Here is a 120,783-nt window from a genome sequence, read left to right as displayed (position 1 = left end):
GGTTTTCAGACTACGGCGGAAGATTGGGAGTGATGCTGCAGTTCTGACTGCAATGGGAAGTGCATTCCACAGATCATCCCAATTCCCAAGATTATATAGGCCTACTTTAGTTTTGTGTATTATGCAATGTTGATACAATTGTACACTACACAGTGTACACATTACACAATACAATAGTGTCAAATTATTTGGTTAGCTTCCTGGTCTTCTCATTCTAAAGCCTGATTATTTCGTGTGGTATAATCTGAAACAGTCTGTGGCTATAGTTTAGAGTATATAATGGCTATAGGATCTTTGCTAAGCCTACACTGGCTTCGCTGACACAGCTCCTGGATGGAGTGAAGCTCACCTCCACTGATGCACTGGGCTGTCTGCATGACCCACCGCGGTGCCTTGTGGTTGAGGGCAGTACAGTTGCCATACCAAGCAGGCATTGATGCAACCAGTCAGGAATTGCTCTCTGTGGTGCCCCATGCCAATGCCAAACTTGTCCCAGGCAGCTCCATATGCCAAACATCTTTAATTCAATTCAATTCAATTCAATTTTATTATAGTGTCAAATCACAACGAGTTGTCTCAAGACACTTTACAACCAACAAAGATCCACCCAGAGCAAGCAATATTGCGAATTTGCGACAGTGGCAACGAAAAACTCCCCTTTTAGGAGAGGAGAAAAGAACGTCAGGCAGAACCAGACTCTGGGGTGGGCGGCCATCTGCCTCGACCGTGTCGGGGGGGGGGGGGGGGGGGGTAGAGGGAGAGAGAGAGAGATAGACAGAGAGAAATAGACAGAAATAGACAGGTGGGCTCCGTGGAGGGGTCTGGTCCACATCTGGTCGAGCTCTGTGAGGCCGGGTCCAGGTCACACTTCTGGTGGGCTCCATGAAGAGGCCTGATCCACGGTCACGCTCATTCAGTCAGTTGGGGGTTAGTATTAGAGGTCCACAGAACTGCGACGGGGAGGACGAAAAGAGACTCCGGGGAGAGATTCCCCGGATGTTGGATTAGTGGCAGGCCTTACTGGAGCCTATATAGTGTATATTACAAGTACTGCTGGGAGACAGACCCACACAACAATGTACGACCATGGTATCCAGCCAGACTTGGAGACAACTCTAGCTATAGGCTTTGTCGTAGAGAAAGGTTTTCAACCTAGTCTTGAATGTGCAGAGCGTGTCAGCCCCACGGACCGAAGCCGGGAGAAGGTTCCACAGCTGAGGTGCCTGGGACCTAAACGCCCTGCCTCCTATTGTAACTTTTGATATTTTTGGAACAGTAAGCATTTTTGCATACTGTAGACGCACTGGTGTTCTATTTGGTTTGTAAGGATCAATGAGATCTTTGAGATATTGTGGTGCCTGACCATTGAGAGCTTTGTAGGTAAGAAGAAGAATTTTGAACTCTATTCTGTGTTTGACAGGGAGCCAGTGTAGAGAGGCCAGTGAAGGAGTGATATGGTCTCTTCTTCTGGTACCTGTCAGCACACGCGCCGCAGCATTTTGAACTAGCTGTAGGCTTTTCAGAGACTTACCTGGGCAGCCTGATAATAGCGAGTTGCAGTAGTCCAGCCTTGAGGTAACAAATGCGTGGACAAGTTTTTCTGCGTCTATTTTGGATAGGATGTGCCTAACCTTTGCAATATTTCGCAGGTGAAAAAAGGCAGTCTTTGAGATTTGTTTGATGTGCGATTTGAAAGACATATCTTGATCAAAGGTAACTCCCAGATTCTTTACAGTGGCCTTGGAGGCCAAGGTAATGCCATCTAGAGAAAAGTTCTCATCGGCTAGCTTGTCTCTTAGGGGCTTAGGGCCGATCACGATAATTTCCGTTTTGTCAGAGTTGAGGAGTAGGTAATTACGGCTCATCCAACTCTTTATGTCTTTAAGACAAGCTTGAAGTTTGACTAATTGATCCGTTTCGTTCGGTTTCATCGATAGATATAATTGAGTGTCGTCCGCGTAACAATGGAAATGTATAGAGTGTTCCCTGATGATGTTGCCCAGAGGGAGCATATATAAGGAGAAAAGTATTGGTCCAAGCACAGAGCCTTGTGGGACTCCGTATTTGACCTTTTCACGTGTTGAGGAGCCATCATTGACATCTACAAACTGAAATCGATCAGACAGATAGGACTCGAACCATTTCAGTGCGGCACCCCTGATGCCAACCAGATGCTCCAGTCTCTGTAGCAGAATGTGGTGGTCAATAGTGTCAAATGCAGCACTAAGGTCCAGCAACACCAGTACGGAGAGGAGGTTATTATCTGCTGCAGTCAGGAGGTCATTTGTAACTCTCAGCAGTGCCGTCTCAGTGCTATGGTTAGCTCTGAAGCCTGACTGAAAGCCTTCTAATAAATTGTTGTTATGTAGAAAGTCACATAACTGTTTGGCGACTGCTTTCTCGAGAATTTTGGAGAGAAACGGTAGGTTCGATATAGGTCTATAGTTAGCTAGAATGCCTGCATCAAGAGTAGGCTTTTTGAGTAGAGGTTTGATTACCGCTACCTTAAAAGATTGTGGCACGTAGCCTGTCACCAAGGACATATTGATCATATTGAGTAGGCATGTACCAACCGGAGGCAGGACCTCTTTGAGTAATCTAGTCGGAACTGGATCCAGGGTACATGTCGTTGATTTTGAGCAAGATATCATTGAAGTGAAATCAGAGAGCTCGATTGGAGAGAAACTATCCATATATATATTTGGGTGTGCGGCCATCTCTGAGACCACCATATTTGGAGGCAGTCCAGTGGGAGCCGAGAGTAGTTGTAGATTAATTTGATCTCTGATAGTTTCTATTTTGCCACTGAAGAACCTCATGAAATCGCTACTATTGAGAGTTGTAGGAATACGTGGATCAGTGGAATCGCGGCTTTTTGTCAGTTTTGCCAAAGTATCAAAAAGAAACTTTGGGTTACTTTTGTTTTCCTCTATTAGGGATGAATAATAGGTGGCTCTGGCCGTGTCGAGAGCCTTTTTGTATATTTTGAGGCTATTCTGCCAGACTATACATGATTCTTTCTGTTTGGTTGAGCGCCATTTTTTTTCAAGTTTGCGAGACGTTCGCTTGAGGTTTCTAGTTTCCGAGTTGTACCATGGGGCTAGCCTTTGTTGCTTTATTACCTTCCTTTTCAGGGGAGCAACAGAGTCTAGCGTATTTTGAAATGAGCATGTGACACTATCAACAAGTTGATCGAGTTGAGGAGGACTATATGTAGCCGCCTGTTGTCTCATAAAGAAAACGTGGGACAATAAACCGTCCAAATAAATAAATAAATAAATTAGAGCATGTTATGATTCAATTTACCATAAGTAATGAATAAAGTTCAACTGCTAGGAATGTGTCCTGGACTGCTAGGACAGACAAGACTGTGTCTAGACTGTGTCTAGACTGTGTCTCATGAAGAAAACGTGAGACAACAAACCGTCCAAATAAATAAATTAGAGCATGTTATGATTCAATTTACCATAAGTAATGAATAAAGTTCTACTGCTAGGACTGTGTACACAACTGCAGTTCTGCTATTTTTTTTAAAGACATCCACTGATGTGCTTGACGGTTTGCACATTCCTTTGCATTGCCTTGCAGTTAAAGGACAACTTAAAAAAAATTCAACCAAGGTTCATGTTTTAGGTTGTTATTAGAGAAACTAAAAGATGAGTGTTTTTTTATTTTTATTTGCTGCTTTCTTTCGTTTTAGGGATTTTAGCTCTTTTTGACAGGGGGGCGGGGGTATTCGAGCATGGGGCTAAATATGTATTTTTTTACAACATTTTATGGTGATTTATTTTTTTATTATTTACTATAGTCCTAATAAAATCTAGACTGTGTCTCATGAAGAAAACGTGAGACAACAAACTGTCCAAATAAATAAATTAGAGCATGTTATGATTCAATTTACCATAAAGCCTTGTTTATACTTCACTGTGCAACGGCCCTATATGCTGGAAAATAGCAGATATGCAAACTCACAGCACATCTCATTCAAGACACTGAACTTGCAGATCTGCCATTTTTGCCATCCAAATGCGCATTATATGGTTAAATGGGCCCTAAGAGATGCAGATGTGTGTGTGTGTGTGTGTGTGTGTGTGTGTGTGTGTGTGTGTGTGTGTGTGTGTGTGTGTGTGTGTGTGAGACGCAACTTGGCCTGTTGTAGCGCCACCATGAGGCTGATTTGAAAACTGTCAAGTGGCATTTCTTCCTCAGCCTATAGTGGGAATAGGCATATCCGTGCCATGTCTTCCTTCTCAGAATGCATTTCTTTCATGTGGATTCCAAGGGATTCGATTTTCCAAAAGTTGCGTAACTGATCTGACAGTGCCTGTTCCTCTCCGACGCTGATGTGCATCACTTCAATGTGATGCTACACTACTAACTCGTGGAGTCGTGGTCAGCATGTCTATCATGCGCTGTATATTGACTGGCTGTTTTGATTGTTTTGTGCAGTGTCTGCGCCCGCACTCTTCACAGTGAATGCCCTGCGTTCTACAATTACGCGCGACATGCCTACCTTCCAGTGTTTCTTCTCTTCGAGTTCAACAGTCAGTTCAGTACAGTTCTTGGATTTGTGATTATATGCATTTTGAATCATCTCTGAAACTCGCAGCATGGAATGCAGCTGTCGAGGCAGCGCCGCCGCTGACTGTAGGTTTTCCTTTTTTCCGTTCTTTTCTCCCAGTTGCGCTCTGAGCCCTCTCTTGATTCTCTCTCTGGGGCCAGTGGGGGGGGTCATGCGTTCCTTGCGTAAGATTGGCTCTCCACTTCACGGCTAACCCACTCCCGGGGTTCGGCACCAAAATTTGTAGCGGTGCAAATACCATCAGACGGGACAACTTCTTGCTTGCAAGTTGCAATTAAGATTTCATTTTATTTCCTATACGGTTTAACAATACTAAAAACAGAATCTGAAGGCAGAGTGTCACTTCCTGCCTATAAGCACTCACAGCATGGGCTCAATCCCACTGATTAGGGATGACACTATAGGTGTGAATGGTCATTGTCCTATTGTCTTCTTTAAAGTGCTGTAAACAGTGCAATTCAATTAAGCTATATCACAGACAATATTCAACACCAGCACCATTTTTATATAGCAGAAACATGTCAAGGACTTATATGAAACTTATATGTTGGACATATATGTGGCATATGAAATTGGACCCCCTGAACATATATGTGCATATGCACTTATATGAACATATAAGCACATGTACATATATGTACATAAATAATACAATATAATAATAATACAATAATAAATAATATTCAGGAATACCCCAAAGATGTATACGTTTGTAGTATAAGGATATAATGTAACCTTAAGAGGCAGCAGGCATTTCTCTGGCAGAGGATGGGGGTTGACACACATTTACGAAGTGAACAACAAGAAAAAGTATTTTTCTAACAAATTCAGAGAATCATCAGACATCAAGACCACTTGGAGAACTATTAACGAACTTCTCAACAAAAAAAAGTCTACTGTACCCCTCCCATCTCAGTTCAAGGATGGTGAAAATATGCTAAATGATCCTGTTGTAATAGCTAATGAATTCAATATGTTTTTTGCAAAGGTAGGTTCTTCTCTGTCCAAGGATATGGGAAAACCCAATAGTAATCATTTAGATTACATTAAGGGTAACTTCCCTACTCTCTTGAAATTTGAAGACACGAACGAAACAGAAGTTTTGGAATTAATTGCCAACTTGAAGATATCAGCAGCTGGTCATGATGATATAAGCGCATCATTGATTAAACCAGTATCTTCTTTTATTAGTAAACCAATTACCCACATTCTCAACCTATCACTGCAATCGGGGGAGGTTCCAAATGATTTAAAAATAGCCAAAGTTATTCCTTTACATAAATCTGGAGACCCAAGACTTTTTAATAATTATCGACCAATATCAGTGTTACCATGTTTTTCGAAAATTTTGGAGAAACTGGTCTACAATAGAATGTTTAACCATTTAAACGAACACAATATCTTATATGAGCATCAGTATGGTTTTAGGAAACCATTCCACCGATATGGCTCTTTTACAGCTGGTTGACAAAATCTACTCAGCCATTAATAACAATGAATTTGCTCTCGGCATATTCCTAGATCTTTCTAAGGCCTTTGATACTGTTGATTATACTATATTACTTGATAAACTACATAAATATGGATTTCATGATATAACACTACAATGGCTTAATAGTTATGTTTCCAACCGTGAACAATATGTATATGCCAATGGTTGTTCTTCATCCAAAGTCAAGTTGTCTTGTGGGGTCCCTCAGGGGTCTATTCTTGGACCTTTATTATTTATTGTTTACATCAATGACCTGGCTGCTGTATCCTCATCTTTTACCCCAATTCTGTTGGCTGATGATACTAATTTGATTTTAACTCACAACATTTTTTAATCTCTCATAAAGGAGGCCAATTCTGGCATAGCTATGCTATCCGAATGGTTTCTTGCAAATAAGTTATCACTAAATGTAAATAAATCTAATTTTATAGTTTTTGTGAGCAAAAACAAAAAATACTGTCATCATAGAGCTAAGATCTCTATTGGTGGGATTGAAATTAGTCAGGTTTCATCCACCAAGTTCCTATAGGAATCCTGGTGGATGAAAAATTGTCTTGGAAAGAACACATACATACAGTAACCAACAAAGTTTCAAGATCATTTGGTATCATCAGAAGAATTAGGGGCCTGGTTCATCAGGCTTGCCTCATAACCCTCTATTACAGTTTGATTTATCCATATCTCATTTATTGCAATACCGTTTGGGCAAGTACATATCCATCCAATTTACACAAATTAAGACCAACTCTCAAGTTCATGATTATAATACTAGACAATCCGACAATATTCATCCTCCCTTTAGCCGTACCACTCTTAGCCAGTTCTCCATAAAAGTCAGAGGTTCTTTACTCTGGAATTCACACATACTTATTGCCAACTCCGCATCTTCACTCTGTAACTTTAAACATAGATTGAGGGCCATCCTCTTGAAGTTACCCTCTCCAATTGATTCTAACGTAATGCCTTATTGTGCATATACTCAGACATACTCGGACTCAGTCACGCGCACACGCACGCACATACACACACGCACACACACACACACACACACACACACACACACACACACACACACACACACACACACACACACACACACACACACACACACACACACACACACACACTTCACAAGTGTAAATAATGTATTTCTTGTTGTTTTTGTTATTTTCCATACCTATGTTTGATTACTTTGTCTTACTATTTGTATATTACTATTTGTTAAATTGTATATTAACTTTGGTGAGAACCACATAATTTTTTTATTGTTTTTATTGTGCAAATAAACTAAACTAAACTAAAACAACTGAACACTTATGGTTATATGTGACGTGTAAATGGCTCAATTGAATAACAACATTGCTGTAATTTGCATCAGTTGAGTCCCAGTTTCAATGTATTGATTTATAAACAGTATGCAGGCAAATGGTTTGGGAAAATGTGTATAACTATTTTGGCCACAGCATTAAACGGTGGGCCATGCTGACTGGCATAATTTCCACAGACGATTCATCTCACCCAGGTATCACGTTGAAGCAATTATGACCTACCTCAAGCTTCACACTCCAATACAAATGAAACTATTTGAATAAAGGTTGTACACATCAGTGAAATTAACCTCTGGGAAAATCTCTACTTGAAAGTGTAGGCCTAGCAAGCACCACAGATCATACAGGCTGCATGGCTAACAGGGCTTGGGCACTACCCTATATGAATAAAGTTCAACTGCTAGGACTGTGTACACAACTGCAGTTCTGCTCTTTTTAAAAGATTATTGAAGATGAAGGTCACATCCACTGATGTGCTTGACGGTTTGCACATTCCTTTGCATTGCCTTGCAGTTAAAGGACAACTTTAGTTTTTTTCAACCAAGGTTCATGTTTTAGGTTGTTATTAGAGAAACTAAAAGATGAGTGTTATTTTTTTTCATTTGCTGCAGGATTCTTCTGCATTTGATAAATATGCATGGGAGTAAATGGCAATTCTTATGTTAGCTGCCAAAATGAGCTATTATGTGAAATATATCCTGTAGCATGTTTTCCATACTGTATGTATAATATAATATACAGTATCACAACATACTGTAGACAAGGTTGAAGCCTGCAAAAAAAAACGGTTCATGGTGAGAGGGCTAATTAAGACAATTAAATGCAAATGTCAAAGGCACAATATCAACATACACTTGACAACATGGTTTAATCTGTTCTTCACAACATCCATATTGGACATAAACGTCATGCTGTTTTGAAAAAGTGGAAATATTTGTATGCATTATTGACTGTGCAGCCAGGTGAGATTAGCTTATCCACAATTAAACCTATCCATCCACGGTGACGCTAATCATAGCTCTACGGGTGGCAGAGGGTCACAGTCATAATCATATGTATGACCCCCTGCGGAGCGGATGGTGCAGAACCGTGGGGGCGAGCTGGTGCTCTGTATTCTGGTCACGGCTCGTTTGCATTGAGAGGTGTCCGACTCCGAGCCAGTCCCATGATGTGATTATCTGTACTACTCAGTATACTGTGGAGGTGCACCCATGTGGAAAGTTAAGTAACTAAGTACATTTACTCAAGTACAGGTACAATTTTGAGGTATACTTTTACTTTACTTGAGTAGCCTATGTCCAGTTTTCAATGCTTTATACTTCTACTCCACTATACATCTCAGAGGCAAAATTGTACTTTGTACTCCACTACAATTATTTGACATCTTACCTAGTTACTTTGCAGATGTATTATTGTTGTTAATACAAAACAGTCAATAACCGCTTAAGCCCTGTTTTATACTTCTACACGCTCACAAAGTTCAGCATTCTTACTTTGGTAAATTTTAGTACCATTACTTTTGTACTTGTACTGATTTGTACTTAAGTAAAATGTGGAATACATGCCTTTTACTTGTAACAGAGTATCTACATATTGCTACCTGAGTACTTTCTCCATCACTGGTTGCACCAGGCCTATTATCATTAAACGGTACCAGTCATGAAGTCATACTCCTCTCTGTCCATCTAATTACACTCCCACTGTTGGGCTCCACACATTTACTGCCTGCTGCCGGAATGCTTCATCGTTCATTAGGCACAGATAACAGACAACGCAACAACAAATGCAAAAGAAACGACAACAAAAAAGTTTGCAGGTTTACAAACATGTAATTAAAAGTTGTTTAATTGAAAATCGAAAATAGGACATGTTCTGTATATAGAGGACAGTAGCAACAATTATTGGAGCAGGGGAGCCCATAGGAATGAAAGCAGTTTGGGGGTATACAAGCAAAAAATAATTTATGTGCACTTGTTCATTTCAAAACCTGTAGAGGGCGATCTGTGACTCTGACTGTGTAACACTTTCAAACTTTGTGCTCAATTGCAAGAGTATTTAGGATTGATAAGTGAACTGGAAGAAGTGGCCTACTGTACACAGATTTATTTTTACTTTTGTAAAAATGTAACGGTCCTCTCCCAGTCCTGCCCGCATATCACTCCCCATCTCCCTCCCCATTTCCTGTCAACCTACTATCCTATCAATAAGGCATGAATCAGACCCAAAATAAATAAAGAAAACAGTTTAACATACTTACTGTACCAAATATAACTCATCGTCATGCAGCATGGCCCCTTTCACTCTCTTATTATTGAATTGTATTGAGTAAAACTTTAATATGTTCATCAATTTAATGTTGCAGCTGGTAAAGGTGGTGCAGATTTTAATTACTTGATGTGCTGCGCTGTGAGATTTTGTAGTTTGATGTTTGCCAAATGTTCTCCCCAGAATAGGGACATATAGGGTTCATGTGGCTAACAATTGTGTAAGGAGAAACAGTAGCTTTGGGTCAGATAAATGAAAACAAGAAATGATCACATAGTGATATTTGTCAGGTGAAAGAAGAGCTGTCTCTGTTGTGTGGCTGTGCCCCCCCCCATATTAGTATAATTATTATTTTAGTAACGTGTATGTTTGTGTGTCACAGACACCTAAAAGAGCTGGGACGTACGTTCCTGGGGTGCCCCAACGGTCTGCTGTGAATCTTGATTGATTCGCAAAATATCAGGCTCATATATTGTTATTCTCTATACTACAGGCAGAGACAGGGAGATAACAGTGGAGAGAGTGAAAACTATCTGAAAAATCATTCTTATGTACATAATTGTTGGCAACTTATATAGCCTGTGCAATAATAATGAAATTAAACTGCTCCTCATTTTGCTGGCCCCACTTTGACAACTACTGTGTTATATAACCAAAGGCGAAAAAACTCAAAAAGTTAAGGTCAGTTGAGCTGCATTTATTTTCTTCTTCCCGGTGCTCGTTGAAATGTATACATACTGTAGTCAATGTAATGGAAAAGGACTGCATGTACTCATAGTGATGTTTTAAGGCTCAAGGCTCAGACAGAGTTGGGCAAGACAGCTTTTTCTGTCAATGGCCCAACCTCATGGAACGAACTTCAAAATTCCTTAAAACTGAGCTACCTGCCATCCTTCGGTCAGTTCAAAGGAATGCTCCAGAACATTTTCCACCGTGATTGCTCCTGTTCAATTGATTTATTTTACTGGTTGATCTGCATTTAAGTGCCTTTGTCATTGTATCCTGATTTATAATGTTGTGTTGATAATGTTGTTTTGACTGTATTTGTGAATTGTAACCTTGAAAATGAGGGCTTCCCCTCAACTGTATTTCCGAGAATAAATAAAGGTGATGATGATGATTATGTTGATGGAGAAGAGTTGCCATTGTCACACTGGGAATAAGAGTTCATAGAACCATTTGCTACAGAATGGAAAAGGAAAGGAAAAGGAAAACATACCAAATCCAATAGCCAATACACACTCCTGTGTGTGCATGTGTTAAATTAAGCTCTTATTTGTGTCTAACTGGCTGCATAGTATAGTGGACTAATAAACCAAATAAACCCTAGCCTCCCTCTCTTGGGCAGTTCATAAAAGCTCTAAAAGCTCATAACGCTTGGTGTTCAGACACATTCACACCGTGAACATGCAGATCATCTATTTCTGCTTTTTGACCACAAAGTCTATAGTAGTTTAAAAAAAAGGAGCAGGAAAATGTGTCTTTTTGTCTTTAGAAATAAAACTGCAAAGGAAGTGGTGATTTCATAAGTCCGACAAAGCAAAGGCATGAAATGAGATAATAAAAGAGGGAAGGATCAGCCAAGGCATCAGATGGAGGGGGGAGGGTGTCGGAGTGTGTGTCAGGGTGGGTATGTGGTGGTTTTGCTGATAAAGCGACGGCAGTGGTCGATTGTCCCTGCTGCTCTGGCGATAGCAGTGGATGCCATTAAGATAAGGAGGATTAGACCCAGGTACATCCAAAACGCTGTCCTGACTGCCAGCACCCGAGGGACAGGTGGAGAGGTCAAATGGTGGGTGTGAAATACCTCAGCACAGAGGTTAACTGTCTCTATGCAGTTTAAATAGCCAGGCTTTTCAAGAAGAACACAAAGACTGATTCAATCAGGCCTAACCACTTGGAACCTGGCATGGATATTTTTAGCATATCATTGTAGGTGAAATGTTCGTCGACTACCTTTTTCCACTGACGAAAACTAAATGGAAACTAAGCTATGATGACTAAAACTAAGACTAAATATACTTTAACGTGTCGCTCGCTGTGAGCTTGTTTTGTTTTTAGCAAATGTAAAATCAGTCATTACGACGGCATAAAGGCCTGCCAAAATACCAGTCCTTTCCACCCCTAACTCATAAAGTTGTCAACGGTCTCATTTAATCCTGTTTGGACTATTGTAACACCCTCTATTCAACACTCAGCAAAGGATCCATACACTGCCTACAGTACAGAACGCAGCTGCAAGACACATCACTGGAACAAGAAAATCTGAACACATCACCCCGGTACTGGCCTCACTGCACTGGCTTGAATTGATTTTAAGATTTTAATACTGACTTTTAAAGCTCGAAATGGCCTGGCACTGCAATACGTAGCGGATCTACTTGAACCCCACGTGCCTGTTCGCCAAGGTCCTCTAATTTAGCCCTACCAGAGGTTCCAAAAACAAACCTGGTGACAAAGGGGGATAGGGCCTTTGCTAGGGCTCCCAGGCTTTGGAACAGCCTGCCATCGGACCTGAGATTTGTTAGCTCCTTAACTATTTTTTAAACTAAATTAAAACCCACTTTTATAGGAAAACCTTTTTAAACCCATAAACAATGTATGCTTTTAATTTCCTTGATAGCCTACTGTAATTCCATTCTGCCTTGTTGTTGTAAATTGATTGTTATGTAACACTGTTGTTTTTATATTGTTAAGCACTTTGTGACATTGTCTAAAAAGGTGCTATATAAATAAAGTTTATTATTATTATTATTGTTATTTAGGGTTTAAATTGATAACATTATAATGTGACTTAAGACAAATCTTACAACTCTCGTTCTAAAAGAAAAACAAAAAAAATCTATGGTGGCCTGTGCTGAACTATTGCTACTGCCATTTAGCGGTGGATGAGTTTTAAACCCAAATGGCTTGTAGCGCGGCACCACTTTACACTGAACTAACCTATGTCTGAACTAATGACTATAGCGGAAGAAGTATAAGTCAAACGCTATATTTTTGAGTGGTGCAACCACTCCAAAGAACAGCAATGTCCGTGTTCACCTACTGTATGTGACGTTAACCTACCTATGTGACTATGAGCACCAGTATGACTATGAGTACCAGTAGGGGCGCTGTTGTGCCAGAAACAGAGAGAGAGAGATAGTGCTGCACTGTTGCCTGCTAATGAGAGAGAAGGGGGGGGGGGGGGGGGGGGGGGGAGTTGCACCACTCAGATCACACGGGTGTGATTTCTTTCACTCTGAGTGGCCCGAGATATTGAGCGATCGTGGTGTTGGAACGATAAAAAACGTGATTATAAAAGTGAGTTAAGAATTGTGTTCCTAAAGAAAAATTGGGCAACTTCATAAATTATTTTAACATTGAAAATATAGCTAATTCTGACGGTACTCCTGTCACTTTAAGGGCTGTAGTTCACATTCTGTATGTGTCGGTAGTCACATTGTGTGAAAGGTGTCAAAATCACCAAAAAACTGTGTGTAAAGTGAATATTTTGGCCGTGAGGACGATCTGTTCAGAGGAAGCACACTTGTCCCGGCTGAGCCGTACGTTTTGATGTATATATTGCAGGGCTTGTGTAAACCGTGCGGCCAGAATTAAGTGCAGAACTTTTGTGCAATAAATATTATACGATTTGTATTGTATGGAGGAATCCAAGCTGTGTTTTGCCATTGTATGGCAGGCACACAGAAATAATGATGTTAAATGTACTGTATAGAGCTGTACTGTATATATTAAACAATGTGTCATGAATACAGTAGTAATCTTCTGTCAAAATTAACTGAATGGATTGATTGGAAAACCTGGATTGCTAAGGGCTCTACGAGGCCTGAAGACAGCAGACTTGCTGCCAAAACATTGGTGTTTTGACAATATAATAATGACCAGTAAGACGAACTCGCCCTTTACGCATCCGGCCTCGTTGGCGGCAGACTGCTGGGCGAGTACTGGTGCTTTGGCATGGGGGGTGAATTCTGTACATGGAATGAATTCTGTCCTGGCCATATAAGGAGCATGTCTTGAGTGTACAGGGTTTGATGAGGTCAGAGCAACATATGGAATATCAATACAGGTGAGCCTCATACAGTATATGGAGATCTAAGGGTGGTAGCGGGGACATTCTCTTGAGTGTACAGGGTTTGATGAGGGCCCAGGTAGGGCCGGGCCTTAATTTTCGGGCCTGTTGAAAACTTTCGCCGGCTTCCGGGGGCGTGGCTGCACTAATAACTTTGGGGCAGGCCCGTCTAGAGTTTGAATGGACAGGTGGGCCTGTTGAGAACTCTAGTTTTCGCCGGCCAATATTGATGACATCAGGGATTTCCATATCTGGGCTTAACTGTGACAGCAGGTCGCATTTACTATGACATCAGGGTCTCCACATCTCCACACACTGACGGGAAATGCACCATTCCATAGTTAACTGCGACCTTATAATAATAATAATTGCGACCGTAGGTCGCAGATTACTATGAAAACCTGAAAAACCCGTCAGTCAGTCCGTCAGTCAGATCCGTCAGTCAGATCCGTCCGTCAGTCAATTCCGACCGTCACACCTCCTGTGACGGACTGACCACCATATATGGAGGTGTGACGAACAGACCTGACTGACAGGTTTTTCAGGTTTTCATAGTAATCTGCAACCTACAGTCGCAATTATTATTGCAACCGGTCGAAGGTCGCAGATTACTAACACCGATGTTAGATCCAGAATAGGGACGCTAAGGTTCAAGCGGTTAAGGAGTTTTTAGGAGTTTTTTTTCTCTTTCTTTGTTGTTTGTCAATGAATGCGCTGTACTATGCTGTACAACGATGAATGAGAGACAAAGAGAAATATCATAATGTTAGCTTTAAGATATTATTCATCGTGAGTTAGCCAGTATATGGGACCCCATCATGAGATTTTTATTTTGACGCTTGTGCCTGACGGCTCATGGCCCAGTTTCCACTTAAACCCTATATTATATAGTTTGTTGACCGGGGTCCCCCAGGGGTCTGACTTACCGTACTTGCCCCATGAAGCCTTGAATACACAGAGACAATCTTTTTTGTCCCGTTCCTGAGTCAATAATCCAATATTTGACTAATTGAAGCTAATAGACCAATCAGAGCAACACTATATTTTAAGCATTCTCTTTGAACCTGGATCAGTAGGCCTCTTAGAGATTACACTGTGAGAGTTGTTTGGGAATTTATCTATATTGTCTATATTGGATTATTGGTTCAGGAATGCGACAAAAACATCTCCAAGAATTCAAGGCTTCGTGCAGTGAGTAATTGATAGAAAACGCATTTTAAAGATGTGGGGTAAATCAATAAAGCAGGAGTAGCCGTTAATCACATTATTCAGCAATAATCACAGCATCAGTGTCAGGCTAAAGGCAGCCAGTGAATGTACAGAGTGCCACCACCAACCTGACAGACAGTCTGTATAGACTATAGACATACCAGACAGAAGGGCCGGCCTTATACCGGCCACCACTGACCAGAAAGGATCCTGTCTCTTATTTCATCCGGGGCTCAGCAATTCCTTGTTACCTAATCAAGAACACACAAGCATGATGTTCTGGTTTAAAAATGGGGACAATTTACTTTTATTACGTTTAAATAGGATCCACATGGGGTATCTGGTGTTGATGTTTCTCTATTCTCCCTCTGGAAAAGAAACATCAAAATGATGAAATCCCATTTGCTGGACAGAAGAACTCTTTCAAAATAGAAATATGTATATGTATATGTAATTAATGTATTTAATTACCACCAAGGTTCGAGCTTCTCCGCCGTCTGAGGAAGAGCGGAGATCCACTGTGTGGACTATATTCTCTCTGCCCTTGGTTTTTTGTCTCTCTTCAGTGATCTGATCAAAACAAAACAAAAAAGCATAGCAATGTAGCAATGCCATATACTATTTAAATCTTAAAAGAGAGAAAAGAAAATCCACTAATTATATGATACAAATTGAAGTTATGCAGTTGAGGGCCCAAGTATGCTGGGTTGGCTGTACATGTTGTGTAAGGCTTAATCCAAACAATATTTCTCAGGGGATAAAACTGACAGGAACTAGGAAATTGTATTTACTCCTATTGAAAGTTGCTATAACAACCATGCGGTCCCACAGAGGTAGGCCTATTATACTGTATGTGGCATCCTCCTTTTTTCTCTCTATACACTACCTCTTTGCTGAAAATAGGTTGTCACTGATTGTTCACCTTGATTGATGTTTTTGTACATAAAACACGATAAACACAAAACACAATTTTGGTCCTTTAAATTATGACATGCCCCAAAAAGGGATACTACGGTTCATGTATGTTGTCCAAATTGTGCATCCTATAATTTAGTTTATTCTTCTTCTTTGTTCATAATTGTTGTCTAAGCTGCGCCTACTGCAGCTCACTCAAACCTTTCCGTTATCTGTTCTGATAGATTTCTGTTTCCAAGGCTTTTAGCAAAGTTGTGCAACCTTCTCCATCAAATAGGTTACAATTAGCCTCATCAAAAAGCTTTCAGGCTTGTTGTTCAGCCCCTGCGACCACCAAGAGGCAATTCATTTATGGCCTTTATGTGAGCGCGAGCCTTTCACTTAGTGCAGCTAATTTTCCAATTACGGTATTACATTTGAGATTCCATACCATGAACATTAATGTAGACTTGAAATAACTGAACTCTTTATACAGCCTCCTCTTGGACCAAACCAAAAGTAGTAACGTGACAAATGATGTCAATAAACAGCCTGTTTATCTGTTTCGGTTTCAGTGACCATGATACATTACATTACATTACATTAAATGGAGCAACAAATGTGCAGAAGCAGAGAACACAGAAGCTGAGATAAAAAAAGAGCTTTGCTGAGTTGGCTCTATTACAAGAAAATGTAAGAAAACATACACAGTACAATTCTGAAAAAGAGAAGAATTACTCAGACTACTAAAAGCACGAGGTCCATGGGTACAGTATATGATTTCAATGAGATTAAATTTGATAGAATTGGTCGTAAAAAGAGTGTTGGGAGAATAGTTTTCCCCACAAAGGAAATTGTATAAGTTTCCCCTTTCATAAAAGTTGACTTTAAGAACCCTTTTCAGTTCTGTACTAAACCATAATATAACTGTGTCACTCCTTTCCTTTGTATCTTACTACTATCCCAGTGGGATGGTGGTAAGTTCAGTGGGAACTGGAGACATGGACCTGACAATTGATCACTCACATGCTCTCTCTCTCTCTATTCTGACCCCTATGAGTACAGTGTTTCCCCTGACGATAAAGGACACAACTCACCCTTTCATTCAAGCCAGCGGCTGTGCATGTAATAACACAGATCAGACGTTTCTTACTTCATACCTTACTTTAGAAGATGACCAAAGCTCAGAAGGACCTATGTTTCAGGGGGCCCATGTTAGACAAATGCACTTCAGACTATTAACATTCTGGCTCAGCTTACCCTGACTGAGAAAACACTATGGTTAAGGAAGTGGTTATTTAACCACATCACCCAAAGCGTAGCGTCCCTATTCTGGGGTGAACATTCGGTGAAAATAACATATTTACAAGCTTGTAGATTGTACTGTACATCTTGTAGATCTGTTATTGTCACCAAAGAGAGAGTGAGTGAAAATGATTGAGTGAAAATATTTGAGGGTCTCATACAGACAGACTGTGGTCAAATAAATTACATTTAGATCATTACTTTTTTGCTGCACAATTTATTTGATGTAAATGCTTTTTATCAGGGCCAGGTTTTCAACTGATTGTGAACGAGGGACCAACACCCTGACTTGGAATCAACCTGGGGACCACTGTTGTGTTGGGTTGGGCTAAGCTTAGTGATTTCATCAAAAGAAACATCAAAATAGACATCCCAATTAAAACCTGGCTTAAAATACTGGACTCTGTGATAGAACCAATTTCCCTCTATGGTTGCGATATCTGGGGACCATTAGCAAACCATGATCTTGAAAAATGGGATAAACACCAAACCGAGACCCTACACACAGAACTCTGCAAATCCATTCTCCGTACCCAGCGAAAAACACCAAATAATGCATGCAGGGCAGAATTAGAACGATACCCACTCATAATCAAAATAAAAAAGAGAGCACTTAAGTTCTACAACCACCTAAAAGAAAGTGACCTAGATGTACTCCATAACAAGGCACTCACACACAGTGAAACTCTAGATGCCCCCTCAGCCATCTGGCCCTGGAACTCCGGGCACAAACACAAACAGAGCCACGAGATAGAAAACCCATTGGACTAAACCAAATTATAAAACAGCAAAAGGAAAACTATCTGACACATTGGAAAGAAGCAACACAAAAGCAGAGTAAACTAGAATGCTATCTGGCCCTAAACAGAGAATACACAGTGGCAGAATACCTGAGCACCGTGACCGACCCAAAACAAAGAAAAATCTTAACTCAGTGAGCACAGTCTCGCAATCGAGAAAGGCCGTCATAGGCAGACCTGTATCCCGAGAGAAGACAGACTATGCACCCACTGCACACAAAATGAAGTGGAAACCGAGCTACACTTCCTAACCATCTGTCCATTGTACCAAGACATCAGAGACACATACTTCCCACAGATTACAACCACACACAGAGATTTTGAAAACATGACCAATGACAAAAAACTCCCATATCTGCTGGGCGAAGTACAACAATGTGCAAACACAGCAGCAAGATTTGTGAGTTGCTGTGATAGGAGAAGGATATCAAATGGAACACAACCACCCTAAAGATTAATCATTGTGTATATTCCTGCACTATACCTGCATTGAGTGACCTTGGTACATAGAATTTGATCTATTGAAGATTCTGACTTTCAAATGTACATCATTTTTGTTTTGATTGTATTGCTGTACTGTTGTATTGTTCTTTCTGCTTTGGCAATGTAAACGTATGTTTTCTCATGCCAATAAAGCCCTTTGAATTGAATTGAATTGATTTCGTAACACTTGCTATGGATCCCATCCCACTGTTTCTCAAACAATGGTTCATTGACTACTAACAATTTCCTAATAATAATGACTCAATACAGTGCCCTCTTGAGATTCTAACTACCTTTTTCTGTTGAATTTCTTGACCTCCAACTTGTGGAAAGAACATTTTAAAAATCAACAAATCCTACATGAATGGTCAGGGATCACGTGCAATACTTCCACGGACCATCAGTGGTCCACGGAAGCTTGGTTCGTGGATACAACTGCAACCATTGATTTCCCTGTCAGTACTGTAGATTTTAGTGTTGTTTTTGTTGTGTGACTGTCAGGTTCAGGTAATGTCACCACGGGCATGAACTCATTAATTCATTTTGACTGATAATATAGCCTATATATGTGAACAGTGCCTGTGTATAAAGATGGTCATTTTACATAACAGTGCTGCATGAAAATGTCTCCCTTTCAAAATTGTTTACTTTGAAGATGAGCTCCCATCATAAATTACTCAACACCACCACCTGAGCATCACGGTCAATTGCGTGACTAGGAGCATTTTAACCAGCATTCGATGGGTCCGGATTTCTCCATAAGATTAGATAATTAGTGTGGTTAATCAACCTGATAATGTGCTTGGGAGCGGTGCCATCTCATTTTGACATCAGGCCAGGGTTCATATCTCCACCAGCAGTGCCACAAGAGCCCAGCTCCTCCGTATATGAGCATCCTTCTATAACTATAAAAGAAATACAAAAAAACATATTAAAAGTAAGGTTCTCAAACATCAAAACATGTTGTGCATGAACCCCCATACAAGATTTGTCACATTTGTCACAATTGTTTTGTTTTTCACGATTTAAAAAAATAATACTAGAAATAAGCATCAACTATTTTCTAAATACTTTAAAGTGGTTAAACTAATTGTGATGCTGTTAGCTAGAACCAATGTTAGATGTATAAAAAGAACAGTGAGAACCAGGGTAAAGTGTCTTTACCCTGGTTACTGTGTAGCTCAAGAATGCTATTCGTTAGTTGTTTGGTTCATTTGTTACATTGTCTTTAGGCAGGTTTGTGCTATAGGCCTACAGACAGGAGGGTATAGAGATATGAGAAAGCGAGGTCAAAGTTGAAAGACATAACAACACAGATCTCCAGCCACAATGGATATTGTGATTATGTGATCGATGATTTCGATGTACTGCCCGATAAGCTATCACCGGGCCACTAGATGTTGTTCTACAATGTTTCCCAAACTTGTGGTGAGTATCAGTTTCCTTCCCTGGCTAAATGCTCCCTGGGAATTGTTTTGTTGCTATGTCAATTTCAATAATCTTGTTTGCTTTAATTTAATCAGTCCCCGAGGGCATGCAATGCCATATGCAGCGCAGAATCAAGAGTGTTAATTTAACTCTGAAAATGTAAGAATGGACCTGTGAGGATCCATTTGTTTCAACTCTCTGGATTTTGCTGCTGCATACTGCATAGTATCTTTCTTTCTGGGTCGTGGGTCCCCATTCCCAGGACAAATACACAGAAATGATTGAGAAATGCTGTGTTTTATTTCCCTCCTGAAATGCTCCCCACTTTGTTTGTTTTATCTTTTTCGTTTCTGAGAACTTCTACAGATCTTCCAGGAACTGTACATTTAAGCATCCCAGGATCAGCCAATAGTGAAAATAAAACAAAGCAATGTTTACTGCCAAGTGCCAACCAACCTGTAGGCTATAGTATCTTGAACTCTGACATTTTAGCCCTCCCAATATAACTCACTACCATTATCAATCACCCACACCACACAGAATTCTTTTTTATAATTACTATCTTATATTCACAATCATTCCGGTTGTCAGCCTGATACTATCGTTTCCCATTTTCCTCCCTGCCAACCCCTCCTCTTCTCCCCCTCTCTCCTCTTCTCCCTCTCTCGCTCACCTCTTTTCCCTCCATTTCTCTCCCTCCCCCCTCTCTTTCTCCCTCCCTCCCCCAACTCCCTCTCAGTCTCTACCTCCTTTCCCTCTCTTGCCTCAGTAGTTCCACCAGCCGCCCAGCTGAGAGGTTATTCTCTCCTTCATCCGGCAGCACAGTCTTATTTCTCCACACACCAGCTCTGAGTGGAAGCTCAGTAGGGGTGTCTGGGATATTAGCGCGCTGTGGGGGACAGCTCAGGGACTTCCAGCATCAACGGAAAAAGGTAAGCTTCGCCTTGTAGGGCATTATATTTTCAAGCACTGGGAACTGGATAATAAGAAGATGAGAAAGTTGTAGTCTCTATATAGGTACCATTTATTTCAGTTGATCTGTTGTGCCCCACACAACATTTTCAAAGTCGAAGCAAACTCAGTGACCAAACTTAGCACATATTGACAGTACTGCACATACTATATTAGAGATTAAAATAGTGTGCATTTTGCATCCCAAAATGCAGTTTAAAGTAAATAAAACAACGACCTCTGCATCCATGGGATGAACTACTGTACTGTTTTTTATTCTAGTTTATTTTGCTAGCTTTAGTTATAATAATCATTTATTCTACATGCATATAATCACATTATAACCATATAAAATGAAATGGGAGTTAAATGCTACAATTTGTAAAAATGGCAAAATATTACTCCTAACGTCGTTGAAGTGGGACTCATAAAATGTCCCTGGGACTCATCTAAAAGACCATCCCTGCATCCCGGGACTCATTACATTGAAAACCTATTTACATCACTGCTATACAAGTTATGGGCATCATAATACAGATGTTAGTAATATGTCGAGCGGCTTCAGTAAATGAATGAGATATGATTTGAACTATACCGTTACTCAAGTACAACACCAAATGCACCAATCACAAGTACCTAATCCTACCTGGAAAATTGAAACGTGCAGCCACATAAAAAGTATTTTTGTTTCAACACACAAATCATGAATCCATTAGTTGACTATTTATCATGGCTTTATTTCATGACTTCTGGGATCATAAATTTTGCACCGTAATGTCATGAATTTAGAACCACACATGCAGAGAGAGAGAGAGAGAGAGAGAGAGAGAGAGAGAGAGAGAGCAAAGGGAACAACATATGGGAACATTAAAACATGTGATTACAATCATGATTTACAATTTAGGCATTTAGCATACACTCTTATCCAGTGACTGTGCAGGATTGTGGCCCTAGTCAACAAATGACAGCGTAAATGGTCACGCAAACAAGAGTTCAAAGACAAAATAGCACATGTGATATCATATGATAACACTTTATATATGGTAAGCAATAATGGCCATCTAAGCTAAGTGTCACAGAGAACACCACAGCCAATCGAATATCCCGAATCATCTCTCAACATTAGTCATTGTCACTGTCTTTTGTAGTCATTGTCAGGCAGTGACAATGACAAATTGATTTTTGCAGTGTCGGTGTAAATGTGTCACAATTTCACCCAAAAGAATGTTCAGCACAAACTATCGACGAGAGACGATGCTGCAAAGAAAGTTTTTGTTCTGCCAACATGAAGCTATGGGCATGGCGGTGAATCTATGTGCACCCTGTCCATCATGGCAGTGCTAGATCATGATGTGCCCATGAGTATTCATCAGGAACGGCTAATGGGGCACAGAAGCACGAACCTCTGATTTACTGCCTGTCCTCTGTCAGGCCTAATGACAGGGCAATAGATGCTGCTCATGGAGAAACAGGTGCTGGGAGTGAATGGATGCAAATAAGTGTTGCCATGGGTGATTGTGTGTTTCTTTTTAAATTCCCACACAAATGCTCATTTGCAATATTGTTCACACCTAAGTAGTAATTATGGGAAGATAATGGCACTCTTGATGTAGGGTTTAGTGTCCGGGCCTGGAGTGGGTGGGGGGGAAATTGTGTTCAATTCCTCCGCACAAATATTAAAAAAAAAATGATAATGGTTTCGCGAGACAATATAACGGTCAATTTACTCTATCAGGATATGCCTGTTTTTTCCTGAATAAATGTCACACTCGTTAAAGTCCTTCACAATGAGGTTGTGTCCCCTCATCCACAGCAGATGTGGCTCAGTGAGCAAGAACAAATCATCTCATCAGATCAGTCATATGCATTGATTGATTGACTTTCTGTCCTGAAAACACGTGCCGTCCCAGTGACTCAATTGCCAAATTTACGCTCTGCCGTATGAAGGTGCACCAAAATAGCAGATCTACAAGCTGCTAATGTCTGGCCTCCAGCAAGTAGATCAGCTATTTTCAGTGTGCGACACAGTCATGCTGCGCCATATGAATTAAGGCTTAAATTATGACCTACAGTACAGTATAGCCCTGTTGTTGGAGAAGTAAAGGATTATCCACACAAAATAAGCTATTCTAACAACTCTTCTAACAACTCTTTACCGTCTAGGCTGTGTAACTAGTTTGTACTCTAGGTGTTTATTTACCGTGCACTTAATGTGCTCACTCAATTCCAGGTAATTTGGCACAACAACATTGCATTGCGCTGCACAGCACAACACACACACACCAGTGTTCCAGCTCCCTGCCTGGCTGGACCTGTGTGGAACGTCTCTTTCCACGACTTGTCCCAGAGGAGAATGGGCAAATCCGAAAGTCAAACGGACATCATGGAAAAATCAACTAAACCTGGGAAGTGCCGTTGGAGCGTTGCTGAGATCAGTCTGTCTGTGCTGTTGTTGGTGGTCAGCTGTGCCCTAGCCGGACTCATAGTCCTGTATACGTCTGTTGTAAAAGGTAGGCCCAGGTTCATTTACCCTTTACTGTTCAGGAGGTTATGTGTCATGTGTTTTTGACCCCTAAAAGACGTCCCCGATGTATTGTTGTGAATATTCAGGATACAATTATATTACTGTTTTAAACAAGCCTATACAGAATAGCAACATAACTACATTTCGTTTAATAAATATAATGAAATCCAAAGACTGAGCTTGCACATTTGAATTCATCAAAATAGTTAGCTTCCACTCTGAATATTGCACTTCTTGCCATCATTAAAGAACTTTGTTTCTCCTTAAGAAGACAAGGGGGAAAAAAGACTGAATAGACTTTTATTCAGCTCTCTTACATCCCAATACAGAGCAATCTAACAGGCCAGGTGTATCAAGGGGCTCCTCAGGTGGAGGTAAGTACTGCCTCTGTCTGTCCTCATGCTGATAAACTACTTCAATTTACAACTTTATTTATCCCAGAAGGGCCATTGGTTATGCAGTAAAAACAAACCCACTTCCATTAGAGTATCAGAGACTTGGCAGCACTGCATCAATGAACAAGCATATCAACAGAACAGCAATAAGAACAAATATAAAGTATAGCCTGGCATGGCCAGACTACAAATATCACTGCATAGATATTAGTCTGGAATATCTGTGTGGAACCTGCATTTCCAAAGGGTAAATTAGGGTGAAGTGAGATTGAAATGTATTTTTAACTGGCAGGTTCCCACCTCTTGAACATCAACGTGGTGCTCTAAGTGGGTCATGGGAATGGTGTCTGAAAGTCAAACGTGTCTTTTTGATAGATTGAGTAGAAGGAATGAGTTTTTGCACCAATTTAAAAAATAATCAATCACAGGGCCATGATTTGATTCATCATAATGGAGGAGGCTGACTATAACTGAGTCATCTGCACACTTCAGGACGTATCACTTCTCAAACTGTCATTGACAGTCTTCTGTCCACACACCTGGGGTGAACCTGTAGAAAAACAGAGGTCACCTGACGTGCACTCAGGTTTTGTTGGAGAGGAAGTCAAGCATCCAACCAGCCCGAATCTATACCAACGTATTTGGAGAGTTTGTCCACAAACGGATAGCTTGGAATGAGTTTGACCCAAAACACATTTAGGGGGCCAGGTGCCTGTCACGTTAGAACTAGTTAGAGACATCTCTTCTAACTCCTACACTGGTGCCTATTTAGCAGTGTCAGACAACACAGGGGGATCACTGCTGATAGGACATCACATTTCCTGTTTAGTATACCAAATACATGCAAAACACAGCGAACATAACCCAACCTCTGAGACTAGGACTGGTGGGAGTTGTACTGTAAATCCTGGGACATGTGCTACGTTAACTGTTGACTTTGGCTTTTCCAGGGCAGCACCATCATTCCAACATCAACAACGTGTGCACAACAGCGGAGTGTGTTACAGCAGGTAACATGGGACTTCTTTGCTTTCTCCCTCTTTTAATTGAATTCACTTCTGCTCAGTGGCCTTGTGGTTAGAGTGTCCGCCCTGGGACTGGGAAGTTGGGGCTCAATCCCTGGCCGGGTCATACCAAAGACTCTAAAAATGGGACCCAGTGTGCCTCCCTGATTGACACTCAGCATCAAGGGTTGGATTGGGGGTAAGTCCCTGTGACATAGCGTCATGTCCAGGGGGTGTACTTGTACATCAAGCTGCCTCACACTACAGAAACAGGAGATAGGCTCCTGCCCTATGGGCATCATGGCTCGGCAAGGCTACTTACTTCTGTCCATCTGTTCTTGTTTATTAAAATAAAAAGACAGCATTCTAACTGCATAATGGTTGGTCTCATTCTTTCCTTGCGCCCCAAAGCTGCGCGGCTCTTGCAGAACATGGACGCATCTGTGGAGCCTTGTGAGAACTTCTACCAGTATGCTTGTGGGGGTTGGCTGGAGCACCATGTCATCCCAGAGACCAGTTCCCGTCACAGTGTCTTTGACATTCTGAGGGACAAGCTGGAGATTGTCCTCAAAGGTCAGTCATGTCAGCATTGTTTCTGCTATTACTGTATGTTGCCTAATTTATGCCACTTTGTGTGTTGCAAGCTTGTAGTATCTGCTATTTTTGGCACATATCACTGTCGTAGCAGTGTCTGTTTAAATCAGGCTTATCAGAGTCAAGGATTTAAACGTTGTGGGCTGTGCCTGTATTATGTGGAGTTCAATGGATAGATTGTGAGCTTGTGCAATCTGTACAACATATCAGTTATTATATAATCAGCGTTACGTGTTAATTATGAGGTTCACTTTCTTCCTATTTATTTCTATAGTTGTGTGATGAAGGTTCTATTTGTAGAGAACCCAAAAGTTCAACAAATGAGAAAACACTCAAAGCACTCTTCTGGCACTCTTTTTCTTTTTGCAGGAGTCCTTGAGCTGGAGAACAACCAGGCCAGGGATGCTATCAGGAAGGCTCAAACACTGTACAGCTCCTGCATGAATGAGAGTAAGTCTCATTCAAACACCAGCTGTTAATGACGTGTGTCTTCTCAACTCAACTCAACTTCATTTATATAGCACATTTATCATGACCAGGTCAACCAAAGTGCTGTACAGGTTAAAAGAAAACAAAGAGCAAACAATGCAAACAAATGAGGGGAGCAGGGCTACCTCAAGTGACACTAAAGGCCAAGGAGAACGTTTTAAGCAGAGATTTTAAGGTAATTATGGACTGGGCAGCTCTGGTGTGAAAAGGCAAAGTATTCCAGAGCCTGGGGGCAGCTGCCGCAAAGGCCCGGTGACCTTTTGATCTTTTGTTGGTCACAATCACATCCAGCTTTAGCTGGTCGGGCCGACCTCAAAGCCCTACGTGGGTTGTAATTAGAAATGAGGTCTGCAAAGGATGAGGGTGCTAACCCACTGTGAATTATAACAACATACATTAAAATCTTAAAATCAATGCGGAATCGAACCGGGAGCCAGTGAAGCGAGGCTAGGACTGGAGTGATCTTGCTTCTTGGTTCCAGTGAGGAGACGGGCAGCGGCATTTTGGACCAGCTGTAAGCGCCTGAGCAGCGATTGGTCAATGCCGACATAGAGTGAGTTGCAATAATCCAATCTATGATGAGATGAATGCGTGGATGACCCTCTCCAGGTCATTATGGGAGATATATGGTTTCACTTTAGCTAGCAGTCTGAGATGACAAAAGCTGGTTTTGACGACCGAGCTGACCTGCTGACCTGTTCTGTATGAGGCAACGGATTATACCGGATTGAGTGCTGCTTCTCAAAGTGGGGTCTGTGGACCAACAGCAAAATGAGGAACTGTTTAAACCTAATTGAAGCCCTATTTTATTTTTTGGCAATTTTAAAATAGCCGATATCTATGAGCTCACAACGTGTCATGATGCAATCCATGGCACTGCACTGAGCTTACACATCTGCAATTTTCAAAAGACTGTTGACAGATCTCCTTATGGGTGTCCCTGGCACAAAAAACGTTTTCAAATGCGGCCAAATGTGGCCTTGACAAGAAAATATGTGTGAACCACTGATTATGTCTCATCATCGCTGCAGTGTCAGAGGAACTGTATAGTGTTCTTACATGTGTTGAGTTTGATTGGTGTCGCTTTCAACCGGCAGGCCTCATAGAAGAGCGTGACTCCCAGCCGCTTCTGACGCTCATTGATAGTGTCGGGAACTGGCCTGTTGCCACAGAAGACTGGAACACCACTGCAGGTACGGTGAAACAAAACACTGAAACAGACTGTTGCTCACTCACCCGCACAAACATCTATTTACAGTAAATAGTTGTCTTTGAAATGTAGTGGAGTGAAAGTTTCAAGTATCCAAAAAATGCAAATGAGTGAAGTATACAGATCAAATAATGTACTTAACCCATTTAGGCCTGACGTCGAAATATAAAAAAGTATTCTGAAAGAATATATGTTCTAAGATTTGTGCCACATTTTCACGATTTTTCTAAAATAGCAGACCTGCAAGCTTGTAGCGCGCCACTCGGTGGCGCGCTACGAGCTCGTAGATCAATAGCTAAAGTATAACATAATGCTTAGTTAAAACACCAAAGGAGATTAAGGGCACAGTGCTTAAAGGATGGCCATTTTCAACCTATCTTTATATAACTGGTCCTCTAATGCTCACGATAATATGGAACCATTTGTGTCTACTCACTCTTTGTCTCAGAGGAGGGCAGCCTGTGGACAGTTCAGAAACCCGCCTACCAGTGACATCATCGATGAGGAATTCAATCTAATAGAATAGATCTATTCCTGGAAAGTTAGCAAGCTATAATGGAAGCCATTATTCTCACGTCAATACAAATCTAAATACACATTTTGAAATCTTGTTTGAAAAAGAAAATCTGCCTAACGATGATGTCACTTGTAGGCGGCTGTCTGAAAAAAAAGTTGTACCATTTGCATTAGTGAGGAACAATTATATGAAGATGGGTTGAAAAACAGATGAAGTCATCCTTTAAGTAAATATACTTTGTTACTGTCCACTATTGGAGTGGGGTAGAGTTGTGGTTCTCAATCAGGCCTCTTAAGAATGCTCTGCTCGTTGCCAAGCCCTTGTGCCTCTGTAATTAAATGCAGTAGAGGACGTTGGCTCGGACAGAATTAACCACGCGCGACTGGCATCTGCGCACACGGATATATGAGTATATCCTGCTTCGTGTGTGCACCGTGTTTACTTCCACGAGAAGTCTGTTTGTTTTTTAGGAAACCATGTATGTTGGCCATGGTCTGTAATCTTAGGCCGCTGTGTCTAAATTAATCCATTTTTGGCGGGAACCCCTTTTGGTGTTAGCATTATGTTGTGCTTTAGCTATTTTTGAAAAATTGAAGAACGACTGACATAGAAACATAGCTTTTTCAGAAAACTGTCATTTTCAAACAGACATTTTTAGAATCTGATCTCAGGTCAGAATGGGTTAAGAGATCATTTCTACCTGTTATCACAGAGAAGGCAGAGTGGAGCCTCGAGGACACGCTGGCGACGCTCACTGCTCACTTCAACAAGAAGCCTGTGCTGGAGATGTACGTCTGGACGGATGACAGGGACTCACTTCGCCATGTCATTTACGTAAGGAGTCTGGACACCAACACATGGAGCTTAGCTACGCAATGTCTACAGCAAAGACCTTCATTACAACAGGGCGGTCATAATCCAAGTTATTATGAAAGGACAGTGCATGCACATCCAACAAGCCCAGCACAGGACAAACAGCAATACATACAAGTATCAGTCTTTGAAAACAAGCCCCAAAAGAAGCAAATACAGGCCACATGAACACTTTGAACCTAATATACGTCAGTTATTTGAAAATAGACAATCTACAAGCTCACAATGTGTTGCATCATGAGCTTGTAGACCTGCTATTTTCAAAGAAAAATGTTGAAAAATAATGTTTTTGAAAATGGGGCTCCCACCCTGGCACAAAAATATTTTCAGGTCTGTACAAATTTGTACTTGGCCACATAAAAACGTTTGAGAACTACTGATTCAAACAACATTTACGAAGCAAGCCCAAATAAGCAACTACACTTTAGAAACGAGCCCAAAAACCACAACCCACAACTACTAATATTTACAAGCAACTTTACAGAAAAACAAGACCAAAGTTCATCTGCAGGAATGAATATTACTGATGAAGAAACATTATAACAATAAGCAGTGGAGCATATTTTGACAGTGTGCAGACCTCGTTTTTTTTCTTCGTTTTTTTTTTAATGCTTTGTTTATTCTTCATTATCAGATTGACCAGCCAGCACTCGGGATGCCATCCAGAGACTATTACTTCAACGATGGAAACTACAAAAGGGTGATGCATCCATTCCAATGTTGTGCTGCTAACATGATTTTAGTGTTAAAAAACCCCAAAACTAAAAACAATAGGGCCCTACTTTGACTTATCCCTTATGCCTAAAGTAATCTTATTAAGCTTTAAAAATATATATAATAATAATAATAATTAAAATAGAAAATACTAAAATCAACGCATTATGAGCTTGTAGATTGGATATTTTTACAATTTTAAAATGTGTTTGAATGAAAAATGCTTAATACGATAATTTTAGGCATAGAGGGACAAGGCCGCGCAAGGTAGTAGTCTCTATACCTCACATCCAGACAATGTGAGACAGGGTGTACTGATACTGAACTGTGTGAAAACTATTTGGAAATTAACCGAAAGAAAAAACACGCTTTATGAAATAAATGCAACATTTTTGGGGCGGTCCATCATATTGGGACAGTATATTAAGTCGTATGGTTTTAAAAGTAGTGGGCGACTCTGGGCATAGGTGTGTTACCGGTGGTTTTCTCCAGTGTCCGAGTCGATTAGATTTCCCCAAATCTAAGCAGAGAAAGGTAAACAATAGCTATATGGACCACTTTCAACCTGGCGTTACTATTTTGGCATCTCATTATAGGCAGGCATTTTCATAAATGTTCTCAAATGTTCACAAATCGCTATTTGTCATGTAATAGGGCTTAAGTCGTTAATTTGTTCATTTTCTTCATCCACAATTGTGTATCAGGTACGAGAGGCTTACCTGCATTTCATGGTCTCAATTGCCAAAATAGTTCGTGAGGACAGGAACCTAACTCAGGATGACGATGGTGTTTGGGAGGAGATGATGCAGGTGCTGGAGCTGGAGACAGACATTGCCAATGTGAGTAACAGACACAACAGGAAATTTAACTGTGGAAAAGCGAGGGAAACTGAACCAATAATGACAAGATGACCGATGAGAAACATCCTCCTTTACAGTTATAGAACCAGGCTTCTGAAAAACATCAACAGAACCTTTTTTTTTAGAGACATGCAGCAAAGGTTGTCATGAACGGGACTTGAACTGTGAACATGCAGCGTGCTGTCAGTGTCAGGCCAGAGCCTACATGTGGCATACGCCTGGACCACTAGGCCAGTGGGCACCCCCAGAACCCTTTTGTCGTGCTCAACACTATTCACACAAATGGGTCACAAAAGTGACCCATTCTCAGCTCTTAAAATTTCTTGAATGACATTTGTCAAAAGTGGTGTGTGATGAAGTATGAAATGTGTCTTTATTCTGTTTCCTAACAGGCTACATCCCCGGTTGAAGAGCGTCAGGATGTCACCATTCTCTACAACAAGATGACACTCACTGAGCTACAGGACAAGTTTGGTTTTAATGTAAGTGTGCTTGCTTTTATATTACCCCTCAAATTAAATGGACCAAGTTCAAATTCTGATTCATTAAAATGCTAACAGCCTAGAGGCCAGAAGGTCATTAGCTCAAATTCATGGAATGTCTGGGAAATATTATTGCCCTTCTCCCCATAAACAACTAGAAAAGTGTGCTATAGTCTCTGACCTGCAGCCGTCCGGCCTGGTAATTACAACCACTAGGAGAATATTCTGTGAAAATAGTAGATCTACAAGCTGACAACTTGGCGCGTAGTTCGGATATTTCAGTTGAAGAGGTTTGGTTTAGCGCCCCGGGGGACCCCAGTCAACAAAGTATATAAAATGGTGGTTAACCTCCATCACTTCGAGAAATAGTTCATCACATCACATAAAACTGTGGTTGTTCTGACAGTTTCTTGGGTGTGAATGAATATATGACTGTGGGGCAGTGGTGGACAACTAAGTGCATTTTCTCAAGTACTGTACTTAAGTATTTTACTTTATTTAAAAACGTCATACTTGTACTCCTACATCTCTGAGGCAAGTATGCTTTTTACTCCACGACAATTAGTTGACAGTTAATACTAGTTAGTTGTAGTAACAAGTTAAATCTGTAAAGTAATTTTCAGTAGTTTACAGATTTAGGTTATTACTACAAGTCATACATAAATGTAGGCTATATTTCACTTGAGCTGTTTGAAAAGAGTTAATCTACATTCTATAAGCTCTCAACCCGTCAGGTTGTGAGCTTGTAGGACGGCTTTTACTTTTACTTTAGTACTTTAACCATTTAACCCCAGCATCCTTATACTGGGAAAACTTTCACTGAAAATAGTCGATCGACAAGCTCACAACACATTGCGTTGCAATGCGTGGTGAGCTTGTTGATCGCCTATTTTCAGCAAAGATATTTAAAGGGGAATAATACCACTCATTTTCAACATTGAATTTACTATAGAGAGTTAGAGTTGCTGGAATTGATTGTTGGGGTCATCAGTGACGGAAGGTTTACTCTTTGGCTTGCAGAGTGAAAACACCTTTTGGTGTTTTAAACATTATGTTATAATTTAGCTATTGAAGAATAACAGATCTACAAGCTCACTCGGTGGCGCTCGGTGGCGCGCTACGAGCTTGTCAATACTTTGTAACAGAGTATTGACCTTTTTTTATATTGTGGTATTGAGTACTTGTTCCATCACCGGGTTGCATTGACAGGATATACGACCGTGGTGGGACAGTGCAGCGTTGAATGTTTCTCAAAACACAATAACCATGAACAACAATTTGTCCTGAATAAACACATTCGCTGGGGAGGTCCATGCATCTGCTTTTGATATAAGAATAATAATAATTTGGTCCACACACTCCAGCGAAATGTGGTATCTGCATTTGTCCTAGCCTATCAGGAGCAGTGGACACTACGCTACAGGGGCAGTGCCTCCTGCCTGAGGGAGCAATTAGTAGGGGTTAAGTTTCTGGCACTTGGACACGTAGACTAGGACCGGGACGTGAACCGAGGACCTTCTGTTTCCCTGTTAGCCAAACAATACTCACGACCAAACCCATCATAACGGACTTACAGAAAAAATACAAAAACTCGGGAATCACAGAAGCATGTTGTTCTCTGCTGCGGTGCTAGGGAGATAATGTGAGCTGGTAACAGCTCCCTAATCATGAATGTGGTACAGCTGGACAGGGCGGGGCAGCCTCAGTTGATTGCAGCCAGGTGAGGTCCACAGACTCCACAGCATACTGTACATAGACCACAGCAACAGTGTAGTCACTAAAGACTAAATGGAACAAATAATACAAGTATTGCTGTAGAGTGAGGTGTGCATATATGCAAGCATATAACAGGGCCTGTCTACCCAATCAGCAGATCCCCCTCCCCTCTGGTCATTCTTTTTTATGACCTATGGGAATGTGATTTATCCCTGCTTCTGGTTACACTGAATTAAATGTAGATATGTAGACCGTCTGACATGTGTGATATTAAATATCACAATTTAAACAACTTAGTTACAATAATGCATGTTAAGCCACTGGCGCCCCTATTTTGGTTTCTGCAGGGTTTTAATTGGACACGGTTTGTACGAGGTGTCATGTCCAGCGTGACTGTTGATGTCCAGCAGGAGGAGGAGGTGGTGGTCTACAGCTCTCCCTACCTGGAGAAGATGAACCAAGTTCTCGCCAGACATAGCGCCAGGTCAGCCTGTAAAAATAGTACATAACAGCTATTAAACCATGATCATGATTATAGTATTATATTTCGGAAATGAATGCCCTACTTTTTGCCATTTTTGCTATTTCCTGAAAAGTAACGGTTTTACAAGATTTTCACCTGTCAGCTATGAATACATTTTGTATGGGTTCTGTAGCATGACCAGTAGATTCCCCTCTATGCTCCCAGAACTATGCAAAACTACCTCACATGGCAGCTTGTCATGGATCGGGTCAGCAGTCTGAGCCGTCGTTTCAAAGACGCCAGAGCTCAGTACAGAAAGGTAAGAATGTAACCATGCAAGAAATTGAGGTACCTTAGTTAAAACAGTGATTCTCAGACATTTTCATGTCAAGGAGGACCCCCAAATTGATATGTATGCGGATGCTCATCTGTAAAGATGCGGTTCCAGGGTCAAGAGAAGATTTGTGTAGCCTACAAGCTCACAGTGCTTGTAGATCATTTATTTTTAAATAGAAGAAAAAATATTTTTTTGAGAATCTGTGACATGACATTACTTCCTGTGTGTGTGTGTGTGTGTGTGTGTGTGTGTGTGTGTGTGTGTGTGTGTGTGTGTGTGTGTGTGTGTGCATGCGCATGTCAGTCTCTATATGGGACCACAGTAGAGGATGCTCGGTGGCGTGATTGCGTGCGCTATGTCCAGGACAGCATGGAAAACGCCGTTGGGGCTTTATATGTGCGTGAGACCTTTGCTGGAGAAAGTAAGCGCATGGTGAGTGTCATAAAAGTCCTATTCTGCCATTCATTTAAAGATGCAGAAAAGTCTGTAGAAAACCTTTCTCAGCCTTGAAAGACAGATGAGGAGCCAGCTGTTCCTCCATACTAGTTTAGTTTGAGCCCCTGGTTGTTACAAAATCCCTGTGACTCTTGAATTAATTCAATTCAATTGATCATACATTCAATTCAATTATCATCATACAAATAATTGATTAATGATTGAAATGTGTTTTTGGCATTTGACATTGGATCATTATAGTTATGTAAATAAAACCATTTCTGTTACTAAAATCGCACAGGGCAGTTCTGACAAGTTTCTGAAATGACACTTTTAAACATTTAGCCTAAAATACACAACATAGTGATGCCAGTTTTAAAGTGGTTAAAAGTGCATGGACAATGTGGTGGAAAACTGGAAATATGTCATTGCAATTCATTTAATCCAGATGTTTTTCATGGAAAATATTCTGACGATTCTGGCCTAGGTATGGCAAACATTTAGATAAAGCCCTCACACGAGATATCAAACCAATCAGTGCTAAATTGAGTTAACAAGAGTTTTTTGTGGTTGCATATTGATGGAAATATCACATCTAATCTAAGGAGTTTCAGGAGTTTGGCCAGGAGTAGGCTGAGCTGTGGACATTGCTCTTGTTTTTATGTATGTCATTTAGTTTTTTGTTTTCAGTGTTATGTCAAACGTATGCATGTGTGTTGCATACAAGGCTGCTGGGTGGCAAGACAAATTTCAGTGTGGCCTGACATTAAAGTACTATATCATATCATATCATATCATATCATATCATATCATATCATATCATATCATATCAATAACTAAACTATATCATATGTGTACAGGTCAGTGACCTCATCAGTAAGATTCAGGAAGCGTATGTAGAAACCCTGGAGGAGCTGAGCTGGATGGACACTCTGTCTAAGGAGAAGGCAAGAGAGAAGGTACCCACTTTTTATTTTTTTATCCCACGATTTTGTAAACCATTTTTTCACCCAGTGTCAATTATCTAATGTAATCCTGGGCTCTACACTCCCTCTGCCAATCTGGGGAGAGCAACGGACTGACCTCACCTTCAATGAGACTGACCCTTCAATGCATGAGTCCAAGTCGCTTCTTTTTCACCTGACAGGGGGGAGTTTCCCTGGTTGGACGTAGTGTGTGGAAGGAACACGTTATTCCGAGGCAGTTTAGAGACCAGGATTACTGCATGTTTTATGTGCAAACGCACATTATGCAAACGCCACACAGAAAGCATGGCTTTTTGAACATGAGCTCTTCGCATTTGGTGAATCTTTTTTTTCTTCATTTATTTAAATTGTATATCGTACAAATGATTGTTTATCAATTTATTTATGTAAATGATGCCTATTGTGCAGCTTTTGGTAATTGAATGTAACTTTTTGACATCTTGTAATAATACATTTATTCATAGCATGTCGAACGTTTCTTTGCACTAGTATGAACGTTAACCACTTTCAACCTGGCGAAAAATGTATACATACTTCATCATCATCATCATCATACAACAAAGCATATTGAGCTCAAGCGGTCAAGTGAGGATTCTCAGTTTTATACTTACTTTTAACCATGATCGACACTGTATGTCTTGCAGGCAATGGCCATTACAGAGCATATAGGCTATCCAGACCATATTTTGGAGGACAACAATCAGAAACTTGACCAAGAGTATGCCCATGTAAGTAAGGACTCGCTTTCTCTCCTGTCCTTTACTTACTTACTACACACTACATGAGAGATCCATTGTAATCCCGGATCATGCTTTCAATCAATTCAATTCAATGTCTCTCATCATTCAGCTCAACTTTAGTGAGGATAACTATTTTGAGAACACCCTCGCGAACCTTGAGACTGAGGCGCAGAAGAGTCTGAAGAAACTCAGAGAGCCGGTTGACCCTGACTTGTAAGTAAGCAGTTGCTGGAGATCCAGCCCTTCAGGCTGTAAATAACACAGCTATTATTCAAGTAATATATCGCTTAATTGGTTAACCCATTTAGGCCTGACCTCAATCCTCCAGTTTTCTGAAATAAATATTTTCATGATTAAAAAGAAATAGCAGACCTACAAGCTCCACCGAGTGGCGCGCTATGAGCTTGTAGATCTGCTATTTTTCAATAGCTAAATTATAACATAATGGGTTAAGAACCCCCTTTTGTTTTGTTTTAAAAATTGAACCCTGCAGAACTCTATTCACTGCACGCAGGTTCTCAATGCATAAAGTCCCTATAAGGTCTAAATATTTCACTGTTGTCTAAGTTGGATCATTGGCTATCACAACACCATTACACAGAAGTAGCCTAAGATTTAGACTCTTGTAGAGGTATTTTTCGATTCTGACATCATCTCTCTACATTGGCAGCGCCCCTAGCGGCCAATGTTCTGTTGCGCATTTACAATGGCGTGAAATCCATGCCAGATTCCGAGACAGAGTGGATCAAAACACATTTTTTATTGAAAACAACGCACCGTAAACATTCAAGCACAGAACGTAGGCCAAGCTGAGAAGTGGGGCAGCAACGTAAAGCACCTTAGATTTTGCATATGTACATGTTAAGAGCGATTATAGGTCCGCGAGCAAAACATTGAAAGCCCATGAGTAATGAAGTCTTAGACTCTCGTAGAGAGATGATGTCAGAATCGAAAAATACCTCTATGAGAGTTTAAATCTTAGGCTAACACAGAAGCATATTCACTGTGTGAAATTCAGACTCACACGAGTCACACCACAACGTCCAAAAAAATCTGGATCCGTTTTTAATTCGTTTTTTTCAATGTTCTCTAAGGTGGATCATTGGTGCTGCCGAAGTGAATGCATTCTACTTGCCAAACAGAAACCAGATTGGTAAGAGATTTTTAAGGGGCGCTAGCCCTTCCTATGTCTAGCTTTGAGGGTTTGTGCACACACAAACATTGAATGCCATTGACAATGAATGGCCAGCTTTGAACATTGTGTACACAAATATTGAATGAGAGCAGTTATACTGTTACTGTACCATACAGATTGGTTAAAATAATGCCCCCCCCAGGTGTTATGGTATGCCTAGAGGAGATTGGTGTATGGATCCCAAAACCTATACCAATCAATCACTCATCCCTGCTATCGATCTTTCTTTTACAGCAATAGTTGAGGTGCAGTCAGTAACCTGGAATGAGATTCTGCTAAAGTTACGTAATAGTTGATATATTTCTGGCGTTAAATGGCTTCATAAGAATCTCCTACTGGGTGGGGACAGGTCTTTGTGGCCACTGACTTGGCTGATGAAACAAAACTTGGGCTGCCACAAGCCTATTTTCCTATGTTTTCCTCCAAATCGTTTCAATTCCCCAGTTAAATATCTAAACAACTGAAAATATACCCCCCCCCCCCCCAGAAAACCATATGTTGCTGGTGGTTTGGCGTATATTGCTTGCATTCATCAGTTTGGATCTGAGCTGTCCATCTTAAGCCAGATTCATGTTTCAGAAACAGAGTCGGCCGACATTTCGGTAAAAAGTGCAGTTGTAACTCAACCAGTTCTCTATAGACTACAGGGGTTTAAGTAATTAATTAATTCTCAACTCTAATTGTGCAGTATTTCCTGCTGGGATTCTGCAGCCACCGTTCTTCAGTAAGCATCAGCTCCAGGCCCTGAACTTCGGTGGAATAGGAATGGTCATTGGCCATGAGATCACACACGGATTCGACGATAATGGTAATCCATCACTGGTATTTAATAGACGTCATGACTCACGATTTCAGACACCGGGCACGATTTCATCACAGGCATTTTACGAGATCAGAAATAATAAATACACTTTATCATAATGGCTTTTTGTCATTTTTAATAATAATTTGTTATCGGTCGAGGCCAGCGACCAGTGATTCATCACAACAGTATTGTCCAACTCAATATGTTGCGTCATATTTCAAGAATACATTTTGACTTGGTTGATTTATGTTTGGGTTTGCAGGGCGTAATTTTGACAAGGACGGCAATATGCTCAACTGGTGGAGTAACTACTCTGCGGAGCACTTTAAAGACCAGTCACAGTGCATGGTGCAACAATATGGCAGCTTCAACTGGAAGCTCGCAGGTGGACAAAACGTGAGTAATGCCTGACTTATACCTGGGAGCACGCCGGCGTCGCGTACACCAAAAACAGTCGAACTACAAGCTCGCAATGTGTCACGCTGCGACACGTTGTGAGCTCGAAGATCTTCTATTTTTGGCCAACTAAGTATGTATCAGGCTTAGGGCCGATTCATACTCCTATTTTAGAGCCGAATAAAAGTCGGTTCGGCGCTGTAGAGCCTACAATGTGACGTCATTGGTTAGATAAGTAGCATGTTAAAAAATATTATGTTTTTGTCCCTAATGTTTGACTATTAAACACCTTTTATTAAGTAACCCTCTGAATGAGTACTTCTATGTTTGTTTGTTCTGTGGTTTTATCTGTGTGACTGCAGGTCAGTGGAATCAGCACCCTGGGAGAGAATATTGCGGACAATGGAGGAGTTCGTCAAGCTTATAAGGTATTTTTGTCGTCACAACATCACAAAACCACATTCCACAAATATGAGAATTACAATTATTCGGGACACCCTGCTAGCCACACACATTCTTTCCTAAACATTTGAAATGTGTTTTTAATGTGAATGTGAACTGTATGCCTCCACCTGTGTTTACGTTATGTTTTTAATGTGAATGTGAACTGTATGCCTCCACCTGTGTTTACAGGCCTATTTGAAATGGGTGGAGCGAGAGGGCGAAGAGCTTTCTTTACCAGGTTTAGACATGGATCACAAGCAACTTTTCTTTCTTAACTTTGCCCAAGTGAGTAACAAAAATCACGAAGGAGGAATTTGTGATTGCGGAATACATCAGCAGACAAAGGGTTGATTTAAACCATTTCTCCACTTAGAGGTGCCAAGAACAAAAGCCCACAGGGGACTTGTTTTACCCCCTGCACGCTTGGTTTTCAAGGGGGGGGGGAAAGAGTCAAACATCCGAAAAGGGGAGCTGAAAGGTTCACCTCATTCCAGATAATTTCTACACTATGTGGCACTGGGGGGATCGGGGTCTGGGGGGCAGCCAAAGTAAAGACCACTGTGGTTCCAGATAAAGGAAAACATAAGTCTGTTTGTCAGTCATGGACAGAAAACGGGTCAAATAGCCAGTATAAATTTATATAGCCAATAAGCATAACACCCACACTCACTCTGTAGGGATTATGAGTTGTTGTGTGGAGTAAAACATCCAAAGGTTCCATTGAAATGTCATGTTTCAAGGCATACAAATAAATCTGATACATGGAACAGAACAGAACAGATTGTTTTTCTTTTTTCCCCCTTCTTGAATAAAGTTTGTTCCTAGTGTTTTATGTAAAGCGCTTTGGGTATTTAGAAATATAAATTTGAGCTATTATTATGTTATTATTACTATGTTAATAAGAATAATTATAATAAAGTGTAAGATTTAAAGTGCTATAACAGAACAGACAATGATGTATGTCAGGGTCTATTGGTGCTTTAATATTTGTAGTAGTATTATATTGTAATTGTCTCCATTAACGCCCATGCCACTGCCTCCAAGCTGAAGGAATACGTTTCTCTTTCCAGGTGTGGTGTGGTGCCTATCGGCCTGAGTATGCCAGCCAGTCCATCAAGACCGACTCACACAGTCCCTTAGAATATAGGTTAAGCCCTTTTAATATGATTAACCATTGATAAATATATAATATGTGTTTTTCTCCAGATCTCATACTCTGTAATCTGTATCTCTCGTTTTCAGGGTACTTGGGTCCCTCCAGAACTTCGAAGCTTTCTCTGAAGCATTCCAGTGCAAGAAAGGTAGTGTAATGAATCCTGAAATGAAATGTCGGGTCTGGTAGAAAGTTGTCCTACTTGTATTCAATACTTGATCTGGGCATGTCGACTCAAAAGAACAAGGTTAACATCTTCAACCCACAGAGAGAATTCTGCATCCAATGTATTTACAAAATAGATTTTACACGCACATGTAGTATAATGGATTGGATAATGAAAATAGACACTTGCTTTGGATATCTATAACATCTCAATTTAGAAGTATTGTCTGTGGATGAATAGGTCACCTGTTCTTGCTTACAAGTGGTTTTGCTTCCTACTGCTGTGAGTGACGAGTGGCTCTGTGAGTGAAAAAGACTCCATAGAAAACCAAGGCGTTCTAGAAAGGTTAAGCCTATAGCTGGCCTGAAATGCTTTATCAGCCTTTAAAAAAAATGTAATCCCTGAAAATCATCTCTTGTGCTGATTCATTGCCATTTGGCAGTAAATTGCCTCGGTATCTTTTTCTGTGATATTGTTTTTCTTTTTTTTAAACATTGTGCCACAAAAAATAATAATAATCGGAACAGTGAACAATCTTCTGAAATAAATGAATGCTCTTAGCTCTTTACCAAAGTAGGGCTAGAGAAGAATTAGTCACTCTCTGTGATTTTGTCATTTACTGTTAAATGAAACACTTTACCTGAAGACTCTAAGACTGTTAAATCTTTGCGGCTTTAAGTGTAACCTTAATGTAAAACTGACAGCTTACAATATTTCTTACAGCTAGGGAGTGGATTTGAAATGTACAAAGCTCCTTAGTCATTTATGTCAGACGCCATGGATTTGTTTCTGGTTGAGTCCTTTTTTTAGTTTTTCGGCAATCATGTGTATTCTAAACTGGGCAGTCATTTTCAGGAAAGCATGTTTCAGTAATACACAAAGTTGTAGAAAGAACCCAAAGCTTAAAAGGAAAAGCCAATAAATGACATGTGATCAACCCAAATTGTGTACATATTAACCATAATGATAGATGATATAGATATGATATCAACCGAGTAGGCTATTCTTAGTATGCTCACATTTACAGGACACATGCCTAAATGGTTATAATTGGGAACAGTGCCTGGACATCCTGTTTATGATGTCACCACCAGCAGCCTAAACGGACAGAGTGGTAATACTGCACGTGTCTCTCATAACCAGGAAAGTCATGTCTTAATCTGGCATACACACCTAAAAGACAAGACAGCGTTTTGCTTGAATTAGGGGAAAACCTGCCAGACACAGGCGGTTTATAGTGCCTCATCATTCCCACTCCATAAATGAAAAGCCTGCACAGGACTTTGAGGGGATCAGGGCTTCTACAAAATAATTTCTACTTGTTCTGACATTGATATCAAATACCTCGCTCGCTCAAGCTACATAATCAAGTTTTCTCCATCAAAAAGTAGTTGTATCCCACAAACGCTTATAAATATATTTTTTTATGGAACAAGACTAGTTTTTACCACCAGATCTCCTGAGAAGCTGTCTTTGGGCTCCAGCATAATTACATGAGACCCACACCCTTAGGGCAACACCAATTATAGGTTGAATGTAGGGCTGAGTCAACGGGATGAAAAGAACCACGATTGGACAGCCGACATACTGTATGAAATAGAATACCTCCTCATCTCTCATTGATCAGTGTGGTATAGATGAAAAGATTACATGCAGCATGTTGTGGCCGCTGTAAGCTATTGGGAATGGGGCTCGTCATTAAATAGCTGGCTTGGGCCAGGGCCAGTACTGTTATTTTCTATCTCTGATTAACGAGTAATGACAGCAGAACGAAAGGGCAGAACACTGAGGAGATGGCGGAGGAGCCAAGTGGACTAAATGTTCAATCAAGCTGCTACTGTCTGCTACCAGTGTCTTGGATTTTTGGGATGAAAGAGAGGGCTTTTGAGAGACAGCGAGAAAACCCTTATGTGGCTAGTATTGAATGTTTGTTCCGTCACTGGTCACGTTCACAATGAATTGTGTAAAATGAACACGACTGTTAGGTCTCAGAGATTTCAGAATTGAATGTGCACATTGAAGCGTATATTTACATATTTCACATTATCAGCCTATTTACTTAACCTACTGGCAAAAACAGTTTTATCACACAGTACAAGGAAAATACGTACCCTGTTACTAAGGACTGTTTGACATGGAATATAGTGTATGTACTGATATAGTATGTTGCCAAAACACCTGTGCAAGTTAAACTGAGAACTGAAGAGGAGAAAAACGTATGATAGTATCATCTAGGATTTTGGATATCGCATCATGATATGGCAAGAGTGTCCTGGTTTGAATCAATTAAGCTTTATTTTATACTAATACAAAATGGACAGAAATAGTGAAATAGCAGATCTACAATGTCACAATAAGATATTACCGTCACAAGATTGATATTGATGTGTTCGGTCGAAAATGTTGTGAAATTTGATTTGAGTTCTAAAAAGTATTTCCGCAAACTGTAACTCCCTTTGCCATTTTATTATTTTGCAGTTACAGAGAGTCATTCCGAGCCCATACTCCTCTTCAGACTAAATGGAAATTACATAGTCTCCATCTAAGTACACACAATCTTATAGTCATGTGACTAACACATGTGTAGTGCAATCTACATGAAATTCGATCAAAGCATATGAAATGAAGCACAGTATACCTCTCTACAGTAAGTATCTGAAAAAACCTCAAGCCGGATGACCGGATCCCAAGTCTGTGGGCTAGCTCCTGGGCCTGAGACCACCTCAGGGCCCTCCCAAACACATTCCGGAACCACAGCTGGAGCCAACCTACGCATTGCACAAGCACTGCACGGCACGCACATAAAATGTGCACACAGTCTGCACCACTGTAGGAGATAAGCGCTCTTACATGATTTCAAAACACAGATAATCTGAAATGGGATTAGCCTAATACGTTACAAATTCATTAATTTGTTCCAAATTCACGGTCAGGCTCTGGAATGGTGCCAAACAGTCGGTCCAATTTTATAGAGGGTAGCTGGACCCAGCTTGATGTTTGTTCAGATACTTGGAGGCGGTACACTGTGCTTCATTCTCACGTGCAATATTGATTGTTATGCTTTGATTTATGTAGACTGCATTTTATTTTAAAATGTTCACAAACTGATACATGACTCACATAAACACATCCATGTCTCCATGTGTGAGCTGTTTAAGAACATTGTGGAGACAACTTGAGACAGATGGTACAACATCATCAATCCAACATTGTAATATTGACAACATTGCAGAGTACCATAATGATACTCAGGATTGTAGGGGGTCTAGTTCACTATGGCATGTCCATTTAGTCTGAAGAAGAGCATGGGCTCGAAAACGTCACTCTCTGTAACTGTAAAATGAAATATTGGCAAAGTGTGCCGATTTACTTTTGACATCTTTAATCTCAGTTTTCTTCAGAGCCAACACTTGCCTTCACCAGGTCAGATGTGTCTACTCTTTGACCTGATATTTGATTTTGTCCATATCACCCAGCCCTGCTAGGGATGCAACATAGTTAGGCTACAATATTTTAAGAGAAGCAGTTTGGCCTTTTTATATTTTCTCTAGTTTTCCCTAAAATGAGGAAACTGTTCAAAATGACTTCTATCACACTGTATAATGTGTGCGTAACGTACGATGTGATGTTGTAGATAAATGCTACATGTTCAGTACTTGCACATGAATTCAAATCGGGTAAGAAACGTTTCTTACCTTTGTTCTAGCTTTATAACTCTGTGGTGAAAAGTGAAATTGTGTCATTTTGAATTAGCAAGAACAAATACTTGTATGACAAATGTTACTGTATAAAATGTAAACATGTTACTGCCATTGTCATAGCACACATATAACCACCAAACCAGAGAAATGTTATTTATCTACAGTACATGAATATTTATAAAATAAACTCATTGCTTTGCAGTAAAATATGGTATATCAATGTTCATGCTGCTATGTAATTATCTAGACTGACAGCTATTTTTGTGACATAAATATGTAATTATTGTCATTAGAGATACTATGATCTCAAATGTATCTTTTGAATGTTTCATTATAATCTTGTACAATTAAAATACAATATTGTAATTGTATTACCATATTGGCAGCCTCATTTCTACTGTGTGATCTGTTCCTTTCCATACTGTCAGGCATTTTGTGATATTTTTCTTTGTAGTATTTATGTATATAATATAAAATAATTTGTAGAATTTACACATTGACAAACATAGACAATTTAAATAGATATAAGATCAAATCAGTTTAACATGTGATGTAATTCAAGTAATACATTTAATAATAGTCAACGTTAGAGATTCAGATTTTTTTTAAATCTATCAAAGCAATAATTTTAGTAATCACTGAAGGCTACAAGCATACCACATACAGTACATATATTATCACAAAAGGTCATTATAAGTAATCAAATGTAATGGTAGCGTGGGTTGATTTAATAAATGTAGTGCAACACAATCCTATCAAACTCAAACATACTTTTATGACTTGTTGTTTGAGCTTCTAGTTGTCTATTCCAACTTCTCCAAGGATGGCAGGTGTCCATAGAGCATAGATCATAATGTACAAACATCATCATTGCACTGCAGGGAACAGAACAAAGGGTTGATTGAGCTTGACCTACAAATCTATGATATATGTCGTTTCTGTCGAGCAGAAACCTCTTATTTCCATATTTCAACTTTTTATGTAAATTAATGACCTACTTCGTTACACTAGTGTCACACAAACATAGCCGACCTACAAGATCAACATGTTGCATCGTGAACCGTTTTGAGCTTGTAGATCTGCTTTTTGCTACTTTTGAATTTTAATTCTGAGTAATGATTTGCTGTCGGGAAGAAGACTGTCAATATACGACGTCTCACTACAAAATATAATTATTGTTGGGTTAATCAATCAAAAATAAAATGTGATGAAATGTACCAGTGAGTAAATTAATTGATGTCAGTATAATGATACGATCTCTGATGCTGTTTGACAATGTCATGGCTATATTGGCTTGAGCAAGCAAGGCATTTTATTGATTGATTGATTGATTTATTAACAGTTTGCAGAATTACAGTACATTTCAAGTACAACTCAATACAAAAACTGTTAACTGTGAGTGGACACCATAAAGCATTACACTTGTTTACAATAGGGCCCACCATTTTCAATTCATCGAAACTAGTATGAACTATACTACACGCTACTTTGGGCCGAACCTTTTCACAGAATATGGACGTTAAGGTTCATGAGGTTAAAGGCGTTTTCATTTCCCTTTTATGTTCTCTTGTATGTCATGTGACATGAGACTGAAATGTGTATCAGTAGAGGCCTCGTAAATAGAGTTTATTGAATGAAACAGCTCTAAGCTCTCGCCCCTGTGTCCAGCTTCAGGAATTCACTTTCAGTAAAACCTGTAGCCTCATGAGACTTGAGACTTATTTCCTCTGCAATTTCTTCTGGCAAGAAAAGCTTCAGGGAATATTTAAAGCCAACTAGGGCTAGCTAGGCGTTGGATGTAAAAAATAGAATAAAACTGTTTTTGTTTTAAAACAATACAGTGAATCTCATAGAAACACAACAGGGCACCTTGATCTGGAGTTCTGGACCATTCTTTATTATGTTTTATAGGGGTCAAATAGCAGTAAACAGTGGAAAGCTACTAGACAGTTATTTTACCATGCATTGAAATATATTCCACCCTGGGAGAGTCAAGACTGCACATATTTCATTACTGTCTCCTATAACCAGACACAGAGGGGGCTATCTCATTTCAAATGTCACACTATTGTATAGCTTCGTAAGTAAAAGTGACGACAAGTGACGATTCACTGTGGCCTGTCCAGGTGGGTGCCACTTTAACCACGTCCATGCATCACAGATCCCCAGCCAGAACCCAATCAGGGCAGTTGTTAGAGACCAACCCATGCCATATTTTTGGGTCCGATGTCAACCCCGATTTTAAAGAGTCCTAGATCACAGATCACAGATGTTTTGCAAAAAAATAAAGAACATTTCATCAAAGAATACTTATTTAATTTATGTTTATTTAGAAATGAACATAAAAATAAAAATAAACGTTTTGATAAATTATGAAAATAAATGATAAATGTTTCAAATTAAGTATACCAGTAAGACGCCCTGAGGGTGAGAAGCAAACAGGTCTGGGAATGCCCATATGGACCTTTTTTTCCCTTTTTTTATAATTGACAAATTTGGGCCGGGTAGGGTGTAAAATGTGTACTAATCAGTAAGGCCAGGCAGGGCCTCGGGCCAGCCCAGTTAGGGCCCAGGTAGGGCCGGGCCTTAATTTTTGGGCCTGCTGAGAACTCTAGTTTTCGCCGGCTTTGGGGTGGGCCTAGCCTCGGTACCAGGCTTTCATTTTTGTTGGCGCAAAAATTGAAAGCCTGGAGGAACGCATTGGCCGCTCTGGTCTAAAAGTGGGAGTCAACCCTTCCGGGTGGGCGTCGCTCCAAATGATGTGACGTAGCGCTGCACTAGGGGGGAGAGGAGGGGCCGGGGGTGACGGACAGATCGATGAGATCCAATCAGGGCGTGCGCAAATCTCAGCCGCGACCCGCCCCTCTAGACCAGAAACCTAACACGTTACTGTAGCTCAGGCTAGGGTGGGCCTATCTAAAGTTGGAATGATAGGTTTTGCAGGTTTTCATAGAAATCTGCGACCTACAGTCGCAATAATCTCCATTATATAAAAATAACATTTAACTCTAATTATACAAATGTCTATAATGACCCAAAATAAGGACACCAAATTGAAAAAAGTGGTTAAAATCGGGACATATCGCCTGCATAACTGCGGATACTGGCAAGGGCCAGACCGACATATGAGTCTGGCCGTTGCAGTAACTACAGTTCTGTGGTCAAAGCAGTAACCAGTGGACTCCCAGCATGTCCGGTTACTGGAACAATATCTGTGACCTCTGATGTCACTGGCTACGGTCAATGTGTCGTAGGTGTCTGGTGAGTGATCCGACGGTAAAACGTCCTTGGGGACTACAGACAAGAAACTACCCAGAGCAGATACGGTTGCCATTAGTTGTCGGTCATTAGATTGAAACTGACTCTTCTTTTGATCACCCACTAAACTTCGTTAAGTTTATTCTGTTTCATGGCCGTGAATATGACATCTGTTTATCTTCAGACCTGTCACAGCTTCAGTAACCCACAAGGTCCAATGGTTCTAGACCTGCCATGATGAATACGATGTGCCATGGGCACCTTTAGCCCGAGTTATACTTTGACATACTGTATGATGGTGTCCTGCTGCACTGCAAAATAGCCGATCTACAAGCTCAAGTGCATCTCGGCACAATGCGACCCACTGATAGCCTGGAATTATTATGATATTATGACTCCATGCTGGGCTTTCAGCAATTTGGGACTCCAGGGAACCAATTATTGCGTGCACCACATTCCGATTCCGGTCTAATTTTGATTCCCATCATCATTCATTTTAATGTTTCACACATTTAAACAAAACAGCCTTCTGTTTTTAATGTGAATATTTACATCTAATTCCTCTGTAAGATACTACATTAGTGGAATCACATAAACGTATGTTGATGATGTGAGAGTATGCTAGGTTGAAGTTTATCTATGCCATTCTTCTGGATTCCATAATAGTGGTAATCAGTGGTAATCTGTTTTGTATAAGACATTGGCAAATCTGGACTTGGCATAGAATGCCAATCATTGATACTCAATTATATCTATCGATGAAGCCAGGTGAAACGGTGTCACGGACCACAGTGACAGAGACAGACAGGACAGGAGGAGGAGATGAAGCTATTTGCAAAACAGCGTATGTGCGGTTGTCGCGGGCTGTGTGCATCCAAACTCATTCCAATGACATGGGAGCTATTTTGTTGTTATCTAATTCATGGTTCACAGGTTCAGGTTTTCATTCACTAATATATCTTGTTGTATATTAAATGAATAAAGACTTTAATAATTTAATATAGCCTACAACTAACACATAGTGACAGTTGCTTGCAAGTTGCGTATGTGCTTGCGTGTGTGTGTGTGTGTGTGTGTGTGTGTGGGGGGGGGGGGGGGGGGGGGGGGCTTTCCATCATGTAACTATGGTTTCCATACGTTGTTTGGTCGTATTGCAGTTGTTCATGTCGCAAAAACGAGGGCCATAAAGGGTTGGATGACCCGGAATTATCTACTCCTCTACTCGGACAAAACTGAGTACACCAAGTACAATAAAGTACTTGGCCCTAAGCACCTTAGAGACAAATTAGCTGATGGACATTTTACCCTATATGGCATTACATTGGCCGCCAGGGCCACTGTAAAGAATCTGGGAGTTACCTTTGACCAAGGTTAGGCATCAAAATGACGCAGAAGCTTGTTCATGCATGTGTTACTTCTAGGCTGGACTACTGTATCTCATTATTAGGCTGCCCACGTAAATCTCTTAACAGTCTACAGCTAGTCCAGAATGCTGCTGCGCATGTACTGACAGGAACCAGAAGAAGTGATCATATCACTCCTTCACTGGCCTCTCTGCGGTTAAATACAGAATAGAGTTTAAAGTTCTCCTCCTCACCTACAAAGCTCTTAATGGTCAGGCACCAATGTATCTTAAAGAACTCATGAAGCCTTAACAAACCTGCTAGTATATGCAAAAATGCATGATGATCCAGAAATATCTACGGTTAGAACAGGAGGCATATGGCATTTAAGTTTCAGGCACCTCAGCTGTGGAACCTTCTCCCAGTTTCGGCCTCACACTGTATAATTAAGGCCCCTCTCCTCTCCTCCTCCCCCTCTCTTCTCCTCCTCTCTCCCCACTCCTCCCTTTGGTTGTGTGGATTCATGTCCCATCAGTGCAATAGTAACACTGTACAGACTCACGCTCCAGTAAGGCCTGCCACTAACGACATCCGGGGAGCCGCTCCAACTGCAACTGTGGCTGCGGATTGGGCCGTCCACCCTAGAGTCTGGGTATGCCTGACGTTTCTTCCAGTTAAGGGGGAGTTTTTGCGTTACCGCACTGTCGCAAAATTGCTTGCTTATGGTGGGACTGCAGGGTCTCTGCTCTACAAGTAAAGTGTCTTGAGACAACTTGTTGTGATTTGACGCTACGCATTGAATTTAATTGAAAAAGAAAACTTCTTTGTGGGATAAAAGTTGAAACTGTCAATGAGGGAGTTGCTCTGATAGGTACAGTACATGCTATGCCCTATACTTATGCCCTATTGCATACAAAAATAGATTAAATAGCCTATATAAAAGCTCACAATGCAACATGTTGTGAGCTTTTGGGAAAGCCCATTTAAAAATGTTTGAATGAAATAAATCTGCCTATAATAATGCCATGCCCAAAATAGCAACACCAGGTTGCTGATATTGCCTTTGCCTGTACCACAGAGTTTATAGGAACACAACGCTGAGGAAGGTCGAAACGTGTCCGTTGCTTGTCCATGAGAGATAAATAAACCATGAGAAAAGGACAGTTATTGTTTGCCTGCTGCTTCCTCATTTCTACACATTTGTCTCTTATCTTTGAGCTGCAGGTCAAGAGCAGATTTCATAACCCGAAGCCATGGTACTGCTCTGTGCTGTTGCAGGTACTGACGCATGAGATAAACTGCAGACTAACTTTATTAGTACCTTAACCAGTCTATGGCACCTATATCTCACATAATGAGATTTGACTGTGGGGACTTTATAAAGTGACTTACCACTGGCATCTTTCCTGCTTGTGCATTGGATGAGACACCAAGAGCCTTGCCAATATCTTCCAAAGGTACATAGTCACCTGGTGAATCCTGTACAAAATGAAGCAGGACCTTCTCCCCACCTTCAATGTGCAAAGAAATATAAAAAAAAACTAGATTAGTTTAAGGTAATGTGATGATAACTTTGACTCTGAGACATTACAATAATTCAAACTGGTACTAAAATATATAACGTAATACTGCAGTGCCCTCTAGTGGAGATCAGATGCCACAATAAAACAAGCCTGCCTCCATTCCTTGATAACACAACTAGAAAATTATGTGGATCCACATATTTGGCTGTCTCCAATGTGAATACAAACAGACGCACGCACTCGCACTCACTGTGTAGTGTGTACACACGCGTACACACACACACACACACACACACACACACACACACACACACACACACACACACACACAGCCTCTTGCAGAAACACGGAATAAAAATGAAAGAATGTAAGAAATAAGTATGTAACTGATGAACTTTCTGCTTTTGATGACCGGTTCAGTTCTTTTTGGTTTTTAGACCATGAGCCAGATCTCCAAAATTGGTGGGCAAACTATACCCTATATTAAATTGTTTATAGGATCAATACAAGTAAATTAATGATAACCCTTCCACAGTAGTAGCTTTTTCATATTTTTGATTATTTTGCATATTTTATTATTTAAAAATGTAAAATTTGTAATACAATATAAATCATTGTCTTCGTGCAAGTACTCAATTGGGGAAGTTTAATGGTGATAACAATCTAATATAGGTATGGTTTTGCCCACTCAATTCATAATTAACGTTTCAATTTTGGAGCTCTGGCTCATGGACTAAGAACCAAAAAGAACTGAACCGGTTCCCACTGGGAACCAACCGGTGGAAAAGGGGCCTCAGATACAGTAGTATCCCTCCTCTGGTGCATATCTCAGTTGAACTTCAACCTTCCTACACCTGGGACCTACCTTTGGCCACAATGAGCATGCCTCCACTTTGTAGCAGATCTCCACTGAAGTTCCCCTGGATTCCTAGCGCATTAGCCTGAAAGAATACAGACAGTGACCTGACATTTTCATCTACTTCACCAATTGTACATTCAAGCTTGATTTATACTTGCCTCTGTCACTGGACAGAAATAGCAGATTTACAAGCGTATAGGTGTGCAAAATGCTAAGTCTAAAAATAAAAAATAAATACAAAATAAAAAATCTAATTATCTGACCATGTCAACAATGTGAACACACAGAACTAAAATGTTATAATATAGATACATACTTTGGCAATAACATCTCGTACTTTCTTCCCCAGTGCGGCTGGGACGACACTTAAGGCAGTGTATCTGAGGGAGGATACCATTAGCCATGAATTATGCAAAACCATGTAGTGTAGTTTCTGCATGTACTGTACTAGCCCGAGGTCCACCTATGCTTTCTATGGCATAGGCAGTTCGAGAATCTAGACGCAGCTGCGCGACATGTGACTAGTTTCCGAGGCTAGTACTGTACTGATGAACATACTTTGACAAAAGGAACAGATTTTATTCAACTTCAGTACACACTTAAAGGACCACTTCACCACTTTTCAACCTATCTTCATATAATCAGTCCTCACTAATAATCTGTCTCATAGGAGGGCTGTGGGCAGTTCAGAAACCGTCGTCCAGTGACATCATCATTAGGCAGATTTTTTTTAACAAGATTTTTTTACAAAAATGTTTAGATTTTCATTATCGTGAGAACGATGGCTTCCATTTTCGCATTGCAACTTTTCAGGATTAGAAATCCTGGAATCTCTATTAGCTTGTATTCCCCATTGATGATGTCACTGACGGACGGTTTCTGAACTGCCCACAGCCCTCCTATGAGACACAGAGTAGAAAGAAATTGTGCCATTTTTTCATGATTATTAGTGAGGACCTATTTATTATATGAAGATAGGTTGAAAAGTGGTCCTTTAATAAACCTGATTTATACTCTGTAGTACATTATATAGTCATGTGGAGTATACAGTATTAACCTTAAGACACAAACTATAAATCACATAACTCTGAATGTGTGTGTGTGTGTGTGTGTGTGTGTGTGCGTGCACGCGCACGCATCAATCTATACTTGCGTATCTCGAGATTCCCGACCGATTGACTTCAAACTCACACACAGGTCTGCCATGCTTACCTTTTGAAGCCTAAATCCTTGTAGCTTTTCTTCTTCTCATCAATGTAAAGAGCTACAGTATATAAGAAAAAGATGACCATGAATTAATATGGTTTGCTTATAATCCATATTAAAATTGACTAATGAGAGGACCGGATGCTATTACAGAGGCTTCGATAAACAAAACTAAAACACCCATATTAGGCATGTCGCTATGACTCAGACTAGATACAAACCCGAACCAAATGACTGCTCTGCAAGTACAAAGTCATTGACGGTCACATTATTATTGCGTCATCAAATATTATTGCGTCCGAGACAGATTCAATGCGATATGGCTGCCATATCGCATTGAAAACGTCGATTTCGATGCGCTACCGATTATATCGTGCAACTCTAATTTCCAAGTGTTCTGCTTATGGGTCCTACCACCTGGGTTTGAGTCTTGACATATATATAAGTGGAATTGCTAAAGCTGGTTGAAGGATGTCGTATCTGGACTCGATAATTCTGTACTATAGCATGCTATAATCAACTCTAAGTTGATTGTCTAGTCTGTCTGTCTGCAAGTTTGAAAGCAATCACTCAGTCAAGTACTCTGCATTGTTCATTACTCCTTTGAAGCTTCTCTCAGGTGTGAATCAAAACACACGTAGCAGCCATCTGCTATTCCTATGCACGTTGTTGATCTTTATGTTAAATCCCAACCCCTCCCAGAACTCAACTGTTTGATGTAAACTATATATATGTCTGTAAATACAATGTTGAGTTAGTCTTGTTGGGGGCAGCTGCCCGGACGGTCAGCTCTAGGGCTCCGCGGCTCAACTCAAGGGCCGCGGGAAGCCCTCTGTCTTTGTCTGACTTACTGCAAATAAATACATCGATGGATATTCAGCTCATCTCTCTGCCTGCGTGATTTTCCTCATCCGACCGTCTAAGAGTTTACCGTCTATACTCTTCGTTACTTTGTCTATTTTAGTCCAGTTTAGATGAGTGTACTTGTTGAATTTACACGACAAGTTGGAGCCTGAAAAAACTGCTTTTGGGATGGTTTTCCATTCCAGGTAAAACGAACCGTGGACCACTGGACAATTTGGACAATTTGGCGTTGAGTTGAATTTTATTTTTTCGGCGAACGGCGGTCGGCGGAACAAAGGGATGCGGGGACCAACAGCACGTGCGGTGCTCTCCGACATGGACGGCGGCGAAGGGAGCGGCCCTCCAGACACGCCGTGCAGCAGCGGGAGAAAGCGCCTCTACAGCGCAACGACGGGCGACCTGCGGATCTCCACAAATCGGCGGGAAGCGGCGGCGATCCGACCGGGGAAGGCGACACTACAAGCGGCGGGCGGATGCGTCTCTTCACGGCAAGCAAGCAGCGGCGAGGAGGGAGGCGTTCTACAAGGGCCCTTCAACGAGTGAGTCTTCCACCGAGGGGGGTCTCCGACCAAGCGGCGGCCGAGAGCTTTCATGACGACATGCGGCGAGAGGACGGCACGGCGCGATTCATCTCATCAGCGATCGCGAGCGGAGAAAACGTTTTTCATTCATTCTTCAAACAGCAGATCTGCAAGCTCACGGTGTTGCGTTTATTTTTCTTTCCAGTCATTGTGATATTTCATATTCATAATGTCTGGAAGGGGGGAGTGTGACTGTGTGTTGGATGGGACGAAGGACAATGGACACGTGAGTGGCAGTGCGCGGACAAAACATTGCAACAAGGTTTCTTCATAACATGATGCAGTTCTCAGTTTGACCACAAAAGGTACGTCATACAAGTCACATGTTTAGAGGGGAATTATATTTGAGAAGGATTTAAAATACAGTATGGACAGTTTCTGTGTCGGAAATGTGGGCTAGAGTAGTCAAAGTGAAAATAGCGGTCAAAATAGGTTAGTCTATTACTTCACTGTAGTAATACGTGTGGGACTGAAAGTAACTATGGTGAAAAAGTAGCATGATATTGGGTTATCGCTTCATCTTGGGAGCAGTGACTGTTTTTACGGTAGATTGACTTTTTCTCAAACGAATAATAGATATTAAACAAAGTTAAGAGACAATGTTTTGCGACACCAAAAGAGTTCATTTATAACAGATGGAAGAGATTCAACAGTCCTATCTGTATTCAAAACGTTTGTGTAACGTAAGTTTATTCAACATATAATGTAGGCATGTGTTGGATGTGTGTTTTGTCGAAGTTTAAATTAGGTAGAAAGTTGATTAAAGAGCCTATGGGTCTTGGAAATGATTAAATAATGGTAAGCTTTATTAAAACAATTGTATGTGGCTGTGTCAGGCGGACGATAGTGGCCCTATCAATACGCGTCAGTACGTAATTCGTCTTGGTATTAATAGAGCTAATTATGGTTTTCTCGTATGAAATTTAGTGTGCGAATATAGTCAACTATGAAAAGGCAGTTAGTTGCCAGCGATGTGCGAGATTTTGCTGTTAATATCGAGATAACTTGGACCTTTGGACGTGAGTGAGTAAACAGTAGTAGCATAGGTCGATTCGTCATTTACCCAGGCCCTTAAAGGTGGGTACTGGGATAATGTAATTGCAGCGTGCTGTCATCAAGATCAAACTTTTGAAGGGAAATAGTTTCAAAATATAAATGGATTATTGAGCGTGTCTGAAAAAGCTTGTGTGTTTAAAACTGAAACACAGGGTAAGACAAAGTTGTGGTGTGTTTAAATGTCAGTTAATTGTGAAGTGCAAATGTCAATTTTCATATATGCATGATGCCTGGAATTATTTTTTGGGGACTTTTAAAGTGGAACGTTCTGTTGTTTCTTTCCTAATGTTTAGTATAGTACATGTGATTGGGTCAAGGGGGGTGTAATAGAATTATTGTTCCATATTTTTATGTGACCATCATCATGGTAATGGTCAAGGGGGGAATGTCGTATCTGGACTCGATAATTCTGTACTATAGCATGCTATAATCAACTCTAAGTTGATTGTCTAGTCTGTCTGTCTGCAAGTTTGAAAGCAATCACTCAGTCAAGTACTCTGCATTGTTCATTACTCCTTTGAAGCTTCTCTCAGGTGTGAATCAAAACACACGTAGCAGCCATCTGCTATTCCTATGCACGTTGTTGATCTTTATGTTAAATCCCAACCCCTCCCAGAACTCAACTGTTTGATGTAAACTATATATATGTCTGTAAATACAATGTTGAGTTAGTCTTGTTGGGGGCAGTGTGACCGTACGGTCATGTGCCCTGGGCTCCGCGGCTCAACTCAAGGGCCGCGGAAAGCCCTCTGTCTTTGTCTGACTTACTGCAAATAAATACATCGATGGATATTCAGCTCATCTCTCTGCCTGCGTGATTTTCCTCATCCGACCGTCTAAGAGTTTACCGTCTATACTCTTCGTTACTTTGTCTATTTTAGTCCAGTTTAGATGAGTGTACTTGTTGAATTTACACGACAAGGAGTAATTGAAAAACATCCTTTCAAATTGTATTCACAACTTTCAGTACATCATGCTTTTCATATTCTGTTCATATCCTCCTACATTGATGGTGAAAAACAAACACAAAAGTTCATACCATGTGAAAATTCACATACTGTTTAATCTGAATTATTTTCACATTACAATTGTATAACACTTTTTTGTTTGCCATTCCATGTTGGTACCAGAGCTGCTTACCTCCTTTAAAGAACCCTCCATCGCTGAAGTCTTTGAGGCCAGTCTCCTCTGGTCCGATGCCCACTAGCGCTACACCGTTGGCCTTAAGGTCTGGATCTAGTTTGCTGATTTCTGATGCCATCCATCGGCATACTTGGCAGCCGAACCTTCGCATGAACAGCAGTACCACTGTCTGGTTCTGCCATAGAGAATGCAGTTCTATACTCTGAACACAGAAAGGGGCAGAGTTGACACACTTATAAGATAACATTAGGCATCAACAAACACACAAAATTAAAACCAACTAGACCCTATAATACCATAATAAACCATGCCTACACCGCCATAGGATGTATACAACATTATTGTAGTTGCTGAATAATTATGATAATTGCGCCATCCAGCGGTGGGCACATTCAACTGCAACCAATAGGCTATAACACTTAGATAAGTTTGGATCGTGACTTGACTTCCTGCTTCTCGATGGAAAGGCTATATTAACAAGTTAACAACCTCAGTTCGATGCAGCAGCATTTATCATAGCAGGCAACTTTTAATTTCAGTTCTAGAATGATCAAACTGAAAATTACATTAACAGAATGTAACAATTACAAAAGAAATGTTTGAACATGAACGTTATCTCGCTTCCATACCTCTCCAGTATCTGCACTCTTCAATACATTCGCTCCAACTTTCGCCATGTCGAACATTGCCATATTCACCGAATGAGTAACTAAAAATGTTGCTAACAATATTCTAAATTGGTTATTGGTTATTATTTTCCAAATACGTAGAATGTTGTGTATATACGTTGGGAGGACTAGGAGCAATTCTTGCAAAACTCTACACACAAAACACAACCATACAACTGCATGTTGACACGCCCCCTCCACACTGACGGATGGTGTTCCAAGCCCACCAATCACAAGACCTTTACTGACTGGAGGCGGGGTTTGCGAACACGTGCAAACAAAGACTAAATAAATGAAACGTTTCTGCCTTGATTTACTTGTAATTAAACATGTCTACTGTACTACTGTCTGTCTACTACTACTGTACTGTAATGTTGCCAATGCTCAGTATAAAACAACATGAGTCTCTAAATCTAAATAGAACCAAATTGTCTGTGCTGGTTTCATAAAAGGCCAGAGATGGTGGGCACGTGCAAGGGCTCAAAGGTGAAGGTGATTATTGTCTAACCAGCAGTGGTGGAATATGTAACTGAAGTGCATACAATAAAATTGATTACAACACTTCAGAGATGCATATCTGCATCCTACATTTAGTATTTTGCTACACTCATTTTTTGTTACTATACCGGTACTTTGCAGATTTAGATTATAAATACAAATTATAAATCAATGAGTCAAGGATCTGGTTCTCAAACATACTTATTTTAAACTCATGTTAATGTTACATTATTGTCATACACATAATGTGTGTGTTGAAGTCAACTTTGAATTTGAATTTTATTTAATTGGACTATCTTGATTAACAATGAGTGAAATGGAAAATAAAACATATAAAACTTTATATGATAAATTGTCGAGAATAAAAGGGGGCTTGGCATAAATCATTAATGCTTATATTTCTGAGTGATTATTTATATTAGATAATGGATAATTGGATATTGTTATGTCTGAAGTTGCAGATTTTTCTGTTTCCCTGCACTGCCTTTTACACTGCCATCTTGCACTGGCTTTTGATCTCAATATTGTGCACATTGTCCACACCTATTCTCTATGACGTGTTTTATTTAGCGTAGGCCTATCCTCTTTTTCTATTTTCCCAAGTCTTTAATAACTGTTTTAATTGTATGCAATTGTTTTATAATGTGTTGTTGACTTGTTGTATTGCTATTAACGTTTTGTGCAAAGCACTTTGAATGGCCATGTTGCTGAAATATGATACACGAATAAAATCGCCTCACCTAGCAGAAGGATGTTGCATGGTCTCTCAGCCTGCTAACTCAGATGCCTTGTTAAAATAAGTATGTAATGTTAATCACGAGCAACGAGTTAAATGTTCACTCCAAAACATTATGTTGTGACAATGTGATAGCTCTCATAAGTCTCATTAGAGAACCACATCCATTGTGACAGTTCAGTATCTTCTGTCATTTTGATGTTCTCTCGTTTTCTAAGCCTAATGTCTGCATGGATGGGATCTGTCCGTGGTGCTGACCTTTTCATGGTGTTGTCAGCATCCAAATCAGTCTAACCCTATTTTGTATTCGTGGCAAGTATAATCAGGCCTTTACTTTCTACAGGACCAGAATATCTGACTGCATGTACTGCTGCTCATTTAAAAATGTTTGTTTTGCTGAGATTTTATCGTCAGAGAAATGCGTTTTTCACAGTATACTAGCATATTTGTCCCTTTATTGAAAGGATAATCCCCGGCTTGAGATGTCTCATCTCATTTTAGAGGGGGCCCTTTTGTATAAAGTTTCACAGGATTTGATGTTCATATTAAAAACATTTTGTAAAGTATTGACACATTTTCAATACGTTTGAAAACATTTAACAATTAATCTTCTCTTATAGAGTTCCCCCTGGCACAAAACCTTTTCAGATGGGGGCTCTACAGTCACATAGCCTATGCATTGTTGGCAATATAGGCTACATGCATCCATTTGGGGGTCCTGAACTGAACTCGAAAATGTTTGAGAAGCAGTGGTGTAAATTGTGTACTACAGGAGATGAGACCTGTCCGCGGTGCTGATGCTGCAAGTCTAGCACGTATACGGGTGGGGGCGCGACGTCACGGGAGAGACCGGGCCGATCGGAACAAGCGAAGGGGGAGAAAAGAAGAGGGGGAAGACGGGACGAAGGAGAAAGCGGGGGGATGACTGCATCAAAGGAAAATAAAAAACATGAATCTCCTTATTCATCTGACATTTTTATGAAGCATTAAATATGCATGGTTGATCTGTTTACCGACAACTATAGGCTACACTGTATGCCGCAATAAATGACCAGCCAACCTGATAAGGTAATTATCTTTCGCGTTTCAATCTGCACGTCCTTTCCTCGTCTATAGGCCTATAGGAAATAACTTTCCTTCGACTGTAGGCTAATGTCACCTTAACATCCAGATGTTAAGTCGAGCAAGATATCGAGGATCATTAGTCATGTAAACCAACTAATCCTGGCATACATACAACCGGCTAGTATTGGCTACTAATAGGCCTACCTAAACGTTTCAATATGAAATTGTGCAATAATTTCACCTTTTTACCATTGTAATATTTTTGAGAACCATAACCACACTCCCCAGCGGTTCCTTTGTTTCCGATTCCGTTCTTCCTCCATGAAAAATTAAAATGGAAACTGTCTAGAGAATGAGTGCGGTGCCGCATACCGCTGTATTGAGCCACTGCCACGCCGAGCACATGGGTTTTGCGCACCGCACTTCACTATCAAACATGCGCATTGGTTGCAGTGCTTCGTGCCCACGAGGACTGCTGCCAATTTGCTGATAGTGACTGCAGCAGTGTCCTCAAATGGTGCGTAGGCTATGTTATGGACAGACACTCAGACAGTAATGTTTATGTCAGCATATATATCATTGCCTTATTCAGCCATTTAACATAGTCCATTTCCATTCACTGTACTGTACAGTGTCAAACAAGCATTTCACCTTACTGATGATGATGTAAGGTTGATGTTATCATCCTACTGTTGAGAGTCCCCTTTTCTCTGTGCTGCAGAGTAAGCTGGGTCAAGAGTGATGTCATCTCCAGGCATGGGTACCTCCAGCGACCCCCTCTTGGCCAGCCCAGGGGGGAGGTCAGATGCACCTCTGGAGGGCATCTGGAGGAGCACACTACCCAAAACGGCCAGCTTCCCAATGTCCACCACTCGGCACCTCAGTCACCGTGCCAACAACTTCCAAAGACACCCAAAGCGTCGGAAATTGATCAGACCGTCGCCCCCTCCGCCACCAAATACGCCTTGCCCCCATGACCAGCTGGACCTCAGCGAGCTCCCTCCAAGACGAACCCTTCCCGAGCTGCTCTTCAACGGCTGTGTCCTGTTCGGTATCGAGTTCAGCTATGCCATGGAGACGGCCTATGTGACACCTGTGCTCCTACAGATGGGTCTCCCTGACCAGTTCTACAGCCTCGTGTGGTTCATTAGTCCCATTCTGGGTAAATTGAAAGGCAGTGGGCATTGAGATACAGTAGAATATGAATATATTCAAAGTGTATCAGTTTTCATTGTGAGACTTTTCTTCAATAATATCATATATTCCAGATTTTTAATAACGCACATATCTGTTGTTTATTCCCATAACTGTGTCTGCTCGTTTTGGCTTTAAGGGTTCCTTGTTCAGCCCCTCCTTGGAGCTTGGAGTGATCGGTGCACATCCCGATTTGGACGCAGAAGACCCTTCATCTTTGCTCTGGCCATAGGTGAGAAATACTCTTCTTCCAATAGACTAGTGATTTTCAAATGTTTTGAATTTAAAGGACCTCCAGTTGTATGCATTAGGCATAACTCTGAGAGCATACATTTGTACACACTTCGTTTTCAGGGACCCCTGGATCCCCCTCATGGGATCCTCCTCACTTTGAGAAACCACTAGCAGGGTAACCTCACCTCACCAGGCTTTCCATTACCTCGGAGGAAAGCCTGGTCTCTGTTTCATTTCGGTATATGATCCTCTCGGGATATCGTTACGTCATGTTGTAGTATTGTTTTGTAGTCGACAGGCAGGAACAACAAACACAAACTTCCTTTTCCCTCAAACCGGAAGAATAACAATAAAAGCTCTCGTAGCCTGCAGCTTTTATTGAGAAAAATCGGTTTGAGGGAAAAGGAAGTTTGTGTTTGTTGTTCCTGCCTGTCGACTACAAAACAATACTACAACATTACATGACGTAACGATATCACCCGCTCCCGCCCGGATCATATACCGAAATGAAATGGTACTAGCAGGGTAGTTGATATGTGTGCTGGGTTTAAACATTTGCTCCGTCTGCTTTTTCACCCTATAGGAGCATTGCTCGGTCTAACTCTGGTGCTGAATGGCCGGGACATTGGCGGTGCAATATCAGATACAGCGTCTAACCACAAGTGGGGCATTATCCTGACCATTTGTGGGGTGGTCCTGATGGACTTCAGTGCCGACTCAGCTGACAACCCAAGCCATGCGTACATGATGGATGTGTGCAGCCCCGAAGATCAGGACAGAGGGCTAAACATCCATGCACTCTTGGCAGGTCAGAAAGAACTATACTGAAGTAGCAATCACGCAAACAAAGTAAAAACTATTTACTTTGTCATCGGTAGCATTGTAATTTGGACATTTCAGATGTATTTATTTAGGGGTTAATCGAACTATGGAATTAATATTCCAGTTGATTAAAAATATCAGTTTTATTAAAATGATCGATATGAAACTGTCACTTTCAACCTGGCAATTTTCACACAAAGGCTTTTGTTTTTAATCACACTAATCAATTTAGTCATTTATAAGGACTCTATTCAATTGTTTTGTTCTGATTCATTTATATAGAAAAAATACAATATAATATAAAATTTCTTCTGAATTATACATTAATCGAACTAGTAATCAATAGAATATTCAGTAAGACAATAATCGACTGTTGCAGGCAGCCCTGCATTTATTAGTCTTATAGGTGTGTGTGTGTGTGTGTGTGTGTGTGTGTGTGTGTGTGTGTGTGTGTGTGTGTGTGTGTGTGTGTGTGTGTGTGTGTGTGTGTGTGTGTGTGTGTGTGTGTGTGTGTGTGTGTGTGTGTGTGTGTGTGTGTATTTTGCATGTGTCGATTCTCAGGACTGGGTGGTGGATTCGGCTACATTGTGGGTGGAATCAACTGGGATCACACAGAGTTTGGAAGGTCAATGGGAGGTCAGCTTCGAGTCATATACATGTTCACTAGTGTAACCTTGGTGGTTGCCACAGCAATGACTCTAAACAGTATCCCTGAACGCCAGCTGCCAAAGACCCAGCCAGAGAAAACCTCCGGCAAAAATCATTTGAAAAGCCCCAGCCTCCTTCTTCCTCCTTCGCCCCCTGTCCCCCCAGGCGGCTTTGAAGGGGAAGATGAAGAAGAGCCTTATAGCTACCAGTTCTCTGACTCCCGTCCGCGCCATGTTGACCCCATGGGTCACTCATGCAGTGCCAATGCGCGCCTCTGTGCCGGCCTCACTAGTCCAATTTCCCCTCTTAGCCCCCTGACCCCTAAGTACGGCAGTTTTATAAGTAGGGACAACTCTCTCACTGGCATCAATGACTTTGCCTCCTCTTTGGGAACCTCCTATATAGACAGTGTTCTGATAGACTGCTACACAGGTCAGCAGACACCACAGCCCATGGAGGCTGACTCTACAACCAGAGCCATCATGCCTCCAGGGGACTCTCCGCCTCATCAGGAGCCTACACAAGGGCCAGAAGGGTCCGCTTCTCTGGGAGATGATCAGTCTGAAGGAAGGACTGAAACAGGTGCAGAGGCTCAGCATGGAAAAGAGCTGCCTGAAGAAGACGCTCAAAGTGGAACTAGCTCTCAGCCCGGAGAAGGGTCGCATCGAGGCTCTATCTTGAAGCGACCCCAGAGTCTTGCACTAATAGAGGACCCTGCACTGGCACACCAGACTGTTGTTCTGGAAAATGGACGCAGAAGGACAGTGACCTTCAGTCAGCAGGTCTGCCATGTTTCCAATTAAGTTTTCTAATAATCCTATTCTATTCTGGCATGTCGGTGAATATTCAGTGAAAGTAGGTAAACATTCAGCGACAATACAAATAGCTGATCTACAAGCTCATAACGCTTCTCATTGTTAGCTTGTAGATCGACTATAGATTTTGTCTAGAGGGACAAAAGGAGAGAGCCAAGTACAGACCCCTGGGGCATACTGTTCATTTAAGTATGTATACTGTATATGTAGGGTTTAGGCGTTTCTTTCCTTATATTTTCAGAGTTACATTAATTTAACTTTGATCATATTGTTATCTATAAATTATTATTAATATTATTATTATTCCTGGGATAAGTTCTATATATACTATACTATATATGTTGCAGCATACATCACTGTTTTCATTTAATGAAGGTCGCAAACATTCTGCTGAATGGAGTTCGCTATGAGAGTGATCTGAGTGAGCATGTGGAGACAGCAGATTCTCAGATGTCAATGAAGCTGTTGTGTGTGGCCATCTACAGAATGCCTCCCTCACTTCGCAGCTTGTGCACTAATCATTTTTTGGGTAAGAACAAAAATCCCTGATTTATACTTCATTGCGCATCGTGTTGCGCTCTGATAAATATGTACAATAAATCCATCAATGTCTCAAAGGGAAAAATCACTTTTTAGTTTTAAAGATAGATATTTTTTTTTGCGGCTTACGCCTTTATTGATTTTTTAAGGGATAGAAAGTAGGCTGACAGGAAACGGGAGAGAGATGGGGGGATGACATGCGGTAAAGGCCGTGTCGGGTCTGGGAGTCGAACCCGCGGCACACCGCGACTGGATCACCAGTCCGGTGCCCAGACCGTTACGCTACGGCCTGGGCCCACTTTTTAGTTTTACACTCATACAGTATTTCACAGTATATACGTGTCTAAGGCTTCCACGTTCAAACTTTTTGCATTTCAAATGCCACATGCAACTCATCCTGTTGTCTGGGTTGTAGGCTGGCTGTCCTTTGAGGGGATGCTGCTGTTTTACACTGACTTCATGGGAGAGGTGGTGTTTGAAGGAGACCCCAAAGCGCCTCACGACTCTGAGGCCTACCAACGTTACAATGCTGGGGTCAGCATGGGCTGCTGGGGCATGTGCATCTATGCATTCAGTGCTGCCTTCTATTCAGGTACAGAGCAGAACCCCCCCAGGTATCTTGGGTCTCAGTGCAGTGCTGGTCTGGATATACAGTAGAAATGAAATGATCAGGGTTCGATTAACCTTTTTAGACCTGACGTCGAAATAAATAAAATATTCTTTTCTGAAAAAAACATGTTTCTATGTCAGTTGATTTGAGTTAAAAACTCGCTCTGAAAGAACATATATTCAAAGATTTCAGGCACATTTTCACGATTTTTCAAAAATAGCAGACCTACAAGCTCGTAGCGCGCCACTCGGTGGCACGCTATGAGCTTGTAGATCTGCTATTTTTCAATAGCTAAATTATAACATAATGTTTAAAACACCAGAAGGGGTTCCCGCCCAGAATGGGTTAAAAAGAAAACACATAGGCCTACATTTCTTAACCATTTTCTTAATATAGCCCTATATTTCTTTTTACATTTTAATTCAATTGTTAAAATATCAGACAGTCTACATTTATCAAAATGAAATGCATGTATTTATGTATTTAATGTGCATGGATTCCTCCCTCCCCATCCCGCAAATCGAACCCTGGTAGTTATTACCCAAGTTGGATGTGGCCTATAATTTTCCTTCCTTAATAAGTGCAGCTGGTACCTATTACGGTATTTTCCATTCGCCTTTTGCTTCTTCTAATGCTCTTTTCTTTGTCTGCTTCCAGCCATACTAGAGAAGCTGGAGGAGCGTTTCTCTCTCCGGTCTCTCTATTTTTTTGCCTATCTGGCATTTGGGTTGGGAACGGGCCTGGCCACGCTCTCCAACAACCTCTACGTGGTATTGTCTCTCTGTGTCACCTACGGGGTGCTCTTCTCCTCTCTGTGCACACTGCCTTATTCGCTGCTTTGTGAATACTACCAGAACCCTCAGGTCAGTCCACTGAATTCATCGTCTTTATGTTATTTTCAGGGATGCATTTGTTACAGTTGGCTAGAGTCATTTGTGCACAGCTTTGCAGATGACATGTGTAAATCCCTAACCACACCAAAGGGTCAAGACGGTTTTAGCGTTGTCCCTGCAGTGTGATATGTCTTGTTGCACGTTGACCCACGTTGACCCTAGTGAATGAACAAATGGAATTCAATGGCCCAAACCACACCAAAGGGTCGAGACGGTTTTAGCGTTAACTCCTTGCAACCGTTTGGACCCAAGGAGTTGCATGGTGACCCTTTTGTGTGGTTTACTTTACTCAACTTTATTGGCAAAGTATTAAGCTCCCAACCGTTTAAAAAAGAAAACCACCATAACAGAGAACAGAAAAAGAAACAAAGGAAGCAAAGAGATGACAAGACACATATATCAAATATATCTAAGGTGCATGGTCAAAATAGAAATGAATATCACAAATCTCTTGTGCAAGTAAAGACACACAAGAGTAGCAGCAGGTAGCTACTGTAGAACACATACTGTATGGAATCATGTGAGATACATCATCAACAGCAAATACCAGTATGTGTGAGTTTGTGCCTAAGTGACAATGCTAACTGGAATTGTATACTGTGCATTTGTGTTTGTCTTAGTTTTGTGGCTCATCTGAGGAAGGGACCAGGCGTGGAATGGGGGTGGACATCTCTCTGCTGAGCTGTCAGTACTTCCTGGCTCAGATCCTGGTGTCGGTGTCGATGGGACCGCTGACCTCGCTGGTGGGTGGGGCCCAGGGAGTGATGTACTTTTCCAGCCTGATGTCATTCGTGGGCTGTCTGTACTCATCCCTCTGCGTGGTGTACCATCTGCCCCCCGCTGAGGGTGAGCCCCCCGAAAGCGAGACCCAGCCACTATTGGTGCACATTTAGAAACAGGCCCTTGATTTACCTCACACACGCACTTAACCACACACATTCTCACACGGTCTCTTTTGACCTTCACAGCCCTGATAGGACAAATTTTTGTACATGTTGCTGCACACTCTAGCATAAACACCTATTGTTTCACAGCACTCAGCAATGCTCCTCTCAGAGTTAGACAGACAGAGAGACAGACATTGGTGGCACATATTATGTGTACATGACCAGTGTGTTTCATACAGTGTGTGCCCATGCATTTACTTTCTAACCTTTCCACCGAAATGTGTGATCTTTTTGACTGGTATGGTAGATTTCTGCAAATGTGTGTGAGTGTAAGAGTGTGACTATGTGCAATTGTGTGTTCAATGAGTAAGCCCTATGAGTATGCCTGTATGCTTGAATGAAAGCTAATGGTAGGCTGTTGTATGTTTGATTTCTCTGCTCTGAGTTGACCCTTTCATCATCTTTCCTTGCTCGTTGGTGTTTAGGATAGAATTTCGACCGTCACATAAAACTACAGCTTTGCCCTCTCTTTCCTCTTTTTATCAGTTGCCTAATGTCTGCATGAGCTACAGTAGTCCCCTGATGCCATGTCTTACTTAGTCCTTTGTTTTGGTCATACTGCCAAGGGAATGTCTACCTGCCTGTTTCTCTGAGTTAGCATATTAGCATTAGGCAGGATGTAGTGACTAACTGAATGTGCTGCCAAATGGCCCTTGTTTCTGTTTTGTTTTTAACATTGAATGCCACATGTCAGCACTCACTCACTCACTCACTACACTTTTTTAACATTTACTCTGATGCTGCGAACACATAGTCTACACATTCACACAGTCAATGAGCATTGAGCAGCACTATAATGAGCATTACATTTCCTTATGTGAAACTTCTCAGAATGTGTTGAGCTGGCTGACTCTTATTCATGTCCCCAGCAAGAGTAGCTGCAAACAAACACTTTAAGGACAGATAGCCATGACTGATAGGGCCACACGCACACGCAAGCACGCACACACACACACACACACACACACACACACACACACACAGACACTCGCATAGGCACACGTACTGTACAGGCACAGGCACATACACCCACACGATCACAGAGAACTGTGTACTGATGGCAGATGATCTATGGGCCATCACTAAGCCATGGACAGCAAAGTGAGCTGTCATCCTGCTCCTGGCTGTACCGTTGTAATGACAGTGATTCTTGTCATTATCAGGAAGAGGAGAAGTTGAAACTGGGGTGTGATTCAACATTCAGTCGGACACCCAACAAATCAGAAGAGCAACAAAACAGCTGTATGGCTGGTGACAGAAAGAGTTCTCTCTCAGAAGATTCATGTGAACTATGGGTAACCATGAAGCTGGACCACAATGAGAGAAAAGACTTTTGGGTCTCTATTGACAGCTGCAAGTGCTAATTCACCATAGGGCATGCTGTAGATTGTGGTCTTCTGCCACTACACCACGTCCACTGAGCATGAGGCTCACACTGTAGTGCAACCTTCTCACAATCAAGATCAACATGAAATATCAAACATTCATTCATCCATAAATGCTAGATATTTCATCTTCATCAGGTCACTAATACTATTATTGGTGCAAATAATCTATTGCACCATATCAAGTAAGCTTGCTTTGCATAGCCTGAGCTTTCTTGTCAAACAACTGGTAGAGCCTTATTTCAGGCCTTTTGCAAAAAGATAGATATCACTATTATTGCCTGTTTTCAGCTTTCATTTGAAGTATTTTACTGGACTCCACAATGAGCACACCCACATTTTCCATGCCAGTCATTAGCTGGTGATGTCTCAGAAGTGTCCATCATGGCATCCATAACTGACTAGACATGCCATGCCCAATGTTCCTAAAGAAACTGGAGTTCATGGATTATCCAGCCTGCTTAAGAAAATATAACTAATATTTAAGAGTATTTTAGTGTTCTCTGATGCCAGCTATAGTTCGATTTTAACAGTGTTTACTGTAACAGCTACTTTAATTCAGGGTTGAGTTGAAACTAAAATGTTCATTTTGCCATTTGGACTCCTGTCTTTTATTGCAGATTTACAATATATGAACTGTACATTGAGCCAATATATAACCTGTTAAATCATTCACTGCAAACTCAAAATATGCCACATGAGGGTGCTATGACATTTGAAAACAGCTGTGCCTTCAGAAATCCCCCCCCCCCCCCCCCATTGCTAGTCTAGAAGACGGGGACATTCTTGCATTAAAGCCATCCATTTTCCATGTTATCCAAAATTAGGCCAAGAGACATCATCCTAGAAGGCCTTAAGAATGTCAATAATCTATAAACAGGTAATTGAATGAAATAGCACATTAGTAAAAAGACAATGTTTTTATTTTCTCTTTTTCTTTTAAATCAGAATATACAAAGCAGTGGCTGAAGTAACCAAATGTTCTCGTTTCTGGAAAAGGCAGTATTTGACACAAAACTGGGTTACCCAACCATTAACATAGTAAACTCATTGAACAAAATGTAGAATATAAATGGTACAAACTTGCGTGGAATGCATACAGAACTGACCAAAGCTTTAAGATTTAAGAGAGGTTAATCAACATTGCAGAAGCCTGCCTCCACATAACAGGGTCAAGCAGTCTTTTTTTATCATGGAGGTATGAAGACCCTTTCACCATCTGTTATGCTAAAAGGATTAATCACTAGCAGCTCAACACAAGGAGCAAGGCTTAACTAATGATGTTACCCCCAATTAAAACTTGTCTTTGGTCTTTAGTGAATCTGAGAGGTCAACATGAGCCTTGGTGTGGGAGAGCAGCTGCCTAATAAGAATCCACTGGTCAGCAGTAACATAGTAGACTGTGCTTACACCATATACTGATATATAAAACCTAATAAAAGAACTGATTTCATCATGTGGCCCTATTTGCACAAGAAAAAAAAGTTTGTTTTATAGACCAATAAATAACATCTCATAAAAAAAGGAGGAGAGGCCACTACGTTTCAAGACTCCAGTGCAATGTGATAACGTGGGAGCAGACAAAACAAAATAATCTCACATAGAAAGCACAAGCTCTACACTATTGTTGACCAGGCTGTTAGACAGTGCTGAACAGGGTGAAGCAGGACAAAAAGAGGTCTTTAAGCCTTCACTTCAGCTTTCTTCGCATCTCCATTTTCTTCTGTCTTCTGCTTTTTTGTCTCCACCTTTTCCTGTAGAAAAATAATATTTTAGTTCAAGGAATAAATTTGTTTATTTTTAGTGACGGTTTATGGTGCATCACTAAATGTTGATTTAGGGTCAAAAAGTACAAAGAAAAGGGTATGGGACTGAGTTTTATACAGTTAGGCTACTAAAGTTAGAACCTACCTCCTTCTCAGTCTCCTTCTCATCCTCAGCTGCACGCTTCACAGGCTGTGCATCAGTCTTGTCAGCAGGGGGCGCCTCCTCTGCTTTTCCTAGAATTGACAGTTTACATGAGCTAGTGGATACCGACTCATATTTCACACACTCATCCCACAGGCATAAGCAGGGGGTGCACACAAAAAGACAACCCAATTTTACTTTTTTTTTTTTTTTTTTTTTTTTATCCCACGATTTTGTAACCCAGTTTTTTCTTTTCACCCAGTGCCAATTATCTAATGTAATCCTGGGCGCTACACTTCCTCTGCCAACCTGGGGGGGGCAGCGGACTGACCTCATGCCTCCTTCTATGCATGAGGAGTCCAAGCTGCTTCTTTTCACCTGACAGAGGGGAATTTCCCCGGCCGGACGTAGCGCGTGGAAGGGACACGTTATTCCGACCAATTTTACATTAAGACAACTCAGGGAAACACATTTCAGGTATGATAAAGAAATAAAGCATCTACAAGTTAAGTTCCTGGAGGGAGGACTCACCATTCTCTTTATCTTCCTCTTTCGCTACCTCCTCTGTAGCTTTGTCAGTGTGTTCAGCACCGTTCTGAATGACAAGTAAGAGGAAACGTTTATTCCACTAGCAGCCAAGGGCATCAGTTATATACAATGTTTGGTTAGCAATGCATGTTACGTGACTGAGTTGAATTTGAATGGACTATCCAAGGAAGGAGTCAAGTTTTAGACTAAATGAAATGCATATAATTTCAGATCAATCCTCCTGCATTGGCATTGCTCTTGCGTGATCCTCCAGGGTTTCTCTTTGCATGCGTGTTACTCTTATTGCCTCCCTGGGGATCAACTTAGTGATATGAGGGTGTCTGTCTCTTGCAAAAAAAAATGTATTTGAAAAAAAAAAATGGTGCGTTGTTAGTTTGTAGATCCAAGGCTGTAACATCTGTGCCATTTCCAAGAAGCCCAAACCCAAACAAAGCGGCTGCTGGTGAGAGCAGAGCAGTCTGTCTGGAGAACAGCAGCTTGAAGGAAAGGGGGCGGGTCTATGGACACCTGCATGATGGGGGGTGCTGCTGTTTTAAGACAAAAGGCCATGAGGCTGCTCGTCGTCTCGTCAAGGGACTCAAACTAGTACTACTAGTACTCACGGTGCCATTAGCAGGTGCGTCTTCCTCTTTCTTCTCTACTTTCTTCTCCACTTTCTTCTCGACTTCTTTCGTCTCTTTCTTCTCTTTCAAGTCCTGAGAGAGAAAAAAAATGGAGTCCTCAGTAATGCCGTTCCAAAAAATACACTTATCCCCCTTTTTTAATAAGTTAAATTGAATGTGTTTCTCTGAGAACTATTAGGGCTACTTTCATCAGCTCAGCTGGCATTAAATAAGTTTGAATTTTGGGACACATTTCGTACTTTTAAGTTTTAACTAGTCTGTGTGGGGTTTATGAGGTGTTGGATGTCTGGTTAGAAGTGGCTTCCCGCCCACAGCTCACCCAGCTCCAGCTGCGTCGTCTCTTAACGCTTTAGGGTATCATTTTAATATTCACTCATTGCTATCAAACAATAAACGTTGCGTGGGGGGGGGGGGGGGATTTATGATAAACACTTCTACGTTCGGGTTGACTGAAAAGGCTTACGTATACATTGTTTTCTGCGACTAAAACAGAATGACCGAATGTTCGATGTTTCCTGTCAGTGGCAACGTCAAGAAACAAATCAATTCACACGTGAAGTTTGCAAACAATAGCTAGTTAGTTTTAAGTAAACCTTAACTACCTTAAATAATTATGAATGAAACGCACCTTTGCGGTAACCTCTTCCTTCTTTGTGGTCGTGTCAACAACTGCGGTATCAGCCATAGTAGTTGTTTTGTGGGTAATTTAAAGAATAAAGTCTTGTTTTAATATGTTTGTCCGTGTAGATGATGTATCCTGAGAGGCCGGGAGACAAATGATGAATACCAGCCGCTTCTTTTCTCTCGGTGTGAATACCGCAGGTCTGCAACCAATACGATTGGACAGTGTATGGAATACGGGCCTTCTATTGGATGAATGACTTGTCGATCATGTCATCTAATCCCGCCCTGTAAACATCGCCCGGCTGTTTCTTGGCTGATTGGTCCAGAGCTTTAAAGCGGTGTCAGATTCATACGTCGATGCACTACCGTGTCGCGCGCCCAAAACAGCTAGGGACGATACAAGCTCACTATGCCTAGAAGATGCGACGCGCTGTGAGCTTGTAGGTCTACTATTTTCGGCGCGCGACACCGTCGTGCGACGACATGTCATAAATTAATCTGTAAAGTGTAAACCATTTAAATTTAGGCTGCACTGTGTTTGTCGACAAACTAAAGTATTGACACATAATTAGTAACTACATGAGATGAGCTAGGCTTAAATATAATGGCAGTGGAGCCGCTTGACTGCGCACGCATGGCTTCTTTTGTCTTTTTTTTAGAGGGAGGGAGAGATAATGAGGGAGGTCGAGGTATCAAGTTACACGAGAAACAGTAATTTGACGATCTTGAAACCATGAAACCACTCCTCCTTTCTATATTTAACCTTAACAAAGAGCGGTCCTGGTGAAATGTGAGTTTCTTTAGGCTTTCACTTGTTCAGCAAGTGTCTAGCAATTATAAGGCAAACATGGATGTTGAACAGTTAATTAAAAGAACACAGATTAACCACAAAAGCATTTGTACAGAAATGAACAATCCATTTTTCAAATGTTATATTATATAAGCCTATATTGACTGGAATTGGCATAGATATTAAGGTAGAAGGTTGTGAATGGTTAATATCTCTTTGAAGTATATCAGCCAACAAAGGTACCGTAAACCGTTAGGTGATATTTCCTATTTTCAAGTGCTTCATAATTTATTTTACACAGCATATTTCCTAGGCGAAAAGTTAATTTAGTCATACAAAGGCTGGGGACAAGGTCAACTATTAGTGTTCTGCTGTCTAATTCCTGAGACTAACTAGTAAAGACAGCAATTAGCCGGGCATGGTCTGTTCATGTAGGCCTACAGTATGAGTGCATGTGTCACAGACAGTGTCAGTGGCTGTGTGGGAAATAATGTGATTTAGTTTACTGAATTTTCTAAAGATGGTTGAAATAAAACATTTTGTAAAATATAATGTATGAATTAATCATAAGGTTTTACAGCATTTGCATATCCTAATATGCAAACGGTATCTTCAAAATGCTTGTAGTATGAAAGTGTACTGTTACCTAGGGTTATTTGAGGGGAGGTGGAGCTTGAGACCAGTAGCCAGATTCAACTTCACTTTGTCTCTCTTATGTAAGTGTGATCAAACATGAGATTTCAACAGCGCTTACAGATTAAATTAAACATATTTCCTCAATAATTAGAGAGCACCTGTTGGCTTGGTTGATAAAGTGGTGTTTTATATAACAGAGTAAACAGACAGTCAAAGGGTACCGTACTTCCTCTTCCCCAGGGTTATCTAAGGTTATTTTCCAGTGTCTGTCTGTCCTCATGTTGCACTACTTACTTATCTAGCTGTTAAACACAAGGGTGTGGCTACACACACACAGCACTGTGTGGGCAGAGATTTTTGTCAGGTGAAACTTGACTAATGATTTATTTTTTATTTTCCAGAGTCTGCACCTGAACAGTGCCTTGCTCTCAGTCCACATTCATGTCCCATTCCCAGGTAAAACTCAGAATGGAGATTATGTCATGGCACGTCATGAACCCTAGCATAGCGTATTGTACATTCTGCAAAAAAATGGCAGATTTACTTGTATTTTCGGTGAAGATATTTGGTGGAGAATTTGGTGACAAATTGGAGCAGGCTAAGCGAACCCTGGGGGGGCCTTGTCAATGAAATACATTATAGGGTATTAAGTGGTTATGGATTTCATCTGATCTTGAATTATTCTAGTTTGAATGAAACCACAGTGGGCAGGATTGTATAGTAGCCTACATCTGACCATTTCTCCTCTTTGGAGATAATCAAAATTGTTTATAATGGTAAGAACATATGCAAAATAAGCAACTAATACTTGTATACTAACATATGTAAAACATGTATGTCATCACTGGGGTATTTCTATATTATAAATGTTCTCATTCCAATCATGTCTTTATGCTAAAAAGATATCTCTATGAGTGACATTATTTTAGTATCTAATTTCAGAATCCCATCACACTTAATCTTGATATGCTCACCATATCATCTCACCACACCAGGATTTAACTTAAGTCACTGAATGTAATGAAGCCTCTCAACACTCGTTAAGTCATCCACCTCACATTCAACAGAAATATAATTATGAACAGTGTAATTACATGCAGAGATCAAAGGGGCGTGTGGGTTATTCTGAGCTTGATGATTACTCCGTCTCATATCAGGGAAGGAGGGTTTTGTCCCCCCGTCAACGCCGCGTTGTCTGTCATTCCAAAATTACAAGATTCCATGTAAGTCATGATACAGACATAACAGTTTGTCTATATTGTAAAAATAATAATAATACAAAAATAAAGATTAAAAAAGCATTTCACAATCATGTATTTAATATGATTCAGGCAAAGATGAGTGAAGGCAATGCATACAAATAAAATCATGAATGATATACATACATTATATCGGTACACTTAAAGGCTGAGCCATCTTGGCACCGTGCGTACAATTACAGTGGTGCCCTTTCATTTGGGAAATGAATCCCATGTGGGAACCGCAGAGCACTGAAGCAGACGTCTACAATCTAATGGTCTCAGTGTGTGTGTGTGTGTGTGTCAGAGCCATGGGAGGAGGAATAGTCAGCCAGGCTAAAAACAGCAGACAGCATTACTCACTGTGTTTCTGTAACTGGAAAACTGGAGAAATCAGAGAGGGGGAGTGTTTGTGAGATCATTTCCTGTATTTGTGTGTGTGTGTGTGTGTGTGTGTGTGTGTGTGTGTGTGTGTGTGCGTGCACGCCCACTATACCTCAACATGTTTCCATGCACCATGGATCTGAGAAATATCTTTCTTTGTGAAATGTAGGTAAAAGATGTGAATTAAATTGTTGAAAACAGTAAGACAAGTATGAAAAATAAAATGCATGTGATCTGTATGGTGCAATAGTTTGCTCTCTTAAACATTATAGGCCTATGTACCATGTAAAATGACTGTGTCTCCCAAAGTTTCCTCAATGGCAATTTAAATGGTAAATGGTGCCTTCATCCAAGGCGCTTTGCATATTGTGCATTAAATTCACCCATTCACACACACATTCATACACCGATGGTGGCGGAAACCATGCAAGGCACCAACCGGGAGCAATTAGGGGTTCAGTCACAGTGTCTTGCTCAAGGACACTTTGACACTAACTCTGTGGGAGCGCGGGTTTGAACTGGCAACCTTCTGGTTACCATCCAGCCACTCTACCCCTGAGCCACCGCCGGCAATTTATGGTTCCACTGAAAGTCACTGGACTAGAGAGAATCGACTCTTTGTGCTCAGAATGCTTCATGTTCAAAAGTAACTATTTTATAAGTTTCCATAGTCTGGGGGGAAATTTCCGTAGCAAACAAACTTAATGTTAGCAGTCTCCACTAATACAGTGAAAACAGTACCTAAATGAATTTACAAAAGACTGCAACCTGACTTGTGGAATGTCAAGGCTTGGGGGGACATCAATGAGCAGAGGTCAGGATTAGGCAGGGGAAGGGTCTCCATAATTGGAACATTTGATGGGGGCAAACCGAGCTCTTTTGTTTTGAACAGCGGTGTTCTTCATGGTCTGACTAGCTTTGTCTGACTCTCAAACAGGTCGAGCAGCATATCAGGACAACAAAATTGACCCCTCCTTCGGATCATTTCATTTGTATTGAGGGAGCAATATTCCATATCTCGTGGTAATAATAATTTAGCATCATAAATCTGAAAATTAACACTAACGGTAAATAGATGCAGCCAACTGTTATTTTTCTGAGAAAGTGAGGATTTATCTGTAAATTTAACAGACACACTTATTTTCCTTTATTGTGGATTTCCTGAAAACTTTAAAATTGGTGAAGCTATTTTAAATCCAGGGTTTATCAAAGATCAATATATTTTTGTGAAAATCTCCCTCATAACAAATTATTAGAATGGCCAGTATCGTTGATTGCTAAACTAGTGAACAACTTTTGACTAATCAATAAAGAGCAGGCAATAAAGTTTTCATAGCTATATTAATGATATAAACAATAGTGGAATGTTACAAGTACATTTACTCAAGTGCTGTACTTGCGTACAATTCTGAGGTACTTTTAGTTTACTGGAGTATTTCATAGGCTATGTGATAGTTCATACTTGTACTCCACTATATCTCAGAGGTATATATTGTACTTTTGACTCCACTACAATTATTTGACAGCTTTAATTACCGGTACTAGTTTCTTTGCAGATTTTGATTATTAATAATTCGATCAAATTACTAATAATAAATAAATAAAAATGATTCCAAAATGGCAGATCTACAAGCTCAAAACACGCGATGTGATGCGTTGAACTTGTAGATCGGCTATTTTGGAACATCTGAAGTTTGAAATGGAGCTTACCGGTAAGTGAGCAATGATCAGTAATTATTGTACAATAACATGATATACATACAGTATATGATTCTGAGATGGGCATTCTTCATAATGGGTACTTTCAGTTATGCTACTTTAAGTATATTGTAATGTTAATACTTTTGTACTTTGACTTAAATTATCCTATACCCTGGATTTGATTTGCTTTAAGTAAGATTTTGACTGCATGTCTTTTGCTTAAACAATGTATTTTTACACTATGTATTATTCGAACATCTTCCCTCACTGAAACTTGACTCTCAATCACCTTTAGCCACCCATGGCTAAACCTCATGGAATGCAATCTGTTTTTATCCTATGTTGAGTGCCTGTAATTGACATATGGACATTGAAGCATTCAAGCATGTAGAAATTGATTTAAGTAAGTGGTTAAAACATGTTGAAACTAATTATAATAATAATAATATTCTTTAAAAAAAGAGGAAAACATTAGGGAACATGATAAACGAGGACTTGATCAGTCTGATGCTCCCAAATCTATTCTATTCCACAATTTAGTTTTTGTCCTAGGAGAGAGTTTATATTATCTATCTAGCGTAGCCTCACCTACAAAATGAATCTGATTATTAATACCATAGCGCATAGCCTACTAACAGTGTTAGACAGGAACTTCTTTTGTCCTGTATGAGTTGCACCTGGTCCTCATCATGTCATTTAATTCACCAGTACCCAAACGTTTTCAGCTTGAGACCTTAAACATCCAACACATAAAACAGTTTTGCAGATTTACAATCTCACAATGTGAGTTTGTAGATCTGATTTATTTTTTAATTATTGAAAATGTCTGAAAATATTTCTATTTTATTTTAGACTTTTGTAGGAAAGGTTTTAAATAAAAGCTATAGCAGGATATTTACTTAAGACCCATAAAAACGGGTCTGTGACCCAAAATGGACCACAACCCTATGTTTGGGAAACACTGCACCTCTTAGCTCCACCTCCACAACTGTCTTGCCAGAGGAAAGTGGAAATTTCCAGTAATTCATGTGGTTTCTGACGCATTGCTCCTCCTCTTTCAAGGTTTTCCCGCCTTTCATTCTACCTGCTCTTCTCTTTTTTATTTAATCTTTATTTAGCCAGGTTTGTCCCTTGTATTTTGTACAAGAGAGACTCTATTCTGCTGCCTGCTTGTCTGAAGATTTCCATCAATCATCAATCAATATCATTAATTGGTTATATGCCCCAGTTTCACAATGAGTGAGTGAGCTTGTAGATATATTGTTGTCGCCATTATATATATTTTTCTTTTCCGTTATTTCACCCATAATATGCTGTACTTGCGTACAATTCTGAGGTACTTTTAGTTTACAGGAGTATTTCATAGGCTATGTGATAGTTCATACTTGTACTCCACTATATCTCAGAGGTATATATTGTACTTTTGACTCCACTACAATTATTTGACAGCTTTAATTACCGGTACTAGTTTCTTTGCAGATTTTGATTATGAATAATTCAATCAAATTACTAATAATAAATAAATAAAAATGCTTCCAAAATGGCAGATCTACAAGCTCAAAACACGCGATGCGATGCGTTGAACTTGTAGATCGGCTATTTTGGAACATCTGAAGTTTGAAATGCAGCTTACCGGTAAGTGAGCAATGATCAGTAATTATTGTACAATAACATGATATACCGTATATGATTCTGAGATGGGCATTCTTCATAATGGGTACTTTCAGTTATGCTATATTGTAATGTTAATACTTTTGTACTTTGACTTGTCTGAAGTTTTCCATCAATCATCAATCATCATTCATTGGTTATATGCCCGTCTAGTTTCACAATGAGTGAGTGAGCTTGTAGATTGGATATTGTTGTCGCCATTATTATTATTTTTCTTTTCCGTTATTTCACCCATAATATTGGCTAATGACATGCCTAAAGCCCCCCCACCCCCATGAAAATGAGATGCTACATCTCAAGGGGTTATTCCTAATTAAGAATTTCCAAATAGATACGTCAGGTTATGTTTTTATATACCAAGTGTAAATATAACATTCGCTCCTATGACCGTTAATGAACAAGGATTGATGTGGAATCACAGAGCAGATGGTACATTTGCATCTCCTCAGCTCCAGCTGATCAGACATTAGCCCAATTCTCCTATTTGGTTTACAAATACCATCCAAAGACAGCCATGCGTCCCACTGAGAACATCTTAGATTCAAGTGTTCGAAGGTAGCTAATTAAAAGTAACTTAACAAGATGATCGTTTTATGGACAACTACATCTTATGTCTTTGACTGTGGTTTTAAGACTTCTTCATCAGATAAGCCAGAGATAAAACAAGGAGACAGCTGGAGTGGAGAAGTTGATGGTATGAGGCACGCTGACCTCAGTCCCATTGTGAAGCACCAACAAAGAGCCATCTGCATGGTAACCAAAGCTGAGATGAGGGACAAACACACAGGGGGAGGACCGGGTGGGACGAACACACACACACACACACACACACACACACACACACACACACACACACACACACACACACACACACACACACACAAGGGGGATGGGATGGGATGGGGTGGGGTGGGGTTCGGTGGAGATACAGACCTGGAAAGCTTCACAAATACAGGTGCAACAGTTATTAAAACGAATCGATTTAACCGATAACATTTTTGGGGCATGTCTGCAAACATTTCCCCCAAAATTCTAAAATAGCATATAGCAGGTCTACAAGTTCTCAGCACGTTGCAACTTGTAGATCAGCTATTTGAGCTATTCGAGTACAAACATGGCTTAAGTGAAGACTAATCAATTTAGTTGATTATTTAAACAATGCATACGTTCAAATGTTCATATAAAACTTTACCAATTACTTTAAATAATCACTAAGTAAAACAGTTGCAGCCCTAGAAGTCACAAAGCAGCCAAATAAATTGTCCTTGGGACAGACTCTTTAGGACAAGCACCTTCAAACAGCCAGTGAATAAAGAAGGACCTCAGACATCTCCCCTCACAAAGGAAACAAACAGCGACCATGTGGAAGGAGCTGTTTGCTTAAAATAGTGGATAAGACCTGACATCAACATGCCTAATCATGCAACAGTACGCCTATATTTCCGGCTCCATGACGAGATGAAGTCAACTGAAACTTGGACTGCCTACTTGAGGCTAATATTTAACCCAACCCTATAGGCCTCTTGCAAGCTGGGTATCTCACTCACTGAGTCCGACCAAATTAAAAAACTTCCAGGATTTCTTGTCTTTATGTGCCCCCCAGTGAGAGCTAAATTAAATTGTAGCAAGTCTTAGTTTTGTCCTTGAAGCAGTATTGTAAAGGGAATCAACCTACAGCACAACAAATACCCCCCCCCCCCTCTCCCGTAAAAAAAAGAAAAAAGTGGAGATATGGGGAGAAACCAAAATGGTGAAAAGAAGGACAAAATGGTGTCAGGAGCATCCGTAAAAATTACAAATGATCCATCCATCCAGGTATAAGAGCTGGGAATCAGGATTGCTTAGCAACAGCAGTGCAGAAGCCTTCTTGCAGCCTGGGTGGGTGCAGAAAAACTGTTCATGCTGCCGCCCTGTGGACATAATGTGGATGTTTATATTTGCTGGTGTGTATACAATACCGGTATGTCAGTGATTCTAAACCTTTTCCATTTCAAGAACCCCTGGCCAAGTCTGATATGCACATTTTATTTTACACTGTAAAATCCTCAGTGTTAACTTAACTCTCAGAGTGTAGAAACGGAACCAAATGGACCAGTAACAGTCCATTTGGACCCCTGGTGGTCCCCAGAGCCGATGTTGAGAACCAGTGGGGTATCAAGTGGTGCGTACTCAAACATCCACTTACCGCACACTTACCGTAAAATTATTAAACTCATCATCTGAAGGAAAATGGATGAGAAATTGGGTGCCTTTCAGGAGGCCGTTTGAAAATAAACGTAGCAGTTCGATTGGTTGTAAAATGATCCAGACCTCATGGCCGGGTGGTTGCTTAGCAACATGCATTAGTGGGAAGGGGAGGGGGGTGGTGGTCTTCAGAGGGAGGTAGTGTTCTGGGTACAGGCAGACTAGGGAAATACCTGGCACAATTCCCAAATAAACAAACTGAGAAGGGGGGCGGGGGGAGTGGGAGAGAGGAAAAAAGAATGAGAAAGATTACAGTCAGACAGAGCGAGAGGATGGAGTGTAGAATTGAGATAGGGAGATGGAAGACACACACAGAGAGAGGGGAGGGAAGGGGGGATTTACATGGTCCAGAGTCAGACAGTAGAGAGATAAATGTTATTGAAGATACATGATGTTAGGTTTGTTTTTCTTCTGCACATTTATTGTGCTGCCGGATGTGTCTCAATGTGACTGACCACAGTTGGAACAGCGATGGAGTGTAGTAGGCTTTGCTAATATGACTTGCATTGGCCCAATGTGTGGTGCATTAAAACGGCTTAGAACACAATACCATGATGCGGTTGCTTACAGAGAGCTTTCAGAGAGTGACCGATGAACAGGAGTTTATATGAGTTAGATGAGAGCATTTCAGCATGCAAAAACTATGTACATGAGAAGAGATGAGGGAGAATTAGACAAAGGGGCAGAAAAGGAAAGAAAGGAATAAGCTTGTCATGGGTGGGGGTAAGGAGGTTGAGTATTGGTGGTCTGCCGGTAGGTAGGGCTTACGGAGGGAGGTGGGCCTCGGGCCTGGTTTATTGTAGGCGACAGTAACATTTTTTACTTGAGTAAAAGTAGCAATACCACAAGGTAGAAATACTCTGTTACAAGTAATAGTCTAGTATTCAGAATGTAAAAAAGTACAAAACTTCAAAATGTACAAAAGCTCAAAATGTACAAAAGCAGAAAGTACTCATTTATGCAGAAAGTCCTGTTTCACAAGATTTCAAATGTATACAATTCTTTTGAAAATACTAGCTAAAGCAACAATTTCAAATGGCCAAAATATATATAGGGCTGAAGTGGTTTATTTTGTAATAATAATCAAAATGTACAAAGTAAAAATAACTAAAGTTTTGCCTCAGAGAGTAAAGGTTTGCCTCAGAGATTGTAAATTGTAAAAGTATTGAAACTTGTGCAATATTTGCCTCTGAGATTTAAGTAAAAAGTATTGAAACATGGAAATACTATAGTAAAGTAAAATAAAAATACCTAAAAATTGTACTTGAGTAAATGTACTTAGTTACTTTACACCACTGGCAAGCGGTCTCCACAGGCAATGAGGAGCCTTTTGTCAGGAGCAGGAAATGAGGTTCTGTTGTGATTAAAGAGAAGGTTTCTATGGCAATGCAGTGAGCCGTGTGCACCGAGAATTTGTTGGGAAGTGGAGGGGGCTAAGTGAGAGCAGAGCCTCCATCTCTTCTCTCTCTCTCTCTCTCTCTCTCCCTCCTGCTTTTTCACAGTGCCCTTTTATCTTTGATAATCTGTTTTCATTGCCACACAGTTGAGCTTCAGGGACGATTATCTTGAGCCAAACGAGTCATAAATGTTTAGAGTTGCAGTTTCACTTCCCAAAATGCACTGGTGTCACAAGCAGCCTGGACAAAATCATAATCCTTAACAAAATGCTATTTACAATGACAATATACATTTGTGTGCTCTCTGTGAGTCATCCATAACTATTTAATATTCTCTTTTGGATAAAAAAAAGCATTACATCATTATGTAAACTTTAACCCACTTAAACCCTATAGGGTCTATACGAGGCCCCCTCCATTTTTCTTCGACAACAATCTAGAAGCTCACAATGCACAAAGCTGCTATTTTTGCCAAATGCTTGTCTATTTTTGCTCAATGTTAGCCTATTATGAAATGCCCAGAATAGGAATGCTAGCAGAGTTCAAGTGGTTCAAATCTAATTATAGTAACACTCTTTGTTAGTTGTTTTACAGAGCTTGAATGTTAAAGGTAAAAAACACTTTCCTTAAAATAGCAGTTCCTATCTTACTGTACATTTTTCTCCAGTGAAGAGGAAGTTGTTCCTTGTACAAATGAATGCCATTGACATCCACATAAAAGGATGTTTGGATAAATTCATTAAAATGTGGAAACAGGGTTAGATTACTCACTACTACATTTGTTATTTCTGTTTCAGAATGAAATATTACACATGATTCTGATGTGATTTCTAAATGAGGTGGAATTCCCCCATGACTATACATAAACCGCATGAAACTGTAAAACGAAACCATTGTCTGCCAGAAATGTGAATGAGATTCAATCATCAAATTCCACCAGGAAATTATAATAAAAATAAGATACAAAAGACTGTTTAATAAAAATTACATTTCGAAAATTTCATTCCAAAATGTCCCCCAGTTTATTTTGGAGGGATCCATAATCAACATCTTATAATGATTAGAATTATAAAAGGATGTGCTGCCCCCAACCTTTTGGATTGAGCATAGCAGCATATAGGATGCATTGAAGTGAACTGCCGACCAAAAGGGAACAGAGTTGTGCTGTGAGTGGAATAGATTGCATAGTGAAAGCCAGATGGCAAATCACACATCAAAAGGACAGCTGGTTTCCAGAGGCTGAAAAAGACAGTCTTTATGGCTCCAAAGCTAATTAGTTCAAACTAGACAAATCACATGGAAACTGTAACAGACCGTTATTGTGATGCGTAACAGGTTGTGGTACAAATAAATAATACAATTAAGTTCAAAATTAAGTTGCAATTGCGTCGTGTCTGCAATTCAAACTTGCCATTGAAGCTTTTTCTTCCCCCATCAGACATCATGGTTTAGCTAGACCTAATTAATTTATATTGGGCAACAAAAGCAGGTGCTGCAGTGCTATAATCACCATGTCGGCACTTGCTAACAGGGATGGCGTCTCCAAAATAGCCATATGATGTACGAGTGCTCACATTGACTATGGAGTTTAGGTAAATGTGTTGACAAGGGCATTCCATGGAGTCTGGTTCTCAACCTTTTTCCGGGCCAGGACCCAATTGAAAATCTCAGTGTTCTCGTCCCATTCATCTGATTGCATGTTAAGTGGTCATATGGGTCGCGTGCATTTTCAGATCATGTATAATTTAATGATCGATCATTCAATTGTGTTGGCAATGTCCGGCCCACCATTTGCCCCGGACCGCCGGTCTAGGTAGATGTGTTGTGTTTAAAGTCCAAGGAGTCTAGGTAGATGTGTTAAAGCCCAGTCCGCACCAATGATTCGCAATTCAACTAGTCACAACTTGAAGCCACTTGCAACAACTTACAACATTATTCAAAAAATGCGCTGACCTGCAACATGTCAGACCACTACAATTTCCTGCAACTGGTTGCAAGTTGCAACTAGTCCCGTTGCGAATCATTGGGTGTAGACTGGGCTTAACATTGATGAGGGGAATGCAGTCTGCTGTTGGGCAGGTTACTTAGTAGCTTGAAGCCATTGATGAGGGGAATGCAGTCTGCTGTTGGGCAGGTTACTTAGTATCTTGGAGCCTTTGGTTCTTGCCTGTTGGGTTGACTCTTCTGTCCAATGTACCTACGAATAATTTCAGCAAAATCAGATGATGTGCAAAGGGCTGTATGTTCCTCAAAGACTACTATGCTTATTGTTTACCGTCTTTCTTTGATTTCGTAACTTTGTGTCACGCTGTTTTGAAGTTTACTTCTACATTCAAAATAAATCAAAATAGACGAATCCTATCTTCGAATCCTATCTTACATTAACGTACTAATCAATCCTGCACTTCTTGTTGCACTTACCGCTCACGATTCGTTGGCGTAGCTGTTCCTGAGAGAGAGGCTGTTCTTCATCGTCAGTGATAGGAGACTCCTCTATATCATAGTCCACTCTGAGAAGTGCCACACACACACACACACACACACACACACACACACACACACACACACACACACACACACACACACACACACACACACACACACACACACACACACACACATACACTTTGTCTTTAAACACGTTTATGAATTTGGCAACAATCAAGTAAAACTTTGAGAAAACGGAGCTAGCACAGCACAAACCTGCTGACTGGAGGTTGAATGGTAATACTTTGCCTCAGCATTTCAGGATTCTGACCTAACAGAAATTTGACCAGGTCTTTTGGATTATAGTCCGTATCAATATCCTATAAGACACAGATGGAGAGACATTAGACTGCACAGAAGAATAAAGCATAGCACCAAAATGCATCTACACAAGTACACAAACATAGGCCTATAATGAGGTTTACATACACATTTAACCACATGAATCCCATTATCCCTATTCTATTCAGCAATGATAACAGATTTACAAGCTCACAATGTGTCCCATTTTGACACAGCTATTTTCGGCAAAGAGAAGGAAAAAAGGAGGAGGCTGTAGGGCAGAGGACGTACATCAATGTGTTCGTACACATCCGTGGCAAATCTTAATACCCAATTATTGAAATCCGAAACATTAAATAGATTTAGACCATGCTGCATTGATTCCTGTATACAGACACTATACACGACTACAGTATACAGCCAGTATACAGTGGCTGACTTGTTTGCAACCTGAGTTTCTTCAGAATAGGATCTAATAATGCAGAAATACAATTGTTTTAAAATGTGTAGCACATTGCCATAGTGGATCAATATATTTAGGTGCTTCTGGTAACATTATTGACCGCTCATTTCATATGCTCATGGCAAAAAATAAAGTTTGTGTCCATCACATGCCGGCATGGCGATGACCCCTGAGTAGAGTTACTTTTCAGTGGTTAATAAGAGCAGAGACGTGAATAGGTGACCTTGGAGTTGAGGAAGGCTTGAACAGTGAGCAGCTCATTGGTCTTTTGTTCCACCAGACCCAGGTAGGACATGATCCCTGCAGAGGAGCCCAACGTGTCCTCCATCGCCGAGCGGTCACATGCCATGTTAGACAAGATCCTGTTCACCTCTAGTAGTGGGAGAAAAACAAAGATAAATCCATCTGCGTTAAAAAGTTAAAAACATAAAAGCTTTAATTAATGTTTTTCATAAATCAATGCTATTGACCATAAACACTCCAAACAAGCTAACTCTACTAGTTACTTTTCGAGTGACAATAATTCAATGGCAATTTACGGTACAGTAGTATTATTAGACTATATTTTGTCTGTAATCTTTTTTGCTAAGTTGTGGTGTGAGCTTGTAGATTGTAGATTGGCTATTTTCGATTAGCAGAAATATAAAATAGGGTAACATTTTAAAGTTTTCCTAATTTTGTTAGGGAAACGCCTCAAGGACCCCATAATTTCCCCGGGCCCCACTTTGAGAATGTTTATAGAATTAAATCCTGTAGCTTGTGTGTATGTGTGTTTGAGTATCATTAGAGGCTAAACCTGCTTTGATCTGTTCCAGGGTTGTGCTTGTGACACTAGCTTGTGCTTCGTTCTCTCCTGCTTGTGCCTCCATTTCTTTGTGGTTCTCATCGATGTCTCTCAGCGAAGCTTGATGTTGCTGCTCCTGTTTTAAATCTTCAACTCGAAACTGCTCCATCTCAGCCTGGGTCTTCACCAAGCACACATAACATTTCTTTCATGAGCAAGACACATACCGGTAGTCAAATAGAAAGTACAGTACCTACACAGACAGTGCAGTTACAGTGCAATACTGTACAGTACAGTACAGTAAATACACACCTGGGTTATCTGATCCCTCAATGCCACGGCCTCATTGTTTTGCTCATTTACATAATTGAAGAGTGCAAAGTTACGGTCCTCGACTGCACAGATAAACAACACAAGAGAAGTAAAGTCAGTAATGAGGGATTTCAACTGCAGGTACACTGTTGATGTAACACTCATGTAAGGGTTTATGTTGTCGGTGTGGGACTGACCCTGGATGAACCTGTTGACCACCATGTCCAGGTCGTCCTCTCCAGTCACTGCCTGGATTCTCTGAAACACCTCCTCCAGGGTTTCCACCGACTCCGCCCCAGAGTCTGTCCTCTTCTGCTCAGACACTACCACACACAGGAATGATTATAGAGGGTATGCGTGTGACATTATCATCTTAACCAGAAGTTATGCGGGAACGCCTACCGAGTGGCAAAAAAACTACTTTCTGGCCTTGACACATACATACATCCAAATACAAAAGTCCTGATGTGATTGCATTAAATGACGCTAAACTCACTTTGCCACTCACTTTGCCACTCGATTTATGGATGCGCATACCCACTATTGGTTTTGTTTGTGCCTCTAGCAATGGGCGACAACACTGTTGACCATGACCATGCAGCCTGGGGATAATCTTTTAACCACATGAACCCTATCATCCCCTTTCTTGTGCCTACGTGTTGGTTTCCCCTGGGCTTTGCCTCTGCTGCTGAGATGAGTTTAAACCTGCGTTGTCGTAAACCCGTTTCTTCAGAATAACCTGTGTCATGATGACATCCAGTGGAAATACTGTATAGGTAAGCGTTCAACAAAACGCTGATCTACAAGTGAGCTTATAGATTGACTATTTTGGGCAAAAAAAATTGTGTAGAGGGGAAAAAGGAAGGGACCAAGTACAGCCCACTGGGTGACTGCAGTCAATAAAATGTATTAAAGGGGAATACCACTAATTTTCAATGACATGCCATGTCATTAATTACCTTAGAGTTGTTGCAGAGTGCAGAGTACACCATTGTGATGTCACTGATCACATGGCGCCAAGTTTTGGCCTTGTTTTAGACCAGTTCTAGGCTAAACGGAAAGGGGGGGACTTTTTATTATTTCCACACAACGACTTAAGGTATATTAATGACATAGTTCAATGTTGAAAATGAGTGGTATTGGTTAACTAAAGATGCATTTGCTGTACACAATTGCCATAGTTAATCAATTACCATTATCGTATGCTGCCAAAACAGAAGCAAATATCGCATCTTATGTTCTCTATGTTCTTGTTGTCTTACCTCGTCTACGTCCAGTATCCAGGCCATCGTCTGGGCTGGTCCTCTCACTACACTTGGTGGTCATGAACTCTTTGAGACGCCGCTCATGTGCAATAACCCTTTCAGATTCCTTTATCTCAGTATTGTACTGGGCCACGTCCTTGACGGCTTTCTCCTTTATCATGGTCATCTTCGACTGAGCCTCCACCCTTGGAAAGTCATTATTAAAAAAACACCCTTAGCCACATTTGATTTCAAGCTAATTTTAATTCAATTTCAATCTGTTGATTGTCTTGCTGTGAAACCTCACCTGGCCTCGTAAGCAGCCGTCGACACATTTATCATTTCCCCAGTCACCTTGCGAGTCTCCTGCAGTTCCTGTTACATTACAGATGAAGCCAAGTCAAAAATCCTGCTCTGGTTAAAATTATATTTACAAGTTTGGACCATAATCTCATTCTCACTTCAGAAATACTACATTAAACTTTGTTGTGGGTTGTTGCTCCAATCTCTGAACAGTCTCAGCCTGTAATGCAGTTTTATATGACAAATCTACAGTATGTATGAAGTATGACTCAAGGTTTCAGCTCGATCTGAGCCCCATTATTGACTTACATTTTTAAATCAAAGTGAATTATTTCAGAAAGTATAAAAAATATGCGGGCACCGCTCTAATGTTGCAAATTCCAGGTGAACAAAAATAACAGGTTCAAATGCAATCCATGTCTTTGTTTAAACTTGTTTTTGGATGGTGTGACCTCTGACCCTGTCTAGCCTGTGGCGCAGTTGCTGGAAATGGACGCGCTCCTTGCGTAAACTCTCCAGCTCATCTCTCAGGTGGCTGTTTTTGGTCATCTGCTCACTGAAGCAAGCCAGGGCCTGCATCACACAACACAAATAACAAGAATCCTACATAGCATTCATGCAGGTATTCATTGTCAAAGGGTAAAGCGCTTAAGGCCAAACCAATAGTGATTTATCTAATGTATGGTTTGATGGCAGGCCTTGTTACTTACTCTGTCCAGTTTGTTCTCTAGGGTGCGTAGGGCCTTCTGGGTCTGCCGGGCTTCGGACCTCTGTCTGTCACTTGTGCTGCAGCCCTCTTTTCTATACTCCACCAGATTCTTCTCAACGGTGGAGATCTACTCACATCACAGATATGTGGCCTCATGTTTTGTGTCTGTAGCTATACGAATGGCTATCGGTGCATGCAGCTAACAGATGATACAGGCAGATACAGGCTATTTTTTGTACACAAGATAAGTATAATACAAATGTAAATGAATGTTTAATCAGACTTTTAATCGATTTAGTTGATTATAAAAAAAATCTATTAGAATGTTTTCAATTCATATCGTTGATGTATAACAACAACAACAAAAAACCTGTTTCTCGATTAACCTACATGAGCAAGAAATATTAGGTTGGTTATTGGTTCTGAATATGGGTTTGGATATATTTTCAGTTAATTGCCGAGCCCTAGTACTGAGTACGACAGACTGAAGCGGAATATCACCTCGTGCTCTTGCTCTAGCTGACATTGCTTTTCTCTTTCAAACTCTTGGTCCAACTCGTCCCTCTGCTCCAGTAGCAGACGCAGGCACTGGGTGTGTTCGCTGTCCTGCTGTCGACGGGACACGTTGTCACACACGAAAAGACTTCGCTGAATCTCCTCCTGCTCTGTCCGCAGCCTGTCTATCTCCTGTCTTTTGTTCACACACACAAACATTAGATGAGAAGCACATACAAACACAGAGTGATGATCATAATCAGGGTGCGATTTTCTGGGGTGTGTGTGTGTGTGTGTGTGTGTGTGTGTGTGTGTGTGTGTATGTGTGTGTGTGTGTGTGTGTGTGTGCGTGCGTGCATGTGTGTGTGTGGTAGGTTCCATGCCTCTGGTCTGGTCATACATTTTTATGGGGATATGTGGGATATGTTTTTATCCTAGTCTTGCAATTGCTTCCCACAATTTTCAAATTCAGAGATTGTGGAATAGTTGTCGGGCTACGCGACAATCCATGCCTCTGGTCAAACTGAAATAAATACATGCATTTCCTTTTGGGAAATACTAACAGTCTGATCATATTCATGATTGACAACATCCGCAATTTAACCATTTTATTACAGATGTGTTAACCACAATGTTCAGATTTTGTAAATTATTATTATTTTAATTGCAAAAATATTTTAAATAGCAGATCTAGACAACGTGTTGAACCATTATGAGCTTGTAGATCTGCTATACAGTTTGAAGCCTTAAACATAATGGCGTGTCTCACCGTTGTTTGCGGATGCTCTCCTGTGCCTGGATGCTGTAGACCTGCCGGTCTCCATCCAAGATCCTGAACTGTCTCTGGAGTTTGGACATCTCTGTCACTGAAAGGAGGCCATGTGAACACTGTAGCCGTCATACATATGCATTGATTGACAAAGTATATACTCCAGTAAATCTACAGCAGCTATACATAGGCTATTTTATTAATCAAAACATCACTGACTAATATTGACTATAGGATAATGTGAACCATAGCCAGCAGCATCATCAACTATACCAATTTACCTATGCCGTCAATATCCTGCTCACTGCTGTCCGAGTGAGCACTTCTGGCCGATCTTAATCCACGAGGCATTGTTACAAACAGCTGCTGTATATCTGTTGAAAATGTACAGTACAATCTCTAAAACCTTGTGAGGAATGATGGACATCAACATCTAGCTTATATCTGATGGATGGTTCATGAAATAACTATGTGTAAGTGTAAATGTACGGTATTATTAACACCATAGCTCAAGTATGTGCCTGCCTAGTCTGCTATTGCTGTAAACTAATCTGATTCTGATATAATCCATTCCAAATATACACAAAATTACATTTAAATGTCATTAAAAAGTTATACATGCTTCATAAAGTTAAAATGTAGCTACTTACTTTTTATTCTGATTAAATAAATCAATTGTTCATTTAGCACAAGCACACACAAAAATCAGCGTACCGGTACCTACAGCAATAATTGCCAAATAACCTCCTGAGGTGAGGTCTACTGTAGCTTCCTCTGTTGGTAGCAACCGTTGCTAAGCAGTCCGGGCCATGGCTCCGGACCCCTTTAGCCGTGAGAGACGGTCACGCTGTGATTGGCTACTTGGTTGCCAGGGGACTGCCGTTCACTCCAAAGTTTTTCATTAAACTAGGTAGCGTTTATAAATTATTAGCTGCTTCAAATGGACTTTTATATGTACAGTTAGGATACATTACCTCTGCCACATATATCTGATACATTTTGGACAAGTCAAGTTGCCTCCTCAAAATGATAAAAGATAAGGGATCTGTGACTACTAAATCTAACTTTTAGATAGCAAAAGTCAGTCAGTCAATTTACTCAATTAGTCGATCAGCCTGGCTGGATCAGGCAGGCAGTCAGTCACCCACCAGGTAAATAAAAACGTCTGGGTTTCCGAGGCTAGACTCACACTCACAGGCACAGCACAGTATGTGCTCTGTTCTGGCATTTTTGGAGTAAGAAATGTAGTGCTAGTGCTAGCACCCTACTTTGTTATTTGCTTTCCGCGGGCTCCTCTGCTGCCAACCTGCGTTGTAAACGTGATGTCTTGCACCTAACTGCCACTAGAGGCCACCTTCACTGCCTGCTGCACGCATACGAGGAGGATTTCTGGAGACACTTTCTACATTACCTGGTAAAGTAGCTGATTTTGCCACCCACACAATAACAGACACGCTGAACCTATTCAGGCATATTCTTTATTTTTCACTCTGGGTTCTCCATTGTGAATATTTTGACAAAAAAGAGAGAAATCATCAAACTGCATGCAGTAAAAAATAAATATTTGACCTCAATCCGGGTCGTTTTAACGCACCCCTCACCAACCTTAATCGAGTCGGACCAATGCTATGTCTAACCAATGCTAAATCTAATCTAACCGAAGTATGACTCCCCCTCGGGAGGCATACTATCATCTCGCAATGCTGTCGCAGACGACACACCAGGTCTCCTGGGTGGCTCCGAAGGAGCAATGCTCCGAGGTGCGCTGCGGGTCGGGAGAGGGTTGCGGTTAGGTTTAGGTGTCTGCCCCGGGGGAGGTTAGGGTGAGGGCTCAACCTTGCCCAATAGTTTAATGGCGAAATGAATTATATGCTTTATCACCAGCAGTATTTTCTCAGCAGAGGGCAGGGCATAATGCACACAGGTCAACGGATAGGAGTGAACACAACGCACAATCAAACACATGACATAGACTAGAGGTAGAGGAGGGGGGCAAATTAAGAAGGGAAGACAAAGGTGTAAACAAAAGCACATGGTGGACAACAGGAAATTCCCCCACAACACCACACATATCCACCTGAGACGATATGACTGTTCTGGCTTCTTGAATAATTGTGACAAAGAAACTGCTCGTCATTAGTTTTGCCCTGGTTGGGGTTCTGATACAGGTTGTGGTGGAGGTGTGCTAGTCTCCTCCTGAGGTATTGCTGGTGCACCCTCAAGGAAGGCACGGAAGTGCTCTGAGGAATTGAGCTCAGGTTTCTTCAACAGCAAGTGGCATTTTGGGAAGTAATAGGCAGCCACTAAACCAACGATACTTCCCAGACTGAAAGATACATGGGCTATGGAGCTCAGCCTAGGAGCCAAACCAGTATATATGGGGATAAAACCCACCCAAACCACACAGTAGATGAGGGTGGAGAAGGTGATGTCCCTGGCTAGGTTGTACTGTCGGACCGGTTTCACTGCCATGAAGGTGCACATGAATGATAGCAGAGATAAACCGAGATTGAGGCCTTGCATTAAATAAAGGCCCATATATTGCTCTTTTGGGCAAGACAGAAATGCGTTAAAAAAGTTTATATTCATTTTGGCCATGTGCAAGGAGAATGAGCGTTCTGTCTGTACGTACCAACCACACATCCCTGCCTGCACACTACAGCACACCAGAACAATCAGCCAGCCTCCACGACCCCTTATTGTATCCAGGTGAGAGGCTGCTTTCTGGGGGAACTCTGTCACATAAAATATCTGTGGAAAAAGATTAACAGCAGTCAGACATGTATTCTAATGCATTTGATTTGCTTTACCCTGTCATGACATGGTTCCTGACCTGTAGAGAGACAGCCAAGATGACGGAGAGGGCCGCTGTGTGGAAGATGGAGGTGAGTGGCAGTCGCAGACGACACACCAGGTCTCCTGGGTGGCCCAGGAAGAGCAGCAGGCTGAGACAACCTCCCATCAGGCCGAGCAGAGTCACTCCACTCAGGACTCCTCCAGAGGCACTCACCAGTGGAGTCCCTCTGTTCTTCAGGAACAGGACCCCCACTGACCCCTGACACACCAGCAGCGCGGCCCCAGCCACCATCAATGCCACAGACTCGGGCTGCTCCCAGGATAAGATATCAAAGGTAGGCTTAGTGCAGTTAGTACTGCGGATTTTGGACCACTGGTCCTCGGGGCACGCAGTACAGTCGATGTCTTCTATAAGTCAGGAGGCAGGACAGGGAATTTGCTCAGAAAAAACAGCTACCATCACCAAACGGTAGATGTGGTTTGCATTTACTATAATTTCGGGGGAGAACAATAAATCAGATGAATAGAAAATGGCATTCTCCAAAGCAGTGAGTGAGGGCTTGAGTCAACTCAAAATAATTGCAATTTCTGTGACTGTTGGACTTGACATGAAAACTTAGAATTACTAGAGGCTTGACTTATTTAGACAAATAAATACATAGTATTATAATTAGGGACAAAAATACTTGGAGCACCAAAGTAATTAGCCTTGATGTTGGTTCATCGATATAGGACGTACAGTACTTGAAACCTGAGGCTGAGAGAACTTCAGAATTCCTTATATTTGCAAAGTGTCTCTAAAGTCTAAAAGCAATCACCTACCACTATTTGCTTGGTAAGTGCCTGCCATACAGTCAATGCAGTCAAAACAGCAAGAGTGGAAGCCTTTCACCCTGCGCACCTGGCCAGGCTTGCAATCTGCTGAACAGGTGGACAGAGGGACCTGCGGACGTCGGGACAACAGAACTAGAATGTAGCATTAAATATTCAACCACAGCACACCAGTAACGTCAATTCAATGGGATTCACTGCAATCTCATATCTTGCTTTATGCAAACTTCAATGGGATTTGATCTTAAATCTTGCTTTACGTTGAATTGTTTAGAATATAAGACATATATTTTACCTCTGAATTTGGAGTGTGCCATTTGAAAAGGGTATGGTTTACAGACAGGGTCTTGTGGAAGGTTCCCACATCTATGAAATCCAAAGTACCGTTTGTCCAGACCCATTCCACCATCTTGTATCCGATGTCTGGGTTACCGTTTTTGTCAAACACTGTTCTCTTAATGTCTATTGTTCCATTCGCGGAGGAAGCCTTTTTAAATGCTTTTAACAACTGCAAAAGATTTTATTAAAAAACACGAATGAAGACGTAAATAATAATGTTTACCACAATGATACACGTTCTAAACTTGTAGATCAGCTACTTTAGAAATGTTTTGCCATTTTCTGAGAATGAAAACCTTTTAAAAAATGTATATTGTATTTATTTTTTCTAAAAAAAAATTATCATATAAAAGAAATTGCCTATATGATAACTTGCCCAAAATAGAAATTCTAGGTTAATTGTAGTTAAGTACTGTATTTTCAGTTCAGTTATAAACTCACCTTCCAGGGCCTCATCTCCCTGTCAGCACCCCACATACAGCTGGCGGTATTGCATCCCAGCATAGCGTGCAATGCCATCGCCACACTGTAGACGGCAGCGTACACGCTAAAAGCTGTGAGCTGCACTGAGCGATGTTCCACCAGGCTGATGTTTGCGGGCGACAGGCTCCAGCACTGTGGGCAGGGATCATGGAACGGTGACGCAGAAGCAGGGCCAGGCATCTTCTTCTCCTCGCTTATTTTAGTGAAAAGCTCCAGGGTGTAGCTGTTTAGCAAGTGTAGGGGTTGGTTATTGTCTGTGAATCCAATGATTGTGCCCACTTTGTGAATATCGGGGATGGTGCTCACATGATCAGCGACTGCCCAAGCTGTACTGGCAATCCACACACCAGTCAAATTCCTCCTAATAACCTAATAGTTAAAGATACAAATTAAATGCAAATGTATATAGTTTGTGTTAACTAATACAATTAAATACAATAATTTTATTACTAATAATAATAATAATAATAATAATAATAATAAAACTTTATTTGTATAGCACCTTTCATGACATGAAATGCAGCTTTGTGCTTTACAGAACAATGGAGAATAAAAGAAAAGCAAGGCAACAACATTAAAAAAACAAGCAGTAATGCAATACAGTGAGGACATGAATAACAAAAAAATAAAAGATCAATTAAAAGCAATGTTGTAGAAGTGGGTCTTGAGCTGAGCTTTAAAAATGTCTACAGAGGCTGCCTGACGAAGGTACAGTGGGAGCTTGTTCCATGCCGACGGCCCGTAGAAGCAAAAAGCTGCTTCCCCGTATTTTTTAGTTGCCATTTCTTTTAGGCAAAGCGAGCAGGCCAGCAGTGGAAGACCTTAGGGGGCGGTTTGGGACATATTTAGGCAGGCAGTCATGTAGGTAGGAAGGTGCGAGACCATTGAGAGCTTTATAGACAAGTAAAATAATTTTAAAATCAATCCTAAAAACAACCGGAAGCCAGTGCAGTGATGCCAAAACTGGAGTAATATGTTCTCTCATCTTAGTTCTAGTTAAAAGTAAAAATTCTGGCTGCTGCATTTTGGACAAGTTGTAATCTGTCAGTTGTTTTCTTAGGCAGTTCTGAAAAAAGTGCATTGCAGTAATCAAGCCGAGAAAAAACAAAGGCGTGGATTAGCGTTTTTGCATCGTCCAAGGACAAATAGGCTCTGATTCGTGCAATATTTCTAAGGTGAAAAAAGGCAATCTTGGTAACATGATTAATGTGTGAATTAAAATTCAATTCAGAATCAATAATAACCCCCAGGTTCTTTACTGTACTGTTACTTTCTACAGTCAGGTTGCCAAGTCTGCTTATTATTGATTATTTCTGCTCACTAGAACCGATTATGAGAACTTCTGTCTTATCCTCATTTAGCTTGAGAAAGTTCTCACTCATCCAACATTTGATGCTAGACAGACTAACTACTAAAATCCTATACTTCATTTACTTCTTTACTTGGTCCCCTGAAGTGTTCGCCTATTTAAATTTAAAGTGAACATTTTTAATTCAAATATTTGCTTCTGGAGGTCCCTGGAACAACAGATCTTTATATACAGTATATTTATTTTGGGTACTTGACATAAAAAACGAGAAGATATAGCAACAACATATGTTCTTCAAAAAACTGTTAGGACATTACCAGCCAGCTGAGCCACTGGGGCACCCCACATCAAAATTATTATAAGCAAAAACTGGCTCAAATCAGTGAATTGTTCAATGGGTTTGACATTTGTTCAAAACATTATTACGGGCATAACCACAGTGCTCCGTTTCACTAACCTCTTTGAAGAAGATCTTAGTTGCTGTAGAGGTGCTAAAGAGCACCACCACTCGCACACTGTTTGCTTGGATCTTGTCCAGGATGGTGTTCACCCCTGTCACAGGATCATCATACACTGGTATTATTCCCTCGTAAGCCACACAGATGGACATATCTTGTGCTACCTGGGAGAACATCTGTTTGCCATGGCGTCCATATGTACCCTCGCTCCCCACCACTGCCACCCAGTTCCACTTAAACTCCTTTAGCAGGTGTACCATGGCGACAGCCAGGCCTTTGTCACTGGGCACCGTCCGCAGGAAGGAGGGATAGAGCTTCTTGTTGCTGAACTGTTCACTGGTGGCACCATAGCTGATCTAAAGACAGAACAATATTAATCACGTGAATCCTTGCGTCCCTTTCCGGGACATCATAATAGTACATGAACATTTGGCAAAAGTACAGGAGCTTTCGTTCAGCAAGAATGTAAGATCTACAAGTACACAACGTGTTAGAAACATGCTGCGAGGGCCAATTATAGACACCTGGGGTACCCCGGTCAACGAGGTATGTACGGTTTAACAGGTTAAAGTGCAGCTTAAAATGGTGGTACTGTGATGCAAATTATGAATAGATACGACATGGAAAAAAGCATGAAAAAAGAAAAGCGGAGATGCATTTTAAACCTGACTCCGCCATATGAGTTTTATAATTAAGCGCTTGTATTTGACTATCAAAAGTATCTTCTTGTTTCTGTTGTGTATTGCCTGGTATGTATTTACAGTATGAACATACCATTGGCATCAGAAAGAATCCCAGAAGTTTCCCCACAACTGCAACCAGGTCTGAGCTGGAAGGGCCGATTACAGCTACCACCCTGGGCTCATAATCGGTATAATTGCAAGTGACGGCCAACTCCTCGGTGGCTTTCTCGGTGAGGAAGAGGAGAGTGGGCTTCAAAATGTTAGCCGTTTCTTTGCACGTGTCTAAGATTTCATAACCAAGTTTGATGCCCGGGAGAAGCATCTGGTCGGCGTTGATCTCATCCACTGCGTATTTCATCACAAGAGCCCGACCCAGTCCATAAGCATCCAGACTGTTGGGCCGCAGGCAGAGCAGAGAAATTAGGAGCACACACAGTTACATGACAATGGTTAAAAGCACTGTATACAAATACTGTTTTCACCCGACACTATTGTATGACAATGTATAACAGGGTTGAAGCGGTTAATCAGACTAATCGATTTCATTGATCATAAACTATTCAAAGCGTTGCGTTGTTGCTGCGTTGTGTTTATCAGAATCTGAAACATAATTCATAGTTGAATCGATAGTTGGAAGCCCTAATCTTGAGAAAAACTATGATGTATTGTGACAAGTTTAAAAAACAGAAAGCAAAATATCATCTTCACTGCTACGACTATGATATTACCTGTCACAAGGGATATCTTTAGGCTCCACTCTTGGACCCATGCTGGCGGTGGCCTGGCGGATAGGGAAGAGACCTCCAAGCATAATATCCCCCGGCAAACTGAAGATATTGGTCGAGATGTTCTGAAACCATTCAGGTGAACTCTGACAGCCGGTGAGTCCAAACGTCAAGCACAGAAGCAACCGTTTGACAGCTGATGTTGCCATGCTGAAGATGAGACGCAAGAAGCAAGGACAGGGATCAGATGGATTATTATTGTTTAAAAGAGCACTTGAAAAGCAGGACCAATCGGTATACCGTATAGCCGCTCCTCTAAGCAGGAGGACACTGGCGATGAAGGGATAATTGGAGTCATACCTGAGCTTAGATGATGGATCACTGTCGCTCACCAGTAAGCTCCAAAGTCCTTGATGTAGTGGGCCGCTCCCCTCACTGTCCTCCTGTAACCTGTGCCTTCTGTCTGCGTGTTTGTGATGAATTGTGTGGTGGACGCAGGCTTATTTACACAGGGATGCATACCAAGAATGTGTGACACAAAATGCCTTTACCACAGATCTCGTGTGAACATGGAACAACTGCTATTGGATCATATTTACATAAATTAACTGGAAATAAACTTCCAACTCCATTCAATCTTTTTTAATAATCTGTACAATTAAATCATTGCAACTATACATTTAAATGACACATTCCACATTTTATGTTATATTTTCTTGGTAGGAATTAGGAGTGAGGATGAGTTTTGTATGTAGCTCTTATTTTACAGGTGGTGTCAGTCTTTCCGGAGAATTTACCTGACATTTGGTTGTGGTTTTCTCTTTAAGTCGCTTGGGTTTAACTATTGGTCAGTGGAGATGAGCAAATCATTCAGTCACCTGATTTGCACTGGCTTATTATCACAGCAAACCTCACATTTGTCACTTCTTAGGTGAGTAGGGGACAGTGTTGCCATGTCTGCTCGCTTGTAAATATTTGTAGTTCTGGGTTGTGTTTTTTCTGGTGCAGTTGCTTATTTGGGCCTGCTTTCTTGTTGTTTAACCCAGTGGTTCTCAAACATTCCTGCGTTTCCCGACACATTGTGAGATCGTCTTTTTTTGTCTATTCTCTGATGCTCATGTGGCCTGTTCGCTTCTTTTGGGCTTGTTCTTATATACCTAGTTGCTTATTTCTCTTGTACAATCTGCCAACATGGCGCCCGCTAGCCAAGTGGTCCAGGCAAATGCCACATAGGCTTTGGCCTGACAGCGCACCGCATGTTTGATTCCCGTTCATGATGACCTTTGCTGCATGTCTCTCCCCTTCTCTCTCTCCCTCTTTCCTGTCTATCTTCACATGATACTATCAATAAAGGCAGACAAGCCAAAATCTAATAAAAAAAAAACAATCTGCCAACACTGGTAGTGGAGCACAGCACCCCAAACCAATCCCAGGGACAAAACCTGTCTCACTCTCTGTCTCACTCTCCACCCCTCAGAGGAGTATTAAATGCTTCACACTTATCTCAATAAACACATTCAATAATAAGTGCATCTCTGAAAACTCAACAATGAATAAACGCTGTTAAAAGTTATGATTGATGATAAGGTTTACAAACACAATACAGCATGACAACACATCCAACATGACATATTGTGTATAGGCCTATCCATGGCCTATCCATGTCCTTTTGAGGGAACATGCTTGATTTCGAACAATGAAGCACTACATGCTGCCCAGGCTGCTTCCCACTCATAATGGATTATTGATAATAGATCTCTTAAAGGCAATGGCACCTGGGACACTGATTGGTTTAAGTTGCGTAACGCCCAAACCACACCTATGCATTATGTAATGGGTAGCGGAGGTGTTTTAAGGATTTAGGTGGTGGCACAAGATAGCATTTTTTATGGGTGAACGCCTCTTAGACAATGCCCAAATTATGGAAATAGGGCTCCTGGTGCGAGATGGAGCCCTGAATCTCTGGGCACTATAATCACTGATCACAATCTATCCTATCACTGCTATGCCGATGACACACAACTGTTTCTATCCTTCGCTACTCAGGTAGAAGAGTGCATCACTGCTTGCCTGGCTGACATCTCACAGTGGATGTCTTCTAACCACCTCAAGCTGAACCCAGACAAGACTGAGCTTCTCTTCTTCCCAGCTACAGTAAGTCCTGCCCCATGTGGGAGCTGACTATTTCCGTAGACAACGCCTTGGTAATGTCTGTCCCAACAGCCAGGAACCTCTATAACATAACCTCTACATTATGTAGACTTAGATAACATTTATGTATGACTTATAGCATTTTATGTAGACATAGCACTATAAAGTATACATGCATAGTTTCATTATATAGATATTCCACTGTTATGTTCTTAGCTTATGTATGATTTATGATAACTACTTTTTTTATGTATGTGATGTATTTCCATGCTTTTTGTTCTTGCTTAATGTAATTAAGAGGATTAAGAGCGTCTGCTAAATGCCTAAATTGTAATGTTTTTAAATGTTGGTTGTGGACATCTCATTACAATACTATTACTCCTTTTAGTTCTAACACTCTTAAAGAGGAGTTGTCTGTTCAAGGATGATGCACACACACATTCTAGTGAATTCTAGATGGGTGCTGGATAAAATGATCCGCACACCATCCGCTCCCAGTAGTGTATTTATTAAACGAACCACGTTTCGACCCAAAAGGTCTTCATTGGGTTCATCAACCTGATGAATGTCTAGGATTTTGCATGTATGCTATGCTGCTATGCATGACATATTGTCCACTCGTGCAAGCAAATAGTTGCGTTTCCTTTTCTCCTAAGGTTTTTGCCTAAGTAAATATATGCATATTTCCTGTTGTTGGCCCCTTTTGTTGCACATACAAATACACATGTAATCCACACATGTGGAAAATACCCAGTATTATCACAGTGATGTCAGACAAGGGGGTTGAGGAAACAACACGTACAGTAACTGCACAAACATGTTTGAAAGGGACAAATGCATAGAGGTCTAATATAATATTTATGCTTTGTTAACTTGTGCCTAATTTTCTTCCTTGATGGCTTTGGTGAATAAAATAGATTACAGGAGGGTGGTGTTGATCAGAAACACATAAGATTGTGTTAGAAACTTTAAGAAACAGTTTGTCTACCGTTAGCGTTCATTTATTTACTTTCTTATAAATCATGCAGTTGGTAGATTCAATATAATCTTTCACATTTATTTTTGAGGAAGGTTTTCAGGAATTGTCAAATGTATTGAATTAATGTATATAATCATTTTTCGACCACAGTCGAGATCATAGATTTCACAATGCCACGCCAGACTTTCCGGTCCTTCATTGCCATCCCCAGTTCCTGCTTGTGTCCCTAGCGATGACATCAGGGAAGGACAGTTTTCTACCTCTGGTCTGCTTTGAGGCCAGGGGGGCAGTCAGACAGATATTTTGTGAAGCCACAAGGAAATCGGGATTTTCTGAAAGTTCATATAATGGCCTGTTGTGGCGCTGTCATTGGGCCCAAAAAAACCCATAGCCCCATAGAAGTCCATGTATTTGGGCCCAACTTCACCTACTGTATTACCTTAATAAACATGGTCATGAATACTTTTTGCTTCCAGTCACTAGTTTAAAGTCTAATTTCTAATGTCATAATATTCTTTTGGGAAAATTATGGTCCCATTTATAAAAGAAATTACCATAAAGTCGCGCATGTTCTGAGGGGCGTGGCTACCGTTACAGTCTATGATCGGGATTCCCCACCCACTCGAGTCAAAATAAAAACCAACTAAGAAGAAGGGGGGAAGTCCCGCCTCGTCCTCGTTGTCTGGGTCAGCCAATGGGCCAGCTGGGCCCAAACGGATCTAGAAAATGGCGACTTACAATTCAAGGACTGACAGGCTTCATTTTACGTTCATGTTAGACCCGGGGAACGCTTTGTCCATATTTTTTACAGTCTATGTTTGAGGCAGGACTCCAGAGAAGAAGGGAATATGTAGCAGTGGCCGGCAAACTGTGTTCTTCTGGATTGGACTAGTGAAGAAACGTAGGGTGTGGTTTGGTGTCGCTGAAGATAAACTCAGCTTGGCGTGCCAATGCAACTCTTACTGTAATGCTTAATGTTACACCAAACAATGGTGTCATACTTGTAAATGGCAGATGTACAAGCCTATAATATGTCACATACACAAGGTATTGTGAGCTTGTTGATCTGCACAGTCACAAACACCTGTAATCAACAGGGCAGATTGTCTGTAAGACGTAAATGTAAATGGCAGGCAATCAGCCTTGCTGTGTTCTGCACTCAATGTTCTACATTGACACTATGGCCAAGCCCTATTGTTGGAATGATTTATGTTAGAACCATCAGTGAGTTAGTTTGGTTTTGTCTTCTTTACGAAAATCCACTTCCCAACAGAATGTTCACTAACTAAACCAAAAACAACTAAAGCAAATATTTCTATTACTAATGCTACTCCATTCATTGTATTATGTATTATGTCAGTTTAAAAAATAAAATATGCAATGGACGAATGGAAAGAAGTTGAAAAGGTGATAATGTTTGAATGACCAGTTAAATTTGAGGATATCTTTAGGAATACAGTAAGATAAGACTAACTCTACTGTTACTAAATTAATTTGTGTGGTTTACTTTTGGTATCCCATGTAGCATGATATACATGAAAGAGCATAGTGGTGGTTGGTCACTAGTGTTGTGTCTCTGTGCTTAACCCTGGTTGTTTGTCTACCTCTAGTCTCGGCTGTGGCACGTCCGCCTGGGGGGTTGGTGGCGCCCCCTCTAGGAAGGTGCGGAAGTGCTCCAAAGTATTCTGATCAGGTTTCTTCAACAGCATGTAGCATTTTGGGAAGAAGTAGGCTGCCATTAACCCCAGGTTGCTCACCAGACTGAAAGACATGTAGATAACATGCTTTAACCGGTGAGATCTGACAGGGGCGATGGGGATGAAAGTGACCCATATCACACAGTAGATGAGGGTGGAGAAGGTGATGTCCCTGGCTAGGTTGTACTGTCGGACCGGTTGCACTGCCATGAAGGTGCACATGAATGATATTAGAGACAACAAAACATTACATCCGTGTAATAGGTAAAAGCAAAACGTAGGCTCTTCTGTGCAAGAGAGAAATGCTTTTAAAAAGTTTATATTCATTTTGGCCAGGTGCTCTGAGAATGAGGGTCCAGTCTGTATGTACCAGCCACAGATCCCTGCCTGCACACTACAGCACACCAGAACAATCAGCCAGCCTCCACGACCCCTTATTGTATCCAGGTGAGAGGCTGCTTTCTGGGGGAACTCTGTCACATAAAATATCTGTGGAAAAATATTAACAGCAGTCAAATATATATTTTCTAATGCACTTGATTTGCTTTACGCTATCATCATGACATGGTTCCTGACCTGTAGAGAGACAGCCAAGATGACGGAGAGGGCCGCTGTGTGAAAGATGGAGGTGAGCGTCAGTTGCAGACGACACACCAGGTCCCCTGGACGTCCCAGGAAGAGCAGCAGGCTGAGACAACCTCCCATCAGGCTGAGCAGAGTCACTCCACTCAGGACTCCTCCAGAGGCACTCACCAGTGGAGTCCCTCTGTTCTTCAGGAACAGGACCCCCACTGACCCCTGACACACCAGCAGCGTGGCCCCAGCCACCATCAATGCCACAGACTCGGGCTGCTCCCAGGATAAGATATCAAAGGTAGGCTCAGTGCATTTGTTACTACGGAAGTGGGACCACTGGCCCTGAGGGCACGGAGTGCACTTGTTGTCTTCTGTAAGTCAGCACAGAGGATTAAGACAACATGAGGCTATGGGAACGGTACAGTTAAAAAGAAAATATAGTTTACATGACATTACTGATAGTTTCTTCTTACCACGTTTTGCTCGGTATGTTCCCTCTAAACAGTCAATACAGTCAAAACAGCAAGAATGGAAGCCTTTAACACGTTTTACTTGACCGCTCTTACATTCATCTGAACACGTAGACACAGGGACCTGCAGTGGTAAAGTAAATCACTTCCATTGTGGTCTTATAGGTTTGTGTATAGCATAAATATAATGCTTTATCCATTGGAAATGTGCTCTCTGAATCACAACATTTACCTTTTCTGTGTGCCATTTTATGAGAGTTCTGTTGATGGAAAAAGTCTGATAATAGGCCCCGACTTCTTTGAAATGTACACTTTTGTTCTCCCGCCACATCCAGTGTACAATGTTGTATCCTATGTTTGGGTTGCCGCCCTTGTCAAATGTGATACTTGTCCCATTCAGCTCTACGGAGACGTTCTTTATCACCTCCAAAAGCTGCCCAGACAGAGATTTGTTCTAGATTATATAATTATATCTGCTGTAATTTCTGGGGGTTCAGCTGTGAAGTAATTCAAGAACATACCTGCCATGGGTAGATTTTGCTTTCAGGGCTCCACACACAGTTGGTGGCGGTGCATTTCAGCATTATGTGCAACGCCTGTGCCACACTGTAGATGGCAGCATACACACCAAATGCTTGGTGTTGTATCAGTGGCTCTGTCACCATGCTAATGTTGTCAGGTGACAAGCTCCAACACTGTGGGCAGGGATGCCTGGGGAAGGTTGGTGCTGACTCTGGGGCTGGAGGGGGACGTTTTTCTTCTTGTATGCGGGTGAACAGCTCCTGGGTGTAGCTGGCAAGAAGGCCCAGGGTCTGGGTCTTCTCTGTAAATCCAATAATGGTACCTATTTTGTGAATGTTGGGGAGGGTCGTCACATGAGGGTGGAGGGCCCAAGCTGCACTGGCAATCCACACACCAGTAAAATTCCTCCTGATAACCTGATCACCGCAAAATCAGATTACTATTGTCCTCACAACTCTCTGGGGGATGCTACAATCCTGGCCTTATTTTTTATCACAAAGTTTTTATTTTATTACAATCTGTATGGTAGATTAGTAATACAATATAATAACTGGCATCATCACATCTGCAGTGGTTTGAAGACAATGGACATAAAATATGCAGATTACTAGCTTTAAAGATGTGCATTTTACTATTTGATCTTTAACCACTTTCAACCAATTTCTTTTAAGAAAGTTTATTTTTTTTTAATATATAATATAGATCTACAAGCAAACAATGCTACGGTATTTGTTATATGATGATACAGGAAGGTGTTCTTGTTTGTTTGTCATTTATTGTTTTCATGCCTACCTCTATGAAGAAGGGCTCAGCTGTGGCTGCAGTGGCAAAGACCACCACGACTTTGACTTTGGACCTTGTGATGGTGTCCAGGATTTTACCGATCATGTGTTGAGTGCCAGTGTACATGGGGATCAAACCCTCGAAGGCCACGCAGATGGACCTGCTATCTGCCATGGCGGAGATGTCATGCTGGGCGTCGCGCCCATACTCATCATCACTGGCAACCACCGCCACCCATTTCCACTCAAACTCCACCATGAGGTGAACAATAGCCTCTGCGTGCCACTTGTCAGTGGGCACGGTGCGTAAGAAGGAGGGATAGAGGAACTGGTCACTGAATTTGTCACTGGTGGCACGGTAACTGATCTGAGGACATAGAAAAGCTGTTGGAATTTGAATTGTGGTGTAATTCCTACAGTATGTCTGCTGCTTAGAATAGAATCCTTGACTGGCATTAGTCTGCAATTTTGTTTTATTGAGCACACTGCTATTTCTTATTGTAGCTGTTCGAAAAGTGAATAAACCAACCGTCGGCATGAGAAAGAATCCTAATAGTTGTCCTACGGCTGAGACCATATCTGAATTGCTGGGACCAATGATAGCCGCCACTCGAGTCTGATAATCAGTGTAGTTGCACTTAACAGTCAGTTCCTCTGTAGTATCTCCCGTTAGCAGGAAGAGGGTCGATTCTACAAGTACAGCAGGATGATTGCACGTGTCGAAGGTTTCAAAGCCCAGTTTGAGGCCCGGGAGCAGCGTCGGGTCGGCATTGATCTCATCCACTGTGTATTTCATCACCAGAGCCAGAGCCAGTCCTTGCTCAAATATTCTGCACCAATTTAAGCACAGGAAGTGAAAACCAGATAATTCAAGTTGTATGTGTCCATTGGCCACAAATCCACAATGAATCCCATGTTGCTCTAAAACGTGGAATAAACAATCCTATTCGGTTTTTTTATCTCTATAATTGAAAGCCAAAATACTGTACATGAATTAGTCAAAATAACTTAATGTCGTACCTGTTACAGCTGATGTTTTGAGGCTCCGTCCTCTCACTCGGATTGCTGGTGAGCATGTTGATTGGGAAGAGTCCACCAAGCGAAATGTCCCCGGACATATTGAAGAGATTGGTAGAGATGTTCTGGAACCATGCAGGTGAACTTGGACAGCCAGCGAGTCCAAGCGCGTAGCACAGAGCCAACAGTTTAATGTGTGTAGCAGCAGCCATTCTTCCTATCAGGGGGTACACTGAGGATCGAGGGAGAATGAAAACCTAGAGAGTCAGAGAGCAAACAAGACTCAACAAATTGGGTTCTAACAATCATTTGCAATTATCAGTGGTGATACCAAACGGCTCACTTTGAAACTCACCTTAATTTAAAGCCCCAAAGTGACTTGACGAAGAGGGGTCTGTCTGTCCGTCTGCTCTTTCTTTCCAGTTGATTGATGGTCATGAATACAAATGATAGTACACAGTACTGCCTCCACACCCAAAGCACTGTACCAGCTACTGTAACATGTGAACATACTGTACTGTATGCACCTGTGATGTTCATTTGACTAATGATTTATTGAAAGTACATGGCTGATGATGTCAGAGAGAGGAAAGATCAGTACAAATATCAGACTTACTTGTATTGCCACTACATCTTTACCTTCTAGGTTTTTAAACATATTTTATGACTGGACATCAATCAATTATATTGCCATGATTTTGAAATATATTTGAATAAACAAAGTCAATTGAGGTATTGAGGTAACTCATTGACTGAACGTACAGTATGCAGAACCAGGTTTGTCGATCTGACATCATCAAACCCTTTACACTCAAGACACGCTATACAGTATATGACCATGAACCTTGGCCATACCTGTCAATAAATATCAATATTAAGCCCATATATAGGAATGTCAATATATGGCCATATTGTGACAGTCAGTGTGGTTGCCGCGACACGACTCATGTTTGCAAATGAACCAAGTTGGTACAACACATGTATCTCCATATGTGGAGCTGAATATCATCACCTGGATCTCCATATATGAAGATCACGACACTGACCTCATCAAACCCTGGATAGCCATACATGGTAGGACATACTAGATCTGCATATGGAGCCGGCCATCAACTCTACGTCTACCTCACTGACACCAGAATAATAGTTAACCACCTGCTTCTCAACTGTGCCGTATTAAGAAGCTCTGTTGTTTCAGCGCGACCTTGGTCACTTCTCGCCCTCGGGGCGTCTTACTGGTATTATATATATAAAGTATTATAGTTATATTATAATGACATATTATAATTATATTTAGACTTCGATTATCAATTCTGTCACGTTGCTGCATCGATGCAGAATCGTGCACGGCCGAATCACGATGCATTGCTGAATCACTAGCTTTCTATATCTACTCCAAAGTTGCAAGCTTTACATTAAATGTGATTGATCTTTTCCAAAGTGATTAAAAATACCTTGAAAGGCCCGGGCTGCTAGTGTAGCGGTCCAGGCACCTAGGCTGCTATAAGCCAGCCTGACAGCGTGTCGTGGGTTCGACTCCCGATCCCGACGACCTTTGCCGTGTGTCAACCCCCACATTTCTCTCCTCATTTCCTGTCACCATACTAGTGTACGCTATCCAATAAAGGCAGAAAAAGCCCTCCCAAAAGAAATCTTTAAAAATACCTTGAAAAACAAAGGCAAAGAGTTAGTTCAGAAACACAATTTTCCTTTAATCTGTTTTGAGAGATTAAGTATTAGCTGACGGAATAGTAACCCCCAAACGACCATCTACTTCTGTGTTTTTTTTTTTTTTTTTCACTTAATTTTTATTGAAGGAAAAAACATACACAACTGACAAGACAATACGGAAAGAAAAAAGACAAAAAGTAAACGAAAAAAAAGGCTGCATTTCTCATATTACAAAAAACTTTCAATGAAATCCAATTGTAATATCGCTAGGCTGAGAGAAGAAATTCCACTTTTCCCACTTTTTATAGAATTTATCCTCTTGTAGTCTAAGTATGAATGTTAGTTTTTCCATAGAATACAGTTCCTCAATAATGTCCATCCAATGATCTTTCGTTGGTGGGTCCAGCTGGCACCAGCGTCGTGTGATTGCTTTTTTACTTGCTGCTAAGAGGATCTTGATTAAATATTTATCATGTGTTAGAAACTCTTCAGGGATATTTCCCAACAGTAGAAAAAGAAACAGACAGAGGTATCTCAAAACACAGAATGGTCTCCAAGGTGGAATGGATGTCCTGCCAGTATTTCTGAATTTTAGGACAAGACCAGAAAATATGAGCGTGGCCCGCTCCCTTGTGGCCACACTGTCTCCAGCAAGGCTGATCGGTTTTCAGTTGTCTCGATTTAATTTTGGGGGTAATAAAAAATCTCATTAGGTTCTTCCAACAGAATTCTCTCCACATTCTTGAATTGGTGGATGTAATTTGTGTATTGCACATGTTTGCCCATTCTTCTGATGTGATGGTAATCTCCAACTCTTTTTCCCAATTAGTTTTAATGTACTCTGTGGAGTTGACCCTAGCTGAAACCAGGGCATTATAAATACTGGATACTACTCTTTTGGACTCATGCTTACTACTTCTGTGTTTTTAAACACAGGAATAAAGACCATCTATTTCTGTGTTTTTAAACACAGGAATAAAGACCATCTACTTCTGTGTTTTTAAACACAGGAATAAAGACCATCTACTTCTGTGTTTTTAAACACAGGAATAAAGACCATCTACTTCTGTGTTTTTAAACACAGGAATAAAGACCATCTACTTCTGTGTTTTTAAACACAGGAATAAAGACCATCTACTTCTGTGTTTTTAAACACAGGAATAAAATCTACATGTTATGTAGACAGCACTATAATTGCATTGTATGTAGTCATAGCACGTCATAGTAGATATGTATAGCATAGTAGTATAGATGTATAGTTTATATGTATAGCTTCATTATATAGATATTCCACTGTTACTTTCTTAGCCTACGCATGTTTCTTGATAAATGTTTTTATGTGATCTATTCCCATGCTTTTTTGTTCTTGCTTAATGTAAATCGCTCTGGATTAAGAGCGTCTGCTAAATGCCTAAATTGTAAAATTGTAAAACATTACTAGGTAGGCCTACTCATGCCGACAAGCAACTAATACATTGTTAATGTGTGCCTTTAGAATAAAGTGTGACCAATACATTTTGTTAGGTAACTTCTGTGAAATGTAATGTTACACAAATCCAGCCACTTTAACAACACAAACCCGCGTTGCAACACATTGTGATCTTCCAGAGCAGCTATTTTTGGCACAGAGATTTGGTGCAAAGGGGAAAAATGAAGGGAGCAAGTATACAGTATACCCTGTGATTTTTACAGCTTCTCCACCACACAAAAACTCACTACATCCGGTTCCTGGATCACAGAGCTCAGACACAACAGATACATTTGATAGATGGAGGAGTTTTTTTGTCCTATTCTTTTTGCGAACATTTTATAATTTACTAAATTAAAATTAAAAACTGTCTGAATTTGCGATTACTAGAAAATTCTGTTCACCACCTAATTTCTTCAAAGTAGTAGAGCCCTTTTCACCAGAAAAATAATCATAATGGTCTGTGTATTGTCAAACATCCAATGTTTTTCCTTTTTTCAATATTTCAACTCGACCTACATTCACTATTACATTATTACGTAATACAGTATGTAAGGGAGGATTAAGAACAATATGTACTGTACGTAGTCTTCCTTCATTATATAATTTTGCATGAGCTTTTGCATGCTGTTTTGTTTAACTATTAGCATCAGGACAGAACATCTCATTTGTTACCAGTAGATTTGCATGCAACAATCCATGCCTACTGTATGTGAGCGTTCTCTATTTCACAAAGCTGTGCTGTAGCCAGTGTTGATTTTGTCGACTAAAACTAAGACGAAAAATGTTCGTCGACTACCTTTTTCCCCTGACGGAAACTAAATGGAAACTAAATAAAAACTAACTAAGCTATGATGACTAAAACTGAGACTAAATATACTGACAATTTTGTCAACAAATAAAAAATAGAATAAGATGTTAGGAAGGCACTATAGTGGAAAAGAGATCCACTATAAGTCATTTTAAAACATGCTGAAAATAGCCAATAGATCGGCTATTTTCAGCAAGTCTAAAAAAAAGTCATTACGACGGCATCAAGGCCCGCCAAAACACATTTTAGTCAACTGAATTAACTGTAGATTTAGTCGACTAAAATCTTGTGATATTTAGTCGATTAAAACTAGACTAACACTAAAACATTCCAGGTGACTGAAATGTGACTAAAACTAAATGAAAGCTATTCAAGAGACTATGAATATCAAAATTTGCTGCCACTGGTGCTGTAGCTCTCTTCAACTTTATCCTAATATTGTGACCTTTATGCACTGTATTTTCTGCATATTTGACTGTTTTCTCTCAAGTGTACATGGTTGAGCTATCATAGTGTGTGATTGGAGATATAACACAGGCGTTCTATTGCTTATCTGCTTGACGTGCACATGCAGGCGAAATCCAACACCGGTGATTCAACCCCATATTTCCTTTTAATACATGTTCAAGTAGCTTAACAATAAATGGTGCTGTAAAGTATCTAATTCATTTACTTAAGTACAATTTTGAGCTATTTAAATTGTACGTTACTTGAGTATTTACAATTTACAATACTTTTACTTCTACTCCACTACATCTCAGAGTCCAATATTGGAAACTTTTAGTCCACTACAATTATTTGAAAACTTTAGTTACTACATTGTAGATTTTAGATTTTGATTAGAAAACATACATAAACCACGTCAGCCTACGGCCATTTGAAAATAGCAGATCTACAAGCTCACAATGCGCATTGTGAACTTGTAGATTGGCTATTTTCAAAGAATGGGACATTCTGCAGTACCTTTAGTACCTTAAGTACATTTTGATGCACATACTTTTGTACTTTTAGGAACTTCTACTTGTAACAGAGACAGAGTACATCTAATACATAATTATAAACACCATCATTATTTGGACATGGTAAGATGCTAAAGGTATGGCATGCCACAGTGCATAGCATTGCACTGTACTGTAGATTAAGATCTTGTTGTTTACGGATTGGAGGAGAAAAAAACTAAACAAAAAGAAATTGGTTATTTTACAAGCATGACTTGTCCCTTCTGATTCGTTGTTGATGATCCATTTTCAGGAACAGGGATAATCCACCGCAATTAACATAAACTGTAAAATGCACTTTGTCTCTGTGGGTTCAAGCCTTTCAGAGGTCATAGTCACAGACCTCCATGCAGGATGTCTTTTACATAGCTTGACCACTAGGTGTCAGGTGTGTGTGTGTTATACATTATTCCTCCACAGAGCTGTCAGTCATAGTGTGCTGTCTGTATGGTTGATATAATTTATGTCGATGCAGATAGAGGATGTTTCTCTTGGGGGTTGGAGACCTGCAGGGAGAAAGAAATATGCAACAAGGGGGCTGTTATGAAGCAAATTTATGGAACAAAGGTGGCGGCTGCCAACCAGTGCGTGGGCAGCAGGCACACGGTGTTGCTAAGGGCTGTTTGGACAGCTGATAACAGAGGTGAGTTCACAGATAGAAAGGAGAACATGTATGGTGTAAGGGCTTGTTCTGAATCTGAACAAATATGTTTTGTTCCTCAAACCTGAAACATTTTGACATGCTGTATATTTCCACAGGTTACCTTTATGACCTGCACAGGACGGAAGAACACTGTTGCACAACAATAACAACAACACCACCACCACCACTCACAATTCAAAACAAGAGACATTCTTTACTTCTTCTGCATCAAAAGACAGCCGGCCGCACATCCTGTTTGCGGAGTAAAAGATACCCTAACAAATTAGAGTACTTTTGTGCGTTACCAGTGTCAAGTTACCAAAGCTGGCACACGCATAATACACTACTAGAGCCCCTTCCGTCACTGTTGCAAAACACACTCTCTCTAGATACATGTGGTCCCCTGAGAGGCCCAGGTATATCAGACCTCCATTCATCCATTTATTACCCCTCCTACTCTGCCAGCCACTGAACTCCCCCCCCCCTCCCCCGTCCAGTGGCCGGAACAGCCTTGCTCTCTAATCTCCATCATTGGCCTGAGGAACACTGGGCCCGTTGTTGACATGCTGGCTTCATACCCTACGGGGGCTGACAAATTATTAGCCAGCTTCTCTGTGCAGAGGCCAGCCAGCCAGCCAGCCAGTCAGCCAGTCAGCCAGCCAGTCAGTCAGTCAGTCAGTCCAGCTAGTAAACTGTGTCGCTGCACGTGAGACCATCTGTCTTGATTGGGCTGCAACACATTTATTAGAACTAATGCATTTTATCCATTATATATTTAATTGTATATATTTATTGGTTTTAATTTAAATTAAAAAAAATATATATATAGCAGACCAACAAGCTTATGGTGACACTATGAGCTTGTAGATTGGCTATTTCTTTTTTCTTTTACATGTTTTTTTTGCGGCTTTCGCCTTATTTTATATTTCTTTAGAGAGACAGACAGTAGGCTGACAGGAAATGGGGGAGAGAGATGGGGGAGTGACATGCAGTAAAGGCCCCGCAGCACACTGCCAGACTCGGACTACCGGCCAAGGTGCCTGATCCGCTGAGCCACGGCCCAGGCCATAGATTGGCTATTTTTTTATTTCTGTGCGACACCTTTGTCCGCCAAAGTACATGACGTGATTTTGGGTGTCCTGTCCCTTTGTCAAAAAATCATCTAGCAGTAGAATAATAAGAAAATAATTTGGAGCGCTGGTTTCCTCTCTGTGGCCTGATGCTGTATGCAGTGTGGAAAGTGGTGAAAAGTAGTACTGTACTCCAGTATAATTTTGAGGTATGTTTTTTAAATTACTGGAGTATTTCCAATTTTCAATACAATTACTTCTACTCTACTACATCTCAGAGGCAAATATTGTACTTTGTAGACTACTCTACTACAATTATTTGAAGACTTTAGTTACTTTGCAGATTTAGATTATTATTACAAGAGTAAAAGTAACGAAAATCCCACAGCATGTCGCATCATGCCATGTTGTGAGCTTGTAGATCTGCTATTTTCAATAGAGTTTTATTTTGAAATGGGACATGACTCACATGAGCACTTTTAGGTTTAGTGCTTTTAAGTACATTTTGATGTCAATATGCGTTTTAGTCAAGTTAATGTTTTATACCGAACTGCTGTTTGTAGCAGAGTATTCTCTTACATTGTGGTATTGATACTCTTATTCAAGTAAACAGATTGAGTACTTCCTCCACCACTGTGTGTGGGCAGGAGGACATACTGTTCTGTTCTGTTCTGTTCTGTTCTGTTGTGCCATGACATTGACCCGGGTCAAACCAGCTGTGTGGCCACAGCTTAACCCTCATGCATGTTGGGAAAATGTTTAAATCTGTCTTTAAAGGGTTAACTGGAGGATTCACTCCCCACCACCCACCCACCCCCCTTCCTGCAGTCCAACTTGTTCTTCCTCTTGTCTTGTGTGTGTGTGTGTGTGTGTGTGTGTGTGTGTGTGTGTGTGTGTGTGTGTGTGTGTGTGTGTGTGTGTGTGTGTGTGTGCGTGTGTGTGTGTCTGTGTGTGTGTGTGTGTGTGTGTGTGTGTGTGTGTGTGTGTGTGCGCGCGCGCATGTCAAACATGTGTTTTTGGAACTCGTATTGGTACATTCATAATCATGTTTATATGATGTGTAAATCACCGGTAAATGAACGCTTCCGAGTTCACCGCGTCTATAATGATTATATATCATGAAAGGCCGTCTTTTTCATGTCTGCTGTGGAATATGTATTTGTGCTCGTTTGTTAACGAGGACAATGGCTTAATGAAATTCAACAAAGATGCCTACAAATGAACCACTTAAGCCCTTAAGCTCCCTTAACCACTTAAACCCTATATACTTGGCCCGCTCGTTTTCTCTCTGTCATCTTCATTAGATGACTGGCCGCGTGTGTCCCTACTGTGTATTTCCGTTTGGGGTATGGACAACTGCAATAACGCTGGGTGACCTAAAGTGGCACTGTTGAGCAGCCCAAAGGGCCTCTCACACTGAGCACCACAACTATAACAATGCAAGTATAACTAACAATAAAACTGTACCTTACACAGTACAGTACAGTAACTATCACAATAAAAGTATAGTTGCACTGCTCAGTTCACACAGGTGGGATGTTTTGCCTACAATGACATGCCCAGAATAGGGACACTGTGTTCAAAGTGGTTAACCCAATACTTAGAAGTGTGTGTAAGGGTAATGTCCAAGGACTGGAACATGTTGATGTTTGCACACCCCCCTAGCCTGCAGGTCAGGGAGATGCAGCCAGCCTCTGTGCTGCTCAGGTCTGGAAAACGTTTACAGTTCAAATCAGGGACACGAGGGTTTGGCTCTATCTCTGCCAATCTCTTCTGCTACTTATAATAGCAGAAGTAGTCGTGGTGCTGTAGCTGTTGGCTGACGCACAAGGACAACCTGGGCTTCAGGTCTAAAGAATTATATTTATGCGCCAGTGTGGACAATAATTTGACTTAGGAACAGGAATAAAAGAGTCGTAGACGCTATTTTACTATGTTGTAAAATGTGAAGCGCTGTTACAGTGCTGGAATGCAATGCTATCTATTGGAAAATGTTTTATTTGCACCGTATGGTATGCACACTGATATGTTTGAGGAAGAGGATAGAGCAAGTATAGGGTTTGAAATCTGACTATTCTATTGATTGAACTGGTTATCTTTCATTTTGGTAGGTGACGTTCCGCATTTGACCCATCTCTTAACGCAGTGCCACGCTCAGGAATCATTTGATTTGACCCCCCCCAATCCAACCCATTGATGCTGAGTGCCAAGCAGGGAGGTATTGGGTCCCATTTTTACAGTCTTTGGTATGGCCCGGCCAGGGATCGAACCCCGACCTCCCAGTTTCAGGGCGGACACTCTAACCACAAGGCCACTGTCTGGTGGTTGGGGGGCTGGTCCTGGTCATCGCATGTTAACCTGGTTGGTTGGTTATCACAGCTGTGTAAACTCTGGCCCCTAAAAAACAGAAGAGGTTTGCACTATTGACAAATCAAAAATGTATCCTTTTTGAGCGGTGCCAACCGCCTCCATTAAGTGACTTTGTGTGTATGTCTGTCTGTCTGTCTGAGTATGACCCATTGACCTCTGTCTGAGTATGACCCATTGACCTCTGTCTGAGTACAGACCCAAGAGTTCGACCCATTGACCCCTGCACCTGGGCCATTCACACTGAGCAGTCAACTGATTGGGGTCACACACACGCACACACACACACACACACACACACACACACACACACACACACACACACACACACAGTAATTATAACAATAAAAGTATAGTTGCATTGTGATTTGTTTTATTTCATTTACATGGTGCATAAAAAGGTGACACAGGTGCAAAAGTGAAGAGAGTGGCCGTTTCGGTCCTCAAACCATCAACAGCACTCTGGTCCTCAAACCATCAACAGCACTCTGGTCCTCAAACCATCAACAGCACTCTGGTCCTCAAACCATCAACAGCACTCTGGTCCTCAAACCATCAACAGCAATCTGGTCCTCAAACCATCAACAGCACTCTGGCCAACATCATAAGTTAGATAAAAGAACAGTGTGACACTCATTTTAACCACTTAAGACTGAATTACACTTTGTCTGGGTGTCGCACCACCAAAATAGATGATTTACAAGTTCAAAGAACATTGAGAGCATTGTGACCAGACCTGAGAAAAACACTATTTGATTATTTAACCACTCAAGCCTGAATTACACTAGCAAATGACTACAAATTAAACATTTTAGGCAGGATTACGTAGGATCCTATAATGTGCCCCAAAATAGGGATGCCACATCATGCCAAGGTTAATGTAGTTCAAATTAAATGGACTTGTCTCTTGTTAGTCTGTCTGATTAAGGCTGTTTTCTACTGAAGGTAAACAATAGCTCTGGTCCATAGTGTTAGAAGGACCTTCTAATGCTGTGGTAGGTATGGTAACGCTATTCAAACAAGTGAAACCATATACTGAAACATACTTCAGCACATCTTGCTGTTGAGCTGTTAGATAACTTGAAAGATTAAGATGCTTGCTTTGGCACACTACTTTATGCTTTCTTTTTTAGTTCACCTACTTATTGGAGACCTCAGCTTTTTAAAACCGTGTTTTTGTGTGCGTGCGTGCGTGCGCGTGTGTGTGTGTGTGTGTGTGTGTGTGTGTGTGTGTGTGTGTGTGTGTGTGCGTGTGTGTGCGTGCGTGTGTGTGTGTGCGTGCGCGCAGTTGTGTTTTTGTATCCTGCAGCTCCATTGCTCTTATCTGTCATCTTGTGCTGTGTGACTCATTGGAGGAGATATCTGTGATCTCTCCATAAGTCCTCTCTCTCCTCTGTAACTCTTTAGAGTACCTGTTGGAACTGGTGCCTCTCCGCTGACGTGTGGCTTTACTTTTTAAAGCCACGAGCACACACACATCATTAATACCGTGTCAATCACAGCATCTGATGTACTGTTTGCACTTTGCAGTGAAGAAGTACATATTTCTATGTAAAAGTATCAATACCACAATGTAGAAATGCTGTGTTACTTACAAGTAAAGGTCTGGAATTGGGCACTATTGGCATCAAAATATGCTTAAAGTAACAAGTACTCACAGAATGTCCCATTTCACACGTTTTCAAATGTATAAAAATCCTCGTTTTGATTCAATTGTAGATATTATCGGCTATTAGTCAAAGTACACTATGGGGCTAAAGTGGTTAATGTATGTTTTGTAATAATAATCCAGATCTACAAAGTAACTAGTAACTAAAATAAAATACCTCAAAATAGTACAGTACTTGAGTGAATGTACTTATTACTTACACACACCAGTCTCAGGCAAAGGATTTACTTTATTGTAGCGACAGTGGTTCGATCTCACGGGATCTTCATCAAGTCAGGCTATAACGGTCAAAGAATCCACTTCAAAATACTATAAAACACCTACAGGGCACTAAACAACCTGGCTCCCCCCTACATCTGCGATCGCCTCAAGTGTTATGTCCCCTCTGCCCCCCACGGGTCTGGTGACGCAAACCTCCTGGAAGACCAAACAAATACCGTACCAGGGGCGACAGAGCTTTCGCCGTTGCTGAAATGCTCTGAGATTCCCCCACCCACCAAACCTTCCAAACCACACTCAAAACCCACTTCTTCAATTCTGCTTTCCCTAGCTAACTCATTCTGACGTTTTTTTTATTGTATTGTTTTTTTTTATTCCTTAGCCTAAAGGTCCCTGCACACTGCTGCGTTTTTTTTTATTAGGGGGCTAATGTATTTTTGTAATAATAATTCACATCTACAAAGTAACTACAGTAGTAACTAAAGTTTTGTGTAGTAATGTAGTGGAGTAAAAGTACAATATTTGCACCGGAGATGTAGGCCTATAGTGGAATGGAAGTGAAAGTATTGGAAATTGGAGATACTCAAGGAAACTTCAAATACTTAAGTAAATGTAGGCCTACTTGGTTACATTCCACCACAAGTAGCTGCCTTCAGCGAGGGGCTCCGGAGTGCAAGCGGGTTGGGATCGGTTCTTCACACAGTGACACACACAGTGTTTTTACATCACAACATCTGGCAGGTAAAATGTCTCTAGTCTGTGTGTCTCTTTAGAATCCCCCCCCCCTCCCTCCCTCCCTCTCCCTCTCCCATGTCAGACCTTGTTAAAAATGGAGGTAGCCTGCATGTGAGCAGCTGGGAAAACATCCCAGTGCGTGGGCGTCCTGGATGTGAACAACACTTGACAAGAAATGTGTTGTCGCCACAGGGCGAAGGGCCATTTGAAATGGGGGAGCATGCAGTGATTTGAGCAAAGTGAAGCACTGTGTGGAATTTTACCAGGTCACTCACGTCTTATGTAAGAGGCTCCACACGGTGTGACTTTACACTTTGTCGTACTGCGGTGCCACAGAGCCCAAAAACAGCAGATCTGCAAGCTCACAACGCGCTGCGGACACGGTGTGCCGTCACCTTAGAGGTCAGCTGTTTGTCAGTGCGTGGCACTGTTGTACAACGGAGCATGAATTAGGCATGAGTCGCTGTTGTGGATGGAACAATAACAGAGAGCGAGAGACGTAGAGAGAGAGAGAGAATTATACTGTGTGTGTGTGTGTGTGTGTGTGTGTGTGTGTGTGGAGAGAGGGACAGACAGACACACAGACAGACAGTGAAAGACAGAGATGCAGAGGGAGGACAATCTGCACTCTGAAGCCTTTAATTTATGCCTGATGATCGGATGACTGTTACTCATCTGAAGAAAAAATAATAAAGAAAAACGTGACGCATCGTGACAAGGTAGCATATAAATTAGCCCTAGGAGATACAGCAGAGTTCAATTCAGAGAGAGAGAGAGAGAGAGAGAGAGAGAGAGAGAGAGAGAGAGAGAGAGAGAGAGAGAGAGAGAGAGAGAGAGCGCAAAGCTACTGTAGAACCCTACAGATAGGGTAAACCGAGTAGGAAGCACAGGGAATAACTGCCTCTCAGAGTTCCTCTAATTGATTCATCCCTTTGTCCTCACTGAACCTTTTCACTCTCCATTTCCCATTCGTGTGTGAGTCACCCCACTCAGTGGATGAATTTGTGTTGGATTTATTAAAGCCAAGGTGCGTCTTCTCCTCTGACTCAAGTAATTAACCTCCCCTGAGTTCAGACAGACAGAAGCCTGCATCTGCTTGGAGAGAAGGGTGGGCGGGGTGGGGGCGGAGGGTGGGGGTTCTTTTTAGAAACGTGCCAGCTGCCGCAGTCTGACCCTCAGGGAAGTCTGTCTTCCGCAGTGCAGGTTAGGAACTGTCCCGGGACACAACGAACGCCCACTCCTTCTTTTTAAGGGATCTGACTCGGTCCCTCGTCATGATTTCAGGTGTTTGTGCCAAGGTGTAAGCACCAAGGTGAGGCCTATTATAAATGGAGAGAGGTACCTCTAACAGGCATTGTACCTCTAACTCATTGGTTCCCAAAGTGGGGTCCGGGGACCCCTAGGGGTCCTTGATGAAGTTCCAGGGGGTCCCCAGCTAAATGATAGTTTGGAATCAAATGGACACTTCATGGGTCTGTAACTCTTGAGAGTGTACAAAATTGGAACGTAATGGACGGGTCCATTTGGTTCCATTTGTACACTCTTAGATTTAAATTAACATTGATTTTACAATATTAATTGGGGGTCCCAGAGATAGAAATGCCATTAAATGAGGGTCTGTAGACTAATGCATGTCAAACTGTCACAGTCTTTGACTTGTGTTATGTTTTCTTGTGTACCCTGTTTCATGGTTTTAGTTAGTTAGTGTTTTACCTTGTTACTGTGATGTTGTACACTGTATTTTTCCTTGTTTCTTAGTTGCAGTTTTGCTTTACACTGTGAACCGTTATTTTGTAGTCTTGTTTTGTGCCTTCCTGTCTGCCCCTGTAGTTCTGTTCCTGTCTTGTCTCACTAGTCCTGTGATTGTCAGTGTTTCCACCTGTGTTCCCCTTAGTTCCCCAGCCTATCCCAGTGTTGATTGTCAGTGGTGTTCACCTGCGTCTAGTTATCCCATGTCTATAAGTTTGCCCTTGTGTGTTCAGTTCCTTGTTCGTTTGTAAAATGTTGTCAGTGGTTTTTTGTTCCTAGTGATTTCCATGTTCCTAGTGTTTTGCCTTGCTCCTAGTTTTTCCTTGTTTTCCTCGTACTCCAGTGTATGTTCCTGATTTTGGTTAATAAACCCCCCTTGTATTAGACCTGCCTGTCCTCTGCCTTTGTCTGCGCTTGGGTCCAACACCTGCCTGTCCTGAACCGTGACACAAACTGAGGGTCCTTGAAATTAAACGGGATGAGAATCACTTCTAGAGCCGTAAAAAACTTCTCTTATTTTGCCTAGAGTGCAAACTATGGTTTATGAGTTGTATAATACAAATACAGCAATGTTGAACTTGTACTGGCTGTAGTCATGGAGCCTTTTCCTTGTCTAACCATTGTACAGTTGAGTACTAGAATCTTGCATGCCTGCGGCGCGCTCATGTCTTCGCCACGCGGCCTATGTTGTTTCTGTGTTTATCGTGTGTCCGAGTGAGACACACACAAACCGAACACTTTAAACAAAGTCAGACAGCGATGTCGGTGTCTTTGGCCACTGTTGTTTCCGTGTTGTTATTTCTCCGTGACGTGAATAAGAGAGAGAGATAATCCAAGTGCGTGTTGTCTATGCTGGGTACCTTTCCCTTGTTCGATACGATACAGAAAAGGGCTCTTGTACAGTTTCGCTTTCAACACAGAGCGACGGACTGCTGCTTGTAGGAACGGTCCGCAGTAATTGGCCAGTAGTCGCAGACGCAGTACTGAGCCACTCAGCTGGGTTGAAAAAGCAGAGGGGAAGGCAGTGACGGTCCAGAAAGCACAGGCGTGAGCGGTGAACCACACCTGCGCATACGTCACGGTATATGACTTGGCCACCAGAACGGCACACAAAGCTGGGATAAAATGTCATGTCATCTTATTTGCATTGTGAGCATGGAATTCTCTCAAATGTAATAATGGATAAACCTGCATATTTGTGAAACATGAAATGCATGTCCTTTGATTACTGGCAAATTGGCAGTAAGCAACAGCTGTCTTTTTTTATCACATGGTTTTGGAGGGCATTGTTGTACACCAAGAAGCTCAAGTATAACATTCGGATCTCTGGCATCCCCCAATGTTATACTTTGCCAAAGGCCAAATGTGGCATTGCTCACTGATGAGATATTGATGAAAAAGATATCTGTGCATTTCACTATGGCTGGTTAAGAACATGCAAGGCTGTATCACTGTGTAAATTACTTTTTACTGCAGTCGGCCAAGGGCAAGGGCAGTCAGCATTTTCCGGAAGTGCGTTATTTGTCTATGGGATCTGGCAACTACTGGCGATACCAGGCGAAGAGGCGATAGTGGAAAAGTGGGCGGAGGAACGTCGCCCGAAAACATGAAAATGTTGTATCTTTTGGACATAGCCAATGAAATTCATGTGTTGCTTTGTTTACCCTCGTAAACGTGGAACGTTGATACGTTTACATTACATACGGTAATGACAGCAGGAACGCCCACTAGGAGATTCTTTGTCGCCGCTGTTCGCCCGCTGTTAAAACATAGAGAGTATAGGGGAAGACAGTCAGAGCAAGGAAGGAAGGAAGGAAGACGAACAGGCAGACGTGGAAAAATCTGTTCTTTTCATTTGAGGTAAAGCAGACAGGTTTTGTGTATACTCAAGCTGTATCAACAGAGATATGGTGGTACGATGATGATACATCAAGTTCTAATGCACTTTGTGGAGCTGTTTATGACAGACTGTATCTCTAATCCAAACAAAAAGTTAATGAATGCCTGAATTAATAAAAACAATTCATGACATGGCGCGAGACATGATGACATGCGACTATACTTTGATCATCTGTTTGAATGAGCATAGCTCGACATGATTTGCACAGAGTTTGGCACGGCTACTTTCAAATTGCAAGGTGTTGTGCCTACTTTCAGACACCCTTGTGTGCTTGCTGTATATTCAGTTTTTTATTCAGCCAGATGACTCAGTTTACACTCTTGAGACACACAGGTTTTGCGTCACTGTGGTGACCTTACAGGAAAATCCACATTGCAGCAGCGCGGGCCGGTGACAATAGCAGTCATCACCATTATCATGCATTGGATATGTCCCTCACGATGACAGCCTCAGCGCTGTGATGCACAGAAAAAAAAACCCTCAGTGTGATTTCAACTCTTGAGAGTGCAAAAACTCTGTGCACTGAGACCCTCAAACCCCGTTTTCAAATGTCAACTTAAAGGCAACCATGGTTACTATATCCACAAATTCTTAGTTTGAAGTATAAACAGTGTCTCGTCTGAAGGCCCGGGTCTAGCACTATCTCTCGTGTTAATATCCTTAATGGAAATCTTATCAACGGGGTTGGTATCCCTCGTCGCAGTATAAGTGTAAACTCTGCCTGTGTCTGTTATAAATGTAGATTGGTTGTATCTAAGCCCCGTCTGAATCTGTCAGCATATAAACACAGAGGCTCCGGCTGTATCGCCCCTGGAGCTTTCTCTCCAGGGTGATACATGATAACCTCCTGTGTGGCCCCACTGGCCCCTCCTGACTCGCACAGGTTTGTGTGTGAACATGTAGACTGCCTCCCAACACAACTATGAACGTAAAAGAGAGAGAGAGAGAGAGAGAGAGAGAGAGTAGAGAGACAGAGAGGAAAAGAGAGACAGGGAGGGAGAGGTGGATTGGTGGTGAGGTTTTAAAGGCCTACCTTAGCTTGCAAAACACCTGTATCTGACTCAGCCACGGGTAATCACACCTTTCCACAGCTCAGCGACAGCTGACACACACACACACACACACACACACACACACACACACACACACACACAGAGAGAGACAGACTCGGGAGAGCTAGGGAGAAAAGGAGATCATGGGATTTAGGATTTACGTTCAATCCTAGGTTTATGTGTTAGGCCTTAGTTTTAGGGTTGGGGCTTTGGGGCTTGCATTAGCATTTAAAGTTAAGGTGAGGTTTAAGGTTATGCTCGGGCAGGGTTGGGTTTAAGGATATGAGTGAGGAGTGTAGGTCCCACTCCCCACAACAAGTGATAATAGTGGATTATTCTGTAAGTAGTGGATCTACAAAATAGCAGATCTACAAGCTCCCAATGCATGACACAGCACTGCGCCGCATTGTGAGCTTGTACAATAGCTCAGTTATTTCCGGCGCACGGCACTGCGCGCAACTAAGTACAATTCCAGCTTTAGTGAATCAGTGGTGCGCAGCGTGTTGTTAGCAGCTGCATGGGATATACTGTACTGTACAGACCATCAAGTCCGTTCCACAGAGACCTTCACTGTACAGTACACTGCCAGGCCACTCACTGTCAGGAGTGAGCAACAGCAGAAATATGAAGAAAACAGACCTTGAGATCAAATGGTTCTCTTTCGCCTGTTCTGTTCTACTACTCCTCGTCAATGTGTAAAACCGGTGACCTGCTTTTCAGCTGTCAGTGACTGAGCGTTATCACTTGACGGCTAACTCCTACTTGTTATGAATGGATGGATGGATGGATGGATGAATTACATGTTTCAAAGCAGTCATTGTAAACTTTGTTTATTTTGTTTAGATCTTTTATTATATTGTGCATACCCTGTCTCCAACGGACATCGTTGGAGACATTGAGAACGGGTATAGTTCTCAATGTCGTTCTCAACTGGCATCATTCCTAACGGGCATAGTTCCCAACAGGTATCATTCCCAACAGACCCACAGACACATTGAACCACTTTCACCCAATATATTATCGGGTACAGTATGTTATAATCAAATCAAGTGAAAATAGCATATCTACAGCAAGCTCATAATTCACTGCATGGTGCAATTC

General features: G+C 41.1%; 7 protein-coding genes across 7 annotated transcripts; 2 read left to right on the top strand and 5 right to left on the bottom strand.

Annotated features, from left to right (window-relative positions):
• The first annotated feature begins 20,644 nt into the window (after positions 1–20,644).
• mmel1 (membrane metallo-endopeptidase-like 1) lies at positions 20,645–39,822 on the top strand. Its single transcript, XM_083770412.1, has 24 exons — positions 20,645–20,793; positions 23,043–23,322; positions 23,666–23,710; positions 24,682–24,741; positions 25,147–25,308; positions 25,699–25,779; positions 26,916–27,011; positions 28,258–28,379; positions 29,053–29,118; positions 29,837–29,971; positions 30,385–30,474; positions 32,538–32,674; positions 32,879–32,972; positions 33,294–33,422; positions 34,286–34,384; positions 35,056–35,139; positions 35,261–35,364; positions 36,246–36,304; positions 37,035–37,154; positions 37,414–37,547; positions 37,910–37,975; positions 38,181–38,276; positions 39,062–39,138; positions 39,234–39,822. The coding sequence occupies exons 2-24, from the start codon at positions 23,166–23,168 to the stop codon at positions 39,331–39,333; spliced, it is 2,313 nt and encodes a 770-aa protein (XP_083626538.1). The 5' UTR covers positions 20,645–20,793; positions 23,043–23,165; the 3' UTR covers positions 39,334–39,822.
• A 1,794-nt stretch (positions 39,823–41,616) lies between these two features.
• Positions 41,617–55,689, bottom strand: prxl2b (peroxiredoxin like 2B). Its single transcript, XM_083770413.1, has 7 exons — positions 55,474–55,689; positions 54,842–55,046; positions 51,207–51,258; positions 50,311–50,374; positions 50,001–50,076; positions 49,005–49,123; positions 41,617–43,886 (listed from the first exon to the last, which is right to left on the bottom strand). Exons 1-7 carry the CDS (start codon positions 55,534–55,536, stop codon positions 43,860–43,862), a joined length of 606 nt encoding a protein of 201 aa, XP_083626539.1. The 5' UTR covers positions 55,537–55,689; the 3' UTR covers positions 41,617–43,859.
• Positions 55,690–57,640: 1,951 nt separating this feature from the next.
• On the top strand, positions 57,641–66,384 carry slc45a1 (solute carrier family 45 member 1). Its single transcript, XM_083770489.1, has 10 exons — positions 57,641–57,814; positions 58,533–58,973; positions 59,145–59,237; positions 59,823–60,047; positions 60,623–61,491; positions 61,900–62,053; positions 62,480–62,656; positions 63,332–63,537; positions 64,188–64,413; positions 65,678–66,384. Exons 2-10 carry the CDS (start codon positions 58,553–58,555, stop codon positions 65,704–65,706), a joined length of 2,400 nt encoding a protein of 799 aa, XP_083626615.1. The 5' UTR covers positions 57,641–57,814; positions 58,533–58,552; the 3' UTR covers positions 65,707–66,384.
• A 420-nt stretch (positions 66,385–66,804) lies between these two features.
• On the bottom strand, positions 66,805–69,767 carry LOC310862676 (uncharacterized protein). Its single transcript, XM_083770678.1, has 5 exons — positions 69,608–69,767; positions 68,959–69,051; positions 68,339–68,402; positions 67,811–67,899; positions 66,805–67,653 (listed from the first exon to the last, which is right to left on the bottom strand). Exons 1-5 carry the CDS (start codon positions 69,662–69,664, stop codon positions 67,582–67,584), a joined length of 375 nt encoding a protein of 124 aa, XP_083626804.1. The 5' UTR covers positions 69,665–69,767; the 3' UTR covers positions 66,805–67,581.
• A 10,846-nt stretch (positions 69,768–80,613) lies between these two features.
• odad1 (outer dynein arm docking complex subunit 1) lies at positions 80,614–88,322 on the bottom strand. Its single transcript, XM_083770452.1, has 15 exons — positions 88,237–88,322; positions 87,794–87,886; positions 87,513–87,609; positions 86,750–86,939; positions 86,250–86,375; positions 85,999–86,112; positions 85,544–85,611; positions 85,255–85,442; positions 84,190–84,315; positions 83,993–84,075; positions 83,693–83,861; positions 83,120–83,268; positions 82,368–82,471; positions 82,086–82,174; positions 80,614–81,861 (listed from the first exon to the last, which is right to left on the bottom strand). The coding sequence occupies exons 2-15, from the start codon at positions 87,861–87,863 to the stop codon at positions 81,800–81,802; spliced, it is 1,635 nt and encodes a 544-aa protein (XP_083626578.1). The 5' UTR covers positions 87,864–87,886; positions 88,237–88,322; the 3' UTR covers positions 80,614–81,799.
• A 1,296-nt stretch (positions 88,323–89,618) lies between these two features.
• LOC310862985 (taste receptor type 1 member 3-like) lies at positions 89,619–95,656 on the bottom strand (the record flags this gene model as incomplete). Its single annotated transcript, XM_083771107.1, has 9 exons — positions 89,619–90,263; positions 90,346–90,716; positions 91,131–91,251; positions 91,435–91,647; positions 91,920–92,330; positions 93,728–94,084; positions 94,503–94,803; positions 95,140–95,346; positions 95,529–95,656. 9 exons carry the CDS (start codon positions 95,654–95,656, stop codon positions 89,649–89,651), a joined length of 2,724 nt encoding a protein of 907 aa, XP_083627233.1. The 3' UTR covers positions 89,619–89,648.
• A 4,172-nt stretch (positions 95,657–99,828) lies between these two features.
• Positions 99,829–103,542, bottom strand: LOC310862984 (taste receptor type 1 member 3-like; the record flags this gene model as incomplete). The annotated part of the gene is made up of 8 exons (XM_083771106.1): positions 99,829–100,452; positions 100,540–100,910; positions 101,013–101,133; positions 101,350–101,442; positions 101,531–101,947; positions 102,324–102,680; positions 102,843–103,143; positions 103,334–103,542. 8 exons carry the CDS (start codon positions 103,540–103,542, stop codon positions 99,829–99,831), a joined length of 2,493 nt encoding a protein of 830 aa, XP_083627232.1.
• Between the last annotated feature and the right edge of the window lie 17,241 nt (positions 103,543–120,783).

Source organism: Protomyctophum parallelum, assembly GCF_964188405.1.
Source record: "Protomyctophum parallelum genome assembly, chromosome: 8".
In the NCBI taxonomy this organism is placed as follows: domain Eukaryota; kingdom Metazoa; phylum Chordata; class Actinopteri; order Myctophiformes; family Myctophidae; genus Protomyctophum; species Protomyctophum parallelum.
Note: the sequence above shows the minus strand (reverse complement) of the source record. Positions and strands in the feature narration are given on the sequence as shown.

What these genes read in the sequence shown, in the direction of transcription:
- mmel1 (XM_083770412.1), top strand. Translation starts at nt 23,166, where the DNA reads ATGGGCAAATCCGAAAGTCAAACGGACATCATGGAAAAATCAACTAAA. An exon ending in GTATACGTCTGTTGTAAAAG is followed by an intron (nt 23,323 to 23,665) that starts GTAGGCCCAGGT and finishes ATCCCAATACAG; the next exon opens with AGCAATCTAACAGGCCAGGT. An exon ending in AGCTCGCAGGTGGACAAAAC is followed by an intron (nt 37,548 to 37,909) that starts GTGAGTAATGCC and finishes GTGTGACTGCAG; the next exon opens with GTCAGTGGAATCAGCACCCT.
- prxl2b (XM_083770413.1), bottom strand. Translation starts at nt 55,536, where the DNA reads ATGGCAATGTTCGACATGGCGAAAGTTGGAGCGAATGTATTGAAGAGT. An exon ending in AGAGTGCAGATACTGGAGAG is followed by an intron (nt 55,047 to 55,473) that starts GTATGGAAGCGA and finishes TTCTGTGTTCAG; the next exon opens with AGTATAGAACTGCATTCTCT. An exon ending in AAGGATTTAGGCTTCAAAAG is followed by an intron (nt 50,375 to 51,206) that starts GTAAGCATGGCA and finishes ATCCTCCCTCAG; the next exon opens with ATACACTGCCTTAAGTGTCG.
- LOC310862676 (XM_083770678.1), bottom strand. Translation starts at nt 69,664, where the DNA reads ATGGCTGATACCGCAGTTGTTGACACGACCACAAAGAAGGAAGAGGTT. An exon ending in AGAGGAAGATAAAGAGAATG is followed by an intron (nt 67,900 to 68,338) that starts GTGAGTCCTCCC and finishes TGTCAATTCTAG; the next exon opens with GAAAAGCAGAGGAGGCGCCC. An exon ending in AGAAGGAGACTGAGAAGGAG is followed by an intron (nt 67,654 to 67,810) that starts GTAGGTTCTAAC and finishes ATTTTTCTACAG; the next exon opens with GAAAAGGTGGAGACAAAAAA.
- odad1 (XM_083770452.1), bottom strand. Translation starts at nt 87,863, where the DNA reads ATGCCTCGTGGATTAAGATCGGCCAGAAGTGCTCACTCGGACAGCAGT. An exon ending in TGCGCCACAGGCTAGACAGG is followed by an intron (nt 85,612 to 85,998) that starts GTCAGAGGTCAC and finishes GTAATGTAACAG; the next exon opens with GAACTGCAGGAGACTCGCAA. An exon ending in TGAGGGATCAGATAACCCAG is followed by an intron (nt 83,862 to 83,992) that starts GTGTGTATTTAC and finishes TGCTTGGTGAAG; the next exon opens with ACCCAGGCTGAGATGGAGCA.
- slc45a1 (XM_083770489.1), top strand. Translation starts at nt 58,553, where the DNA reads ATGTCATCTCCAGGCATGGGTACCTCCAGCGACCCCCTCTTGGCCAGC. An exon ending in GTTCATTAGTCCCATTCTGG is followed by an intron (nt 58,974 to 59,144) that starts GTAAATTGAAAG and finishes TTTGGCTTTAAG; the next exon opens with GGTTCCTTGTTCAGCCCCTC. An exon ending in GTGCACTAATCATTTTTTGG is followed by an intron (nt 62,054 to 62,479) that starts GTAAGAACAAAA and finishes TCTGGGTTGTAG; the next exon opens with GCTGGCTGTCCTTTGAGGGG.